Consider the following 144,179-nt stretch of genomic DNA (forward strand, 5'->3'; position numbering starts at 1 on the left):
TGGCCAAGTCAAAGTCCAGACCTGAATCCAATCGAGAATCTGTGGAAAGAACTGGAAAACTGCTGTTCACAAACGCTCTCCATCCAACCTCACTGAGCTTGAGCTGTTTTCCAAGGAGGAATGGGCAAAAATTTCAGTCTCTCGATGTGCAAAACTGATAGAGACATACCCCAAGCGACTTACAGCTGTAATCGCAGCAAAAGGTGGCGCTACAAAGTATTAACTTAAGGGGGCTGAATAATTTTGCACGCCCAATTTTTCAGTTTTTTATTTGGTAAAAAAGTTTGAAATATCCAATAAATTTCATTCCACTTCATGATTGTGTCCCACTTGTTGATTCTTCACAAAAAATTACAGTTTTTTATCTTTATGTTTGAAGCCTGAAATGTGACAAAAGGTTGCAAAGTTCAAGGGGGCCGAATACTTTCCCAAGGCACTCTAGGTGTAGGTAAATCTAAAGGAAATTGAATAAGAAAATTGTACAGTATAATGCTGGCCATACACTAGCCGAAAGAGCATTTGAAAGGCACTGTATGTCATTTTTATTGTTTTTTTTTTTTTAACTAGGAATATGCGCACTCGCCTCCTAGAGGCTCGTAGGCGAGCGACGTAGCCCTACGTCGCTTTGCCTGTACGGGGCTGACTGCCGCAGTAAATAGTCGCGCAGCGGTCGGCAAGCGGTTAAACGTATGATTTTTATTCACTGTTGTCTCGTGGTGTGCCTATAACGTCCGTCTATTTTGGAGCCCTGTGGGTTGTTTCTTCCCCTTTTTCGGTTTCCACCCTTCTTGTCTGATAATTTTCAATGTGGTACTTCCAAAAATCTTCATCATTTTATTATTGCTGCAGAAAATCACCCTAGTATAGCCAGCCTGCCCATTAATGGTGTGAACTGAGCAATCATGGGATGGCTAAATTTACACAGTGTCCAGAGCTGATCCAAGCGGCTCTGTACTGTGATCCATGTCCGATAAGAGCAGAAAGTCCCAGAAACCGCACATCAGAACAAGACCTACTTTGTGAAAACAAGTGGCAGTCTCAGCCTGGACCCGCGCCAGGCTATGCCCCAAAGCGTTTCACTCCACCCACTGGAGCTTACTCATGGGGATCAATCATAGCGATCATAAATGTAAACAGTGCAGCATTTACATTGGAAAGCCCCTCTTTTCTTTTCACAATGGAGAAAAGAGAAACGTACAGTATGTATGAATAAGTCATTCATTACTTCCAGATAACAGCACAGCTTAGTGGTATCAGCTGCTCACCCCTTACTCTCCTACACATCTGATCTCCAGCTTGTCTTGGACTGCGATCTGTATATTATGCCTTTTCCTTGCTTATCCTGCACATTAGCCCCTTCTTCTCCATCCTCCCACTCTGTGTCCTCTGCATTATGGTATCAGGACAACCCCCCGGACAATATCCCCCCCCGGAATACATTCCCCTGGACATAGGGTTAGAGGGGGGATATTGTCTAGGGGTATATTGTCCAGGGAGGATATTGTCCGGGGGGGATGTTGTCCAGGGGGGATATTGTCCTAGAATCCTACATTATACCACTTTACCTCCGCCTCCCTTTGCGCATGACCTGTAATCACTGTATCTAGTGCATCATTACCAAGCTTCATATTTTAACACCTTAATACCGGAATGTTTCTTAATTTCCCCAAAAAATGAAAGGATCTTGGGTCTTTCCAAAACGGGGTAGATTTGGGGGTGTTTGCACTGTCTTATTTCAACAGGGTTCACAACAGAAAGTGTGATTTTTTTTGTCCTTTCATATATTACAAAAAAAAAACCCATTGATTATTAAAAGAGGCACTTCACCCTCCCTAGAAATTTTGAGGGCACACAAGTTGTTCCTGTATGTAATTAAAAAAAATACATACCTATTGGTCCATGGAGTTCAGCATTGTCCTTCTTACAGTAGGGTGACCAGACATCCCCGGACTGAGGACACTGTCCCCGGATTGCAGAGGTGGCGCTAGGTGCAGGGCCGATTCTGGGTGGGTGCTAAAGCAGAGGGAGGCACCGAAGCCACTGGCATACCAACAGGGGGCACCTTTACAGAAAGTCCCGCCTCCTGGTTTGGCTCCTTTGATAGACAGTACACTTGTCCAATGCAGGGACATGTGCTATCTTATTATAGGTAGAAGCCAATCCAGGAGGCGGGACTTGTGTGATGGCAGGCGTCCGGCGATTCAAGTTAAACCTGACAGGCGACGCTGGCCTCTGTGATGATTCAGCCAGCTCTTCTATTCTCTCTGATCCTCCGCACTGGTTAGGCTGCATTTGATGACTGACACTGGTCAGGCTGCATTGGATGATGGGCACTCGTGAGGCTGCATTGCTGGGCACTGTTTAGGCTTCATTGGATGATGGGCACTGGTGAGACTGAATTGCTGGGCCCTGGTCAGGCTGTATTGGATGAGCCCTGGTCAGGCTGCATTGGACGGGCACCGGTCAGGCTGCAGTGGATGGGTACCAGTCAGGCTACATTGGATGGGCACTACTGAGCTCTGCATTCTTTATGCAGCGCATTCCTGAGCTCTGCATGCTTTATGCAGCGCACTCCTGAGCCCTGCATTCTTTATGTAGCGAGCTCCTTAGCTCTGCATTCTTTATTGAACACACTACTGAACTCTACACACTGTTTTTTCTCTATCTTCATAACATTTGGTAGTCATATTTCAAAAAGTTCTAAGAAATGTTTTTTTTTTAATCTCATGGACGAAATAACGTATGAATCATACAAACATATACCACATACAGAAAGCATGTTAATTTGTTTGCACCTGCCCAAACTGTTATAAAAGGGATTGTAAAGTCGTCCAACATTTCAAACTTACCTGCTCTGTGCAGTTGGTTTTGCACAGAGTGCCTCAGATCCTCCTCTTCTCGTGTCCCATTTCTGTGCTCCTGGCCCCTTCCTCCTCTTGAGTGCCCCCACAGCAAGCAACTGTGTAGCTGAGACACAGAGCTGAATATCTATAGAAGGTCCCAGTTAACAGTGCACGTCAGAGCACAAACCATGAAGTCCAAGGAATTGCCTGTAGACCTCCAAGTACAGGATTGTATCAAAGCACAGATCTGGGGAAGGGTATAGAAACATTTCTGCAGCATTGAAGGTCCCATTGAGCACAGTAGCCTCATCATCCGTAAATGGAAGTTGGAACTACCAGGACTCTTCCTAGAGTGGCCTGCCCAGCCAAACTGAGCTATGGGGGGGGGGGGGCCTTAGACAGGCAGGTTACTCTGACAGAACTCCAGCATTTCTCTTTGGAGAACCTTCCAGAAGAACCACTATCTCTGTAGTACTCCACCAATCAGGCCTGTATGGTAAAGTGGCCAGACAGAAGCACATGACAGCCCACCTGGATTTTGCTAAAAGGCACCTGAAGGACTTCTCAGACAACGAGAAACAAAATTCTCTGGTCTGATGAAACAAAGATAGAACTCTTTGGTCTGCATGGCACGCATCATGTCTGGAGGAAACCAGGCAATGCTCATCACCTGCCCAATATCATCCCTTCAGTGAAGCATGGGGGTGGCAGCATCATGCTGTGGGGATTTTTCGCAGTGGCAGGAACTGGGAGACTAGTTAGGGAAAGATGAATGCAGCAATTTACAGAGACATTCTTGATGAAAACCTGCTCCAGAGCACTCTGGACCTCAGACTGGGACGAAGGTTCATCTTCCAAAAATACAACAACCCTAAGTACACAGCCAAGATAACAAAGGAGTGGCTACGGGACAACTCTGTGAATGTCCTTGAGTGGCCCAGCCAGAGCCCAGACTTAAACCCAATTGAACATCTCTGGAGAAATCTGAAAATGGCTGTGCATCAATGCTCCCCATCCAAGCTGATGGAGCATGAGAGGTTCTGCAAAAAGGAACAGAATGGGAGAAACTACCCAAAACAAGGTGTGCCAAGCTTGTAGCATCATACCAAAAGATTGGAGGCTGTAATTGGTGCCAAAGGTGCATCAACAAAGTATTGAGAAAGGCTGTGAATACTTATGTACATGTGCTTTTTTATGTTTCGTTTTTTTTATTTTTAATAACATTTGCAAAGCCTTCAAACTTGTTTCACATGGTCATTATGGGGTATAGTTTGTAGAATTTTTAGAAAAAATAATGAATTTAATCAATTTTGGAAAAAGGCTTGTAGCATATCAAAATGTGGAAAAAGTGAAGCGCTATGAATACTTTCCAGAGAAATTGCATGTTTGTGTTCAGCAGTTAGTAAAGTCAGTAAAATTGACAATTTGTCAGACTTACAAAGAGTACAAATCATTGTGCCCATTTAGCTAGAGCCAAACTGTTTAGTTTTCAAAAGCAACACTCATAAAAACCACTGCTACAATACACCGACATATAACCTTGTCAGTATAAAGACATGTTTCTTCAGTGTAGTCTATAAAAATAAAATTAGGCCCTATAATACTGATGTTTACATTCTGGACATTCCTTTATTTTTATTTCACCCATAGTTAAATATTAATTGTAAAGTACATTTTAAAGTACTTTTTTGTAAAAGTCCATACTTACTGTGCACCTGCCTAACAGTATGCTCAATACCCCGTGATGTGCATACTTTGATTTGCCATTTCTCGGTGTATAAACTTTGGAAAACAACCCCTTAACAATTTAAAAAATAAACATACTTCTGACTGAAGCACTTAAAAGCCCAACTCTGTACTAGGTATTCCATGGAATCTCCCTTGACTGTTGGCTGATGTCACTGCCTGCAGTGGGAAAACTGGGTGAATGTTGATTGTGTTTTCATTTTACTACAGCATTTTGGCAAAGTCCAAAAAATCAAACCTTGCTTGGTATTACAATGTTCACTTTAGGAAAATAGTTTTAGCCTGAAGCTGGGCTTTAAGCAGAACTTCAAGCAAAAGCTAAATGCACAACAACATTTGTGCAATTTTACCAGACAAAAAATGTATGAATTTATCTATTCTTGTAGTTCACACAAATCATACCGCACAACCCAAAAACAGATACACTTATTTCTTGGATCAGCAATTCTGTTTCCTGTGTGTCATATTTGCCTCCAGCCTGTTTGTTGGACATTGAATCGGTAACATTAGCAGTAAGGTCATTCAGAAAGCAGTAAATCTGGACCAGTAATATTAAAACTGAATCTAGAGGAAGTAAAATGTGGCAGAGTTGTGTAAATCACAAGACTGGTTTGTCATAACTACACAACTATGGCAGGTAAAACCGTTAAAAGGAGGTTGTAAACCCTTACATATATCCAGTGGAGAGACTGGGCTAAGGTGATACACAAATGAACTAAATCCTCCTACATAGGTTGTACCTGTTCATCTGCAGCCATTTGTCATGTACAGCCTTGTAAAACTCTGAGATAGAAAGGAATTTTCAGAGACCCACAAAGTAGGGGGTGGAGAACTGAAACTATACATTGTACAAGAGCTCTGAGAGCTGATTGGAGGGAAGGGACACATCCCCTCATCGCACGCAGGAAGGATGCAGTTGAGGTTCTCAATCACAGGCTGTATGCTGAAGCTCTTCTCTCCATCACCCTTTTCTCTCTTGGTGTTGGGAAACCCTTTAGGGTTATGAGGCAGCAGAGAGAGATCACACTCAGTGCTTTGTTCATATTCCATGTGCATGTGCATTTAGCGGTTTGTCTGTAGTTCTAGTTTAAGTATTCCATATACACATTAGTGTATCTTGCCTCAAAGTTAGAAATATTCAAATTTCAACTGAATAAAATATGTTTAAAGAAAAATATATGAAGAGTGACTATTCTGAGATAACATTTGAAATACAGACGAAATACCAGCAAATTAGCTGACACGGGGTAATCATCTTATCAAAATGCTAAAGCAGCTGGCACCAGAATACAGAAAAAAACAGCAATATTTTACATCTGCTTTGTTAGATTTGCCTGCAAAATTCAGTAAATAAATTGAGGTACTATTTTAACACATAGCTCCTTCTTGTACTACTAGGCAGACATAATGCTATTCTATATCTCATAACACACAGGAAAGTTGGGCTGAGTAAGATTTTATTTTTTAGGGATTTTGCTTTCAATCTATGTAAGACGGACATGTGAAATGCATATAAAATGAGATCTGTTTGACGTTAGGCCTATGACTCACTTGTCAGCAAATATAACTGCTAGAACTTTCTCATCTACACCATTTCCTTATTTCTCTAAGCAGCAAGGTGCCCCTACATTGCAACAAGTAAAAGCTGTTTTTTAAATTTTTGTGTCAATTGGGTCACCAGTGGTAGTATCACTTCTGTGATGAGGCTCTTCGCGACATGTTTGACAGCAAATATTGAAGGCCACAGAACATTTTGTATTCTCAGTGGGGCAATGTACAGTATAGCATTGTGAAATTTACTAAATTGGAGTTGCTGGGAAATGGTAGTGGATTAATCAGAATAAAATAATTGGAATGCTTTTTTCTGGACACTTTTTACCTTCAGCTTAAACTTGCTCCACACACAAAGATACATACAGCCTAGAAAGTTAAACCCTGCTAGGATTTTTATTAAGAATCCCCAAACATTCTATAATCATGCATATTTCCCATTTTCTAGGTGTGATTTTTGACATAGTCTTTTCACTTTGGTTATACATTTCTGCAAATTAAAGTTTAATAACAAAGATATGTTTGTTAAGAAGTAGTCTTTAATGTAATACAAAATACAAATATTTTGTGTGTTCAAGTACATGTACATCTTTGGTTAGCAAAAGAGAAAATTTGATCTCGAACCCACAACAATGACCTGCAAAACAAAAAAAAAAAAAAAAAAAGAAAATGAATAAAGCAATTTAGCAGGAAGAAAAAAAAATGTAAGAGAAAAAAAAGTCACAGTTTCCAATTTAAGGCTCAGGTCACACTAGTAGGCCTTTCAGTGCAACTTTGGGGAACGACTTTGATGTGACTTTTTACACTGTGGCATTAAAGTCGTAACAAATTTGGACCAAAGTAGTGCAGGAACCTTTTTCTAAAGTTGGACAGGCTTGTGTAGTATCAGTGTAGTATCAGTTAAGACAGCTCTCTTGGGAAACATTGAATTTCACAAGTCGGATCCTATGTCTCATCAGCGTGAACCAAGCCTTAGCAGATGGACAAGTTTATGATGCCTCAAATGTCACTACTATAGGCTCCTGTAGTTAATGTTGACTTCAAACCATTATTATTTTATTTTATTTTACTTCACACAGTGGGTAATTCTAGAAAATATTTGGCCCCTAATTATATGCATAAAAAAAAAAAAACCTTATTAAGCATGTATTTGGATTAAAATTTTCAGTAAACTACAAAGCCTTTCAACTCAAATATCCTTTACAGTCAGGGAAAAAAGTATTTGATCCCTTGCTGATTTTGTACGTTTGCCCACTGAAAAAGAAATCAATGGTCTATAATTTTAAATGGTAGGTTTATTTTAGTGAGAGACAGAACAACAAACAAAATCCAGAAAAACACCTTTCAAAAAAGTTATAAATGGATTTGCATTTTATTGAGTGAAATAAGTATTTGAACCCTTTGCAAAACATGACTTCGTACTGGTGGCAAAACCCTTTTTGGCAGTTACAGAGGTCAGACATTTCTTGTAGTTGGCCACCAGGTTTTCACACATCTCAGGAGGGATTTTGTCCCATTCCTCTTTGCAGATCCTCACCAAGTCAATAAGGTTTCAAGGCCGACGTTTGGTAACTCGAACCTTCAGCTCCCTCCACATATTTTTTATGGGATTAAGGTCTGGAGACTGGCTAGGCCAATCCAGGACCTTAATGTGCTTCTTCTTGAGCCACTCCTTTGTTGCCTTGGCCATGTGTTTTGGGTCATATTCATCCTGGAATACCCATCCCCAACCCATTTTTAATGCCCTAGCTGAGGGAAGGAAGTTGTCATCCAAGATTTGATAGTACATGGCTCAGTCCATCATCCTTTTGATGCGGTGACGTTGTCCTGTCCCTTAGCAGAAAAAACACCCCCAAAGCATAATGTTTCCACCTCCATGTTTGATGGTGTTCTTGGGGTCACAGGCAGCATTCCTCCTCCAAACACGGCAACTTAAGGCCAAATAGCTTGATTTTGGCTTCATCTGACCACAACACTTTCATCCATTTCCTCTCTGAATAATTCAGATGTTCATTAGCAAACTTCAGATGGGCCTCTACGTGTGCTTTCTTGAGAAGGGGGACCTTCTGGGCACTGCAGAATTTCAGTCCTTGATGGCGTAGTGTGTTACCAATTGTTTTCTTGGCAACTATGGTCCCAGCTGCCTTGAGATCAGTGACAAGATTCTCCTGTGTAACTCTGGGCTGATTCCTCACCGTTCTCTTGATCATTGAAACTCCACGAGGTGAGATCGTACATGACCGAGGGAGATTGACAGTTATTTTGGGTTTTTTCCATTTGCTAATATTTGCACCCTCTCACCAAGCTGCTTAGGGATGGTCTTGTAGCCCATCCCAGCCTTGTGTAGGTCTACAATCTTGTCCCTGACATCCTTGGACAGGTCTTTGGTCTTGGCCATGGTGGAGAGATTGGAATCTGATTGATTGCTTCTGTGGACAGGTGTCTTTTATATAGGTAACAAGCTGAGATAAGGAACACTCCCTTTAGGAGTGCTCCTAATCTCAGCTCCTTACCTGTATATAAGACACCTAAGAGCCAGAAATCTTGCAGATTGATAGGGGATCAAACACTTACTTTATTCAATAAGATGCAAATATCAAAAGGTTCCTGCGAGCTACTACTACTTCAATCAAGCCAGCTGCAAGCACTGATCACCATCTCATTCTAAAGTGTATAGTTCCATAATAAAACAAACCTTAGTGCTGCGCTAAATAAGATCATATAAAACAATCAAACAAATAAATGATAACAGCTGTTAGAACCTCAGTTGTGACAAGTGTGCTATACTAGAGGTAACGTGTGAATTAATAATATTTGTGATATAATTAAATGCTTCTTTTAAAAAACAAAGTCCACAACTATGCAAATTTTATGTAAATATATTGTGATGAACCTCCCCGCCACCGAGATCCGTGTTGTACATTTATTTCTTGATTGTTTTATATGATATTAATTAGCGCAGCACTAAGATTTGTTTTATTATAGCAAATTAATTTATAACTTTTTTAAATGTGTTTTTCTGGATTTTTTAGTTGTTATTCTGTCTCTCACTGTTAAAATAAACCTACCATTAAAATTCTAGACTGATCATTTCTTTGTCAGTGGGCAAACGTTCAAAATCAGCAGGGGATCAAATACTTTTTTTCCTCACTGTACATACGAGTTGTTAAAGTAGTTAAAAAATATGTTAAACAAACAGTAGTTCAAAGAAATACAAGTAGGTGCAGTATATATTCCTTATTCTTATTTTATTGAGGTGCCATAGTTTTACTCAAGATATGATAGGTAGAAGCGTTTCACTGGTAAAATGCTCAAATCATAACCCTCTTTTCCTGAGATTCTAAAACATTAAACAATCAAAATAATGTTATTCTGTCAATGCTTTTGTTGAGAATTGCTCTATATATGGGGCAACAAAATAATCGCTCTCTCTACTGCTTTGTTAAATCTAATGTAAAGTTTGCAGATTCCATTCATTAGTTAAATGCATCTCCACCTACACACGTTCTGTATCTGCTAGAGATCGCCCGATTATCAGCAACACCAATATATCAGGGGCCGATAAGCACTTTCCCCCGATATATCGGAATCGGCCCCGGAGGTTACCGATATTGCCGATATTTAGGGAAAGTGCATGTACCAGAGTGATGCCTGCAGCTAGAGGCATCACCCCGGTTACTGGTGTCCATAGCCGACTGTCAGCTGACTTGTAATAACCACCGATGCGGCTTAGAAGCCGCTCAGCTCTCATTACAAGGAGCGGGAGGGGACATCTCCCCACCTGCCATGGCTCACCCGGGTCTCCCGTCCCACCGGGAGACTCGGGCATCCTACCTCCACCGCTGCCGAAGAGAAGACCCGGTGTAGCATGAAAAGGTGTCCCCGTGAAAGCTGGTGTCCCTGCCGCAAGTGCGCATGCGCCGGTCTCCATGTAAAAAACCTGGAAGTGATGTGATGACATCACTTCCAGCTACTCGGCGCCGAATAAAAAAAAACTGACAGCATTAAAAACAGCCAAACTTGGCGTTTTGAATGCTTTTCAGTGCGAAGGAGGGTTTTGGGGTCTTTTAGACCCCCAGATCCCTCCACAAGGAGTACCTGAAGAAAAAAAAAATGTTTTTACATGTCCGAAAATATTGGCCGATACCGATCTCCGATGACCAAAATATCGGTATCGGCATTAAAAAAACAATAGTATCGGCACAAAAAAAAGGGTTTAATTTGCTTTGTTATACAGTTGTATAATTTTCCTAATAATTATTCTGGATGTTAGCAGTTACGTGGATTGACTTATATTTACAGCCTGGTTCATCACCACGATGTTCCTGAATTTGTGATAAAGGCATAATTTTAAAGGATCTTTAGGTTGCTCATTTCTTTTAAAGAAAGAAATGCACTTTAGAAGACCACCACACTAAATTAAAATAGTTTGTCAGGTTGAAAAAAGTCATTTTAGTTGAACCAATAAAAAAAAGAAAAAATAATTACAATTCCATATACACAATCCTATACCCACAGTTAAACCAGAGGAGGGCAAAAAACCCCATCAAAGCATGATCTAATTTGTTCCAGAAGGGGAAAAAAAAAAATTCCTTCCAGTTCCCAGAGAAGCAATCAGATATTTCCTGGATCAACTTTACCTATAAATGGTAATACCCAGTTATATTATGTACATTTAGGAAAGAATCCAGGCCTTTTTAAAGCAATCTATTGAGCTGGCCAGAACCAGCTCTTGAGGGAGTCCATTTCGCATTTTCACAGCTCTTACTGTAAGGAAACCTTTCCGTATTTGGAGATTAAATTATTTTTTCATCTAGATGTAAAGAGTGCCCCCTTCACGCCTAAGGGTAAAACACGTTAACAAATGTACAATTTGCAAAAATGTGCTTAGGCATTAGTAAAACTGTACATCCACTATAAAATACCAAAAACTATTGGGACACCTGCCTTTACATGCACATGAACTTTAATAGCATCCCAGTCTTGGTCTGTAGGGTTTAATATTGACTTAAAACGATAACCCTGGTACTGACCTAGGTCAAACAATCTAGGTATTTTTTTTCCTTAATTTTCTATTTTTTTTTTCACTCTACAAGGAAAGAGATACAATGCATCTTTCCTCTCAATTCAGAGAGAAAGAAACACAGGGGTGGGCTTCACAGTGACTGATCACTATCATAGCCAATGAGAGGCTATCACAGCCATCAGGTGACCCAGAACCTGGAGTTAGTACAGGACCTGGGGTTTCCTGTAAGACCCCGATCTCTGTTTCGGGAGTGTGCTGTGTGGCACAAGAAAGATACACCTATATGTAGCCGCACGGAAAAAAAGCCCAGCGGGGCAGCATACATGCGTACTGTTGAAACGGTTAAGTTATAGATGTATAGAAAAACAAACCATTTTAATTGTTTCCACAGCTCTTATCCTGTGCCTGTCAGCAATGTTGAAGTACAAACCTTTGTTTATTGCTCCTTGGACCTAGGATTTCTTCTTCTGTTTGAATAGGGAGGATCATCTAAAAAGGGAAAAATAAAAAAGTTTAAAAAAATTATCGAACCCAAAACACATTTGTACAAACGTGTATACTTAAACGTTCATTACTGTATAGAGCAGAGTTAGCATAACGTTTGAGAACTTCTACAGTGAGGGGAAAAAGTATTTGATCCCCTACTGATTTTATACGTTTACCCACTGACAAAGAAATGATCAGCCTATAATTTTAAAGGTAGGTTTATTTCAACAGTGAGAGAGAGAGAACAACAAAAAAAATCCATAAAAATGCTTTTCAAAACGGTTATAATTGGATTTGCATTTTAATCAGTGAAATAAGTACTGGGGGGAAGGAGGTTCTTACCCAAGATTTGACAGGACATGGCCCCACGTCCATCGTCCCTTTGATGCGGTGAAGTTGTCCTGTCCCCATAGCAGAAAACCCCCCCAAAAAAATGTTTTCACCTCTATGGTTGGCGGTGGGGATGGTGTTCTTGGGGTCATAGACAGCATTCCTCCTCCTCCAAATATGGCAACACTTCCACCCAGTTCTCCTCTGAATCATTAAGATATTCATTAGCAAACTTCAGACGGGCCTGTACATGTGCTTTCTTGAGCAGGGGACCTTGCGGGCGCTGCAGGCTTTCAGTCCATCACGGTGTATTGTTGTTACCAATTGGTTTTCTTGGGGACTTAGGTCCCAGCTACCTTAAGATCATTGACAAGATTCTCCCGTGTAGTTCTGGGCTGATTCCTCACTGTTCTCATGTTCATTGAAACTTCACGAGGTGAGATCTTTCATTGAGCCCCAGACCGAGGGAGATTGACTAATTTCGGGTTTCTTCCATTTCTGAATAAATCGCACAAACTGTTGTCACCCTCTCACTAAGCCGTTTGGTGATGGTCTTGTAGCCCATTCCTGCCTTGTGTAGGTCTACAATCTTGTTCCTTGGACAGCTCTTTGGTCTTGGCCATGGTGAAGAGATTGGAATCTGATTGATTGCTTCTGTGGACAGGTGTTTTTTATACAGGTAACAAACAGATTAGGAGCACTCCTTTAAGAGAGTGCTCCTTATCTCAGCTCGTTACCTGTATAGAAGACATCTGGGAGCCAGATATCTTTCTGATTGATAGGGGATCAAATACTTATTTCACTGATTAGAATGCAAATCAAATTATAACTTTTTTTGTAAAGCATTTTTCTGGATTGTTTTGTTATTCTGTCTCTCACTGTTGAAATAAACATATCATTAAAATTATAGACTGATCATTTCTTTGTCAGTGGGCAAATGCAGAAAATCAATAGGGTATCAAATACTTTTTTCCCCTCACTGTAACTTGTCATCTAAACTATACACAGTACTCCCCTCTGTCTGGGGCCTGTAAAATCCAGATCTTGCTCTCCCAGAAGTCTGTCTACACGCTACAATTTTTTTTTTTTGTTCAACCCGGCGGGACAGATCGCTGTACCAACACAAGCAATGTTAGTACATCAATCTCCACTGCTGTGCTATTGTGTTCTGACAGGGGGGGGGCAACCCGCCTCCAAGACACACTGATAAGCGCTGGCAGCCGGTGAGACCAGCTTCTGTTGGACAAGGAGCTATAACACATGGTTCCGAAAGCCGGCTAGTTTCTGCCAATCCAACCATCAAACTGCAGATTTAGGTGTCGGGACTTTGATTCATATGAAAACATTCACAGTACCAGAATCAGCACAAACACAACCCTTACAGAAGTCTCCCTGATTTGCATACACCTGTCTTGGAGTTATCAACCCTCACTGCAGTTTTTATAATATAATAAGATACAGGGGGTTGATTTACTAACAGAAAAAAGACTGAAGACTTTGCAAGGGGAGATGCACTTTGCATAAGAAAATGTGAATGAAATTTGACTTTTCAAAGAATGCCCAATCAGGTGCAAGGGAAAAAAAACAACAACATTTCTCACATACATGTAAATATCAGCATTTTTTTTTTTGCTAGGAAATTTCTTAGAACCGCCAAAACAAGATGGATTTTCTGAAAGCAAAGTATCTGGAGAATAAAATGATGGGTGTTGAAATTTCTTTAGGTCACACGGTATTTGCGCCGCAGTTTAATAAATGCAAATTTTCAGTAAAAATTAAAATTTTAATGAATCGTGCACACAAAACACAATATAATATTTATTGGCAAAATATAAAAGAAGATATAAAGAGATGCCCAACATGTTATTCTTTAACATTTTTTTTTATTTTTGCAAATTAACTTTAAGGAAAGTTATTCTGAAATTGTTTTGAAACAGGTTGCCGCCCCCCCCCCCCCACCCCACATGACATCTTTTTCCTGTCCTCGTCTATGCTCCATCCACTCACACATGCTGCTTTCTGCTTCCTGTCCTGAGGCTGCCTGATCACCCCAGCTACCACACTTCACTCCTTGAAGCAGCAACTTTGTCTTGGGATCCTGGAAGCGCCCTACTCCCAGCTGCAGATGCACCAATGACTGTAATGCATGAGATCATCCACACATTGCGTTGCCAAATATTGTGTGCTGTGTCCACCTCTCCACCTTGCTAAACTTTGATTGGCTCCTCCTTGCTGGCTCTCTTCGCTATTGCAGGTGCCATCCAGACTATATCCAGTGTATCCATTTTGACAGTTTCCTTGGGGTCCTCCCCGCCTGGTATTACTTTTGAGAACCATGATGAACATAATTCGTCTTATTTTATGTGAGTTGCCAATTGTGTTCCTTTAATAAATGTTTACACACCCACTACACTTAGTCTGCTCACTTTGATCTTTTTGTTTGTTGCTTAGAGATCTCTTCAGGCTCTCAGAAGTGCTGCATTAAGTGCGCTGGATTGGATTCTTCAGGGGTTCCTAAAGCCATAGGATTTATCCTAAGGATTTGGACCACACTGTACACTTTCCTTCAATGTAGCTGGTCTTAGCTCAGGCTGCACCCTTTGCGTCAGATTAAACATTTTTATTGCAGAAATAGGGTATGGGTGTCTGAGAAGGAATACGCATCAACCAGGTGGTGACCATCATGCAACTAAGTCCTCGTAGCAAAATGGTGTGAGGAAGCGCCCCCAGTACCTTTTTAAGGGTAAAAATCGCAGTAAAGTCACGACCTATAGTACAATGTAACATCTGGTCATTCACCTGAGACTAAGCTCTGATTGGTTGAACTTTAGCAACAAGTTTCCTGATACTTTCCAGATATAAACACATACTATGCAGAGCACACATTCTTAGTATAAAGCATGTAAAAAAAATGTTGCCTTATTTTTGCCATGGGACTTCAAACAGTCAAAGAAAACAGGAAGTCCCTGTCTTACCTATCCAGCTTGTTGGGTCACTATATAGGGTCTGTCACAGTTGGTATAAACCAGAAGAGGTCTTCAGGTCTGGGCTCCATAGGGATGGACCACAACCATGGACCTGTAAAGCAATCCTTTGGCTAACAACACGCATTGCATCAAGTGCCAAGGTGAGTGCCCATACTCGATCCAGTGCTTGAATAAATATTACAGACCATCTTCATGATGTGGGGTCTGGGTAGGTCTCCCAAAGTTTTACCATGGTTGTATAGATCTGCCTGCATTGCTTCTATTGTTGTATTAGAAGACAGTGAAGAATTGCTTAAAGAATTCCAAGTAAAATATTAAACTAATAAGCAAAGAGTCATTTCTCCGTAAGGGAGAAGTTGTTCATTTAAACCTTATGATACTACCTAGAACACATTTCCTGTCAGCTCACTCCACTATATCTGGGGAGAAAGCCATGTTTGCCAGCCAGGCAGTGCTTCAAACAGGTCTACTATTGTTCATCTTCATTACATTAGGGCTAATAGGAATAGTAGTTTACACAAGAAATACAAAAGGATACTTAATTTCTGCAGATCAGCAGGTACTTTCAGTATTTTACTGAAAATGCAAAAAAACCCCCCAAAAAAACAAAATACATTCTGCCACATTCTAAACCCAATCTATCTGACCCTGCAAAGCACAAATCACTGTGCTTACATATTCTGCAGCCAATCGGGTCCAGTCTTCAGCGGCGCAAGCTGTGTGCAGAAGAGGACCGACAACGGCTGAGAAATGGCTGGGAAGTGAAGTCACCCATAGTTACTATGGGGCTTTCATTGTCAGCTGCCTCTCTTGCACCCGCCTCCATGCTGAAGCTGCTGCTGCCAGCTGATGATGGGACTGGACCAAATCGGGTGTAAAATAGGCAAGCATAGTGATTTTTGCTTTACAGGGTTAGATAGATTAGGGTTAAAATGTGTCAGAGAAAAAGGTCAGAAGGTTTTTTTTTTCATCTTAATGCATTCCATGCATTGGCTGAGACAGAGCAGCTGTGCCATTGGCTCCCGCTGCTGTCAAAGTCAGTTAGCCAATAAGGGGAGAGAGGGGGCGGGGCCGAATGGCAGCTCTGTGTCTGAATGGACACACAGTGCTGAAGCTCAGCTCGGGTGCTCCCATAGCAAGCTGCTTGCTGTGGGGGTACTTGACAGGAGGGAGGGGCGAGGAGCAGTGAAAAGGGATATGCTTGTTATTTTAGGGAAAAAAAAAAAAGACTTTACAATCACTTGAGGCTACGTTCACATCTAGGTGTTGCTATATTTACAGGCATTTTTGCTGCGTTTTTGTGCAGGCATTTTTAGGGTGATAAGTGAAATGAAAAAATATAAAAATGCCTGAAACCTGCCAAAAAATAAGCTCATGTACTTTTTTGAGCAAAAGGGCATTTTGCTTAAGGTGACAGAATGCTCAGATGTGAATAGGGGCCATCTAAATGTGGGATTTGTCTTGTTGGGCATTTTTAGAGCTGAGGCTTAGAATAGAAAATTGCCTAGTTATGAATGCAACTTGAAAATTGGATAAGCCATAACATTTATGTCTGTGTGCCCTGTGTTTCCTTCCCTCTTCAAAGGCTAAACCTGTCCGTTTTTTTTTTTTTTTTTGCTGTCCCAAGGGATATTTTTTGGCTTCAATTACTGTTCTTGGGATGCACTAGAAAGTGGGAATACAACTCTCCAAAGTGAGATGAATTGCCCACTTGGACAGGTGTCCTTTTGTAAGATTTTGCCTCACCTTTTGTTTCAGTGACAACTGTACAATTTTGAATTTCCTGTCAATTTTTGTCTTTGTGGAAATGGTCACCAAGACAAATAGAGTAAATCTGCACAGCAAGGGCACAATCACCAATAAAAACATGACAGATATGCCAACCCTGCCCAATAATTAAACCAGTGGTTCTTAACCTTGTTGGAGGTACTGAACCCCACCAGTTTCATATGTGCATTCACCGAACCCTTCTTAATTGGAAAAAAAGAATATGTTTTTTTCAAATTCAAAACATAGGTATATATTTATACAGAGGTGCACAAAATGAACAAAACCATTAAAGAACAAAACCATTAAGAGTGTTTCACCAATGGTGTGTGGTTTGCCCTGCTTTGCGATCAGGTAAGCAACTTCGTACGATGCTATGAGGATCAGTTTGTTGATGGGTACAAAGCCGAGAACAGGCAGACTAGCCTTTTCATCGAATCTGGCTCTCCTCACCTTGAATTCAGCGAGTGTTGTGTTCTTGTATTTTCCATCTCCATGCCGCTTAAGGAAGTGTTCTCTTAGTTTTGGCGGTGCTAAACTTGAATTGCTCAACTTGGCATTGCAAATCATGCAGTTAGGATGCTGACTCCCATCACATTTCGTTATACATGTGAATTCATATTGTACATATTCGTCCGACCACTTTCTTTTTTTGCTCGACATAGTTAGTATGAAGGGATTAATATTAAGAAAGAAATCACACGATGTACCAGCATGACAGTTACAATTCGACTACTGGGCGCGCCAAATTCCCTGCAGCACAGATAGGCCAATCGATGTTGCGTGATTATCTGCAGCCAATGAGCGGGGCATGTCATCACAAATCATATCGGGTGTGTCTTCACCTCCGCCGAACCCGCGAGACTGACTCACCGAACCCCTGGGGTTCGATCGAACCCAGGTTAAGAACCACTGAATTAAACACTAAAAAAAAAAAAAGTTTTGGCCACACAGCCACTTTATAATATATACACACACATATATATATATATATATATATATATATATATATATATATATATATATATATAAGAATATTTACACACTCCTTTGCCAACAGTATTCTTCAGATAATAAGGTAAATTGTATGTTAGGTTTACTGGTTCATTGAAGCTGAAAGACTTATTAAACACAATCCTGTTTTCTCACCTTCCATTTCTGAATCACTGTCTTCGACATAAGGCAGGTTGATCAAAGTCTGTTTTTTGTCTCTCAGAACCACCAGCTGAAGCTTCCCGCGCGATTTCTCGATCAAAGCCTGGGCTTCAGTTAAAGACATGTTCTCAGTCAAAATACCATTGATCTAAAAACATAAAAAATTTTAATGCAACAAAAAGGGCCAAGTCAAAAATGTTAACCCTGCCCCACAGTGGCCCTTTTCGTGGGCTTTAATGCTTGAGAGGCGGTGTCACTTCTCTATAATGTGATTGATGTGCAGTAACCATGATCCCAGCTCACAACCTCAGGTCACCATAAATGCGGATGTTCAGAAGCTGAGTGTTAAAGCCCAATTTCCTTGCTGATGCATATACGAGAGTTATTCGGTTGGCACTTGAGGAGGAAGATGCCTAATCACTTTCATCAGAAAGCCAGCAGTCAGCTTTTAAATGATACACATACCACAGCAGCCGGGAGTGTGTGTAAAACCCCTGCTGCCACCAACCCAAGTCTTGCATTGGTGGCAGTTAAAGGGTAGCAATTTTGTGTAAAACAGAGTATGTCGATATATACACATTTCTGCCACTACAAGTCCAGATTTAATTTCTTAAATTACAAGTCCAAAACTATTTCATATTTGTTAAATGCCAACAGATGGGATTTCCCATTTGCTACCTATGTATGTTCTGTGAACTTCTGCAGATAGTGCTCCTTTCCTCTTTCCCATGACCCATAGGCTCACTCATCTTGCTGCATTTCTGTAACACAAGGTGGGAGGATCAGGGAATGTAAATATAAAGATTTTCCAGAGGCCATGAGCGATATAAGATCTGATACGTCAACTGTACCAATCTCCCAGAAGTAAAAGAAAATCCTGCCCTGTCAGACAGGAAGCAGAATTTTTAGGAGGGGCCTGCTTTGACAGCCCAGCATATTTCACAACAGTTAGCCTATTTGACCACAAGCCCTTAAATAGTTTGTAGAGTGAAAATGGTATATGTCAAAGCTGAATTCAAGGCAAAAATGTATAATTTAATAGAAATTCTTATATGTAAACTGTTTCACCTGTCAAAGGATTTTGAATTATGTTGAGCCAGTTCTGCGACCCAGAAACCACTGCAAGACAGCACAGCTAAGTGCTGGACCTACCTGCAGAATACGGTACATGTAAAAGAGAAGTGCGGGTTTCTGAAAAAAAAAAAAAAAAAACTTTCATACTCACCTAGGTGGATGCAGCAGCAGTCCAATGTTGCATCTGTCTTTCACGGCCTTCAAGACCGAGAACCAAGTGATCAAAGACCGCTGATTACTCTTGGTCTTCATTGACCAGAGAGTCGGTGACTAAGTTACCATTATCTGCCCCTTCAGCATTCATTGAAGCGCTGGGCTGTGCAGGGGCGGAAGCAACTGGCTTAGCCTCTCAGAGGTTCACTGAGAGACTGAGCCAGCTGCTGGTCCAGACATCTGGGTGGTTCCTGACATTAAAGTTGGGATCTCTCCAGAGCCCGGACCAGCTGAATAGGGGGGTCACAAGATTGCAGAACAAAGTGCACTCTCATGTTACTTACCTAGTTCTCCATTAAGCAATTCAGCCTGCCCAAACCTTTGGAGTAAATAATGAATGGCAGCAGCAAATTGAGGCAATCCCTCTTGTTAACATGTTAACAATATTTAATTGACAGCATTGTGAACAGCAATACAGATAGAGCCTTGGATAGTTCACAATGCGGAGGATAACGCCCCAATGCTGCTGTGTGAGGAAATACAGGAAAATAATATGTCAGATTCAAACTATACTAGTCATAAAAGAAAACAATATTATTACATAGCTGAAATTACTTGTGTTGTATATCTGCCTGAAATTTAAATGTATCTAAAGATGTACTAAAAGCAAAAATTGTACAAAGTTTTGGTCTTCATTAAACAGCCTCATTACTTGCAGAGAGTCTTTCCAACAGGCTTTCACAGGCTTTTAGGATATTACATTTCATTTAAAATGTCATGTTCATTTAATACAGCTAGTGCTTGTTTTTTTATATGAAATACATATTTAAATAGTTTAGTTTATTCTACATAATTTAGCTGTCATCTAAACTAATGGGATTTGTGTTTAATCAACAAGTTTATAGTGACAAAACAGCACATGCAGAAATGAAAAATAAATGCGTAATAAGAAAACCAGATGTATTAAACTACCTTGAGAACAATATCCCCTTCATGCAAATTCCCGTCTTTTGCTGCCAAACCAGTGCTTGTCAATCCCTTAATGTAAATCTGACTTCCAAGCCGAAGTCCATATTCTGAAATACAAAACGAAATACATAATGGCACTTGTAGCTGACAGAGTAAACCTGACATCAGAAATAAAAAATAAAAAAATGCTTGCCTTCATTTGGCTTTTTCTTTGTTAAAAGGACACTTGTAGAGGTGTCTGAAGGAGATGGGCTACGAGACTGAAGTCTATTTTGACTTCTCTGCATTTCTTTTTCATATTTGCGGTCAGGAGAAGCCCTTCTGCCATAACCTCTGTCTGGGCTGTACTGTGCATTTCTATCATAGTGGTCATCTCTATCCAAGGTTCTTCCACGACTGCTGTCCCTTCCATAGCTTCGCGGGTCATCCAAGTCTCGGTCAAGACTCCTGCCTCGACTTCTTTCCCTTCTGTACCCACGGTCCTCATCCAAACCACGGTCTATGCTTCTGCCACGGCTTTGGTCGGTTCGGTAGTTCTGTTCATTATCAAGGCCTCGTTCCATACTTCTGCCACGACTATATTCTTGCCTGAGTCCATAACCAACATTAAGATCTTGGTCAACACTTTTTGCACGGGCTCCATATCCTCGATCTCTTTCATAATAAGGACCCCTTTCCTGGTCTCTTCTATAGCCTGGGTTTGGGTCTACGCTTCTGTCACTATATGCACTGTAAGCTGTTCTGTTTTCAAATTCTGTATAGTCATCCATAATATCCAAAGCAGGCTCAGATTTGCTTGGAACCACCATTTGGACCCTTCGTGGTCTTCTTACTACCTGTAAACATTCCAGTAACAGGTTAAAAATGTACTTGAAGTATAATGGAAATTACAAAAAATACATTTGATTCTGGAATTTTTTTTTTCCAGTCATGGTAAATATGTGCATAAATCCTATGTTCTTTGCATACACAAATTACTATGCCTTGTGACAAAACCACAGCAGAAACCCTAAAATCAATCGATCCGGTATGGGGCAAAAATCCTCTCTTGGCCATGGACCCAGGCAGAAAACAGAGCCCAAGCAGTAAGAAGGTCTACCATCTAATCAAAACTGAGACCCAATCCTCGTCTGGGGCCCAAGAATACACATCTTGGATCCCACTGTCTGATGTGGAATCAATGAAGGATAAGGATGACAGAAGAATTCTGGGTACACTTCTGCATAGGGCTAATCAGAATACAAGTTGAACGAGGAAACAGGAGTGGAAGTGACAGCCCTATCACTAATGCAATTGGAGTGCAGATAGCTAGAAATCATACTCCTCTGTGTGTGTGTATTATTATATATATATATATATATATATATATATATATATATATATATATACACACACACACACACACACACACACACACACAAGATAGCCGACCGTACAGAACATGTGTAGCAAAATGTCCAGGCCTGTGGCCTGATGTGGGTCTGCCATTAGAACCGGTACTCTCTCGAGCCCAAGTGAGCTGCGGCTCTGGGTGTGATAACTGAAGCAACTACAACTCCGGCATCTTTGTTTGTGGTTTTTATTTGATTTAAAGGGGATGGGAGAAGGGAATGCGTGGGATACTCCTTGCGGCTCAAACTAATTGTACGTGGGACTTGGTTACTGAAAAATGCCTGTTGGCGCTTCCTTGACGCCAGCCAACGCTCACTGACTCTTAGAACTCTCTGTGTAACCGAAGAAGTGTTGAATCCCGACTTATAGTCCTGTAGAGCCAAGAATGAGAGCTGTAGACTCCTGACACTGCTGTGCTGTGAAAGTCACTAAATACTGTCCCCCGCTTGGTACAGCTTGAAGTAGTATCTTGTAGAACCTTGTGTAACTGTCGCTTCACTGACACTCTCTGTACAATTCAGGGCCCAGACTGCGGGCACCCCATTTACAACTTCAGGGTCCTCTACCTAGGCACCCCCTTTACAGCTAGCTGACACTGGATCCCAGAACATCTTCTGGATTGGTCCCCTCTAACACTTCAGGCGAACCCCCAGGGGCAATCCTCAGTACTCACGACCTGTGTAGGCTTTCCTGGGACTGGACCCCTCTCTCTCGCCGCAGGCTCTCGGCACACCGGATCCCCTCAGCTCAACTCAGCACTCTCTGGATACTCAGGCGACACCCCGAGACATCCACCTTCCTCAGACAGGAGGAGAGACAGCTGTACTCTCTGCTCCCGCCAAAGACAACCTGTCACGCACTTCCCCCAGACTTATACCCACTCCCAGAATCCTTCGCAGCCTAATCTGCCTTCTGGGGTAGTTACAAGCTGGGATTACCTGATTGGGCTTCCCACACTTCCCTATGTCCCTATGAGAAACCTCACAGGAGCCAGTGGGGATACTTCTCCCCTCAGTAGGCACATCTGGAAGTCCTGACACACTACCTAACAAATCACAGCCCTGCTGTTAGGCAGACAAGGCCCACTATACATTTTACCTAGCACCTACCTACCTGTAGGGTGCTACACATGCATTGTTGTTTGCCTTTAAATAATTATGTCTCTACCTCACTTTGTCGGTAGTCCCACCCTTCTATATGCTTTAGCCTCCAACACATGTACTGTATTTTGCTGGAGCTAGACACACTATGATTTTTTTGACCTATCTGATGTTATCAGATCTTTCAGATTGTCAGCTCTAACGAGCAGGGCTCTCCGATTCCTCCTGTATTGAATTGTTCTGTAACTATACTGTCTGTCCTCATGTTGTAAAGTGATGCGCAAGCTGTTGGCGTTCTATAAATCCTAAATAATAATAATCAGGGTGGTCTTCAACTCAAGTGCTCAATATGAAAGGGTTTCCCTCAATGCCCTTCTTTCCAGGCCTAATTTGAACAACCTTATATGAGTTTTGCTCGGCTACAGACAAGAACCAATTGCTGTTATGGCTGACATTCAACAAACATTACACAGTTTTATTATTTGAGAAGACCACAAAAACTTCCTCAGGTTCCAATGGTATTGAAACAACGATGAACTCATCACACTTCATAATGATTCTGCATTTCAACAGTTAACCCTGAGTCTGATAAGGAAGGAAATCAGAGCGAATACTGTTACACTCAACACCTCTGTGAAATCAAAGATGACTTCCATGTTGCTCATCAATTTGCAACCAATACTAAGGACCATATAAAGAGTGTCGTGAATTGCACTTCGGTAAAGGGCCTCCCACCATCAAGGAAAATTCCCAAGAGTCATTATTCAATGTGGTGAACATGAAGGATACTCACAGGAGATTGATAACATAACAAAAGTGACCCAACCTTTGTAAGAATAGCCTGCTCTACAAATTTAACACAATGGGATTTACTAAAGACAAATCCACTGTGCACTACAAGTCAGAGGGTGACATGCAGGGAAAATAAAAAATAGCATTTTTGCTTGCACGTGATTGGATGATAGAAATCAGCATAGCTTCCCCTCAGATCTGCAGCGAATGCACTTCCAGGTGCACTTGTAGCGCACAGTGATTTGCCTTAAGTAAATCAACCCCAATGATTGATAACAAGCTACTTTGATTGGTGGTCATATAAGGAAGTACAGTCTGTTTGGTGAGGAAAAGAGCCCCCTTGTAGTTCCAGGTCCACATCACATCACTGCACTGCTGGTTCAAAATCACCACAAGCAAGCTCAGCACCTTGCCAATGTCTTCTGGAGTCGTTGGAAGACATACCCTTGCAACTTTTAAGGTCGAGGCAAATGGAAAACCCAACCTACAAGTGGGTATTATTGTCCTGTTGAAATAAAAAGGATGCCCACTGGAACCATTGGCCTAGTGCTCTCATTACAAAAACTGTGCCAAGTAATAAGGGAAAGGTTCAGAAAGTAGAGGTTAAGGTAATTAAGGATGGATTGGTGCGACTACCTGAAGGCCCTTTCAATAAACTGGTATGCCTTTTGCCAAAAGGAAGAGGATTTTTCTTCTACCCCAATGACTTGATTCAAAGAGAGGTAAGAAGGAATGCTGCATGTTGCTGCCTTCCCCCTCAGAAGATAGACTCATGGATTGTCTTCTGTGCCATCTAGTAGTGACTTAAGTTTTACAGTATGTTAAAGTTTGCGTGATTATCCTCTTGCTCTTCCCTTTCTTTTCAGGTGTTCCTGGAATACAGTCTTTACTTAATGTTTTAACTTGATTCTCAATTGTTTAATATTTAAAATCATGGATTTTGACGGGAAGTATGATACGCGTGCACTGTTTATTTGCCTTTAAATAAGGTCACTACCTCACTGAACCTAGGGGAACTCTACGTAGTCAGCCCCGCCCTTTATTTCATGTTTTAGCCTCTATTCACTACATGTACTGCATTCTGTGGAAGCTAGACACACTATGATTTTTTTGACCCATTTGATGTTCATCTGTTATGATCTGCACAAATGTATGGACTAAAAAGCTTTCTATGATCTGCAGAATGTCATTAGGATTGAGATACTGTCTGTTAATTCTATGGAGACCAAGTTACAACTAGACTATATTGTCAAAAGTATTGGGTCACCTGTCTTTAAACACACATGAACTTTAATGGCATACCAGTCTTAGTGCGTCTATGCGAAGGTTTGACCATTATTCCAGAAGCGCATTTGTGAGGTCAGGCACTGATAGTGGACAAGAAGGCCTGGCTCTCAGTCTCTGCTCCAATTCATCCCAAAGGTGTTTTATCGGGTTGAGGTCAGGACTCTGTGCAGGTCAGTCAAGCTCCTCCACTCCAAACTTGCTCATCCATGTCTTTATGGACCTTGCTTTGTGCACTGGTGGCCAGTCATGTTGGAACAGGAAGGGGCCATCCCCAAACTGTTACCACAAAGTTTGGAGCATGAAATTGTCCAAAATATTTGGTATGCTGATGCCTTAGGAGTTCCCTTCACTGGAACTAATGGGCCAAGCCCAAGCCCTAAAAACCAACCCAACACCATAATCCCGCTTTCACAAAATGATCTGGACCAGTGCACAAAGCATGGTCAATAAAGACATGGATGAGCGAGTTTGGGGTGGAGGAATTTGACTGGCCTGCACAGAGTCCAGACCTCAAACTGATAGAACACCTTTGGGATGAATTAGAGTTGAGACTGCGAGCCAGGCCTTTTCATCCAACATCATTGCCTGACCTCACAAAAGCGCTTCTGGAACAATGGTAAAACATTCCTATTGACATGCTCCTTAACCCTGTGGACAGCCTTCCCAGAAGAGTTGGAGCTGTTATAGCTGCAAAGGGTGGGCCAACTCAATATTGAACCCTACAGACCAAGACTGGGATGCCATTAAAGTTCATGTGCGTGTAAAGGCAGGCATCCCAATACTTTTGACACACTTGCAATGATTAGTTCAAAGAGGCAGACCATATATGAATAAAATCTATTTTTCAACGGACTATACTATGATAATGAATCATTTTAGCAGAAAAAAAAAACAAAGAAACAAAGTGCGAGTTTTTATGTTTTAGCCAATGTTTGGGAGATGTAGACAGATGGTGTGAAAAAAAATAAAAAAAAAAAATCAAGGAGGTCAGAATTTTAGAATCTGCATTTGGAGATTCACTCAGCTTTTGCCTTTTAGATGATGTTAAGGAATGTACAAATGGCATTAGAGTGGATCATATTAATGGCTTCAAAACATAAAAATAAACAAAACACACTAGAGGTTTGGCAGTCTTCCTACCATAGCTACATAATGACAGCACTCTACTTGCTTCGCCTTAGGCTGAAGAATGAGCAATCCTCGTTGTAAAAGACCACTCATCCACAAGGTTATGGCGAGTAAAGCCACTTGCACATTTTCTATCAGCGGGAGTAAGCAAACCGTATATAAAATACAGCTGGTAAAAGTCTAGTAGTGTGAGGCAAATATGTCTTGGGTTGCTACTGCTTTTTTATCATTGAAAGGACAGAGCCTTGGATACAGATTGTGCCATTGGAGTTCTTGTTGTTGTCAATCCAGGAACATACATGTTAAATGCAGGATGTGGAAACCTTGCAAGCGGACCTGAACAAAATAACGGGGTGGGCAACTACATGGCAGATGAGGTTTAATGTTGAAAAATGTAAAGTAATGCACTTGGGGACCAGAAACCTGAAAGCAAGCTACTCACTAGGGGGGGGGAACCTCTGGATGAGTCTAGGATGGAAAAGGACTTGGGGGTACTGGTAGACAACAAGCTTGGCAGTGGCATGCAATGCCAAGCCGCCGCAAGCAAAGCCAACAGAATACTGGGATGTATAAAAAAGGGGATTCACTCCAGAAATAAAGAGATTATTCTTCCACTCTACAAGACTCTGGTCCGGCCACATCAGTATGCTGTCCAGTTCTGGGCACCGGTCCTCAGGAAGGATGTGCTGGAACTGGAGAAAGTCCAGAGAAGGGCAACAAAAATAATTAGGGGAATGGAGGACATCAGCTATGAGGAAAGACTACAAGCACTGAACCTATTCTCTCTGGAGAAGAGACGATTGAGGGGGGATATGATATCAATGTACAAATACTGTACTGGTGACCTGAGCATAAGGAACAAACTATTCAGTGAAAGGAGATACAATAAGACACGTGGCCACTCACTAAAACTAGAGGAAAGGCGGTTTAACCTTAAAGTGCGTAAGGGGTTCTTCACTGTAAGAGCGGTAAGGATGTGGAATTCTCTTCCACAAGCAGTCGTATCAGCAGGGAGCATTGATAGTTTCAAAAAACTATTAGATGGACACCTTAAAGACCAAAACATACAGGGGTATACAATGTATGGTTAAAAGCAAACACACACACACACATCATAGGTTGAACTGGATGGACTGATGTCTTTTTTCAACTTACTAACTATGTAACTATGTAAAGCCTATTCTTCTAAACAGATTTTACTTGTTTTTACCGGCATGCACTCCAGCAACTCCATGCAGTAATCAAGACTTGTTAGCATTTGCTTTGTTCTAAATGTAGTCTACCGGTAAATAACGCTCCTTTTGGTTTAGGTACAAAGCCCACGCGTTTCACCACACATACTATTTAAAGACCAGAATAAAATCCCACAGATGGACAAGACTTTGTCATAGAAGTAAAATATATGAAGTACATACTTGTAAAGGAAGGAGGGAGCACATAATGTTCCTGCTGCCTGTGCTGCTGAACTCCACCTGTTCCTGAGAATTGGTACCCCAAAGTCTGCTGGGACTCTCAGAAGGTAGCAGAGCTTGGGCAGCAGTAAAATTCAATACTCCGTCTCTTCTTCTTTACAGGTACATGCTTATTTAAATGTCACTTATATGACAGCAGAATACAACCAGAAGACTACAAATACGCCCAATGTGTTTGTTACTTTGAGTCTGGCACACTGATTAACTAGAGCATAATAATGGCATAGTGTCTGTAAATACACATTTTGAAAGGTGTTTAGAAAAGACAATCTTTGCCTTTGCAACAGCACAATATCCTAGGGTAATAACTTTTTTTTTTTGCACAATTTATAAAACAAAAATGAACAATCAGAATACATTGGTTCTATTTACCAGGACAGCTGTTTTTCCACATTTTCTTAGTTGCTGAACTGCAAACGAATGTGGCACATTCTCCAGAGGGGTTCCATTTACCATAAGAACACGGTCGTTCTCTCTGAAAGGGTCATAAAAATGAGGTTGCTCTTAGCAGAAAATTATTTTAAAAATATCTTAATTTGGCTATTGTTTTGTTCTAGTGCAGGAAATAAATTTTATTAGCTGATAACATGCAAGTATTCATGGGTACTACTACTTAGTAAGATTACGAAGGGTGCATGAAAACGCTCAGCTCCAAACTGACTCACAGGATGAGGATTCCATATACCAGGTCTTGTAATTTCGCTCCGCTAAGCAAACATATAAACATAACTCTCACTTATGTGTAAGCATAAAAAGAAAAAAGGAAATTATACATTTTGTAATGAATACAATTTTGTGGTGAATATCCGGTTTTCTTGTTCACTAAGGGACAGAGAGAGGATTAATTTGGGATCTCCAAAAGCAGTCCAACAGAGATGGGCAGCACAGCAAACAAAAAGGCAAATAGGCCAGACTATAAACAAGCTGGGACTGCCTTTAGCTCAAAGAGCTTCCTAAAGAAACCTATGCCTGTGCTGACTTTAGAAGCAACATCCATCTAGAAAATCCTATAAAAGGCGTGACCAGAAGATCATATGGCAGCCTTGCAAATATGAGAAACAAGTGAAAAATATGTGAATAAACTGCGCTAACTTAAAACTAATCTGTAAAGTAAAACACAATACAAAGCTGCTAGCACTCCAACCGACAGTGATGGTGATCAAAATATTAAGAAAAATAGTGCAGCGCTAAAAATGTGCGAGTAACTGCACGAAGTAAAACGTGAACAATCAAACCAAAATGCAAAAAATCAAAGTCCAGAATGTCCATAAAGTGTAAACTGTGACTTGAAAAAGGTGTTGACTCCAGTATGTGAAATAACTACAACAAACGATAAATCCCACACCAAAGGAATAAAGGACTCAAGATGTGCTCACCAGATGGTATGGATCCAAAGTACTGTACAGCAAATGGGTCATATACGCTGTATATGTAGATGTCCTCGGTACCGAATAGGCAGGAACCTCAGCAGTATCTCTGGATCACAGGTGGTGATGAATATCTTCCAAACCAGTCCACACGGGAATGCCTAGGAGTCCCCACTCATGGGATTGTGGAGAGGGATAAAGGACACCATAGCATAATACCGTATATGTGCAATTTATTGCAAGATAAGGAATACACTTACAATTTCATAGGTGGTAAGAAGCATTCAGAAAAGATAGGCACTCATGATATTCTAACGCGTTTCCTTAAAAACAACATCCTCAAAGAAATTAGCCTGAGGAAACGCGTTAGGAGTATCATGAGTGCCTATCTTTTCTGAATGCTTCTTACCACCTATGAAATTGTAAGTGTATTCCTTATCTTGCAATAAATTGCACATATACGGTATTATGCTATGGTGTCCTTTATCCCTCTCCACAATCCCATGAGTGGGGACTCCTAGGCATTCCCGTGTGGACTGGTTTGGAAGATATTCATCACCACCTGTGATCCAGAGATACTGCTGAGGTTCCTGCCTATTCGGTACCGAGGACATCTACATATACAGCGTATATGACCCATTTGCTGTACAGTATTTTGGTTCCATACCATCTGGTGAGCACATCTTGAGTCCTTTATTCCTTTGGTGTGGGATTTATCGTTTGTTGCAGTTATTTCACATGCTGGAGTCAACACCCTTTTCAAGTCACAGTTTACACTTTATGGACATTCTGGACTTTGATTTTTTGCATTTTGGTTTGATTGTTCACGTTTTACTTTGTGCAGTTACTCACACATTTTTAGCGCTGCACTATTTTTCTTAATAAAATATGAGAAACAGTTCCCTATTGCGAAATACTACTCTCAGATCTAGTAGAATGTGGCCTGACAAGAAAAGGGTGGAACCAGATATTTAAAGTTGTTCTGAAGACAAGGTTTATCTTAATGCATTCTATGCATTAACCACTTCTGGATCGGAAGATTTCCCCCCTGTGTTAATTTAATGGACAATTGCGCGGTCGTGGGACGCTGTACCCAAATAAAATTGATGTCCTTTTTTTCCCCACAAAGAGAGCTTTCTTTTGGTGGTATTTGATCACCTGTGTGATTTTTATTTTTTGTGCTATAAACAAAAAAGTTCGACAATTCTGAAAATGAAAAAAAAAAAAACAATATTTTTCACTTTCTGCTATACAACATTCCCAAAAAAAAAATTAAAAAAAAAAAACAAAATGTTTTAACATTTTAGGCCAATTTGTTTTCTGCTTCATATTTCTGGTAAGAAAAAAAAAAATCACAATAAGCGTATTTTGATGCAAAATTGCGCAAAAGTTATCGCTTCTACTAACTACGGGAAAGATTTATCTCATTTTTGTTTTTTTTTTACTAGTAATGGAGGCGATCTGCGATTTTTATCGGAACTGCGACATTGCGGCGGACAGACCAGACCCCTAACATTGACACTTTTGGGGGGACCAGTGACATTACTACAGTAATCAGTGCTAAAAATATGCACCGTTACTGTAATAATGACACTAGCAGGAAAGGGGTTAACACTGTGGGTGATCAAGGGGTTAAATGAGCCTAGGGGAGTGATTCTAACTGTGGGGGGGGGGGGGGGGTGGCTTGTGAAATGATCACAGAGACCTGTGTTCCTATATAGAAGGATCACAGGAACTCTGTGATCATTCCAGGGAGAACGGTCAGCTGTGCTTACAACAGCTAACCATTCTCTTTCAGCGGGTAGCGAGCGCGGGTGTCAGACGGCAATCGGAGCCGCCTGCCCCGTGCATCTGAGTTCCCGCTGTCCAGTGGGGGCGGGAGTGCTTGCATCCTAGCTGCAAACACGTGACCAACGTAGGTCTACGTCGGTTTGCGCAGAGGGGCCGCACTGCCGCAGTAAATAGGTGGGGGCGGTAGGGAAGAGGTTACGATAAAAACAAAAAAAACCTTCAGTGTGCAGCAGCCCCCTCAGGACCCATAATACTTACCTGAGCCCATCTCGATCCAGCAATGTGCACGAGTGCCTCAGCCCCCTGGGACTCACCCTCCTGACTGGCTGAGACACAGCAGCGGCGCCATTGGCTCCCACGGCTGTCAGTTAGCCAATGAGGAGAGAGAGGGGGCAGGGCCAAACCGCAGCTCTGTGTCTGAATGGATACACAAAGCAGCAGCTAGCTAGCAAGCTGCTTGCTCTGGGGGCACTCGACAGGAGGGAGGGGCCAGAAGCACCGGGAAGAGACCGAGAAGAGGAGGATCGGGGCTGCTCTGTGCAAAACCACTGCACAGAGCAGGCAAGTATAACATGAGACTTTAAAATCACTTTAAGACCAAAGTCTCAATGATGAATTTATCAAACAGTCGAATGGTGGGATGAGAAGCAGATTCCCCTTTATGAGGACAATTAGCGATAAGGAGTCAGTCTTTCTAATAGAGAAAGTGGCTGCAAGGTAGACACACATAGCTCAAACTTCAAGTCAATGAAGGGAAATCTTCCAATGTACTGGGGCTGGACAAGATGCAATGTCCTGGTTAAGGTAAAAAGCCGAAACCACCTTGGCAAGGGGCTCTCGACCTTGTTCACCTCAAGACCGGACACCTTTACCCCCTTCCTGCCCAGGCCATTTTTCAGCTTTCAGAGTTTTTACAACTTTGATGGTTATTTAGTCATGCAACACTGTATCCAAACAAATTTTTTATAATGTTTTTGAGACAAATAGAGCTTTCTTTGGGTGGTACTTAATGACCGCCTGGTTTATTTATTTTTTTACTATATGAGCAAAAACATACCAACAAATTTTAAAGGGAAAAAAAAACTCCTCTTAGTTTCGGTTAGAAAATGTTGCAAATAAATAATCTTTTTTTATAAATTTAGGCCAAAATGTATTCTGCTGCATTTCTTTGTTAAACATACCCCAAATCAGTGTACCTTTAGCCTGTGTGAAAGTTATAGAGTCTACAAACTATGGTATTTATATATAAAAATGTGATCAGTTCTGATGTACTGACTATTTCATTACTTGAGTCCCTAAAATGCCAGGACAGTACAAACATTTTTATTGAGAAATTAGTTTATACAATCAGTCAGCTTACTAAAAAAGAGCTGGCATTCACTAAAATTATCCTTTATAAGAATAATGAAGACAAGACGACAGAGTATAAAATTATATAATGAAATATGAAAGTAACTAATTTTAGAAAAAGTAGAAAAAAAAAAAAAAATGTAATCGATTTTTTTAAAATTACTTACTGTAGGCAACCATCTGCAGGTCCTCCTAGAAGCACATCAGAAATTACAATGGAGTTGTCCCCATTATTAAAATGTGGATTGTCTCTCCCTCCAGAAACAGCAATGCCAAATCCTTTTTTTGGATCCTAGGTAACAAAGTAGAAATATTATTCATTAGCATAAGCATGACTGAGTACCAAAGAAAGCCTTATAAATAAACCAATATCATAATTTCCATGAATTGTATATGCCACAGACATGTCTCTGTACTTAAAACGTTTGTCATCCCAACACTTACGTATTCCTGATGTGTGCCCGCTGTGCCATGTACTTGTATGAAAAAGTATCCTGTTCTCTTTGTTTTGCTTCCTTTAATGCAAAATCCCTGGAGTTCCTTCCAGTCCCTCTGCTTTCCTATTAAAAACTGACCACACCAAGCAGGAGAACACATAGTGGTCAGTTCTCTAGCTATGCTGGGAACTCAGTGTGCTCTCCTCCAATGATCAGACTCATCCTGACATGGCCCTGCTGCAGAGCCATTCACTGGGAAGCTCAGGGTGCTGCTGCTTCCCCCCCCCCCCAGCTCTTATGCAGAGGGAATGTGATCAGGTATATAGGAGAAGAAGAAAGAAAGAAGAAATAAAGAAGAAAGAAGAAGAAGAGGGGGAAGGTATTTATAATTTTTTTTTATATCTACACAAAAATGTTTTGCCTTTCATTTATATTTTAAAATCAGTGGGTTCTTTTACAAGTTTATTGTTTACAATCACTTTAACAAATAAATGCGCATTTCAACGTATTACACTGTCTGCTTTTTTTTCTTCTGTGTATTTGTAGTGACACTTTATTCATGTCACTGTACAACAGCACTGTGCATTGCGCTGCTGTGTGAGGACATGTGGTGTAGTCCAGTGTGCTATGTAAAAATGCTGCATTTTACCGCAACTCAAACGCACATGACACCAGCACTGTGAGCTCAAAGAAAACAATTGTTGTCTACATACCCTAGAAGTGACCAGTGTTTATCCAATGCGGAAAAAAGCAGGTCATGGCTGATAGTTTGAAAGAACATTAACAATGGTCTACAATAAAATAGTCCTTTTCATCATTTCAACTTCATAAAAAACGGCAATGTGAATCTGGTGTGGGCACTACAATGAATGTACAAAAAGTCAAACCTTGGTTAATAAATTTAACCTTGGTTTTAGGAGTTCCAGTTTGCTTGCGAAAATTAACATAAATGTATAGTAGTTTTGTACATATTTTAACCACTTGCCGACCGCCAGCAGTACATATACTGTGGCAGGTCGGCTCTGTCCCACGAAATGGCTTAACTGTACGTCGCTTCACGAGACCGCAAGTTGGGGCATGCACCCATTCGCCACAGGGGAAGTTGATCTGCGGGGACGTGCAATCTCTCCCCGTGAAGACAGAACGGCGGTCTGCCGTTGTAAACACACAGACTGCTGTTCTGTCAGTAATGAACACAAGGCTCCTGTGTTCCTCCTATTTAGGAACACAGGTCCCTGTGTTCATTCCAGAAGTACATCCCCCACACAGTTAGAAAGCAGCCCCCTAGGGACACACTTAACCCTTTGATCGCCCCTGGTGTTAACCCCTTCCCTGCTAGTGTCATTAGTACAGTAACAGTGCATATTTTTAGCACTGATTACTGTTAGTAATGTCACTGGTCCCCCCAAAAGTGTCAAAAATGTCAGTTAGGTGTCCGCCGCAATATCGCAGTCCCACAACAAAAAAAAAAACAAACAAAAACGCTGATCGCCGCCATTACTAGTAAAAAAAATAAAAACAAATAAAAATGACATTATTACCAAAAATGGCCTGGTCATTAAGGGGGGAAACCTTCCGGTCCAGAAGTGGTTAATTTTCTGGACCAAAAATATTAAAAGGGTTCACCATATTTTTTTTCCAGGTACTTATGGAAGAATGTATTGGAGTATAGCGTAGTTTTCTATCCAGCCAGCAGTTAGCGCTACAGGCTCTTTTTTCACTAATTTACACTCTTTATGCCATTAGGGTTGTGTTCACCGCCGTCATCCAGCCTGTGTCCCCCATCACGCAGCCAGTGTCCCCGCCGTCACCCAGCCTGTGTCCCTGCCGTCACCCAGCCTGTCCCCCAGCCTGTGTCCCCCCATCACGCAGCCTGTGTCCCCGCCGTCATCCAGCCTGTGTCCCCGCCGTCATCCAGCCTGTGTCCCTGCCGTCACCCAGCCTGTCCCCCAGCCTGTGTCCCCCCATCACGCAGCCTGTGTCCCCGCCGTCATCCAGCCCGTGTCCCCGCCGTCATCCAGCCCGTGTCCCCGCCGTCATCCAGCCCGTGTCCCCGCCGTCATCCAGCCCGTGTCCCCGCCGTCATCCAGCCCGTGTCCCCGCCGTCATCCAGCCCGTGTCCCCGCCGTCATCCAGCCCGTGTCCCCGCCGTCATCCAGCCCGTGTCCCCGCCGTCATCCAGCCCGTGTCCCCGCCGTCATCCAGCCCGTGTCCCCGCCGTCATCCAGCCCGTGTCCCCGCCGTCATCCAGCCCGTGTCCCCGCCGTCATCCAGCCCGTGTCCCCGCCGTCATCCAGCCCGTGTCCCCGCCGTCATCCAGCCCGTGTCCCCGCCGTCATCCAGCCCGTGTCCCCCGTCATCCAGCCCGTGTCCCCCGTCATCCAGCCCGTGTCCCCCGTCATCCAGCCCGTGTCCCCCGTCATCCAGCCCGTGTCCCCCGTCATCCAGCCCGTGTCCCCCGTCATCCAGCCCGTGTCCCCCGTCATCCAGCCTGTGATCCCCGCCATCACGCAGCCAGTGTCCCCCAGCCAGTGTCCCCCAGCCAGTGTCCCGCAGCCAGTGTCCCCCAGCCAGTGTCCCCCATCCCGCAGCCAGTGTCCCGCAGCCAGTGTCCCGCAGCCAGTGTCCCCCATCCCGTGTCCCCCATCCCGCAGCCAGTGTCCCCCATCCCGCAGCCAGTGTCCCCCATCCCGCAGCCAGTGTCCCCCATCCCGCAGCCAGTGTCCCGCAGCCAGTGTCCCGCAGCCAGTGTCCCCCATCCCGCAGCCAGTGTCCCCCATCCCGCAGCCAGTGTCCCGCAGCCAGTGTCCCACAGCCAGTGTCCCACAGCCAGTGTCCCCCATCCCGCAGCCAGTGTCCCCCATCACGCAGCCAGTGTCCCCCATCACGCAGCCAGTGTCCCCCATCACGCAGCCAGTGTCCCGCAGCCAGTGTCCCGCAGCCAGTGTCCCGCAGCCAGTGCCCCCCATCCCGCAGCCAGTGTCCCCCATCCCGCAGCCAGTGTCCCCCATCCCGCAGCCAGTGTCCCCCATCCCGCAGCCAGTGTTCCCTCATCACGCAGCCAGTGTCCCTCATCACGCAGCCAGTGTCCCTCATCACGCAGCCAGTGTCCCTCATCACGCAGCCAGTGTCCCTCATCACGCAGCCAGTGTCCCCCATCACGCAGCCAGTGTCCCCCATCACGCAGCCAGTGTCCCCCATCACGCAGCCAGTGTCCCCCATCACGCAGCCAGTGTCCCCCATCACGCAGCCAGTGTCCCCCATCACGCAGCCTGTGTCCCCATCACGCAGCCTGTGTCCCCATCACGCAGCCTGTGTCCCCATCACGCAGCCTGTGTCCCCATCACGCAGCCTGTGTCCCCATCACGCAGCCTGTGTTCCCTGCCGTTATCCAGCCTGTGTCTCCCATCACGCAGTCTGTGTCCCTCATCATGCAGCCCGTGTCCCTGCGCTGTTCACAATTGTGTTTTTTTTGTTTGTTTTTAGAGGAACTATAAATCCCAGCATGCACTTTCAGGGTCAGCTTCACAATTGTATTTTTTTTTTGTAGAAGAACTATAAATCCCAGAATGTACTTTCAGGCTTAGCTCTGCTAACTCCTGCTGTGTCTCTGACCATTCAAATAGCGCATAGGGACGTTCACAATTGTACAAGTTACTGTGGGGGATAGCACTGTGCATGGGTTTTTATTTGCCAAAAGCTCCAACTGTCAGGCATTGTCCGCGGGCACATGCACAGTAGTATTGAATTGTCCTCTTGAGAATTCCAACTCTCATGCACGGGCATTGGAGTTTTCTGTCAACGGGCATTGCCGTTCACGCATGCGCAGTTAAGTAATTGCATTCTGCTGCAGAGAACTCCAACTCTGATGCACGGAGTTGGAGTTCTCTGTGACCGTGCCTTGACGTTCGCGCATGCGCAGTAGCGGCAACTTGCCGTAATCTCCAACCGGAAGTGACGCAGGTTGGAGATTTCAGCAAGTTGGAAATTTCGGCAGTACACCGGCACAGATGGGTTTTTTTCTACAATCTGTATGGGCTTTGACCATTTTTAAAGCTCTACAGCCCTTGTGTAAATTGCAAGGCCCGGGGGCCGAATCCGGCCCTCGTATCTCTCATGCAGCTGCGGCACCACCCTTGTCTCCACCCTCAACTTGTCTCAGCAGTTAGCAGAAGACGACATAACTCCACTGCTAGATCCTGCATTTCTCCCTGCAGCCACTGAGTGGCTCGTATTGGCTCCTCCCCTTCTCAGCAGTCAGCAGCAGGGAGGACAGGACTCATTCTACAGAACCTGTGCCTCTCTGTGCAACCGAAGCACCCCCTCGTCTCCACCATCCCTAATCTCAGCATTTAGCAGACTCTGGCAGCGGACTCCAGTCCTCCTCCGGACCCTGCACTTTCTGCTTTACAGTAGCACAAGGTAAGTGGGGTGCACTGTGATGTAAAGGAGGATGGGGGGGGGGACCCTTGACATCTGCTGTAAGGGAGGGGGGTAGGCTGCTGTGGAAATCTAGTCCTACAGATAAAACCGGCCCCATGAGGGCAACCATAATGTTGATACAGCCCATGATGAAATTGAGTTTGACACCACTGCCAGTGGCGGCTGGTGCATAGGGGGCGCCAGGGCGCCGCCCCCCCCCCACCCTAAAAAGAAAAAAAAATTACAAAAAGAACAAATAAAGTTTAAAAAAAAAAAATTGCGTTCGCCGGCCTGCGGTGGCTATGGGGGGGGGGGTGGGGTTTACGACCCAGAAGACGCGCCGATTGGCTGCCTTCTGGGGGCGTAACCTGGGCGCAGGTCATTGCGCTTGGACACCCCCACTTTCGTGATATCTTGGCTGTGATTGGTCCAGTCTCCAGCCTGGACCAATCATCATCCAGGACATCCGATTGTGACGCCGCTGACGATGCAATGGAGGCGGTGCCGGTGCGTGCATCAGTCACTCACCGTCACCGCCCGGTCAGCTTCCCGCCGACAAAGAGGAGTCCAGTCCGGAGAAGAAGCCGGCGCTGGTCACCTTCCCGCCGCCCGTCACCCGCCGCAGAAGAGGCCGAGAGGGAGAAGCGCCGCTCACCTTCCCGCCGCCAAAAGGAGTAGAGGAGAGGGAGAAGCCGCCGTGACTCACAGGTAAATGCACTGCTCTCAGTCGGGCACGCACGCATAGCTCTGCATTGGGGAACATGTATACTGGCTGCACTGGAGGCACGCACGCATAGCTCTGCATTGGGGGACATGTATACTGGCTGCACTGGAGGCACGCATGCATAGCTCTGCATTGGGGAACATGTATACTGGCTGCACTGGAGGCACGCACGCATAGCTCTGCATTGGGGGACATGTATACTGGCTGCACTGGAGGCACGCATGCATAGCTCTGCATTGGGGAACATGTATACTGGCTGCACTGGAGGCACGCATGCATAGCTCTGCATTGGGGAACATGTATACTGGCTGCACTGGAGGCACGCACGCATAGCTCTGCATTGGGGAACATGTATACTGGCTGCACTGGAGGCACGCATGCATAGCTCTGCATTGGGGAACATGTATACTGGCTGCACTGGAGGCACGCACGCATAGCTCTGCATTGGGGGACATGTATACTGGCTGCAATGGAGGCACGCACGCATAGCTCTGCATTGGGGACATGTATACTGGCTGCACTGGAGGCACGCACGCATAGCTCTGCATTGGGGACATGTATACTGGTTGCACTGGAGGCACGCACGCATAGCTCTGCATTGGGGAACATGTATACTGGCTGCACTGGAGGCACGCACGCATAGCTCTGCATTGGGGAACATGTATACTGGCTGCACTGGAGGCACGCACGCATAGCTCTGCATTGGGGACATGTATACTGGCTGCACTGGAGGCACGCACGCATAGCTCTGCATTGGGGACATGTATACTGGCTGCACTGGAGGCACGCACGCATAGCTCTGCATTGGGGGACATGTATACTGGCTGCACTGGAGGCACGCACGCATAGCTCTGCATTGGGGGACATGTATACTGGCTGCACTGGAGGCACGCACGCATAGCTCTACATTGGGGGACATGTATACTGGCTGCACTGGAGGCACGCACGCATAGCTCTGCATTGGGGGACATGTATACTGGCTGCACTGGAGGCACGCACAGCTCTACATTGGGGGACATGTATACTGGCTGCACTGGAGGCACGCACGCATAGCTCTGCATTGGGGGACATGTATACTGGCTGCACTGGAGGCACGCACAGCTCTACATTGGGGGACATGTATACTGGCTGCACTGGAGGCACGCATGCACAGCTCTGCATTGGGGAACATGTATACTGGCTGCACTGGAGGCACGCATGCATAGCTCTGCATTGGGGAACATGTATACTGGCTGCACTGGAGGCACGCACGCAATGGCTCTGCATTGGGGGAACATGTATACTGGCTGCACTGGAGGCACGCACGCATAGCTCTGCATTGGGGGGACATGTATACTGGCTGCACTGGAGGCACGCATGCATAGCTCTGCATTGGGGACATGTATACTGGTTGCACTGGAGGCACGCATGCATAGCTCTGCATTGGGGAACATGTATACTGGCTGCACTTGAGGCACGCACGCATAGCTCTGCATTGGGGACATGTATACTGGCTGCACTGGAGGCACGCACGCATAGCTCTACATTGGGGGACATGTATACTGGCTGCACTGGAGGCACGCACGCATAGCTCTGCATTGGGGGGCATGTATACTGGCTGCACTGGAGGCACGCACGCATAGCTCTGCATTGGGGACATGTATACTGGCTGCACTGGAGGCACGCACGCATAGCTCTGCATTGGGGGACATGTATACTGGCTGCACTGGAGGCACGCACGCATAGCTCTGCATTGGGGGACATGTATACTGGCTGCACTGGAGGCACGCATGCATAGCTCTGCATTGGGGAACATGTATACTGGCTGCACTGGAGGCACGCATGCATAGCTCTGCATTGGGGGACATGTATACTGGCTGCACTGGAGCCATGCACGCATAGCTCTGCATTGGAGACGTGTACGCTGGTGGTCACTGCATTGGAGGCATGCACGCATAGCTCTGCATTGGGGACATGTATACTGGTCACTGCATTGGGGACATGTATGCTGGTCACTACATTGAAAGGGGGCATTTATACTGGTCACTATATTGAAGGGGGCATGTACTGTGGGGTTTGTGCTAGGAGCCTGTACTGTGGGGTTTATGCTAGAGGGCCTATACTGTGGGGTTTGTGCTTGAGTTGTTTGTGCTTGAGGGGTTTGTGCCACTCTCAGTCCATGTATCCCATAATAGGATGTCTCTCACAGTATATCCCATAATAGGGCCCCTGTTCCCTATTATGGGATATACTAGTACTGATGGATCCCTTAATATGTGATATATTGGGAGAATTGGTTCACGCAAGCAAAATACAGGGGACAAAATGGGTGGAGTCTATAAGGGGTGTGGCTTCTGAGAAATGGGAGGGGTCAAAATGGAAGGGCGGGGTCTTGCGCCCCCCATCTTAAAACTTCACCAGCCGCCACAGACCACTGCCCTACAGGATATTATAAACTAAACCAAGGACTACTGTTTTCCATAAAATAAAAGGAACGCATAATTGTTTGTACTTCTAAACTGTATCATTCAAACAATTTAAATAGGAAGTATGCTGTGTTATGCAATTATCAAAGCAAAAATATATACGTATTAACCTTTTCACTGATGTATGCCATGCATTGGCACCTGGGCATGTACACTGACTTGTGGTTGCTAGAGTTTTTTTACATTGTGACTGACCGCTTTCTTGTGGAAGGGATTCCAGCAGCTAAACAATCATTTCCAAGTGTCTGCCAGTGAAAGGGTTAAAGTGGAACTAAACTGTATCTGAACACCACAAAACAAAAACACACAATTTAAATAATTTTTAAATATATTTAAAGGAAACTCACCCATCCCCATCCATGTCCTAGTACTGGAGTTGGAGCTTTTTTTGGAAGATTGCAAGGCTCATTTGCAGGGCTGGCCCAAGACATTGTGCTGCCTGGGTCCAAGAATGAAATGCTGCCCCCCATCCCCCCCAAAAAAATTCACGCCCTTCAAAAGGCCCCCACATTCTATAGGACTATGAAAGCAGTCAGAGGGGTGCGAGTGTGTACGGAGTGAAGGCAGGAGCAGGACAGAGCAGTAGACACTGGGCAGATGAGCGCACCAGGAGAATGCCGGGCTGCGGGCATGGTACAGGAGAATGCGGGGCTGCGGGCATGGTACAGGAGAATGCCGGGCTGCGGACATGGTACAGGAAAATGCAGGGCTGCGGACATGGTACAGGAAAATGCAGGGCTGCGGACATGGTACAGGAAAATGCAGGGCTGCGGACATGGTACAGGAAAATGCGGGGCTGCGGACATGGTACAGGAAAATGCGGGGCTGCGGATATGGTACAGGAAAATGCGGGGGCTGCGGGCATGGTACAGGAGAATGCAGGGCTGCGGGCATGGTACAGGAGAATGCAGGGCTGCGGGCATGGTACAGGAGAATGCAGGGCTGCGGGCATGGTACAGGAGAATGCAGGGCTGCGGGCATGGTACAGGAGAATGCGGGGCTGCGGGCATGGTACAGGAGAATGCGGGGCTGCGGGCATGGTACAGGAGAATGCGGGGCTGCGGGCATGGTACAGGAGAATGCAGGGCTGCGGGCATGGTACAGGAGAATGCAGGGCTGCGGGCATGGTACAGGAGAATGCAGGGCTGCGGGCATGGTACAGGAGAATGCAGGGCTGCGGGCATGGTACAGGAGAATGCAGGGCTGCGGGCATGGTACAGGAGAATGCAGGGCTGCGGGCATGGTACAGGAGAATGCAGGGCTGCGGGCATGGTACAGGAGAATGCAGGGCTGCGGGCATGGTACAGGAGAATGCAGGGCTGCGGGCATGGTACATGACACTGCGTCTTCTGTAGTATGCAAAAAGTGTACCTGTGAAGTTTCAGCTCTGTAGCATGTCCAGAACTAGAAAAAAATATAATTTTTCTTAGAATTTTTAAGATGCCCAAAAAATGCCCTTAAATGCCTGCAACAAAAACGCCCAGGTAGAGTGGAGCCATATCCCTCTGCTATTAAAAATTCTAAGAAAAATTATATTTTTTTCTAGTTCTGGACATGCTACAGAGCTGAAACTTCACAGGTACACTTTTTAGACCCCCCAGACACTAAATCCAAAAAAAGTAATGCCTGCCTCCAAAAATGCCTGATAAATGCCTGCAACAAAAACGCCCAGGTGGAGAGGAGCCCTATGCCTGTGCTACTAAAAATTCTAAGAAAAATTCACAAGTCGGATCACAAGTCGCTTCAAATAAGATAAGGAGGCGATTCCCATTGAAGTCTATGGGACAAGTCGGATACAAGTCGCCTCAAAGTAGTACAGGGCCCTTTTCAGAAGTCGGAGCGACTTCAGTAGTGCCAATTAAGACGGCACTTATTGATAACATTGCTTTTGTTATGTCAAGCGACTTGGGGCGACTTGAGGGCACACAAGTCACGGCAGTGTGAATGGACTCTAAACCGCTGGCAACAAAAGTGAGTACACCCCCAAGTCAAAAATGTCCAAATTGGGCCCAAAGTGTAAATATGTGCGGCCACCATTATTTTCCAGCACTGCCTAAACCCTCTTGGGCAGAGTTCACCAGAGCTTCACAGATTGCCACTATACAACCCAAGCGCTCACTCTATTGGGAATTGTAGGTGTGCCGCTCTCCTCAGATGGAGAAACTTCAATAACAAACAAGAAAGGAGAAGCCTAGTGCACTACCCTTCAACACCTTTGACAATGTATTAAAATGCCAAAAACACACTCACAAAACATGGAGTAAAATCGCATAAAACAGCTTTAAGGAAGGGAGCATGTCTCCTGAAACGTGTCAACGGTCCTAGCATATTGACGTTTACTTTTCCACACTGAGGTGGATATGTTTTATGCAATTTTACTCTTCATGTTTGGAAGTATGTTGTTGGCATTTTAATACATTTTCAAAGGTGTTGAAGGGTAATGCACTAGGCGTCTGCACCTCCTTTCTTGTTTGTTTCCACTCAGAACAGGCTTCGCCATGATCGACCAAAGAATTCGAGTGCACATGCTCAGCGTCCTATCCAGAAGTTGTCTTTGGGAAATAGACTTCTGAGTTCTGCCAGCACTGCTGCAGAAGTTGAAGGGGTGGGGGTCAGCCTGTCAGTGCTCAGACCATACACCGCATACTGCATCAAATTGGTCTGCATGGCTGTCGTCCCAGAAGAAAGCCTCTTCTAAAGATGATGCACAAGAAAGCCCGCAAACAGTTTGCTGAAGCCAAGCAGACTAAGGACAAGGATTACTGGAACCATGTTCCCTGGTCTGATGAGACCAAGATAACATTTATTTGGTTCAGATGGTGTCAAGCGTGTGTGGCGGCAACCAGGTGAGGAATACAAAGACAATTGTGTCTTGCCTACCAAGCCGTCAAGCATGGTGGGGGGGGGAGTGTCATGGTCTGGGGCTGCATGGGTGCAGCCGGCACTGGGGAGCTACAGTTCATTGAGGAAACTATGAACAACATGTACTGTGACATACTGAAGCATAACATGATCCTCTCCCTTTGGAGACTGGGCTGCAGGGCAGTATTCCAACATGAGAATGACCCCAAACACACCTCCAAGACGACCACTGCCTTGCTAAAGAAGCAGAGGGTAAGCATGTCTCCTGACCTAAACCCTATTGAATATCTGTGGGGCATCCTCAAACGGAAGGTGGAGGAGCGCAATAACATCCACCAGCTCCGTGAGGTCATCATGGAGGAGTGGAAGAGGACTCCAGTGGCAACCTGTGAAGCTCTGGTGAACTCAATGCCCAAGAAGGTTAAGGCAGTGCTGGAAAATAATGGTGGCCACACAAAATATTGACACTTTGGGCCCAATTTGGACATTTTCACTTAGGGGCAAATTTACACCGTTACACAAACTGTACACTCACTACTTTACATTGTAGCAAAGTGTCATTTCTTCAGCATTGTCACATGAAAAGATATAACATATTTACAAAAATGTGAGAGATGTACTCATTTTTGTGAGATACTAAATGACATCAATTTGGCCTAGGGCAGAAAACTGAGAAAATGTTACAAAAAAGGTTAAAACCAGAAAATACAATATAGCTTCTATCTTAACAAATGCTAGCAGCATAAGGATTAAAAATCATGTTGATTGAGAGAGTTTAGTTCCACTTTAAAGAAGGCAAAGAGCACTGTTAGATATGCTCAAGAGTGAGCAGGAAATGTGTTGTTCAGCAGTCATTTTGTAGTAAGAGCACATTGAAAACACTTACAGTATTATGCGTTGATTAATGAGCATGTGTTTGTGAAGGTCTCTATCCTATTCAACTGAATAAGAAGCTGAAGGTCAACTACTGTACAATAAGCTATTAAAATTAAAAGGAAAATGATAGCACACAAAAAGTATGGAGTTTTACCTTGTGTAACGTGACAGTGTACTGTTCCCATACTGTGTCTTCTAGTCCAAACCCCTGGTAAAAGAAAAAAACATGGAATTTAGGAGAGAAAAAAGGTCATAGTAATGTACCCTGTCCCTGAACACTGTAATGCTGTTTCCTTGAGAAAATGTCCCTGTTTATATTTATGCTGTGTTCTTTGCCCTTAAAAAATGATTTGAGTCCTAATCATGCAGTTTGTTGAATATTTCTTTGAGAAGAAACATGCGGAGACATAAACTTGGAAAAAGTTAAAATTAATATTCAAGCTTTTTTTTTGGGGGGGGGGGGGGTTTAGGATGTCATGTGATGTACTCATATTTATTGGATTCAACAAGTGGGCTGCGTGTGCTTTCTGCTGCATTCCTTCAAATTCCAGTATGTGTACTTACGCCACTCACTTAACCTGACACCACAAAGCTTGGATTACTGGACAGACTGGATCATCTCATTGTTGTGATGAAAGTTTGTTGTTTTTACCCATATAACGTTTAGCAAGCTGTGGTGGACAATCATTTCAGTACTTTTGTGTTTATTCCAGCCATGATACTTTTCTATCCACTTGAGCAACGGAAGGTTTTACCCCCTTCATGATCAGACTATTTTTTGCTAGTTAGCACTGCACTAAATTCAACTGGCAATTGCGCAGTCAAAACAAAATGGATATAAAACTTTTTCACACAAATAGAACTTTTTGGTGGTATTTGATTTCCATATAAAAACGAAAAGAACTAAAATCTTGAGAAAAAAACAACACACTTTCTGCTATAAAACATATCTAATAAAAAAAAAAAAAAAAAAAAAAAACACTACGTTTTCCAATGACCATAAGAAATTAACATTCTGGCCCGTAGAATGCAATGCTCAATAGCCCTTTGTGCATAAAACACACACACATTCTCTAACAGTCTTTTTTCCAAATTCTAGCAGAAAAACTGCTGCTTATTTTTATAAACCAGTGCGCATGAGGCCTTCTAAAGGCTTTTATAGCCACTTGCCAACCCACCACAGTACTGGCACTATACAGCTGGGTGTTTTTTTTCCGGGTCTGCTCGTGCGTGCACTTGGAAACCTGAGCTATCATTCGCTGCAGCACAAGCCTATCAGCGGGTCCCGGCCATTAATCATTGGGCAGATGAGAGTCTTGTGTTGGTAAACAACATAGAGCTCTCTACAGACAGCAACAGTGTGTCAATTTTTCTTTCTCCTGAAGGAAGAGGAAAAAAACAGGCCGTTGCTCAGTAAAATCAGCACATACAACACACAGTAAACATTGTTAGGCACACAGTTAAATAGGAAGTAAACCCTCTGAAAAAAATGTATAAAAAATAAAACCTGTAAAGACAAAGGCATAATGAGCTAGTATGCATCGCATACTAGCTCATTATGAAGTACTTAAAAAAAAAAACAAAGCCCCCGCAGTGCTGACAGGACGGCTGTCCTGCTTCCTGGATCGCGTCCTCCAGCCATCTGATTTCCCGGAGGCGCGATTACATCACTCCCACGCTTGCGCGCGGGAACCGCCGTTCACGGCATAGGGCCATCCGTGCCGTTCCTTCAGAGCGCATGCGCCGATCACGTCACCGGCTGCATGCACTGTAAATATCTCCTAAACGGTGCATGTTTAGGAGATATTTATAGCACCTATAGGTAAGCCTTAATATAGGCTTACCTATAGGTAAAAGTATTTAAAGTGGGTTTACAACCACTTTAACCTTTTGATTGCCCCTAAACGTTAACCCCCTTCCCAATCAGCGTCATTAGTACAGGGAAAGTATATATTATTAGGACTGATGACTGTATTAGTGTAACCGGTGAGGTCGATGTCAATTATTCAGTCCCCCCCCCCAGCATCAGTTTGTTTCAGATTTTCCGTTGCACATCACAGTCCCACTATAAGTCGCTGATCACCGCCATTACTAGTATATAAATAAAAAAAAAATTCCAGTGTAATATATATATATATATATATATATATATATATATATATATATATATATATATATATATACACACACACATACATACACTATATATATATATATATATATATATATATATATATATATATATATATATATATATATATACATATATATACACACACACACACACACACACACACACACACATATATATATATATATATATATATACATACATACATACATATACACACACACCATAGTTTGAAGACGCTATAACTGTCACACAAACCAATTAATATACGCCTTTTGGGATTTCTTTTTACCAGACACACACCAGAATACATTTTGGCAAAAGCTAATGAAGAAATTCTTTTTTTTTTTTTTTCTCAGACAAATTTTTTTTTTTTCTCAGACAAATGTTTTTATCGTTTTTTTTTTTTTTTGTGCTGCTGCCATTTCCACTATTCACATTTGTTTTTGGCCACTAATGGTACTAATGCACAGTGATGACAGCTGGCACTGTGGGGCTGTTCGTGAGGGTAGGGTGGACACTACACACCAGTAACTCACACTCCTGACCTTTACCCCTTTGTGGGGCTGGGCAGTGGGAGTGTGGGCGGTGTAGACCGGCTATATAACATGTTGGGAACTGTTAGTGTGTCAGTAGCACTTTTGGCTCTGAGGAAGAGGGTCCTCCCTCGAAACGCATCAGCCAGATCATTTCGGATACCATCACATTATCCAGCAGTTCAGGAGTATCCTGGAGGCGATTAGTCTCTAATTTCTACATGCGTATATACATCCTACGTTTGGGAGAACACTGTGCGCTACCTTTTTGGATTTTAATACATTTGTTAGTGGTAATGCACGAGGTTGGTGCGCCCTTCTCTTGTTGTTTTTTGAATTGTTTTATAACTACTCTGCCCTGTTGTAAAGCATTGCGCAAACTGTTGAAGCTATATAAAATCCTGGGGGGTGGGGTCTTCGGATAAATATAAACTGGCAGACAACGTTAGAGCCAGCAACAAAGGAGGACTTTTTTTTTTTTTTTTTTTTTAAGCAGGTCAATGGCGCCAGAAGACATCACCGGAGGAAGAAGAAAATCGGTAGTGGACACGTTGGGAGCTACGACGGGGGACATTCTACCTTTTTAATAAAGGACTTGTCAAAAACCGCCTTTTGTTTTTTGTAACACTACGCTTTTTCATTGGTGATTAGGTAGGGGTACAATGTACCCCATGTCAGACAACACCGTTGACCCTGCAGGAGGGAGGACCACACCCTAACAAAGAGGGGAGGGGAACCCCACCATCCAAAAAGGGAAAAGCACTGAGTGTGCCAACAAATGAGGGGGAAAAAAACAAAAACGAATATATAAAATCATCATTTCGATGGTAATAAAAATGGGATTTTTGACTTACTGTAAAATCCATTTCCCTGATGTTCATTGAGGGACACAGCTCCTGATCTTCTTAACCATTGGGTTATACCTCCCCCACAGGGGTAGGACTCTAGACCGAAAAAAAGTCTGGCTATGCCTATGGGCAGTCCCAGGGGGTATACTCCCTCTCTTACGGTAAGTAAAAAATCCCATTTTTCTTTCGTTCACTGACAGACACAGCTCCTGATCTTCTTAACCATTGGGACACCCCAAAGCAGTGTTAAAACATGAGGGGTGGGAACAGCGAAAAAGAAACTTCCAAGGCTAACTATAGCCAACCAAGTAAACAGAAGTTCAACCAAAACAACTGGAGCTCACCTGAAAAAAACAACACACCCCCAAAGAGGACCAGGTCCTCTAGACATCAGCCTAAAAAATCCTTAAAAGGTGAAGGAAGCATCCGCAGATGCCAACACATCCATTTTATTGAACTTTGTAAAAGTGTGCACCGACGACCAGGAGGGCGACTTGCAAACCTGCGTCACTCACGCCTGATGACAGAAGACCCAGGAGGCACTGAGCGCCGAGTAGAATGTGCCTTGACAGGGAAAGGAGGAACCTGACCTTAGGATGGAATAAACCTGAACCACAATCTGTCTGATCCATCTGGAAAAGGTCGCAGAGGAAGCGGCTAACCATTTCCGAGGCCTATTTGTATGCACTAATAGTAAGTTGACTTCCTAAAAGATTCCGTAGCTGCCAGATTCACCCTTAATTGCCCAGACCACATCCAAGGCATGCAAAGCAATTTCCTTCGGATATTTTGGCCTGGGACACAGCAAAGGCAACACAATGTCTTAATTAAAATGATCAGAGACAACCTGAGGAATGGATGACGGACAGAGGTGAAAAACCACCTCATCACTGTGAACCACCAAGTAAGGTAAATGACAGGATAACGCCGCTAATTCCGATACCCTGCACGCAGAGGTGAAAGCCACCAAAAAGGGCACCTTCTGGGACAGTGTAAGCAGGGGAATCTCCCGAAGATTCTCAAAAGGAGGCTTCTGGAAGACAGAGAGCACCAAATTGAGGTCCCAAGGTGGCAACAGAAACCGCACTGGAGGGGTCAAGTGCCTAACTCCCTGAAGAAAAGTACGTACCAGGGATTATGTGGCCAAGGACCGTTAAAAGAAGACCGCTAAGGCCGACACCTGACCCTTGATAGTACTCCAGGCCAGTTTCTGCTCAACCCCCCTTTGAAGAAAGGTCAAGACCTGAGCTACCGAAAGATAGCTAGGATCAACCCTAAGAGACTCACACCACGCAATGTACGTCTTCCACGTATGATGGTAGATCTTCCTAGAAGTAGATTTCCTAGCTTTTAACAGCGTTGAATCACCAACTCAGACAAAACCTCCATTCATCCGCACCTGGTGTTCAACAGCCAAGAGGTCAAAGCCAGCGATTGTAAAGCAGGATGGAAGATTGGCCCTTGGGACAGCAGATCCTCCCTGAGAGGAAGCTTCCAACGAATGTCGGCGACCAGCCGCACCGCACCAGATCAGCGCAAAAAGCCCGGCAAGGCCAGTCCGGGCCACTAAGATGACCGGAATCCCTTCTGTCTCGATCCTGCGTAGAAGTCTTGGCAAAAGCTTGAGGAGAAGAAGGGAAGGCGTAAATCAGACGATACTGACCCTCACTGGGCCACCAGCGCATCTGTGGTGTCTGCCAGAGGATCCCGTGACCGAGCCACAAACCTCTGCTTCTGTTTAGCCGAGACGCCAACAGATCCACCTCTGGAATCCCTCACTGGAGACACAACTGATGACACACACTGATGAAGGGACCATTGCCATTGGTCCAACGCCTGCCGACTGAGGTAATCCCCCTGCCAGTTTTCCATCCTGGGAATGTGTACGGCAGAGAGGGCTGGAACACACCATTCTGCCCACCTTAGAATGTCGGCTACCTGCAGGAGGTGCCAGGTCACTTCTTGTGCCCCCCGGTGATTGACATAAGCCACAGCCGTGGCATTGTCTGATGGAATGCGTACAGGACATCCCTGAGGATGATCTGTCCAATTTTACCGGCACAGTCTGATTGCTCGGAGTTCCAAGATCGGTAGTCTGAAATCTTCCAGTGTCCAGATACTCTGAGCAGAATTTTTGCCGAAGATGCCTCCCCAGGCTGGCATGCTTGGTGACCTCTGTCCAAGGGGAGGAAGGATTTTCCCAGCCGAAGCCCTGGAGAACGAAGTCACCATATCAGGGACTCTTTTGTTCCCCAGCTCAGCCGGATCTGATTGTCCAGAGACTGTAGATTCTTGTGCCATTAGGCCAGAATCTCTCTTGCAGGGACCTCGTATGAAACTGTGCAAATGGAACCGCCTTGAAGGTAGACACCATCATGCCGAGCACCCGCATGCAAGTACGGATGGATGAACATGTGCTGGACAGCAGAAGACTAAATGCAGTTTCTAGAGTTTGTCCAGAGGAAGGAGCACTCGGACTCTGGACTCTGCCTTAGCCAGACACAGATTGTCCAGCTTTGTGGACAGAACCAGAGAAGATTTCAGAAAATTCAGAATCCAGCCAAACTCGTATCTTGTAGCCAGGCCGTATGACCTCGTGGACCCACTGGTCTTGTACCAGGGAATTCCACGGGTCCGGGAACCAGGGAAAATGTCCCCCCATGCCAGATACAGGTGAGGGTACATCTTCCTGCTAAAGGGGCCTTGTCCGTGGGTCTGGAGAAGCCTGCTCATGACTTGCCAGACAAAAGTTTGCTTGGATCCTCCAGAGGAGGCCCAAAGGGCATAGATCCCTTGTCAGTTGACCCTGAGGGACGAAAAAACATCTTATGAGCCGAGAAGGAGGGCCAATGTCTACAATGAGGGCCCATGCCCTTAGTAGTTTGCGGAAGAAAGGTACTCTTCTCCCCCTCTGAGACCTTTAATTATATCATCCAGGATAGCACCAAACAGGCGATCTCCTTGAAAGGGAAGGTCAGACCTTTATACAAGTTTGGTCCGCAGACCAGCATTTGAGTCAAAAGACACGACGAAGGACCACTGTCGAAAATGAGAGCCAAGCCACTAAGGGAGCCACATCCGAAGAGGTATCACAGATAAACTGCAGCCCCTGGACCAGCTGGTCCGCCAGCTCAGCAAAGACAGGGGGGAGCTACTCCCCCTCCAGGTCACGGTGCAAAAGCTTAACCCATTCATCAGAGTCTGTCACACCAGGGCAATTGGGAATATCAGCCTCAGTGCTGAACCAGCCAGGGTCCGCCTTCTTGTCAGCCAGGTCCTCAACTGGAATCATGGTTGCCTTGTTTAATCTGGGAAACCGGAGGGTCCACCACCGGTGGAACAGTCCACTTCTTAAGAAGGGACTCCTCATAGGGGTTTCGTCTAGCAACTTGCTTAGGGACCCCAAGGGATGCTTTGGTCGTTCCCACTTTTTAGTGACAATTCTGTCAAAATAGGCGGGGAAAGGGAACACCTTTTCCTCTCTGGATGGCTTGTGAGTGCTAAAAAGGAACATGCGCCTCCATTGCAGCCGCAACCACAGTTGTGTCCTCCATCCCAGGAAGTTGACCAGACCACCCAAACAGCCCCAGCATAAGTGGAGGAGGGGGGGGGGGGGGAGGACAGATAAAGAGGGGTGCCTGACAGGAAGGAGGGGAACCTGGGGGTCCGATCGTCCTATGGAGGGGCCCATGTCCACCCTAGGGGGAGAGGGGGGCAACTACTCACCATACCAGGAACCAGGCAGGCACCACTCCAGACAGAATCCCTCGCAATCGAAATGGGGGGGGGCTGTTGGCCAGGAGAAACGCTGCGACTCGGGCAGAGACCCAGTCGTATGCGAACTCCTGAGGCGTTTAACTCGCAGGCCAGCTCCTGTCCGGTGGGGCTATGTTGCGGCTGACCTAACACGGAGATTAGGTCTGGGCTCGCTCGCTGGTCAGACTGGGGTGATCAATGGATCTAGATTATCCAGCCCGTCACCAAGTCTGGAAATTGATTGTAGATCTCACAGGAAAAAAAAAACAGGAGAAAAATCTATCTAAAGAAAAAATTGCCAGGACCAGAGATCCCAGCAAGGATCTAGGTCCTTACTCCTGACTAGGCAGAAAAAAAAATGGGAGTACCTATAACAGGGGGAGGGGAATATACCCCCTGGGACTGCCCTTAAGCATAGCCAGACTTTTTCTGCCTTGTGTCCTATTTCTGTAGGGGGCAGTATAACCCAATCATTAAGATGATCAGGAGCTGTGTCCGTCAATGAACAAAAGAGAAATAATGATTTTATATATTTGATTTTCTGATTTTTTTTCCCCATTTGTTGGCACACTCAAAGTCCTTTCTCCTGTTGATGGTGGGGTTCCTCCCTCCTACAGAACCATCCGTTTGGTCTGACATATACATTAGTAACCACTTTAGCCCCAGGAAGATTTTGCTGCTCAATGACCAGGCCACTTTTTTCAACTTGGCACTGCGTGACTTTAACTGACAATTGCGCGGTTATGCAGTGCTGTACACAAACAAAATTTACGTCCTTTTTTCCCCACAAACAGAGCTTTCTTTTGGTGGTATTTGATCACTTCTGTGCTTTTTATTTTTTGCGATATTAATAAAAAAAGCGAAAATTTAGTGAAAAATTGACATTTTCTACTTTGACTGTTAAAAAAATATCCAATAGATTCAATTTTTGTCATATATTTAGGCCAAAATGTATTTAGCTACACGTCTGACAAAAAAAAAAATTCTCAATGAGCGTATTTTTGTCCACTTTAAGACCGGAAGATTTTACCCCCTTCCTGACCAGGCCATATTTTGTGATTCGGCACTGCGTTAATTTAACGGACAATTGCGCGGTCCTATTACATCCTTTTTTTCCCACAAATAGAGCTTTCTTTTGGTGGTATTTGATCACCTGTGCAATTCTAAATTTTTGAAAAAAAGAGCAACAATTTTGAAAAAAAAAAAAACAAAAAAAAACAAACACAATATTCTTCACATTCTGATATATAAAAAACATTCCCAAAAAAAAATTTAAAAATCAAATTTTTTTTAACATTTTAGGCCAATTTGCTTTTTTGCTACATATTTTTGGTAAAAAAAATGCAATAAGCGTAGCAACCCAGTTAGCGGTCGGCAAGTGAGTAAGATGTATATGCATATACCTTTGTCTGGCTCACATCTCCATATGTATCCACAATGTACCCCATACTCATGACATGGGGGGGGGGGGGCAGAATCAGAAAGGCCTCTTTGTTAAAGGGGGGCTTCCAGATTCCGATAAGCCATCTGCCCGCAGACCCCCACAGCGAATATCCTGTATGTATAATTCTTTTTTATGAATTTATTCTCCATTTTTTATGCATTTAAGGATTAGCAATATATTTTTTTTAATACATTTTAATTTTTTATTATTCATTATTGTTATTTATATTTTATTTATCTTATGTAAATCAATTTATTTTCTTTATATTTGTATTCTTTAGGGTCTCTGCTAAAAAAACATATATAATGTTTGGGGGTTCTGAGTAATTTTATAGCAAAAAAAAAGGAGGATGATTTTTACATGTAGGCGCAGAGTGCCAGAATTGGCCCGGTATGGAAGTGGTTAAATAAAAATAAATAGGGGAAAAAAAAAACACATGGAGTGCTGCCAAAAATAAATACTATTAAATGGTCTTCGATAATGAAACATGAAAATTCCCAAATTCCTGGGATGCATGCCCTCTTAATCAGTGCAACTCCCAGGCTTGATGTTTTTTAAGGAAGAAGCTGGGACGGCAGAAATAACACACTCAGGTGTATACATTGCACATTTCAGGAGACAGTTTAATTAAAACTTTTTAACTCTGAAGAGAACAAAGGAAAAGGGAGGACCCTTTGCCATTCTGAACTAGCAAAAAGTAAACTGCTTACCCATATTTAAATTACTGAAGTCACTAAGCTCCCACTTACAAGGGTGTTTTTTCTAAAAACATATGTATGTCAAAAGGATTAATGGAAAAGGATTTGAACCAGTTAAAAGCATCAGTCTTCTAAATATGTAAGCTTGTCTAGTTTTTGACTTGCATTCCTTTCTTGTATCAGTCACAGACTATTAGCAAGATAGAGTAGACAATTTGGGAATACTGTACAGTAATCCCCCGCTCCGTCGCGGTTCAGTTTTTGCGGTCCCGGTAATTCGCGTTTTTTTTTGTAATGTTATTTTACTATATAAATCATTAAAAATGAAATATTTTTGTGTTTTTCATAGCTCTTGCTATGTCTCTCAGTATCTTTTATGTGTTTAAATGAGTTTCTATTGTTTTAAAAGTGTGTTTAAAGAACTTAAAATGCTTTTACATGTACAGTGACCGTAAAAAAATCATGCCTACAATGCATTTTAATAGGGTTTTTCTATTTCGCGGAATTTCACTTTTCGCGGCTGGGTCCGGAACGTAACCCCCGCAATGGAGGGGGGTTTACTGTATTATATCCTGTAGTCTTAGGGCCAATTCACAATAGCTGCTGCATCACAATGCAGTGGCTAGTATACAACATGGTATGGCCAGATCGCAGCCAATTTTTTTATTTTTTAATGAACTTTATGAACAAAGACATTTCATTAAATTCAACTGGTGGCCATGCGGTACGAGACAATAGATTGCCTGGCACTGTGCCGGAGAAAAGTATTGCATGCAACCCACACACCACTACAAAGCTGTGGTGTAAACTGGGCACACTGGAGAATGCATGGGAATTGCCACCCAAGGCATTCCTACTGCATCTGGTGGGACTATATTCTTACTGGAGCAGCAGGGAAGTCTTCCCTCTCTAAAATTTAAAGAAATAGGGGGAGCCTCATAATGGCTGCAGCTAGATTCAATTCAGTTTCCTGGTGTCTCATTATGGAGGACCTAAACAGTGAAAGATGTGCTAGGACTAGCCAACTAGTGTTGCCCGTAGGCTCCCTGCAGCAGGAGTGGTTTTAACCACTACTAGCTTACTATACCTTGTTTCTGTGTGGAGTTAGGGTTTCTTTCCTGATGTCTGGTGGAGAAATATTCAAAACATAACAGGAGAGGTGCAGAAAGCATAAATCCTTAGCATGAATGAAGATGGGAGATGCTTGTAAACCAACAAAGAGAACAGTGAGCAGAAAATCTTACTAAAAATCTCAAGTGAACAGTAGTCAGAAGCAGACTGCAGAAATACAGCTATAAGGCTAAAAGGCGCAGAAAGCAGAGTTCTGTTTTTCAAGAGTAATGGTACTGGAGTGTTTTGTTTACCTTAATGCTATATATGCAAGGTGAAAAACACTAAACCTTTAGTACTACTTTAACATACAATACCATCCTCAATCCCCGAAATCTAGTTTGCAACTGATAATGAAGAAGAAGGTCAGCCAGCATGGTACATATTAGGTTATGGTATAGCTTTACAATGCATAGAAGGCAAAACTAGGTAGGATTTTTAAGCAGGCAAAAAAGGTAAGAAGCAAATTTCAAAATGTCTTTTTTTTTCTTCATCAGTTATATTATGTGAACTGGAACACATAAATATAAAAATAGGTGTTCCCATAATTTGACAGGAAAAGTAGAGAAAAATAAAGTATTTTTTAGATTATGGGTATCTTTTTTGAACACCAAAAAAATAAAAAAATAAAAGAAGGTTCCCCAAGGTTCACAAATAGCTTCAGCAAGTACTTGGATACATTTTTTATAGCAACTGTAAAGTTCTGGCATATAACATAGTACAAATAATTGATAAGCTTAAACTTGGCATGGTTTATTGTAAACATTAGCTAACCAGAAATTGGTTTTAAAATTGAGAAATGTATGCACTCTGCACTTCCTCTGTACTTAAAGTAGAACTATAGGCAAAAACTTTTTCTTGGCGTAAGGGAGGGTTATCTCCTGTCAGATTTTTTATTTTTTTTTTGCTATCTGAGTCCTATTGCAGAGATTTCTGTTCACTTCCTGTCCCACAGCCAAACTGGAAGTGAGAGGAAATCCCTTCAAATAATGGGAATTCCTTGGGCCTCCCAGGTCACTAGAACTAGTGTCCCCATTGGAAAATGTTTCCACCGTTACTTTTTTTGGGGACAACCAAAAAACCAAAAGTGTGGGATTTTCTTTCACTTTCAATAATGGTAAACAAGACAGAGAGGGGGAATCTCCTTAACAGCGGCAAAGACAGCAGTGAAACCTGACTGGTGCTCTATCCAAAACTATAAAAAAAAAAAAAAAAGGTTTTGCATTTAGTTTTACTTTAATGCTTGGACACAGAACTATAAGGCCCCTTTCACACACTCCGTCCGAGTCCGTTTTTCTCAGCTGAGCAGGAGGATGACAGCTGTGTCTCCGCGCTGTGTGCGGAGACACAGCTGTCAGTTCCCCATGCATCTCTATGGGGGAAATCGTATGGGAACGGACCATCGGTCCGTTCTCATCTGCTGGACGGATGGAAAATAGGGTTTCCATCCGTCCAGATTTGACGGATCGGATGTCAGCGGACATGTCTCCGCTGACATCCGATGCCCCATAGGGATGCATGGGGGGACCGTTCAGATCCGCCAAAAAAATGGACAGGCGGATCTGAACGGTCTGCCTGTGTGAAAGAGCCCTAAACCTTGTGTGCACATGAGGCTACAAAACCTAAACTGAGTAATTCTGCACCCAGGAGACAATTCTACAATCATAGTAGTAGCTGGCTGTACACTATCTATATGGGGATATATGCCATTGTTTGAGATTTATGGTTGTGCGAATGTTTACGCAAGTACTATGTATACCTGTGTACAGCCATTCATTATTATGGGCAGCTGTATGCTGCTGCTGTACATCCCAGAAGTGGAAAAACACCTCCAAAATTTGCATTATATGCCCTCAGATGCCCATGCGAACAAGAATTTGGTAAGACTAGTTGAGCCCTAAAACCACAAAACCATGTTACCGGCAACAGTTACCAGCACTGTTTTCAGTGATGAAAACAAAAAATTTGAATTTAGTAAATTGACGAAAGCTATGCCAACTATCAATTCCAATTTCTGTTAATGAATGAAAACAGACAAAAAATGTGAGGGAGGGAGGTTTACCCAATTAACGTTAACTTCCAATTTCCACAGAGCTCCACCTGTCTGTTAAAGCCCCAGCCACCTGACAAGCAGTGTTGGCTGAGAGACAGGCTCCCTCTGTCTGCATGCTGCCTGGGAGTTCTGGAACAATGCCCTGCAAACCATGAGGCGAGTGTTTCCCCTCCAAGTGTAAAATAAAAGCCTCCCCAGACCAGTTCTCTGCCCTGTGCACTCCTTCACTCCCATTTACTTCCCCATCCCCACTACAGGTTATTAGATTTTTACTCCAGGAGTATAAGAGTTTGGAAAATTTAAAGAAATTCTTAAAATAATGCATTACAGTTTAACTAAACCCACTAGATTTTAGTCGCCTAAAATGTAAGGGAGGTTATAGTCAACTAAAATGTAACAGAGATTTTTTTAATCAACTAAAATACGACTAAAACCATTCAGGTGACTAAAATACGACTAAAACTAAAAATGAAATTTTAGTCAAAAGACTAAAACTAAATCAAAAATGTGATGTCAAAATTAAGACTGTTCCCTGTATTAATTCCAGGGCTCGATATTTAATTTTGACTGGAGTCATGAATATCTAATAAGCCGAGATAACAGACTCGTGCTAACATGAATTATTACGATTATGGAATTAATGCAGGGCTACATTTTGCAAGACAGAAGTACAAAGCTAGTAAATTATTCCGCATTTCTACAAAACTTCAATGTAAAAGCACTACATATAAAAGTTTCACATAACCAAGCCTGTCATTTTATCCATGTCCTGCCTCAAACATGACTCCGAATGAATATATAAAAGTGTATGGCGGACAGAGAGACACCATAAACAAGGAAGGCATTGATGCTAGAACTATTATGAAATTAGACCATAACCAGTTATATGGGTTCTTTGTTTCTAAACAAACTGGATTAGATTTGATGGTTTGGATGGAATACAACGTGACATGGCTGTGTGAGAAATACATTTGATGTAGATGAGTGCATTGGGAAATACTATTCCATGACAGTTTACAAGACACACTGTGGAGAACAATCATTTTTGTCACCATAGGAACAAAAGGATTGAAGTGAGAAATGGCATAAGGTCTGCTATCCCACACTCTGTTCCACCTCTATCCCCATGATGTGCACCAGCTGATGCCACAGTCTGGCACATCAGTCACAATTTCACTTAGTGATAACTCTCAAGAGTTATGTGCAACCTCACTTTGCAGGAGCATTTAGGCTCTGGGGAACATACAAAAACTCAGTTATGCATTAGGTATTAAAACATAACATTTTTCAAACACAGCTAGTATACTGGCCATATATTACACAATTTCCTTTAGATTTACCTTCAACTGTGAAGTGGAAGGGCCTGCCTGATTGCATACAAATTGAAAGTGTTCGGGTTTGACCTCATATTATATGGTTTTGGTAAATCTAAAGAAAATATTGTACAAGAGAATTGAATAATGTATGGCCAGCCTTACTGCCTGATTATGTTTCATTACCTTTACATAATACTGGATTCTTGCTTGCAAAAGGGGACAGCACAGGTAATAAGGAGTTGTTGCTTTTTTGTTGTCTAGTCAGTAAAACTGGCTATACACTGATCGAAATTCGGTCTGTTCAGAAGGGACCGGATCAGTGTGTGGCCTTCCCAGTTCAACAGAAGGGACACAATACAAAACATTTTCCCAATTAGCGGTTGCCACATTCAGAATTCAATGCCCCAGAGGGTGGGGATTCCTCCTCCTACTGTTTGTGTGAATAAAGTCTCAAAAAAAAAATAAATAAATAAAAAAAAAAAAAAACAAAAAAAAACAACTAATCGGCCAGGTAAAACACCATTACCAAGTGTCGTGGGAGATCAGGGTTGTTAGTCTGTGCACATAAGAGATATCTGAAAGTGTCAAAGGAAGGGAATGCATACATTACTAAAGCTGGCCATACATGGATAGAAAAGTATGAGTAAAAGCAACATTTTTATGCCAAAAGAAAAATCCATCATGTATGAATTTTATTGCGTAATCAAACTATTTTCTAAACATTAGTAGGAAAATCAATTGTAAATAGTTTTGAAAAAAACGTACATGTGCATTGATCGGCAAAGTAGTTAACGATCAATAATATATGGAAAACAATTCAATACAATGATGGCGTTAACACACAGTTGTTCGACAGATCCTTATCAAGAAAAGTTTTCAAAATGAATTTCTAACAATATGCAGCCAGCTTAACCACTTGCCAACCACCTCCTGTGGGCATGCGCGCCCGCTCGTTAGCAGGGAAGCAGAGGCGCGGGGGCCGGCGGCTGCGATCCCTACCCATGAGGAGAAAACGGCGGTCTGCTGTCCCCCCCCCCCCAGTTAGAAAACATCCCCTAGGCTCATACTTAACCTTTTGATCGCCCCTGGGTTAACCCCTTCCCTGCAAGTCTCATTATTACACTAACAGTGCATATTTTTAGCACCGATTACTGTGGTAATGTCATTGGACCCCCCCCAAAAGTGTCAAAAATCAAAGTTAGGGGTCCGATCTGTCCACCGCAATGTCACAGTCCCGCTAAGAATTGCAGATCGCTGCCATTACTAGTAAAAAAGCAAAAAAATAAAATAAAATAAAAATGACAAAGCTTTCCCCTAGGAACTTCCAAGATACGCTTATTGGGATTTTGTATACCAAAAATATGTGTCCGAATACAAATTGGCCTAAAATTATGAAAAACTTATTTTTCTATTTTTTTGGGGAATGTTATATAGCAGAAAGTGAAATTTTTGTTTTTTCTTCCTTCCAGAATTGTTCTTTTTTTTTTGTTTATAGCGCAAAAAAAAAAAAAAAAAACAAAGCAAAAAAAAAAAAAAAAACAGGTGATCAAATAACAAAAGAAAGTTCCATTTGTGGGGGGGGGGGGGGGGGGGAGGATATCAATTTTATTTGGGTACAGCGTTCAACGAGTTTTGTAAATTCTCGCTTTTTTTTTTTTTTTTTTTTTAAGTAACAAACATGTCATACTTACCTCCTCTGTGCAGTTGGTTTGGCATAGAGCAGCCCAGATCCTCCGCTTCTCAGGTCTCTCTTTGCTGCTCCTGGCCCCTCCCTTCTGTCAAGCGACCCCACAGCAAGCAGCTTGCTTTGGGGGCACCCGAGCCGAGCTGCAGGTCCGTGTGTCCATTCAGAGTTTCCGTTCAGCCCTGTCCCCTCTGTTGGCTGACTTTGCCAATGGCGTCACTGCTGTGTTTCAGCCAGCCAATCAGGAGAGAGTGTCCCGGACGACCGAGGGACTCGTGGACATCGTTGGACAGTAAAGGGGCTCAGGTAAGTATTAGGGGTGCTGGGGAGGCTGCTGCACGCAGAAGGCTTTTTATCCTAATGCATAGAATGTATTAAGATAAAAAAAAAAACCTTCCTGCCTCTACAAAACGCCAAGATCAGGAGGTTAGGATTTTTTACTGGAATTTTGTTATGACAGAATGTGGAACAGCTGTGTGTGGCAACCAATCAGCTTCTTTCTTCTGGCCTGTTTAGTTATTGGGTCAAGAATATCTAATAACAGAATAAAAATAGCTGGAAAATGACTACAAATGTGAAAAAAAATGTTCCCTTTTTTTTTTTTTTAATAAAAAAAACTTCTTGTAATTCCTTTCACAGTGCACACTGACAGCTGCAGTCTGGAAATTTGTTTATAAACTCTTATGTGATCACAATGTTATAATTGGAGCGGGTGGTCACATGACTATGAACCATGTTGATTGGTTTCCGCTGATTAGTCAAGAACAGAAGCTATGTGTGAGCCCACAGCTGCATACTCCCAGCTGCAAATGGTTCAAGATCACTAAACCCACAGATGGGAGTTCCTCCCTAGGAATGGGAGTAGATTACCATTCTCTTTGCAGAAGTACAATTATCTACAGATTGCAGGCAGGAGCTAGTTAATAATTATTCACTGAAACAACATTATTGCACTCATATGATATGTAAAACTATATGTGGTTAAAAAACAGCTATATTTAAATTACAAAGAAAGACAAAACCCTCATAACTGTCAAAGAAATCCCTAAGGCTCGGTTAACACTAGCCGACTCTAAAGTTAAACTTTGGAGTCCGACTTTAACACCACTTTTAGCCTTGATTCACATTACTGTTACCTACAAGTCATGCAGCTTATGGTGCGACTTTGCCAGGCGACCTCCTGACAACTCGAGTACTACTTTGATGCGACTTTAAAGTCTTGTGCAGGTATGCAGAGATAACAGCAAACAGGAAGATGCCATGCACTGCCTGGGTAATCTTTCTGTCAAGTCGGATCCAATCACATCAATATAGATGGGGATCAGACTTGGAGGGGACTTCCATTAAATTCTATGGGCACAAGTCGGGTAGAAGTCATCTTAAAGTAGTACAAGAACCTTTTCTAAAATCCGAGCGACTTCAGTAGTGCCAATTAACCACTTAAGGCAGCCCCTCCTGCTTGAACCGACGTAGCTCTGCGTCGGTCGCGCACCTGCAGCTAGGGCGCACTCCCACCCCCACTCAGCAGCGGTGACTCCGATGCACGAGGCCGACGGCTCCGATTGCCACTGTGCACCTGCAATCACGCCCTGCTGTGAGAGAGAAGGATGGTCAGCTGTTGTAAACACAGCTCACCGTTCTCTCTGGAATGATCACAGAGCGCCTGTGATCCTTCTATGTAGGATCACAGGTTTTTGTGATCATTTCAAAAGCCCAACCCCCATACAGTTAAAAACACTCCCTTAGGCTTACATTAAACCCTTTGATCACCCACTGTGTTAACCCCTTCCCTGCCAGTGTAATTATTACAGTAATCAGTGCTAAAAATATGCACTGATTACTGTAGTAATGTCACTGGTCCCCCCAAAAGTGTCAAAAATGTCAGTTAGGGGTCCTATCTGTCTGCCGCAATGTCGCAGTCCCGCTAAAAATCACAGATTGCCGCCATTACTAGTAAAAAAAAAAAAAAAAAACACATTACAAATGACAAAAATCTTTCCCGTAGTTAGTAGACGTGATAACTTTTGCACAAACCAATCAAAATACGCTTATTGCGATTTTTTTTTTTTTACCAAAAATATGTAGAGGAAAACAAACAAATTGGCCTAAAATGTTGAATTTTGATATTTACATTTTTTTGGGAATGTTATGTAGCAGAATGTAAAAAATATTGTTTTTTTTTTTCAGAATTGTCGCTCTTTTTTTGTTTATAGCACGCGCCAAAAAAAAAAAAAAGAAAAATCGCAGAGGTGATCAAATACCACCAAAGGAAAGCTCCATTTGTGGGGAAAAAAGGACATCAATTTGGTACAACATCGCACAACCGTGCAATTGTCCGTTCGCAAACAATGGCCTGGTCATTAAGGGGGCAAATACTTCCGGTCCAGAAGGGGTTAAGACAGTTCTCATTGACTAACAATTTCACAGGTCAAGTAATTGAAGCCGTGCTAAAGTAAGATCAAAGTAGTGCAGGAACCTTTTCTGAAGTCGAAGTGACTTCAGTAGTGTCAATTGGAACGGCACTCAGAGATACATGGCATTTCACACGTCATGCGACTTTGGGTTCAAAAGTCAGATCATAAAAAGGAGTGTGAACTGAGCCTAAAGCTTTCAGGAATGTTCCACAAATCTATCTGATCCAGTTGGTTCAGCGTGAAAGGAACAACATTTAACCAATGTGCTACAATATTACCAAAAATCATGCTAGTTTCAAGCATCAGGCCTTTTGCACATGGCTGCCTGAAAAAGCTCAGTTTTCAGGCATACATCATGTAGCCCATTTTCATTGTGCCAGTGCAGACTGGCGTGTAAAACAAGCATTGTGTATTGATTAGTAAATGAGAAAAAAAAAATATAGAAAAATCTGCGTTGCCAGTCAAATACGCCCAAATACCCCCAACATAAATGCCTGGAATTACATCCAGAAATGCTGATGTTCAACAGGCCTATTCTATTTGGGATTTTCAATTACAAAACAATATGTATGGCCAGATAAAAACAGCTCCACTAAATATTTAAAACTCCACTTTCATTACGTCTCCTTTCACATTAGTGCATCTCCAAAGTAGCACAATTTCCAATGTGACTTTTGGTGTGATTTTGATTCAGCTTTACATTCTATGGATCAAAGTCGCATTAAAAGTCACACCAAAATAGGACCCTTCTTTATTTCACAGTGATTTGAATGGGTGTCACTGAAAAGAATGCTGTGTGATTTGTCGCGAGACTGATGTCCAAAGTCACATGACAAATCGCAGAGGCGTAAAAGGAGCCTTAAAAAAAATAGAAACCATGAATATTAATTTTGCAATTTAATGTTCTTTAAAAATTGTTGTAATTAATGACAAGATGGGACTTTATAAAACTGCCTTCCCCCAAAATACCAATATTGCTTCTATGTTATTATGGCAACATAGGGATGTACGTTCCTGTACTCTGTATAAAAACACAAAAATAATTTTCTGCACATGTGATTGGCTCATATTAAAAGTTTGGAGATGTGTTGCATTAATGTGATGAAACAAAGAGCGGGTTAAGATGTAGGGATTTCATTCTGTGTGACCCAGAACAAAAAGTGGTCTTGTCCTTTTGGTGTATAGGGACAAGCTAGCTGAAGGAATGCATGGACACAGGGGAATCAATAAGCCATGACACTACAAACTGCAGCCACACAACTTTATGAACCCATCATTACAAAATAAGGCAAACAACACAGGGAATAAAACTACACTAAGGGTCCTTTCACACGGTCCACTTCCGTAGGTGGATCCGTGCTGCTCAGCAGGGTATCTGTGTGCGGAGAGGGAGGTGTCAGATCCCCATGCATCTCTATGGGGGAATCGGATGAGAGCGGACCGCCTGTCCGCTCTTATCCGATCCGATCCCCTGGAGGAATGGAAAATAGGGTTTCCATCCGTACGGATTTCACGGACAGGATCGGATGCGGATGGCAGCGTAGATGTCTCCACTGACATCCGTTGCCCCATAGGGATGCATGGAGCATCCAATCAGATCCGCCTAAAAAACTGACAGGCGGATCTGATTGGAGCGCTCGTGTGAAAGGACCCTTAGGGTTGGTTCACATCTATATGTGTGACTGAGCGTGCGCATTGCATGTAGGGCAGCACAATGATTCCAATGGGCTGCTCTATGTGTGAGAACATGGAAAAGAAGTTCCGGACCGTTTTCTAAAAACACTCCACACTGAAGCGCGTGCCGCCACTGCGTGTCTGGTAAACAGCAGCACGTTTCTGTGTGTGTCGGGAAAGCACACAATTTTGCACTTGTTCCTGACATGCATAGATGTAAACCTAGCCTAAACAAAAAGATTTTAAAGTATGCATTGCCTTTACCATTCAGGGAGTGACATTTTTCAACAGAGCCGCAGAAGAAAAACATACCTGAATATATTTTGATACAAACCCCTCGTATCCCACATCCAGTCAGGCTCTGCTGTACTGCACAGTGCTGTGCATCTAACACAGAGAGCTGCTTGAGGGAGGAAAGAGCAGGAATATGTCATAAAGGTGCGGCTGCTCCTTCACAGTCCAAACATATGCAGGGCCAAACCAAAGAGCATGTGGACCTTCTTGTTCTGTACAGGAGTTCCTGGATCACAAGACAGCTGCCAATTTGTAGTTTTTTGCAGGAAAAAACATTGCATGCATGTATTTCAATTGCATATCTATCTGCTTGCCTGTAATTAAAGGGGTATTAAACCCAAAATCAAAAAAGTAATACAGGTGCATCTCAAAAAATTTAAATATCAAAAAGTTAATTTCAGTAATTAAATTCAAAAAGTGAAACTCATATTTTATAGATGCGTTACACACAGAGGGCTATATTTTAAGCATTTCTTTTAATTTTGATGATTATGGTTTACAGCTAGTAAAAATAAAAATTCTGAAGAAAATTCAAGTCTTGGTGTCACACTCAATCAGCTAATTAACACCTGTAAAAGGTTTCCTGAGCCTTTAAATGGTCTCTGTCTGGTTCAGTAGGTTAGACAATCATGGGGAAGACTGCTGACTTGACAGTTGTCTAGAAGACAGTCATCGACACGCTCCACAAGCAAGGTAAGTAACAAAAGGTCATTGCTAAAGAAGCTGGCTATTCAGAGTGCTGTATCCAAGCATATTAATGGAAAGCTGAGTGGAAGGAAAAAGTGCGGTAGAAAAAAGGTGCTCAACAGGGATAACCGCAGCCTTGAGAGGATTGTGATGCAAGGCCATTCAAGAATTTGGGGGGAGATATACAAGGAGTGGACTACAGCTGGTATCTTTATTTTAAGAGCCACCACACACAGACTTAGCCAGGACATGGGCTACAACTGTCGCATTCCTTGTGTCAAGCCACTCTTGAACCAGAGACGTCAGATGCGTTTTACCTAGGCTAAGGAGAGAAAGTAAAGATTTCATTTAAATTTGGAAATCAAGGTCCCAGTGTCTGGAGGAAGAGTTGACCAGAGTCCAATCTGCATGAGGTCAAGTGTCAGTGATCATTTGGGGAGCCAAGTCCAAAGTCAGCGCCGCCTTCTACCAGGAAATTCTAGAGCACTTCATCATTGTTTACTCTGCTGACCAGCTTTCTGGAGATGCCGATTTCATTTTATAGCAGGACTTGGCACCTGCCCACACTGCCAAAAGTGCCAATATCTGGTTTAATGATCATGGTATAACTGTGCTTGATTGGCCAGCAAACTCATCTGACCTAAACCCCATAGAGAATCTGTGAGGTATTGTCAAGAAGAAGATGGGAGACACCAGACCCAACAATGCAGAGGAGCTGAAGGCCATTATCAAAGCAACCTGGGCTTCCATAACACCTCAGCAGTGCCACAGGCTGATTGCCTCCATGCCACGCCGCATTGATGCAGTATTTAATGCAAAAGGAGCCCCGATCAAGTATTGAGTGCATACTATACTGTACATGGACATACTTTTTAGTAAGCCAACATTTCTGAATTAAGAATCTTTTTTTTTTTGGTCTTCAACATTCTAATTTTCTGAGATACTGAATTTGGGGTTTTCACTAGCTGTAAGCCATAATCAAACTTAAAAGAAAGCAATGCTTGAAATATATCACTGTGTGTGTAATGAATCTATATGATATATGAGTTTCACTTTTTGAATTTAAATACTGAAGTAAATTAACATTTTTTGAGATGCACCTGTTTATTGCTGCTTACTAGTGTTGAGCGAACACGGACTGTATTATTCGGGTCCATACCGGATAATTGGATTTTTGTTACCCCGACACGGACCCGAAAACTTTACTGTATGTTCGGGTTTAAAATCCGTGTTCGGTAACTTTATTTCCTGTTTTGTATGTAATGGCGGACTTTCAACAGCCAATCAACAAGCGTTTAACTGGTGTGCGCCATCACAGCCATGCCTACTAATGTATTAGGAGCTGTGATTGGCCAGCTGAAGCATGTGACCAAGGTCTTTATAAGCTCGAGAGACACAGCGCGGTGCGTCAGTCTGCTGTAGTGTAGGGAGAGAGCACACAGAACGGTGCTGGCTGCTGCTGATTAGGTACAGACAGGGAAAAACAACATTGTGCTGAAAAGAATGCAGGGACAGGTCGGAGTGTAGGCAGGGAAAGATATTTGAGCATTTTAGGGACAGGCTGGAGAGATTAGGCAGGGAGGGATTAGGAGACACAGGACAGAACAAACGTCCGTTAGCGATCTACATCGATTTTGCTGTGTGGGGAGTGGTGCAGTGAACAATCTTTTTGCCCTCACTTGAGCCCACTGAGGAGGAGGAGGAGGAGGAGGAGGAGGAGGAGGAGGATGGAGAAACAAATATATTTTTATCAGTCTGTTGTGTGCAGCGTTCAGCTATATTTTACTACAGATTGCTGTTCTTATCTGCTATTTAAAAATTACAAATTTAAAAGGGGAATTTTTTTTAAGAGCATTTGCCATGCTCTTAACTACATTTTGCTGCCATTTGCAGCACTCTAGCCCTTTCCATTGGTTTTTTAGAGCCATTTTAGTGCCTGAAAGTTCGGGTCCCCATTGACTTCAATGGGGTTCGGTGTCCGGGTAAAGTTCGAAAAAAGTACGGGACACGGACTTTTTTTTCAAGTTCGGCCGAACTCTACTGCTTACCAATCTTTAGATGTGGTGGCTGCATTTTTTTTTTTTTTAGGCTTTACCACTTCTGTTTTTTACCTGGTTATCTGGCCAGTAAAACAGACCTCTATTAGAGTGCCCTCATTCTGGATGAAAGAGCAAAGAGGCCCCTTTGGACAGCAGCAAAGGGGCTTATCAGCAGTTAGGGATGGATGTGCACCTCTTGATGCAAATTATCTGTATCCAGGGGTGTATGTCCCTCCTTAACTACATTTAAATACTCCATGTGCAATTACATGTAAACAAACAGCTGTGGAGCATTAGCCTGTCATTTATTTGTACAGGCCTTAGATCAGTGGCCGATTGGAAACATCTGGCCATACCAGCAGCAGAAAACGCTAATCTGGGCAGTGTTCAGCCCTGTCAATATGCATTAGCATTAAAGTTGTTCTAAAGGCAGAAGGTTTTTTTATCTTAATGCATTCTCTGGCTGAAAGTGCCTGTATGACAAGCCGGTAGCTATGGGGCACTTAGCAGGTTGAGTCAGGAGTGCTGGCGGGAGACCCAAGAAGAGGAGGATCAGGGCTGCTCTGTGCAAAACCAATGCACAGAGCAGGTAAGCAAGCCACATTTGCTTATTTTTTTTTTTTATTTTACCTTTACAATCATTCTAAAATAAGGTCTCATCTCTGTAGCTATAAATAAAATTAATCTTCAGAGGCACTAAAGTTATATCTTGTTTATTACTATTTTTCATTGTACCTTAATGTTGGTAGGCTAATGGCCCTCTAACAAACAAACTGCAGCAGTTTCTAAACTGTTAGGCCCCGTTCACACATACAGACTGTTTGTCTGTTTTTCATCCATCCGTTGACGGATGAAAAGCGGGCATCAATGCATTCCAATGGGAAAACAGATGACAACGGATGATCATCCCTATACATCCACTTCCGTCAATATCCGTTTATTTGAACTGATGAAAGCCCTATTTTTCTTCCGTTAAAAGAATGGATCGGACGAAAAACTGACAAACGGTCCATTTTTTCATCCCTTTTTGCAATGGTAGTGGAGGTAAAAAAAAAAGAAGAATGGACCAATACCTTATCCATTTTGATGTGACTGAACTGATGAAAAGAAACGGTCCTTATGTGTTAAAAACAGCCTGAAAGCAATTTTAGAGACCCTTTACACTGTTGCATTTTAACTCCTGCATTGCAACATGCTAAAATGCATGAGTACAACTTCCCCATTATATCTTCTTACTGCAGTGAGTTTTAAAAAAATTAGGACAGGTCTGTTTTTTTCTATGCTTTAGTGCATTGGGAGTCCCATAGAAGTCAATGGCAGTGCATCAAAAGGCATACATAATATGCCTTTTGATGTGTTGGAAACAAGTATTAACAAGCCTTGGTAAAGGGCTGTTAACCCTATCTACTTCAAATTCTAAATTCAAATGTGAATTGAAAGTGCACATCCAAATGCATGTCAAAACAGAAAAACGCCAGTTGATGCATGGCAGTGCATTTGCCTAACAGCACACACAGCAAAAAAAAAAAAAAAAACCTCAATGCACTGCCATAAACTTAATGGGCCCTTAAGCCTGGTATACACTAGTATTTAATTAAAATTTTTTTTTTTTTTTTTCAACCCAGTGAACTGAGTGAAAAAAAAAAAACTGAAGAGCTTAGGAGGAGCCTCTGTAATAACAATCCAATGTTAGTTCAGCGATCTCCCCCGCTGAGCTATTGTGTTCTGACAGGGGGACCACCCCATCCCCGCCACAGAACACGGGTCAGTGCTGTCAGCCATTGGCTGAGAGCAGTGATCGGATGCCAATTGGCAGACCGTTTTTGTTCATGCCCCTTCAACAGAATGGCCAGCCGGCTTCTGTCTGATTGGCAGGAAAAACCAAACCAGATTCAAAAAGGCCCCACCTCGCAACTTACAGGACGTAGAACTATAGGCAGAATTTTTCACTATTTCCCATTGCAGAGATTTCCTTTAACTTCCTGTCCCACAGCCAGACAGGAAGTGAGAGGAAATCCCTGAAAATATTGGGAATCCCTAGGGGACCCCCTGATGACCAGAACTAGTATCCCCATTGGAAGATTTTCCCTCTATTACTTTTCTGGGGACAACCCAAAATGTAGGATTTTCTTTTACTCTCTCTGATAATGGTACACAGGACAAATGGAGAAGGTCAAGCCCCCTAATGGGGACACAGAGAGCAATAAAAACTGACAGGGGATCTAATTCACCTCCAGTCCATCCAAAACTAAGAAAAAGGTTTTACTTTAGTTATACTTTAACCACTTTACCCCCGCTCACTGTGCCTCTACTGCGGCACAGTGGCTCGTTCCCGTCCAGCAACGTAGACCTACGTCGCTGGACTCCTCCCCTTGTGGGCGGCGGTCGCGCGCCGCCGGAGGCTCACTCCTGCTGTTTTCAGTCACAGCAGGAGTCGGGGAATCGAGTCTGGAGATCCGCCCGCTTGTGTAAACAAAGCGGGTGGATCTCCTAAGTGACAAACAGTGACACATTGCAGGATTCAGCATAGCTGAACCTGCGATCTGTCCCTGTGTCACTCAGTCACCTCCCCCCACACACGTTAGTAAGCACCAGGCATACATTAACCCCTCCCTCTCCAATAAAATTAACCCCTTCCCTGCCAGTGTCATTTTTACAGTAACAGTGCATATTTATAGCACTGATTACTGTAGTAATGTCACTGGTACCCCCAAAAGTGTCAAAAATGTCAGTCAAGGGTCCGATCTGTCCGCCGCAATCCCGCACAAAATCGCAGATCACCGCCATTACTCGTAAAAAAAAAAAAAAAAAAACACCAAAAATGACAAAAATCTTTCCCTTAGTTAGTAAACGCAATAACTTTTGCGCAAACCAATCAAAATACGCTTATTGTGATTTTTTTACCAAATATAGGAAGCAGAAAACAAATTGTCCAAAAATGTAAAAAAATTTAGATTTTTACATTCTTTGGGGGGGGGGGGGGGATTTCATAAAAATGTGAAAAATATTTTTTCAAAATTTACGCTCTTTTTTTGGTTTATAGCGCAAAAAGTAAAAATCGCACAGGTGATCAAATACCACCAAAAGAAAGCTCTGTTTGTGGGAAAAAAAGGACGTAAATTTCGTTTGGGTACGGCGTCGCACGACCGAGCAATTGTCAGTTAAAGTCGCACAGTGCCAAATCGCAAAAAGTGGCCTGGACGTAAGACAGCAAAATCCTCCGGTGGTAAAGTGGTTAAAGGATCTGCTATTGTTGGCTTGGTTACCACAGCATACCTTCAGAGGTCTAGTGGCGTCCATGCCTCCATGGGTGAAGGCTGTTTTGGTGGGGAAAGGGGGGTTCAGTTACAGCTGGTTGGTGTAAATCATGTTATGTAAATATTGGCGCATTTTGTGTGAGCTAAATTACCAATGGTATAAGTTCTATGTGGTGTTGCACCAGCCACACCCAATCACTTTAAAAATGCTATGAGACACTTTGTCCGATCATGTAGGCCAAAATAATTAAACATTCTGCCAAAGTTCTAACTTTAACCACTTAAGCCCTGGAAGATTTTACCCCCTTCCTGACCAGGGTTTTTTTTGAGATTTTTTACTGCGTGATTTTAACGGACAATTGCGCGGTCGTGCGACGCTGTACCTAAACGAATTTCACGTCCTTTTTTTTTCCACACAAACAGAGCTTTCTTTTGGTGGTATTTGATCACCTGTGCGATTTTTTGATCATGCACTATAAACAAAAAAAAGAGCGTAATAAAAAAAAAAAAAAAAAAAAAAAAAAATCGCAAAAAGCGTATTTTGATTGGTTTGCGCAAAAGTTATCGCGTTTACTAACAAAGGCAAAGATTTTTGTCATTATTGGTGTTTTTTTTTTTTAACGAGTAATGGCGGCGATCTGCGATTTTTTTTGCGGTACTGCGACATTGCGGCGGACAGATCGGACCCTTGACTGACATTTTTGACACTTTTGGGGGTACCAGTGACATTACTGCAGTAATCAGTGCACTGTTACTGCAAAAATGACACTGGCAGGGAAGGGGTTAACTGTATTGGACAGGGAGGGGTTAAGTGTGTCCTAGGGGCGTGCTTCTAACTGTAGTGGGACATGGCTATTGGTGTAAAAACAAAGATCAACGGTTCTACATAGTAGAACCGTCTGATCTTCATTTTTACACAGGGGAGAATGACAGGCGGCTTGTTTACATAAGCCGCTCTGCCTTTCTCCCGCTGTACCGACGATCGGCGAGTGACCGGCGGACATTGGGTCTGCCGGTCACACGCCCGCACTCCTCCCTGAACGAGCCGAGGCGGGCGCACGCCTCAGCGGGCGCGCGCTCGCCCGCTATTGGCTCCAATCCCAGTGACAGGCGAGCGACGTAGATCTACGTCACTCTGCCTGTCCGGGGCTGACTGCCGCATTAAATATACTGTGCGCAGTCGGCAACCGGTTAAAAGATTAACAGCATTACCAAAGTGGCATCAATTCTGTAGGTGAACATAGTTTCAGTTTTGTGCCAAAGTTTTGGTGCATCAGTAACTTAGCACACGTATAGAAATTAGTGCATTTTTTTTAGCATGTTCTAGTCTTTGTTACTCCATCCAAACTATATACAGTGCCTTGCGAAAGTATTCGGCCCCCTTGAACTTTTCAACCTTTTGCCACATTTCAGGCTTCAAAACATAAAGATATAAAACTGTAATTTTTTGTGAAGAATCAACAAGTGGGACACAATCATGAAGTGGAACAAAATGTATTGTATATTTCAAACTTTTTTAACAAATAAAAGACTGAAAAATTGGGCGTGCAAAATTATTCAGCCCCCTTAAGTTAATACTTTGTAGCGCCACCTTTTGCTGCGATTACAGCTGTAAGTCGCTTGGGGTATGTCTCTATAAGTTTTGCACAGCGAGAGACTGAAATTTTTGCCCATTCCTCCTTGCAAAACAGCTCGAGCTCAGTGAGGTTGGATGGAGAGCGTTTGTGAACAGCAGTTTTCAGTTCTTTCCACAGATTCTCGATTGGATTCAGGTCTGGACTTTGACTTGGCCATTCTAACACCTGGATATGTTTATTTTTGATCCATTCCATTGTAGATTTTGCTTTATGTTTTGGATCATTGTCTTGTTGGAAGACAAATCTCCGTCCCAGTCTCAGGTCTTTTGCAGACTCCATCAGGTTTTCTTCCAGAATGGTCCTGTATTTGGCTCCATCCATCTTCCCATCAATTTTAACCATCTTCCCTGTCCCTGCTGAAGAAAAGCAGGCCCAAACCATGATGCTGCCACCACCATGTTTGACAGTGGGGATGGTGTGTTCAGGGTGATGAGCTGTGTTGCTTTTACGCCAAACATAACATTTTGAATTGTTGCCAAAAAGTTCGATTTTTGTTTCATCTGACCAGAGCACCTTCTTCCACATGTTTGGTGTGTCTACCAGGTGGCTTGTGGCAAACTTTAAACGACACTTTTTATGGATATCTTTAGGAAATGGCTTTCTTCTTGCCACTCTTCCATAAAGGCCAGATTTGTGCAGTATACGACTGATTGTTGTCCTATGGACAGAGTCTCCCACCTCAGCTGTAAATCTCTGCAGTTCATCCAGAGTGATCATGGGCCTCTTGGCTGCATCTCTGATCAGTCTTCTTCTTGTATGAGCTGAAAGTTTAGAGGGACGGCCAGGTCTTCGTAGATTTGCAGTGGTCTGATATCGCTTGCACAGTGCTCCTTGGGATGTTTAAAGCTTGGGAAATCTTTTTGTATCCAAATCCAGCTTTAAACTTCTCCACAACAGTGTCTCAGACCTGCCTGGTGTGTTCCTTGTTCTTCATGATGCTCTCTGCACTTTAAACGGACCTCTGAGACTATCACAGTGCAGGTGCATTTATACGGAGACTTGATTACACACAGGTGGATTCTATTTATCATCATTAGTCATTTAGGTCAACATTGGATCATTCAGAGATCCTCACTGAACTTCTGGAGAGAGTTTGCTGCACTGAAAGTAAAGGGGCTGAATAATTTTGCACGCCCAAACAAAGTTTGAAATATCCAAAAAATTTCATTCCACTTCATGATTATGTCCCACTTGTTGATTCTTCACAAAAAATTACAGTTTTATATCTTTATGTTTGAAGCCTGAAATGTGGCAAAAGTTTGCAAAGTTCAAGGGGGCCGAATACTTTCGCAATGCACTGCAGGTGTGTATTACACTGCACACTATTCTATTGAAGATCCCACCCATGATGATGTGCTCTGATTGGGGCTGTACAGAAGGATTCTGCTAAGGCATGCTTTGCATTATATGTCAAATGTTGCTTGTCATTGCTTTACTATTTCAAACACATTACCTGAAATTCATAAAGAGTGTATTTCTAGTGGTGTGTGGTAGTCCCCGCTGGACAAAAGTTGATAGTTGGATTAATTTCTGTCAAAGGGACATGTTGGAAAGTTATTCTCAATCAGTGGGTGCTGCTGCTGCCAGAATACAATGTCCCCTTGGGGACGATTCCTCCAATCATCTTGTTTGGTTGGAGAGAAAAACCTGCCTGCTGGCTGGAAAAAAAAAAAAAAAAAAAAAACACCCAACAGTGTATGGCTACTTTAAGCTACAAGAATCTGTAAGGATAGTGATGTACCAGTTTTTGGTGGCAAAAAAAAGAAAGAAAAAGTGCAGATAATGGCTGCCGAAAATGCACACGATTTTGCAGAAATTATACCGCGATTCCCCTGTGATTAAAAACGCATCAAAAAAAAAAACACGGGTGCGGTTTTAATGCATTTCTGTGGGAAAGTGGTTTTTGGTGCGTTTGTTTTAACTGACCATTTTGCACAAAAAATGCAGCAAGCAGGATTTTTAACACTGCAACAGACCAGTGTAAAGACATACATAGAATTTAAAGGGATGCATTTTTCTTGAGCTTTTCTTGCGCTTTTTTAAATGCAAAAGCGCTTCCAATACTGTTCAGTATTAAAAGCAGCCTATAAGCCCAAAATGTACCAATACTGAGAGACAATAAATTCATGATTGAATATATGTGAAATATAATCAGGGCAAACCACCACTCAAATCTATGTGCACATAATTAACTTTGTTTTTGTCTTATGTTTTGTGACTGCACTGCACTATTTTTGGATTTATTAAATTAATGATGAAATTAATATTTTCCTTTTCGGTGCACCACTAATAAGGGCCCATTCACACTTGAGTCACAGCCCATTGCTTGCAATGGCACCCGTTCAGATCGGTGGGAAGTAGCAGTGATTTCGAAAGGGTGCCTGCCTACACTATTTTAATGCAACTTTGGTCCAGAGAATGTAAAGTCGGATCAAAGTTGCACTTGAAATCGTGTGACTTTGGAGATAGGCTAATGCTAATGCTAATGTGAATGGAGCTTTAGTGTATGACCAGCTTTACACGTACGATACAATACTCCACAAAATATTTTTTTTTTGCCTCCACTTTTGTCACAAATATTGTTGTAATTTTGATTGAATTGGTCACAGCCATAGCTCCAGAATGTAAAGGTGTCTCACATTGTCGGCATGAATGTAGCATGGGACTTTCTAATATGGCCAGAACACCAGAAAAATTATGCAAAATCTTCCCAATGTGTTAAATAATGCAATGTACAGATGAAGAAAACTGGAAATTATACACACACAGTATCTCACAAAAGCGAGTACACCCCTCACATTTTTGTAAATATTTTATTATATCTTTTCATGCGACAACACTGAAGAAATGACACTTTGCTACAATGTAAAGTAGTGAGTGTACAGCTTGTATAACAGTGCAAGACTCCATTCAGACTAGCGCGACTTGTCAGGCGACCAAGTCGCCTGACAAGTCGCGGTCGGTCACTCGCCATTGAGTAGTACAGGACCCGTTCTAATAGGAGCGACATAAGTCGCTCCGACTTAGAAAAAGGGTCCTGTACTACTTTGGGGCGACTTGCATAGACTTCCATTATGTGAAGTCCCTGCAAGTCGCGGTGCACAGACTTCACAGGTTGCCCCTCAAAGTCGGATCGCCTCAGTGTGAACCGGCTCTTAATTTGCTGCCCCAAAATAACTAAACACAGCCATTAACGTCTATAACACTGGTAACAAAAGTGAGTACACCATCCCCCCCCCAGTGAAAATGTCCAAATTGAGCCTAAGTCATGTGACTCAGTGTTACAAGGTTTTAGTTGTATTAAATTGGTGTTATTGCTCTCACTCTCTCATAATGGTCACTGGAAGTTCAACATGGCACCTGATGACAAAGAACTCTCTCTGAGGATCTGAAAAAAGAATTGTTGCTCTACATAAAGATGGCCTAGGCTATAAGAAGATTGCCAAGACCCTGAAACTGAGCTTCAGCACAGTGGCCAAGACAATACAGTGGATTTTACAGGACAGGTTCCACTCAGAAAAGGCCTCGCCACGGCCAACCAAAGCAGTTGAGTGCACGTGCTCAGCGTCATATCCAGAGGTTGTCTTTGGGGACTAGACGTATGAGTGCTGCCAGCATTGCTGCAGAGGTCGAAGGGGTGGGGTGGGTCAGCCTGTCAGTGCTCAGACCATACACCGCACACTGCATCAAATTGGTCTGCATGGCTGTCGTCCAAGAAGGAAGCCTCTTCTAAAGATGATGCACAAGAAAGCCTGCAAACAGTTTGCTGAAGACAAGCCTAAGGACATGGATTACTGGAACCATGTCCTGTGGTCTGATGAGACCAAGATACATTTATTTGGTTCAGATGGTGTCAAGCGTGTGTGGCGGCAACCAGATGAGGAGTACAAAGACAAGTGTGTCTTGCCTACAGTCAAGTATGGTGGTGGGAGTGTCATGGTCAGGAGCTGCATAAGTGCTGCCAGCACTGGGGAGCTACGGTTCAGTAAGCAGAGCATGATCCTCTCCCTTTGGAGACTGGGCTGCAGGGCAGTATTCCAACATGATAATGACCCCAAACACACCTCCAAGACGACCACTGCCTTGCTAAGGAAGCTGAGGGAAAAGTTGATGGACTTGCCAAGCATGTCTCCAGACCTAAACCGTATTGAGCATCTGTGGGACATCCTCAAACAGAAGGTGAAGGAGTGCAAGGTCTCCAACATCCACCAGCTTTGTGATGTCATCATGGATGAGTGGAAGAGGACTCCAGTGGCAACCTGTGAAGCTCTGGTGAAATCCATACCGAAGAAGGTTAAGGCAGTGTTGGAAAATAATGGTTGCCACACAAAATATTGACACTTTGGGCCCAATTTGGACATTTCCACTTAGGGGTGTACTCACTTTTGTTGGCAGCAGTTTAGACATTAAAGCAGAGTTCCGGCCTTGGGGGGTGAAATTTAGATAAAAAATACCCCCGGGACAGTCAGGGCTAGTACATTCCACAATGGATAGCCTCTGAACTGTCTCGGGTCGCACTTACCTTTTAGAAGAAATCCTTACCTTGAAACTTTCTTCTCCAGCGCTGCCATCTCGGATGTGGGCAGCTGAAGCCAGCGCGTCCTCTTCTGCGTCCTCTTCTCCCAGAATGCGCCTGCACCGACCCCGCTCGTCACTTCCGGTGCGGGCGCGTCATCCCTCCACAGCTTCTGGGCATGCCCAGAAGCTGTTTAGCAGGGAATGACGCGCCCGAACCGGAACTGACGAGCAGGGCCGGTGCATTGATTCCTGGGTGCGATGACGTTCAGCTCCCAGGAATCAATGTAAGGAGGAAGTGACAACGCGGGCCGCGGCCGCAGGGGGAGGAAGTGGAAGAAAGGGGAGTATATTTTCTTCAATAACAAGGTAACAAGGTACGTAAACAAAAAAAAATAAAAAATCGTAATTATCCCATTTGTTTTTCAGGTGACACTCAGCAAGCGGATGGCCCAAAATCGATTTTGTCGATTTTGAGGCCGGAACTCCGCTTTAATGGCTGTGTTGAGTTATTTTGAGGGGACAGCAAATTTACACTGTTAGAGTCGGTTCAAACTAAGGCGACACGGCTCCTTACTACTTCGGGGGCGACTTGTGCATTACCATGCACCACGACTTCGGAGTGACTTGCAGGGACTTCACATAATGGAAGTCTATGCAAGTCGCTCCAAGGTCGCCCCGAAGTAGTACAGGACCCTTTTTCTAAGTCGGAGCGACTTGTGTCGCTCCCATTAGGACGGGTAATGTAGCAGTCAATGGACCACGAGGGAGCGCGACTTGTCAGGCTGACAAGTCGCCTGACAAGTCGCGCTAGTGTGGACCGGCTCTTTTACAAGCTGTACTCTCACTACTTCACATTGTAGCAAAGTATGATTTCTTCAGTGTTGTCACATGAAAAGATAGAATTAGGCCCCTTTCACACGGAGCGGACCGTATTGCGATCCGCTTCGGCACTTTTTTTTTTCAGGGACACGGATGACATTTCTGTCATCCGGTCCGTATGTCCGCATATCATCCCATCCGTTTGCGGATGATATACGGACATAATTCAGGTCTATGGGATTGCGGATGTCAGCGGATGACACCGCTGACATCCGATTTTGCATCCTTTCCGTTTTTTTAAACGGAAGAAAATATAGGGTTCTGTTCCGTTCCAAAAAAACGGAACAGAACTGAAAGGACGCAAATCGTCATCCGCAATCCCATAGACATGAATTATGTCCGTATATCACCCGCAAACGGATGGGGTGATATACAGACATACGGAACGCCCGTGTGAAAGGGGCCTAAGACATTTACAAAAATGTGAGAGGTGTACTCTCTTATGTGAAAAAAAATATATATATATATATATATATATATATATATATATATATATACACATATACATACATACATACATAATATATATATATATATATTTTTTTTTTTTTTACTAAACACACACTTTAAAAAAAAACTGCAAATGTCAAAAAGAAAAAAAAAAAGTGTAAAATAATTTTTATAATAAATACAAATATATGAAGCACACAACATACATCTGGAATACTTAATGTCTTTCCACAAGGTCAACCCATAACAAAACCAACCTATGGCAATAGTGGCCATACACACTCTGATTTTTTTTTCCAAATGATGTTCAAAAATGATCAGATCAAAAACGGATTGAACAGCCATAACTTCCTTTTCGATCCCTTTGAATCTGATCTAAACTGAGTCTAGTCAGTTGGCCAGGGGAGAAAATTATCAACCACTTTGTATCATGTTGGCAGCATCGAGATGTTTGGATCATACATTCTATCGTGTTTAAGTCGGCCACACATTCTATTGTATTTTGATCAATCAGATTAAAAGGTTGCCTGGTGAAATCAGAAATACAACTGATAACTTTCAATCAGATCGTCCAACTGCTGATTAAATTTCACTTCCTCTGTTGTGTCATTATAAATTGTTCCTATCACTGTGATAGACTGGAAAATAAATCCATCAAGGTGAGACTGGAAAATAAATCCATCAAGGTGTGTATGGCCACCATAACACTCCTTGTTTTGTGAAAGCATTTACAAAATGTTTAACCACTTTGCCACTGCTCACTAGAGCTCTACTGCGGCAAAGTGGTTCGTTATCGTCTGGCGACGTAGACCTACGTCGCCAGACACTCCACGTGCGCCGCCGGAGGCTCGCTCCCGCTGTATTCAGTCACAGCGGGAGTCGGGCCAGGGGAGGAGCAGCGGCGATCGCCTCTGCTCTTCCCCGATCGTCTGGGAATCGAGTCTGGAGATCCGCCCGCTTGTGTAAACAGAGCGGGCCGATCTCCTAAGTGACAGGCAGGGTCAGATTGCAGGGTTCAGCATAGCTGAACCTGTGATCTGTCCTTGAGTCACTCAGTCACCTCCCCCCACACATGTCAGTAAGCACCAGGCATACATTAACCCCTCCCTCTCCAATAAAATTAACCCCTTTCCTGCCAGTGTCATTTTTACAGTAACAGTGCATATTTATAGCACTGATTACTGTAGTAATGTCACTGGTACCCCCAAAAGTGTCAAAAATGTCAGTCAAGGGTTTGATCTGTCCGCCGCAATGTCGCAGTCCCGCAAAAAATCGCAGATCGCCACCATTACTCGTTAAAAAAAAAAAAACACCAAAAATGACAGAAATCGTTCTCTTAGTAAACGCAATAACTTTTGCGCAAACCAATCAAAATACGCTTGTGATTTTTTTTACCAAACATAGGTAGCAGAAAAATTGGCCAAAAATTTAAAAAAAAATTTGATTTTTACATTTTTTTGGGGGGGAATTTCATATAAAAAAAATGTGAAAAATAGTTATTTTTTCAAAATTTACGCTCTTTTTTTGTTTATAGCGCAAAAAGTAAAAATCGCACAGGTGATCAAATACCACCAAAAGAAAGCTCTGTTTGTGGGGGGGGGGGGGGGGGGAAAGGACATAAATTTCATTTGGGTACAGCGTCGCACGACCGCGCAATTGTCAGTTAAAGTCGCACAGTGCCGAATCGCAAAAAGTGGCCCAGACGTAAGACAGCAAAATCCTCCAGTGGTAAAGTGGTTAAAAAGCAGGATTATAAATTAGCATGAGCTTCCAAAGTCAAACTCCAGAAGAGTTCCTAAAGGAGAAATCCAAACTTTTTTTTCGGACCACTTCCTATCACGTCTGTTTTGTTTGTTTTTTTGTCATGCGCTTCAACATAGCTAATAAACCCAGAAAACGGAATTTCAAAGTATGAAATCACTTTTTTTTTTAAAGTCTATGCCAAGGGCAGCCATTGTGGCTAAATAAAAGGAAAGCCTACTAAAAATAAAGCAGGAGCCTCCCATCTGGGGCTCTTTTTGTAGGTCAGGTAGGCTTGCCATGGCTGCTGTGTGAAAGTCCAGTTCCTGGAGGACTTGTTGTAGTAGCTGATGTGGAAAAGAAGACACATGGAAAAGCTGTAGACACACGGGTGACCCAGATTCCTGCTTACCTGATATTGAGATCTGACAGCCATTTTAGGAGCAGGGGCTTGACTAAATCCAGGTCTGAGCTCGTCCAGCAGTATCACCTGTATGAAGAGAGGAGAGGAGATAGGACTTAAACCTGTACACAGCACACACAGGGAGGGTGTGGAGGGAAAGCTGTAGGCTCTGACACTATCCTATCACAATGTGCCTCCCATTACAAGAACTCTTTTCCCGGTCTGCCTCTGTGTGTGTGTGAGTAAGGAGAAAGGAGCAGCCGCCACCCACCTGCCCTACCCAGCTCCCAGCCAGGTCTGACGTGCTCACCTCGCCGCTCACAGCCTGTAATGTGAGCTCAGTCAGTCCCAGCAAACTCTCTCACACACGCAGTACAAGGCGAGGGGAGGCTGTGGGAAGTCAGGCAATGGAATAGCAGGGAGGAGGGGGGAAGGCTGAGTGTGCTATTAGACAGCAGCAAAAATATTCCAAGAAGACAACAAATAGCAGCCCTGTGTGCCCACACTCATTTCCTGCTCACCCCTCTCCTAACTTTTACTTATTAACCTCTTAGAACCATGGCAGCCCAGCTCTGCTGACTGCAACTTGAGGGAAAACTACAGACCTTTCATACTCTTGGGTGTGGACACGGAAGTCAGTGTATACAATGTATAAAGTGGCTTTGTTACAGTCTATGTCAGGAAAGGTTACTGCTTTGTTGGAAAGAGGTTGTATAGTTTGTTTTAGGGCAATGGGCCACAGGGCAAGGCCATTAAAGACCCCTCTAATCACCACCTCAAAGGTATTACCTTTAGCCTGCATTCACCTCCAGTAATTGCTTATGTAAGCGCTAATAGAGGCTTATCTTGTGTGTTTTTCCACAGGTATACATCTGTTTTGTAAGCATTTGTGCACATGTAAACAAGCTCATGGGTGAGTCAGATGTGCCCAGGCATCCTCCAAACTCCAAATTCACACTTTTTTTTTTTACTCCAATGAGATGCAAGCTTGCTCAGTCCTGCCCTGCAACTCATGTAAACAAAGCTCAGGCATCCTCTAAACTCATCTCTAGCCAAACTGCAAATATACACTTTTTTTTTCAACTCTAATGGCCTACGTGCCAGCCGTTCTTGCCCTTCAGCTCATGTGCTCAGGCGTCCTCCAATCTCATGTCTAGCCAAACTCAGGATTCACACTTTTTCGCTCCCAACAAACTGTGGGCAAGCTCAGTTCTGCCTCGCAGCTGTGGGAAAGCTCAGTTCTGCCCCACAGCTCATGTAATCAAAGCTCAGGCTTCCTCCAGGATCATCTCTAGCCAAACTCCAGATCACATTTATTTCACTCCCAACAACTTGTGGGCAAGCTCAGTTCTGCCCCGCAGCTCATGTAATCAAAGCTCAGGCTTCCTCCGGATCATCTCTAGCCAAACTCCAGATCACATTTATTTCACTCCCAACAACTTGTGGGCAAGCTCAGTTCTGCCCCGCAGCTCATGTAAACAAAGCTCAGGCTTCCTCCAGATCATTTCTAGCCAAACTCCAGATCACATTTATTTCACTCCCAACAACCTGTGGGCAAGCTCAGTTCTGCCCCGCAGCTCATGTAAACAAAGCTCAGGCTTCCTCCGGATCATCTCTAGCCAAACTCCAGATCACATTTATTTCACTCCCAACAACTTGTGGGCAAGCTCAGTTCTGCCCCGCAGCTCATGTAAACAAAGCTCAGGCTTCCTCCAGATCATTTCTAGCCAAACTCCAGATCACATTTATTTCACTCCCAACAACCTGTGGGCAAGCTCAGTTCTGCCCCGCAGCTCATGTAAACAAAGCTCAGGCTTCCTCCGGATCATCTCTAGCCAAACTCCAGATCACATTTATTTCACTCCCAACAACTTGTGGGCAAGCTCAGTTCTGCCCCGCATCTCATGTAAACAAAGCTCAGGCTTCCTCCAGATCATTTCTAGCCAAACTCCAGATCACATTTATTTCACTCCCAACAACCTGTGGGCAAGCTCAGTTCTGCCCCGCAGCTCATGTAAACAAAGCTCAGGCTTCCTCCAGATCATCTCTAGCCAAACTCCAGATTCACATTTATTTCACTCCCAACAACTTATGGGCAAGCTCAGTTCTGCCCGCAGCTCATGTAAACAAAGCTCAGGCTTCCTCCAGATCATCTCTAGCCAAACTCCAGATCACATTTATTTCACTCCCAACAACTTGTGGGTAAGCTCAGTTCTGCCCCACAGCTCATGTAAACAAAGCTCAGGCTTCCTCCGGATCATCTCTATCCAAACTCCAGATTTACATTTATTTCACTCCCAACAACCTGTGGGCAAGCTCAGTTCTGCCCCGCAGCTCATGTAAACAAAGCTCAGGCTTCCTCCGGATCATCTCTAGCCAAACTCCAGATCACATTTATTTCACTCCCAACAACCTGTGGGCAAGCTCAGTTCTGCCCCACAGCTCATGTAATCAAAGCTCAGGCTTCCTCGGGATCATCTCTAGCCAAACTCCAGATCACATTTATTTCACTCCCAACAACCTGTGGGCAAGCTCAGTTCTGCCCCCAGCTCATGTAAACAAAGCTCAGGCTTCCTCCAGATCATCTCTAGCCAAACTCCAGATTCACATTTATTTCACTCCCAACAACCTGCGGGCAAGCTCAGTTCTGCCTCGCAGCTGTGGGAAAGCTCAGTTCTGCCCCACAGCTCATGTAAACAAAGCTCAGGCTTCCTCCAGATCATCTCTAGCCAAACTCCAGATTCACATTTATTTCACTCGCAACAACCTGTGGGCAAGCTCAGTTCTGCCCCGCAGCTCATGTAAACAAAGCTCAGGCTTCCTCCAGATCATCTCTATCCAAACTCCAGATTTACATTTATTTCACTCCCAACAACCTGTGGGCAAGCTCAGTTCTGCCCCGCAGCTCATGTAAACAAAGCTCAGGCTTCCTCCAGATCATCTCTAGCCAAACTCCAGATTCACATTTATTTCACTCCCAACAACCTGTGGGCAAGCTCAGTTCTGCCCCGCAGCTCATGTAAACAAAGCTCAGGCTTCCTCCAGATCATCTCTATCCAAACTCCAGATTCACATTTATTTCACTCCCAACAACTTGTGGGCAAGCTCAGTTCTGCCCGCAGCTCATGTAAACAAAGCGCAGGCTTCCTCCAGATCATCTCTAGCCAAACTCCAGATCACATTTATTTCACTCCCAACAACTTGTGGGTAAGCTCAGTTCTGCCCCACAGCTCATGTAAACAAAGCTCAGGCTTCCTCCGGATCATCTCTAGCCAAACTCCAGATTCACATTTATTTCACTCCCAACAACTTGTGGGTAAGCTCAGTTCTGCCCCACAGCTCATGTAAACAAAGCTCAGGCTTCCTCCAGATCATCTCTAGCCAAACTCCAGATTCACATTTATTTCACTCCCAACAACCTGTGGGCAAGCTCAGTTCTGCCCCATAGCTCATGTAAACAAAGCTCAGGCTTCCTCCAGATCATCTCTAGCCAAACTCCAGATTCACATTTATTTCACTCCCAACAACTTGTGGGCAAGCTCAGTTCTGCCCGCAGCTCATGTAAACAAAGCTCAGGCTTCCTCCAGATCATCTCTAGCCAAACTCCAGATTCACATTTATTTCACTCCCAACAACCTGTGGGCAAGCTCAGTTCTGCCCCGCAGCTCATGTAAACAAAGCTCAGGCTTCCTCCGGATCATCTCTAGCCAAACTCCAGATCACATTTATTTCACTCCAAACAACTTGTGGGCAAGCTCAGTTCTGCCCCGCAGCTCATGTAAACAAAGCTCAGGCTTCCTCCAGATCATCTCTAGCCAAACTCCAGATTCACATTTATTTCACTCCCAACAACCTGTGGGCAAGCTCAGTTCTGCCCCGCAGCTCATGTAAACATAGCTCAGGCTTCCTCCAGATCATCTCTAGCCAAACTCCAGATTCACATTTATTTCACTCCCAACAACTTGTGGGCAAGCTCTGTTCTGCCCGCAGCTCATGTAAACAAAGCTCAGGCTTCCTCCAGATCATCTCTAGCCAAACTCCAGATTTACATTTATTTCACTCCCAACAACCTGTGGGCAAGCTCAGTTCTGCCCCACAGCTCATGTAAACAAAGCTCAGGCTTCCTCCAGATTATCTCTAGCCAAACTCCAGATCACATTTATTTCACTCCCAACAACCTGTGGGCAAGCTCAGTTCTGCCCCGAAGTTCATGTAAACAAAGCTCAGCCTTCCTCCGGATCATCTTTAGCCAAACTCCAGATTCATATTTATTTCACTCCCAACAACCTGTGGGCAAGCTCAGTTCTGCCCTGCAGCTCATGTAAACAAAGCTCAGGCTTCCTCCGCATCATCTCTAGCCAAACTCCAGATTCACATTTATTTCACTCTAAAGACCTGTGGGCAAGCTCAGTTCTGCCCCGCAGCTGTGGGCAAGCTCAGTTCTGCCCCACAGCTCATGTAAACAAAGCTTAGGCTTCCTCCGCATCATCTCTAGTCAAACTCTGAACTCATACTCTTTTATGTACCCCAATGAGCTGCAGGCCTGCTCAATTTTTCCTTGCAGCTCATGTAAATAAAGCTCAGGTGTCCTCCAATCTCTTCTCTAGTGAAACTCCAAATTGACACTTTTTTTTCACTCCAAAGACCTGTGGGCAAGCTCAGTACTGCCCACAGCTCATGTAAACAAAGCTCAAGCATCCTCCAAATCATTGCTAGCCAAACTCTGAACTCATACTCATTACTCATTTTTTTACTCCAAAAGGCTGCAGGCTGGCTCAATCCTGCCCCACAGCTCATGTAAACAAAGCTCAGGCGTCCTCCAAGCTCATCATTAGCCAAACTCTAAATTTACACTTTTTTTTTCCAACTCCAATGACCTACGTGCAAACCGATCCTGCCCTTCAGCTCATGTAAATAAAGCTCAGGCGTCCTTCAATCTCATCTCTAGCCAAATTCACATTTTTTTTTCACTCCCAATAACCTGTGGGCTAGCTCAGTCCTGCCCCGCAGCTCATGTAAACAAAGCTCAGGCTTCCTCCGGATCATCTCTAGCCAAACTCCAGATCACATTTATTTCACTCCCAACAACCTGTGGGCAAGCTCAGTTCTGCCCCACAGCTCATGTAATCAAAGCTCAGGCTTCCTCCGGATCATCTCTAGCCAAACTCCAGATCACATTTATTTCACTCCCAACAACCTGTGGGCAAGCTCAGTTCTGCCCCCAGCTCATGTAAACAAAGCTCAGGCTTCCTCCAGATCATCTCTAGCCAAACTCCAGATTCACATTTATTTCACTCCCAACAACCTGCGGGCAAGCTCAGTTCTGCCTCGCAGCTGTGGGAAAGCTCAGTTCTGCCCCACAGCTCATGTAAACAAAGCTCGGGCTTCCTCCAGATCATCTCTAGCCAAACTCCAGATTCACATTTATTTCACTCGCAACAACCTGTGGGCAAGCTCAGTTCTGCCCCGCAGCTCATGTAAACAAAGCTCAGGCTTCCTCCAGATCATCTCTATCCAAACTCCAGATTTACATTTATTTCACTCCCAACAACCTGTGGGCAAGCTCAGTTCTGCCCCGCAGCTCATGTAAACAAAGCTCAGGCTTCCTCCAGATCATCTCTAGCCAAACTCCAGATTCACATTTATTTCACTCCCAACAACCTGTGGGCAAGCTCAGTTCTGCCCCGCAGCTCATGTAAACAAAGCTCAGGCTTCCTCCAGATCATCTCTATCCAAACTCCAGATTCACATTTATTTCACTCCCAACAACTTGTGGGCAAGCTCAGTTCTGCCCGCAGCTCATGTAAACAAAGCGCAGGCTTCCTCCAGATCATCTCTAGCCAAACTCCAGATCACATTTATTTCACTCCCAACAACTTGTGGGTAAGCTCAGTTCTGCCCCACAGCTCATGTAAACAAAGCTCAGGCTTCCTCCGGATCATCTCTAGCCAAACTCCAGATTCACATTTATTTCACTCCCAACAACTTGTGGGTAAGCTCAGTTCTGCCCCACAGCTCATGTAAACAAAGCTCAGGCTTCCTCCAGATCATCTCTAGCCAAACTCCTGATTCACATTTATTTCACTCCCAACAACCTGTGGGCAAGCTCAGTTCTGCCCCATAGCTCATGTAAACAAAGCTCAGGCTTCCTCCAGATCATCTCTAGCCAAACTCCAGATTCACATTTATTTCACTCCCAACAACTTGTGGGCAAGCTCAGTTCTGCCCGCAGCTCATGTAAACAAAGCTCAGGCTTCCTCCAGATCATCTCTAGCCAAACTCCAGATTCACATTTATTTCACTCCCAACAACCTGTGGGCAAGCTCAGTTCTGCCCCGCAGCTCATGTAAACAAAGCTCAGGCTTCCTCCGGATCATCTCTAGCCAAACTACAGATCACATTTATTTCACTCCAAACAACTTGTGGGCAAGCTCAGTTCTGCCCCGCAGCTCATGTAAACAAAGCTCAGGCTTCCTCCAGATCATCTCTAGCCAAACTCCAGATTCACATTTATTTCACTCCCAACAACCTGTGGGCAAGCTCAGTTCTGCCCCGCAGCTCATGTAAACATAGCTCAGGCTTCCTCCAGATCATCTCTAGCCAAACTCCAGATTCACATTTATTTCACTCCCAACAACTTGTGGGCAAGCTCAGTTCTGCCCGCAGCTCATGTAAACAAAGCTCAGGCTTCCTCCAGATCATCTCTAGCCAAACTCCAGATTTACATTTATTTCACTCCCAACAACCTGTGGGCAAGCTCAGTTCTGCCCCACAGCTCATGTAAACAAAGCTCAGGCTTCCTCCAGATTATCTCTAGCCAAACTCCAGATCACATTTATTTCACTCCCAACAACCTGTGGGCAAGCTCAGTTCTGCCCCGAAGTTCATGTAAACAAAGCTCAGCCTTCCTCCGGATCATCTTTAGCCAAACTCCAGATTCATATTTATTTCACTCCCAACAACCTGTGGGCAAGCTCAGTTCTGCCCTGCAGCTCATGTAAACAAAGCTCAGGCTTCCTCCGCATCATCTCTAGCCAAACTCCAGATTCACATTTATTTCACTCTAAAGACCTGTGGGCAAGCTCAGTTCTGCCCCGCAGCTGTGGGCAAGCTCAGTTCTGCCCCACAGCTCATGTAAACAAAGCTTAGGCTTCCTCCGCATCATCTCTAGTCAAACTCTGAACTCATACTCTTTTATGTACCCCAATGAGCTGCAGGCCTGCTCAATTTTTCCTTGCAGCTCATGTAAATAAAGCTCAGGTGTCCTCCAATCTCTTCTCTAGTGAAACTCCAAATTGACACTTTTTTTTCACTCCAAAGACCTGTGGGCAAGCTCAGTACTGCCCACAGCTCATGTAAACAAAGCTCAAGCATCCTCCAAATCATTGCTAGCCAAACTCTGAACTCATACTCATTACTCATTTTTTTACTCCAAAAGGCTGCAGGCTGGCTCAATCCTGCCCCACAGCTCATGTAAACAAAGCTCAGGCGTCCTCCAAGCTCATCATTAGCCAAACTCTAAATTTACACTTTTTTTTTCCAACTCCAATGACCTACGTGCAAACCGATCCTGCCCTTCAGCTCATGTAAATAAAGCTCAGGCGTCCTTCAATCTCATCTCTAGCCAAATTCACATTTTTTTTTCACTCCCAATAACCTGTGGGCTAGCTCAGTCCTGCCCCGCAGCTCATGTAAACAAAGCTCAGGCTTCCTCCGAATCATCTCTAGCCAAACTTTGAACTCATACTCTTTTTTTTTTTCTACTCCAATAAGATTCAAGCCTGCTCATTCCTGCCCTGCAACTCATGTAAACAAAGCTCAGGCATCCTCTAAACTCCTCTCTAGCCAAACTCTGAACTCATACTCATCCTACCTTGTAGCTCATGTAAATATAGCTCAGGTGTCCTCCAATCTCATCTCAAGCCAAACACCAAAATCACACTTTTTCACTCCCAACAACCTGCGGGCAGGTTTGGTTCTGCCTCGCAGCTCATGTAAACAAAGCTTAAGCATCCTCCAAACTCATCTCTAGCCAAACTAAGAACTCAAACTCTTTTATGTACTCCAATGAGCTGCAGGCCTTCTCAATCTTGCCCCGCAGCTCATGTAAGCAAAGCTCAGGCTTCTTCCAATCCATCTCTAGCTAAACTCCAATTTACACTCTTTTTTTTATTTTTTTTAACTCCAATGACCTGTAGCTCATGTAAATAAAGCTCAGGTATCCTTCAATCTCATCTCAATCCAAACTCCAAATTCACACTTTTATTTCACTTCAATGTCCTGCCGGCAAGCTGCGTCCTGCCCCGCAGCCCATGTAAACAAAGCTCAAGCATCCTCTGAATCATCTCTAGCCAAACTCTGAACTCATCTTCTGAACTGCAGGTCAGCTTAAAGTGGTTGTAAAGGTAAAAGGTTTTTTTTTTTTTTACCCTAATGCATTCCCTGCAACAAGGTAAAAAAAACCTTTTAATGGTAGCACAGCCCCCCTAAATACTCACATAAACCCGATCTGGATCCAGCGCTGTGCACGTGTGCAGTAACTCTCCTCCCTGGTCCCTGCTGTCAGAGGCTTGGCTGAGAGCAGAGGGAGCCATTGGCTCCTGCTGCTGTCAATCAAAATCTGTCAGTAGAGAGCGGGGGCAAGGCTGTGTGTCTGAATATACGCAAGCAATCCAGTTCAGAACCGAGCACAAATCAGTGCCCCTATGAGAAGTAGCTTCTTATGGCGTACTCGGCAGGGGGGAAGAGCCAGCGGGGGACCCAAGAAGAGGAGGATTCAGGCTGATCCGTGCAAAGCCAATGCACAGAGCAGATAAGTATGACATGTTTAATATTTAAAAAAAAAAAATAAAAAGTAAACCTTCAGAGCTGGTTCACACTACCACGACCAGAAAGTCGCCCCGTGACTTGAAGAGACTTGGAAGAGACTTGGAAGAGACTTGTGCACTACTTTGAAGAGACAGCCGACTTTGTCTGTGGGGAATGCCTGGCTAATCTCTTTTTTCTTCCTTGAAAGTCTGATAACAAGTCGTGTCAATTAAGATAAGGAGGCGACTCCCATTGAAGTATATGGGACAGTCGGATCACAGGTCGCCTCAAAGTAGTACAGGACCCTTTTCTGAAGTCGGAGCGACTTCAGTAGTGCCAATTAAGACGGCACTGATTGATTAACATTGCTTTTGTTATGTCAAGCGACCTGGGGCTACACAAGTCGGCTCACAAATCTTGCTAGTGTGAATGGGCTCTTACAATCACTTTTAGCCCCCGTTCACATGCAAGCGACGCTACTTCGCACCGCGACCTCCGAGGTCGCGGTGCGAGCAGCGCGCTGCGACCTCGGAGCGGCCGCCACGGACTTCATAACATTGAAGTCTATGGCGGTCGCCTCCTGGTCGCCCCAAAGAAGCTCCGGACCCTTTTTCTAAGTCGGAGCGACTTGTGTCGCTCGTATTAGAACGGGTCCGCAGCTTCCCTATGGGAGGCGACCTACGGCGACCTGTGAGGCGACCAGGTCGCCTCACAGGTGACCTTAGTGTGAACGAGAGCTTAGGCCCCGTTCACATAGCAGCGACGCTACTTCCCGGGGCGACCTCAGAGGTCGCGGCGCGCTGCTCGCCCCGCGACTTCGGAGCGGCCGGCACGGACTTCATAACATTGAAGTCTATGACGGTCGCTCCGGGTCACCCCAAAGAAGCTCCGGACCCTTTTTCTAAGTCGGAGCGACTTGCGTCGCTCCTATTAGAACGGGTCCGCAGCTTCCCTATGGAAGGCGACCTACGGCGACCTGTGAGGCGACCAGGTCGCCTCACAGGTCGCCCCAGTGTGAACGGGGACTAATCCTGCTCCACAGCAAACAAAGCTCAGGTTTCTTCCGAACTCATCTCTAGCCAGACTCTGAACTCACACTATTTTTTAACTCCACCAAGCTGCAGGCCGACTCAATCCTGCCCCACAACTCATGTAAACAAAGCTTAGGCTTCCGCCAAACTCATCTCTAAACTCACACTCATTTTTTACTCTAATGAGCTGCGTACCAGTGCAATCCTGCCCTGCAGATCATGTAAACAAAGCTTAGGCATCCTCCAAGCTCATCTCTAGCAAAACGCTGAACATGCATTCATAAACTCACACACACATACATACGACCCCAATTTCAAAAAAGTTGGGACGCTGTGTAAAATCCACATAAAAATAGAATGCAATGATTTTTTAAATCTCATAAATCCATCCTTTATTCACAATATAAAATAGAAAACATATTTAATGTTTACCACCTGTGTCCCACTAACAGTACATTTACTGCTAGTGGGCAACACTGCCAGGCACTGCAATGTACTCCTACGTCGCAGTAACCCTTATGGTTTAGAGGCTTGCATGACTCCTGCTGACCTGTGCTGCAATTGGACACAGCACGAGTTAGTTAGCAGGTTACAGCCAACTATTTAGGCTGTATACCTGATGAACGACTGTGGTCAATCCCAGCATTTGTAAACATGGGCTCTGGCTAGATTTCTCCCTGCGGTTCAGAACTGAAAACAAGGAGAGAATCCAGCCAGAACTGTGAGAAAAAGCAGCAGACATATACTTGCATAGACTTGTTAGGCACACAGTTAACCCCTTTGTTGTCCTCCTGATCACCCCTATCACCCAGCCAGTGCCATTGGACAGTATTAGTGTACAGTATTATCACTGATCACTGTATTAGTGTCACTAGTGACATTAGTGTCCCTTGCAACCAATGTCAGTTAGCGCCAGATTGGCCTCCACGCTATCACAGTCACACTATGGGGGAGTTTTGCTAAAACAGGTGCACACAGAATCTGGTGCAGCTGTGCATAGTAACCAATCAGCTTCTAGGTTTTAGCCCTCGTTCACATTGAACACAGCTTTGAAATTGTGCGACATCATCTGAACCCGCATGATTTCAAAGCCACATTTCAGTCCGACTTTGGGGCTGACTATAAAGATTTCTGTGGGGGTTCATGCACAGATGTCTATTTAAGTCACCCCCAAAATCACGAAAGTAGTGCAGGAACTAGTTTTGGAAGTTGGTGCGCACCGCAAAGTCGGCATCGCACTGATTAGGACGCTCCCCTTGCCGGCAATAGGCTGCTATTTGACCTGTCAAATTGCATGTCAAATCACGCTGATGTGAATAGGGGTTTATTGTCAAAGCTTAATTGAAATTAGAAGCTGATTGGCTACCATGCACAGCTGCACCAGATTCTGTGTGCAGCAGTTTAAGTAAATACCCCCTATAAGTCGCTGTTCACCGCTTTTACTAGTATGTCTGTGTGGATCTTAATCACATTCAGAACTTTGCTAGTGTCCACAATAGTATGGTGTCCCCAAAATACAGTGTTAGCAGGGTCCGCCCCTTATCACTGCCAGCGCTTGCGACATGTAGCAGAATACATTTTGTCTAAATTTATGAAGAAATTAGATTTTATTGGATATGTTTTATAACAGAAAGTAGAAAAAAAAATGTTTCCTCCAAATTTCCCGTATTTTTCCATGTATATGAAAAAAAAAAAAAACAAAAGAAATCTCTATTTCTTCATCAGCGCTGACGAAGTCCTGCTTACGATGTAACACGTATGGGGGAAGGAGCCACGCATGACATCACCTGCGTTCGTTTAAAATGGCCTCTTACTGGATTATATGTGTATACACAAAGCGCTTGTTTGTGCACTTGTGACAATTATTCTTTCTATTTGCTTTTATATTGCTAGCCACGATCCTACAGAGAAATTGCCTGTCATTGGGAGACTAATAGATCCCTTCATGGGAATGCTTGTTTGTTCAGGGGGTCATGGTTCTGACCACCAACCATGACCCCCAACCCTTACCCCCTGTTGGTTCAGGGGGTCATGGTTCTAAGGTGAGCAGCCATCTGTGGGTATGGAGGAGGTGCTGCACATTAGATGACACCTGCATGATCAAACTAGAGACACCACTTTGCACCATCCGGGATCTTTTTTTTTTTTACTTTTCTGGAAATTTATTTGGACTTTCTCTTATATATTTTATAAGATTTATATGTTTTTTAATATAAGAATATTTCTTGCGCTGCACTATTTTCATTTATTAGTTTATTTGGAGGTGTTGTGTAATTGGCCATGAGTGTTCAGCTGCAATTATTAGTATTCACTCAGGATAGTGGCAGCCTGCCTGGCTCTACTTTTCAAGACTAGGCATTGCTGCTGTGCTTCTCCTACCTGCTGACAGGAGTAGTGATTGACGCATCTGTGACATCTCCTGTCAGTCTATAGTGGCAGAGCCTAATACAAGATTATCATGGGGCCACCATGCACCTGGGGTCCCCGGGCAGTGCCCAGGTGTGCACATGCAATTAGATAGCTCTGGGACCAAGGCTCTTGGCACAAGCACAGTGATAGCAGGGCAGTTGGTACTAGGAGGAGAGTTTGTAAAGAACATGCAGTAACAGCTAATGCTGGCTGGCAGCGTCAGCCACTTTCAGCAACGTTTCAAATGTTATAAAAAAAACAAACCTAACATGGTTATCTACAATTACCACACTGAATAGGTGTAAAGGCAGCCTAAAAAATATTCCATAAATGTTTAAAATGGCAAGTAAAATAGGCATGGATACTACATAAACTTTACAATCTAATAAATTATATCACTCAACCATATAAACACTATGACTATCCTTGATATAAAGGAGGTGATGTATGACGGCTAGCTACTACAACACTCTTTGCCATGTGAATGTATTACTGTGTGTTTGTATTGGGCGCAACAGTGGCGTGGGTCAATGAGAGCCATTGAGTGGAGCGGCAGCAGCCATCTTTGGTTGTGTGTATTGGTGCCGAGATATTGGGCATCAGCATATGTGAATGTGCATTGTTTACATTATTTGGACACTTTTATTTTATTAATAAATACCGTACTATGATAGTATTTGTTTTCTGGTGAATATCATTTAATTCCTGAGGGGGAGCTGTGAGTCCCATTGTGGAAGAAGTCCACAGAGACAGGGGCGTAACTACAGGGGTTGCAGGGGTTGCAATTGCAACCAGGCCCCATGCTCCAGAGGCCTGTGCAGCTCCCCTGTACACCTGGATAGGAGGGGTGGTGGGGGCAGCATGTAGAGAAATCACTGTCCTCTTTGTTCCTCCTGTAGCTGCAGGAGGAAAATGGAGGAGATTGGTTCTTCTGTATGCTGCCCCCGCCACTACTCCTATTCAGTTCACTTGTGTTCTGATGTCTCTTGACACCTGTGTGCTACCCTGGTCCCCCCCCCCCGTGCTGCCCCCCCTCCCTTCAAGCCTGGGGCTCTTCCCACTGATCTTGGGGCCCTTTACTCTCATTGCGGGACCCGTTCACAAGTTCTGCAGTGGGCTCCCTTCCTGCCATCTTAGGGCCTCCCTGCGGTGGTGGAATGCCAGGGCCCGGTCGCAAGTGTGACCTTTGCGATCCTGGAAGTTCACCCACCGGTGTCAGTAGTTTTTATTTTTTGGTATTTTAATTGTATTATTTTTTATCATTTTATTTATTTTATTTTTTTGCAATGTCACTGACTTTGACTCTGTCCATTCAGAAAAGGAAGAATTACATATTTACCAACCCCTTCCTGGTTCTCTATTGTGACACATCCCCTGCAGCAGCCGGCAGGAGAGGGAAGGTAGCCCAGTGGGGGGGGGGGGGGGGGCAGTACAGTCGGGGGGACCAGGGGAGCACACAGGGGCCCAGAGACAGCAGAACACAAGTGAACTGGATAGGAGGAGTGGTGGGGGCAGCATACATAGGAACCAATCTCCTCCATTTTCCTCCTGCAGCTACAGGAGGAAAAAGGAGGACAGTGATTTCTCTACATGCTGCCCCTCCTATCAAGGTGTACAGGGGCCCCCATTTGCCCTTTCCATTACACCTCAACCACATTTTTTAAGAGATAGTCTACTTATAGAAGAATTCAGGTTTGATAGCATACATGAAAAGATAATGAAGATGACATAGTCCTCTTTCTGGGAAATACCACGCAGTCTCTTGAGATACTATTAAAATATTTGGTTCCCATTCGGGCCCTACCATTAACTAAACTTAACGCCATGGAAATTGAGTAGGGAGTAAAATTCTGTCTGTAAAATCCTGGCACTGTACCCTGGGGATATAAAAATTGTGCGAATAGACCCAGGTCTGGTGGGAAGAAAAGGGAAGGAGGGGGGGGGGAGGGGCAAGATGGAAGGGGGGAGGGGAGGGAGATAGGGGGAAGAAGATGCCAGCAAGTCCTGGAAATGGGGATTTACATGTGCCCAAACATATCGAACAAGATCAATTAAAATAATTTTTTATACATGTTTATTCAAAATACAAAGGGATAAAATGGTAGTCACAATAAGTATGTCACAAAAATGCATATAATGCATTACATGATCTGGTAGGTGGATCATATGATCTGGTTGGTGGATCAACGCATTTCGCTCAAAACCACTGAGCTTCTTCAGGATCCAATTGTATATAAATACAGAAAAGCCCATAGTTTATTTATTAACTAATATCATAGGGAGGTAATAAAATCTTGGATTTTAGAATGAAATTGGCACAAAAGTAGGGAGGAATCAATCTATTTATTGCCAAGCAAAGGATGTGATATAAAAGGAAAAGGCTGCCCAGACAGGGGCCCTTAATCCAAGTTATACCAAACAGTCAGATCCAACATACAAAAGTATCTATATATGAGACCAGCAATCATGAAATACAGTGACTTAGCGATCGTCCCAAAGGAATGTATAATTATCATATATATCAAATCCTTTGCTTGGCAATAAATAGATTGGTTTTGCTCCAACTTTTGTGGCAATTTCATTCTAAAATCCAAGATTTTATTACCTCCCTATGATATTAGTCGAATAAACGATGCTAAGGGCTTTTCTGTACGTACATACAATTGGATCCTGAAGAAGCTCAGCGGTTTTGAGCAAAACGCGTTGATCCACCAACCAGATCATATGATCCACCTACCAGATCATGTAATGCATTATATGCATAAATGTGACTACCATTTTATCCCGTTGTATTTTGAATAAACATGTATAAAATGTTCTTTTAATTGATCTTGTTTGATATGTTTGGGCACAGGTAAATCCCCATTTCCAAGACTTGCTGGTATCTTCATCCCCCTGTCTCTCTCCCCTCCCCCCCCCCCCCCTTCCCTTTTCTTCCTGCCAGACCTGGGTTTATTTGCACAATTTGTATAACCTTAACGTTGCTTACCAGCTCTGATGGCCAAGTTCACACACCTAACTGTAAGATCCCTGTAGTTGAGAAATGTAAGTGTCTTGGAATTTATGTTCACTAAGATATTTCATTATACGCAAAGCTTAATATAGCCAATTTAATCCAGAAATGTACAACCAAAACTAGAGCTTGATACAGACTTTTGGCATCAGTTATGGGGAGAGCCAAGTTGATCTTGTCAAGATGATATTGATACTACAGTCATTATATCACCTGCATAATGCCCCAGTTTCACTGCCATTAAATTTTTTTTATGGTTATTGACATGATGTTTCAGGAAATCCAATAAATAAATAAAGCACCATATAGCGTTAATGTGTTTACAACACACTAAGAAAGAAGGGGGTATAGCATTCCTGAACCCCTGGGTGTATTATCTTTTTTCCCAACTCCAGCACCTTATTAGGCTGGAGGGAGAGCCTGGCGAGGATATGCAGATGGGTTCCTCCATAAGACATATATGCCATAAAATATGCTCTTTTAGGGCTGGTTTACACCAGAATGGGGTGGGGGAAAAGGCGCATCCTGTGTACGTTTTTACACACCATTTAAAAAAGCGATGACCTTACAAGTTCCTACAAATTTCCCACCTTCTGTCCCCTTTGACACCCCCTCCTTTATCCCTCCCAAAAAAAAAAAGCGATGCCTTTGCAATCTGCTGCAGGTACCAATATATTGTTACAGTGCATTTGTGGTTTGCAGGGCATTTCTCTTAGTGACTTATAAAACTACCATATATAAATATATAAGAAAATGTGCATCACACTTCAATTTATGAAAAAAAAAATTAAAAACCAATTGTGCTGAAATAAATAAAATATTAGCAATCAAAAAAACATCACAGTCCACAAATGTGCTTTTTATACACATGTGAATATATATTCTATGCAAAAACATAGTCCATATTCCGTAAAAAATGTAAATCTCATGTAACCGCCACAGCCACCACCCCCTGTGGGGTACTGAGTTTGTGCTCACAGAAAAAAAATATACATAGTGTTCTCTGCATTTTAAAACAATTTATCTTTATTAAAATAACACATTTTTTTCAGAAATTAAAGTGTGAAGCACATTTTTTATATATATTTATATATTGTAGATTTATAAGTTACATTTGTTTGAGTCACATTTAATTACATTTTGAGTGTGTTATACCATTTTGTATATTACGGGGGTGATTTCTCAGTAGGATACTGCAGCTTTCATATATTCTAAAAAAAATTTCCATCCATAGAGTGCTAAGGCTTAAATGAAACACTGTATTAAGTGTGCTGGCGAGTGCATCCCAATACTAATTTCAGCATTTTCAGAGCATGAGAGAATGACCTCTCTCACGTAGGGTCAATTGTGATGTATTTAAAGAAGTTTTATGGACATTTACTAACACATCTTCCCAAGAATACTCCTCAAAAGAGCCCATCTCACATTCCCACTTGAACCTTGTCTTACAGGAATAGGAGCATAGGTATTCCCTCAGCAGCATGTTATAACTGTTTGGTATAAAACCCTTAGGCCCTTTCACACTTGTGAGACTTCAATTGCGACTTTGTGATTTTGACGCGACTTTGTCGCCGCAATTTTGAAGTGATTTTGACGCGCGTTTGAGTGGGCTTATAATGTCTTTTCCTCAAAACGCATCAAAATCTTGCCAAAAGTAGTGCAGGGACTACTTTGAAGTTGATGCAACTTCAAGTCGCACAGATGTGAATGGGGCTCATTGGAAATAAAGGAGAACGACTCGTCATGCAATTTTGCAGTCCAAAATCGCATGACAAGTCGCACAAGTGTGAAAGGGGCCTTAGTGGTACAAGATCGAGCTAGTAAATAAATAGGCATGGGACCCAGAGAACTCAGTTACTCTTTTTCCTGTGCTCCATAAACATGTTCACCTGTCGATAGCTAAACCACATATTTTGAAAAAGTTGACACTGATGGTGCAGCTGTTCAAATGACTTCAACTCTCGTTGGCATATTAACTGAAAAACTCTTCACACGGAAAACTTTTGGCACTGCTCCCAACAAGTCAATTTACTGTGTACAATTGGGATTGTACCAGGCAATGGAATGTAGGGTTTACCTCACAGGTCGCCGCAGGTCGCCTCCCATAGGGAAGCTGCGGACCCATTCTAATAGGAGCGACACAAGTCGCTCCGACTTAGAAAAAGGGTCCGGAGCTTCTTTGGGGCGACCAGGAGGCGACTGCCATAGACTTCAATGTTATGAAGTCCGTGGCGGCCGCTCCGAGGTCGCGGCGCGCTGCTCGCACCGCGATCTCGGAGGTCGCCCCGGGAAGTAGCGTCGCGTGTATGTGAACCGGCGCTAAAGGATATGACTAGGTCATGAGATGAGTTGAGTTTAAGTGATTGTAAACCATTCAGTTTAAAACTGAAACAAAAGGCAAAAAATTTATGTATAGATATAAAATAAACCATTATAAATATCTTTTTTTCCTTTTTCATAAGTGATCACACTCCTTCTGTTCCCTCTGTTCTCATCTGCATAAGAGGGAGGGGGGGGGGGGGGTAGAGAGAGAAGCAGCTGCACACTAAGTTTCTCAGTGAATGGCTGTGCAGGGGGGGGGGGGGGGGGGGCGTGTCAGGACAAGTCTGAATATTGGAAGAGAGCAGGCTGAATTCCCAGCATTGCTAGAGAACTGACCACAGTGAGATCTCCTGCTTAGTGTGGTCAGTTTTTAATAGGAAAGCAGAGGGACTGACAGGAACACCAGGGATTTCCTATAAAGGAAGCAATACAAAGAGAACGTGGTTCCTATTTATACATGGTACAACAGGCACATATCCGGGATATGAAATGCTGGGCTAACAAACAAGTTAACTCTATTACCAATGAACTTTGGGTCGTGGGATACATGCATTTTACTAAAGCACTGCCATCTTGTCACTGATGTGACTTGTACTATGCTCATTGACAAATGCACATGTGACTGTGAGGCCCACTGTATTTGTTCTGTGTGTTCTTTACTTCTTTTATGAAATAAAAACTGTGGCTGTGGAAAATTAAAATAAAAGGTGATTTAAAAAAAATCCTCATATGATTTATTATTTTAATGTAATATTAACAGTCAGTCTTTATATATCTGATATGTACTGTAAGCAGTTAGCATCAAAAAATACTTGGTGGTCCTCCTTATTGAGGCATTCTGTATTATAGGGTGATAGCACTATCCCAGTCCCCCAACTGTGCCCCTATGTTGATAACCTATCGCACAAGCTTCCAATGGAGACTGCAAGTTGCCATTCCAACATACATTGCATAGACACTGTCCTTAGTTGTCACATTCAGGGGAGCCGCCTGGAGAAATGCTGGAGTAAAAACATGTGAACTGTAGCAAAAAGAGTCAACACAAAATGAGCAGCAATGAGATGCAGCAAAGGATAAGGCTGAATTCACATGTCAGCTTATAATCGCGGGCAGAACCGCCCCGGTTCCGCCCGCGATTCGGAGATTTATTGCAAATCGCGGGACGCCTAGCGTTGCCCGTTGATTTGCAATAGCCCCCCAAACGCCGAGCGATGTTGCCGCGATTTACGCCCGCCGAATCGCGGCAACATCGCGCAAACAAAATCGCGGGACGCAATACGCTCCAAAAAAGTACAAGAGCTTCTTTGGAGCGTATTGCGTCCCGCGATTTTGTTTGCGCGATGTTGCCGCGATTCGGCGGGCGTAAATCGCGGCAACATCGCTCGGCGTTTGGGGGGCTATTGCAAATCAACGGGCAACGCTAGGCGTCCCGCGATTTGCAATAAATCTCCGAATCGCGGGCGGAACCGCGGCGGTTCTGCCCGCGATTATAAGCTGACATGTGAATGCAGCCTAAAGAAAAGGTAAAAGCTATGTTTTATTTTATAAACTAATATTGATACATTGGGCTTTAAAAAACAAAATATAATTCAGCTTTGAAACAAACTATCACTGACCGCTATAGCTGGATTCTTAGCCCCGGTTCACACTGGGGCGACCTGTCAGTCGACCTGGTCGCCTGACAGGTCGCCGTAGGTCGCCTTCCACAGAGAAGCTGTGGACCCGTTCTAATAGGAGCGACACAAGTCGCTCCGACTTAGAAAAAGGGTCCGGAGCTTCTTTGGGGTGACCCGGAGTGACCTGCATAGACTTCAATGTTATGAAGTCTGTCCCGGCCGCTCCGAGGTCGCGGTGCGAGCAGCGCGCCGCGACCTATGAGGTTGCCCCGGGAAGTAGCGTCGCCCCAGTGTGAACGGGGCCTTAAAGTTTTTGTAAAGTCTTTTTTTTTTATAACAAACATGTTATAATTACCTGCTCTGTACTATGGGGGCCCCGCCTGCCTCCTCCTCCCTTTTAAATGCCCCCATAGCAAACCGCTTGCTATGGAAGGCACACATGCAGGCTTGATCACAAACCATGCTGCCTGCGTCCATAGACACAAGCAGCGCAGCTCACCCCTACCTCCTTGTCACAGGAATAGACTGACAGCAGCCAATGGCTCCCACTACCTCCTTGTCACAGGAATAGACTGACAGCAGCCAATGGCTCCCACTACCTCCTTGTCACAGGAATAGACTGACAGCAGCCAATGGCTCCCACTACCTCCTTGTCACAGGAATAGACTGACAGCAGCCAATGGCTCCCACTACCTCCTTGTCACAGGAATAGACTGACAGCAGCCAATGGCTCCCACTGCCTCAGCAAAGCCTGAGAGCAGGGAGAGAGCTGCTACAGATGGGAACAACGCTGGATCGCGTGAGGAGGTAAGCAGAGATGTATATTAACTAAGTAGAAATACTTCACTACTGTACTTAAGTACCGAAAGGCGGTATCTGTAGTTTCCTAGAGTAGAATTTTTTTCTCCTGCTTCCACTTTTACTTCACTACATTTTTTCGATGATTTCAATACTTCTACTCCAATATTTTTTTTTTTGTGCTGCATAGTTACTCGCTACTATTATAAAAATTACCACTGCCAGAACAGTAGATGGCAGGTTTCATGAAGCTCAAAACATGTGTATTATCAGCGCATACGAAAATAAATGCTACTGTATGCATAAATAAAAGCTGCATTTGAAATAATAAAAAACAATATGATGTTCAAACTTTTGACTTCTTTCTTTAATAACTACATAACACAGTACTTGTACTTTTACTTTCAGTACTTGAGTAGCAATTTTTTTTTCAAAACTACTGGTACTTTTATTTTCAGTACTTGAGTAGCAAAATTTTTTAAAAAAACTACTTGCAATACTTAAGTACAAAACATGTTGAATACTTTAGTGCTTCTACTCAAGTCACTTTTTGATTGATCACTTCCACTTCTACTCAAGTCACTTTTTGATCGAGCACTTGTACTTTTACTCAGTTTCCCTTGTTTCTACTTTCTAACTGAGCATGCCGAGCATGGATGCAAATCTGTGTTGGCGTAGTCAGGTTGCGTTTTTGGGTTTACAAGTTGAAGTTACAGGATGTAAGTTGATGCATGGTGTGCCTGCATCTTCTGTAGTAAACTTTGTTGATACACCCCCATTTCTTTTTCTCTTCATAAAGACTAAAGGATGTCATTCCTTTAGTGACCCCCCCCCCCCCCCCCCCCCCCCCCCCGTCCAGGCCTTCAGTACATGACTAACAGCAGCCCCTTGGAGGGATCCCAGGCATGACATGGCCTCTGCCCACCCTTGCAGATTGTAACTGACAGCGGTTCTGAGCAGGGATCCAACAAGTCATCAGTAAGGGTCCCCCCACCCCTCAGAGTTTAGCAGAAAAAAGGGACCTAACAGTCACATGGTCACCAATAAAACCAAGTCAAAAAGGTATTTCAAATGCAGTTCTGATTATAAAATCAATATGGCATATTTAAAAGAGCTGGGGGTAAATATAAACATTAATTCATGTATCAGAATGTTTAAAAAGTTCACATGCACTGTTGTATGTATACTATATATATCTCAGAGAATATGTATATACAGGGTTTTGTTTTGTTTTTATAAAACACAAAAATGAATGCCATATATTTCATTCTTGTTTCTGATAATAGCATTTAGCAATAAAAAGAACTTCTACACATTCCTGTTAGAAATAGTTCTTACTGAATACCTAGTGCAGATACTGCCTAGTGCAAAAGTGATGATACAGTTAAAGGCTAATTGTGTTGAGAGCAGTAACCATGTGCACTCAATTTAGAAGACAAAATAAATCTTTCATAAGTTTGGGATTTGTTCATTTTAACATATAAGTAGGTCAGCAAACAGTTATTGTATGTGACATTTAGTCCCAGGCTTTATGTACTAAGCTCACCTTAAAATTTGTGTTTTAAAATTCTTCCTAATTGTGACTTATAGCCAATAAACCTCCCTGTGGTGTGTCTAATTTCTGTGACCATAACATGACGTGTTCAGATCACATTGCACACAGCAGCTTTGCCTTCTTGTCTCCTTGAAAAACAAAGGCCATTATTGTTTTATATTGTTGATTCACTCTTATTCATAAAATATATAAAGACAGATACATACATACATAGAGGTTGATTTACTAAAGGCAAATATACTGTGCATAAGTGCACTGCAAGTGTACTTGGAAGTGCAGTTGCTGTAGATCTGAGGGGGAGCTCTGCTGCTTTCTATCATCCAATGATGTGCAAGCTAAAGTGCTGTTTTTTTTTTTTTTTTTTTCATTTTCTTTGCATGTTCCCCTCAGATCTAGAGAAACTGCGTTTGCAGTGCACAGACCATTTACCTTTAGTAAATCAACCCTATTTATGTACGTCTTCTTATCCTGTGGTTGTTCATGGGGAAGAAAATTATTTTCTCATCCAATCTCTAGCCATTGACATATCAATCGGCACCAACTTCTTGTGTTATCCTTTTTGCAAAGTATGGAGGTTTTGCATGGATGGTACATGTCCACATTTTATTAGTAGTTTAAAATCTGTTAAAGGGTTAGTTACCTTTTCCATACTTTTCTTACTAAAAACAAGAGTCTATATATTACAGTTTTCTTAATAAATTAAAATGCAGAGCTCAGTTTGGCAAAGAAATGCTTACTTTTTCAGCTGCTGATAATGTTGTCCTCGTCTCCTTATCCTGCAGCTGAAAAAACGGAATTTTTGTAAAATCTTACCTGTAAAATTCCTTTCTCTGAGTCCTCCGACAGTCGCCGCCTCTTCATATTCGTCACATATGGGGTATTAGACTTTGCTCCGAAGGAGTAGCTAGGCAACAGAATATATTAACAATAAAGCTTTTAACATATCCCACCCTCAAGGGGTGGTCCCCTCAGTCAATACCCTCCTACTTCCTGCAACCATATCTCAGTTTTAGTGGAATAGCAGTAGAGTATACAACCAAACCCCAAAAGAGGGGCGGGGGCGGCGACTGTCGGAGGACTCAGAGAAAGGAATTTTACAGGTAAGATTTTACAAAAATTCAGTTTTCTCTTACGTCCTCCGACAGTCGCCGCCTCTTCATATTCGTCACATATGGGGACGTCCCAAAGCAGTGCAAACATGAGGGGTGGGAAACGCATCCGCGCCGAAAGGCAACGCAGTCTCCGCATCAAAGAAAGGAACCTTACCAAAGGAAGGAAACCAGCTGGGCAACAGCAAAAAACAAGTGCTCAACAGGAGCAACAACCCAGGAGAAGACAAAAAAACCAGGGGATACAAAAAAACTATCCCAACAGCCAGGAGTCCCCAACAAGGGACCCTATGGAACAGCCGCACTAAGAACCTTGCGGCCAAAGGAAGCATCCGCCGATGCCTGAACATCTACTTTGTAGAATTTTGTGAAAGTGTGCACGGTCGACCAGGTCGCCGCCTTACACACCTGGGCTACAGAAGCCCCATGACGACAGGCCCAAGACGTACTCAAAGATCTAGTAGAGTGCGCCTTCACAGGGACAGGAGGAGCCTTACCCTGCAAAGCATAGGCCTGTTCAATGGTCTGCCTGATCCATTTGGCGATGGTAGAGGCCGAAGCCGCCATGCCCTTCCGAGGACCCTCTGGAAGAACAAACAAGGAGTCAGTCTTACGAAAAGACTCAGTCGATTTAAGGTAAACCCTTATCGCCCGAACAACATCCAGAGAATGCAATCTCACCTCCTTCGGATGTTTAGGCTTCGCGCACAGCGAAGGCAAGACAATATCCTCATTAAGATGGAATTCCGAAACTCGTTTCGGAAGAAAAGAAGGATTAGGTCGCAAGACCACCTTATCCAAATGAACAACCAGGTACGGAGACTTGCAGGACAAAGCCGCCAGCTCCGACACTCTGCGAGCCGAAGCGATCGCCACCAAAAAGGCGACCTTTGTGGACAACATAGACAACGAGATCTCCCTGATCTGTTCAAAAGGAGCACGTTGTAACACAGATAGAACGAGATTCAAGTCCCAAGGGGGCAAAGGATCCCTCCTAGGAGGAACCAGATGCCGCACACCCTGAATAAAAGTGCCAACCAAGGAGTTGGAAGCCACGGGACGTTGAAACAGAACGGCCAGCGCAGACACCTGACCCTTTATCGTAGCCAGCGCCAAACGCTGATCAACACCCGTCTGAAGAAAAGACAGCACACGGGAAACCGAGTACGTGCGGGGTGAAAACCCCCTGGACTCACACCAGGCAAAATAGGCCTTCCAAGTACGGTAATAAACCTTCCCCGAGGAAGACTTCCTAGCGTTGATCAAAGTATGAACGACCTCTGGAGAGAGACCCTTCTCCTTCAGGACCTCTGTCTCAACAGCCAGGCCGTCAAAGCCAGTGACTGTAAAGCAGGATGGTAAATCGGTCCCTGAGACAGTAGATCGTCTCGAAGAGGTAGACGCCAAGGGGCGTCGACCGCCAGATTCACGAGGTCTGCGTACCAGGACCGGCGAGGCCAGTCCGGTGCCACAAGAATCACCGTGCTGCGTTCCGAGAGTAACCTGCGAAGGAACCTGGACAGCAACTGAATCGGTGGGAACGCGTACATCAGCCTGTACTGATGCCACGGGGCCACTAACGCGTCTGACGCGTCTGCCCGAGGGTCGCGCGTCCTTGCCACGAACCTTCTCACCTTGTTGTTGAGACGAGACGCGAACAGGTCCACATCTGGAAGACCCCACTTCGCGCACAACATCTGGAAGACAGCCGGGTGAAGAGACCATTCCCCCTGATCCAGGGTCTGGCGACTCAGATAGTCCGCCTGCCAGTTCTCCACTCCCGGAATGTGAACTGCCGTTATCGCCGGGACATGAGTCTCGGCCCAAGACAGAATGTCGGCCACTTCTCGAGCCGCCCGGGCACTCCTGGTGCCCCCTTGGTGGTTGATGTAGGCCACCGCCGTGGCATTGTCCGTCTGCACCCGAACCGGGCAGCCCTGCAGCCGGTCCGTCCAGCGATGAAGACAGAGATTTATCGCACGTAATTCCAGAATGTTGATCGGAAGGGAAGACTCTCCCTCCGACCAAGTTCCCTGGGCAGACAGAACGCCCAGAACACCACCCCAGCCCGACAGGCTGGCATCCGTGGTGATCACCGTCCACGAGATAGGAGGAAACGACTTGCCCCCGGACACCATCGGGGACTGGAGCCACCACAGAAGGTTTCTTCTGGTGCGATGACTCAACGAGATCTGAAGATCCAGAGATTGAGGTCGCCCATCCCACTTGGACAGGATCTCCACTTGGAGACCCCGCGTGTGGAACTGGGCGAAGGGAATCGCCTCGAAGGCCGAGACCATCAATCCCAGACATCTCATGCACGTCCTTAAAGACGAGTGCGGAACGTCCCTGAGGGACCTGACTTCCTCCTGAAGAGTTCTGAGTTTGTCTTCCGGCAGGAAGACCTTCGCTTGTACCGAGTCCAGAATCATTCCCAGGTAGGGAAGACGAACCGACGGACTCAGCGTCGACTTTGGAAAATTTATCGTCCAACCAAACTCCTGTAGAGTTTGCATCGTGACAGACAGGTCCTCCTCCAGACCCTGGCTGGTCGCAGACCGAACCAGGATGTCGTCTAGATACCCCAGGACAGAAATGCCCTGGGCCCTCAACAATGCCAGAACCGGTGCAAGCACCTTGGTGAAGACCCGCGGAGCCGAGGCGAGACCAAAAGGTAACGCCACGAACTGGTAGTGATCCTCCGCAATGGCGAATCAAAGGTACCTCTGGTGACCTTCGAAAATGGGGATGTGAAGGTACGCATCCTTCAAATCGATGGAGGCCATGAATTCCCCCGGAACCAGGGCAGCCACCACCGACCGCAGGGATTCCATGCGGAACTTGCGAACCCGCACAGAGCGGTTCAGAGCCTTCAAGTCCAGAATTGGACGAACCTTGCCCTCCTTCCTGGGCACGGTGAACAGATTGGAATAAAACCCCCGAAATCTGTCCCGATGAGGCACCGGAACCACCACTCCCTGAGCCCTCAGGTCCCGCACCGCCAGGTGCAGGTCCCGCAAACGCTCTGGAGACAGTTGAAGATTTGAGGGAAAAAATCTGCTCTCCGGCCGAGAGAGAAACTCGATCTTGTAACCAGATCGAACGATTTCCTGAACCCATCTGTCCCGCACACGGGCCAACCAGGGCTGAAGAAAAACCGAGCAAGCGTCCCCCCACCCCAAAACTGGGTGAGGGCGCCCCTTCAGGCCGCACTGTTATGGGCTGCAGATCCGGATTGGCCGGACTTCTGTTTACCAGACCAGGGCTTCTTCTGAGAGCCTTGACCTTTGAACGGCCTGCCCTTGTAGTGCGGCCGAAAGGCACGAAAGGACCCCTGAGGGGGCCGAAAATTAGCATGCTTCTTCCCAGAAGCCCCCTTAGCTTTGGGGAAATGGGGCAAGAGAGTGCTCTTACCCCCGGTGATCCCCTTAATCAACACATCCAGGGACTCCCCAAAAAGGCGAGACCCATCATAAGGTAGATTGGCTAAGGTCTTACGTGAAGACTGGTCCACCGACCAACATTTTAACCAAATCAGGCGGCGAGACAACACCGCCACACTGTGCACACGTGCGGCCAACGGAACCAGGTCCAGGTCCGCATCACACAGACACATGACACCCTGGTGGATTTGATCCACCATATCCAGGGTCGCCAGGGAGGCCGAATCGGCCACTAGGACGCGCCTAAGCATCTGCGTCCAACTCGCGATCGCCTGGGCCGCCATGAGAGAAGCAAACAGAGCCTTAAGCATAGAACCCGTAACAGAATAAGTATGACGGGTAAGAGACTCCAGTCTCCTATCCGTGGCGTCACGGAACACCGGGGAATCCTCTGCAGGAATCGCAGTGGCTTTGTTTAAAACCGCAATTGCGTGATCCACTGGGGGTGGCACACACCACCTTTCATCAGTGGAAGGTGAAAAAGGATAACGCAGCTTGAATCTACTTGGTACAGCAAAAGGCTTGCGTAGATTGCGCCATTGTTCCTTAACAGCGCGCTGAAAATCATCATTGCAGGGAAAAACCTGCGGCGTCCTGCGTTTTCTCTGCGTCCCATAAGCCGCCAAGGCGGCGGGGGGACACACCACATCCTGCAAACGCAGCGTTTGCTTTATGGAAGCAATCAACTCATCCATGATTGCAAGCTCTTCAGGCGAGCCAGGGGGAGAATTATCAACCCCCTCAACATCAGCCTCCACCTCAGACCCTATTAGATCAAGAGAGGAGCGGGACCCCGATAAGGAGGCCCCTGCCATAACAGCCCTATCACCCTCACCCTCAGAATCAGAGGAAAGAGCAACTCTGGGCCTTTTAGTAGATTGAGCAGCCACCAGCATCTGCACCTGAGCAGCAAGGCCAGCCACAATAGTGGCCAAATCCCCCCCTGGGGGGGAGACAGCGGTCCCCTGGCTTTCCACCAAGGCTGTAGGAAATTTTCCCTCCTGAGAGTCCATTGCCCCTGTAATGCCAGACAACAAAGGGTTAACTGTCCCTTTTAAGCAAGCGCGGCAAGTGCAGCCCACCGCACCACACTCAGCACAATAAGACCCCCACAGGGAATATGCAAACTGAACACAGGCAATGGATAGCAAGAACAGAAGGGTAAAACCTGAGGAGACCCTCGCCGCTGCTGCTGCCTCGATCGGTGTTCCAGGAAAGAGGAAGTGATGCTGCCAGGGCGCTCTATGTAAGCCTATGGAGGCTACAAGAAAATGGCCGCCATGCATGTAAAACATGTGGCCGGAGCGGGAGTAGGCAAAATGGCGCCGTTTGGCGCCGAAACCGCCGCTCCACAGTGCAGTAAAAAACACACATTACATTCCAGTATCAGAATACATGTCAGATCGCCGCAGCGATCGCTGTACAGTGCCCAAACATGCCAAAAAACATGCCCCACAGCACACAGCTTCACACACTGATCAGCCTGACACAGACAGTGTCACACATCTCCCCCCCCCCCCCCCCCTTGCAGCCCACAGCATGCAGCCGAGAGATAGGGAGACAAGCAGTGTGATTAAAGGCAGGTTACACAGTCCCAGACTGACACCCCCCCAGACAGACAGGTCCCCACATAAATACACTTACCTCACATGGCGTGGGGAACCCGCACAGGCGAACAAGCCGCTGCACATGAGGCAGGGAGAGTCGCATTCAAGACGCACAAAATGGGGGTTAAGAAACCGCACAGCGTCCAGTGAGGTAGCCACCTCACCAATCATCCATGCACCGAACAGGGATGGGTCGTTCACCGTGCCAGGAGCGTTACCTGGCTGAACGCTCGAAGGCAGACTGGGAAGCCACTGACCCACGACCTGCGATCAGGGGGATCAGCCCGAGACCCAGTCTGCACGATCCTCTTCGTCCGAAGAACTAACTAATGCTGACAAAAATAACAGCTAAGTAAAGGTAGAGAGAAAACTCAAACAAAATTTTAAAAAGAAGAAAGAGTCTGGGGCAGAAAGCCCCAGCACAGAAAAAGCCAGCCACTCCTGACAAGCTAGACATTAAAACTGAGATATGGTTGCAGGAAGTAGGAGGGTATTGACTGAGGGGACCACCCCTTGAGGGTGGGATATGTTAAAAGCTTTATTGTTAACATATTCTGTTGCCTAGCTACTCCTTCGGAGCAAAGTCTAATACCCCATATGTGACGAATATGAAGAGGCGGCGACTGTCGGAGCACGTAAGAGAAAGTAAGCATTTATTTGCATTATGGACTTTTTTTTTTGCAAAAGTAAAGGAAAGGTGAAGTGACCCTTTGGGGATTGTGCTGCCCAAGCCATGTAGCCTGATGTTACCATGTGTGACCACCTTTAACCCCTTAGAGCCGACGCCTGCCGGCCCTTTAAGGTGTTAAATATGCCGGGAGGCAGGGCAGGGCTTATAGTCATGTTATCACCGTGACTGGTTGTCATGGCAGTCACATGATTAGAAAGCTCCCGATCGAAGCTGTGAATGGGAGCTTTCAGTTAGCCGTGCAGGAACTGCTGGGAGCGTGCAGAGTGTGCGCTCTCAGCACAGCTCTGCAAGCGCTATTGGATGTAAATTTGCGGCCGCAGAGAGGCTGCAAATTTTCGTGCGCTTGGCGCCAAGGAGTTAAAGGCATTGTTTGCTTAAAATGTTTTTGTTGTTTTAAATAGGTATTGTAGAGTTAGGTTCCCTGTGTTGTTTGTTTGCCTTACCTTGTAATGATGGACTAACATGTTGTGGCTGAAATTTGTAGTGTAATGGCTGATTAATGCTCCTTTGCTCATGCATTCATCTGTTTAGCTTGCCTCTATTTGTTAAAAGGACAGATAACTTCTTGTTCTGGCTCACGATCCATGCCTCACCAATACAAATATGAGGGAGCGAATGTGATGAAAAACTGCTTGGGGAGCTGGTAATTGCTCTGCCTGCTTGTGTCTGATCTAATTAATCAGCTTCCACCTGATGTAAATCTTCACATTCTGGTGTCGTAGTTCTGTTTGTGTTCAAGCATGGCATTGCACAGGCTAATGCATGATCTCTCTCTGTAGTCTAAGAACTGACATTTCCTGTAATGAAACTATATATCCCACAATTCCTGGGTCTCTCAGTCTAGTGCTGCAGACAGCAGGTAAGTATAGAGATGTTTGTTATTTAGAAAAAAAAAATCCTGTACAATAACTTTAAAAACAAAGTTCACCTTTTGCAAAAACAAAATATATAAAAATGCATATATGTTTGCTGAAAAAAAATGTACATTTATTATTTGTTTTGCAAATGAGCCTGCAAAGCATTTCAGCTGCAATCAGTGGATTGTGGGTGCAATGCCAGACCCCTACAAAATCTTCCTGAAAATGTCATTGGAGGAATTGTCAATGGACTATTGTTCAATTGAGAACAATAATTGAATAACCACAAGTATATCTGCCTCTGTGGCAGGTGGGACTTATAGTTTTTTAATTCAGAGATCTCGTTGAATGAATGACGCAGCTGTGTTGGCAGAGCCTGGAACATCCACACTGATTTCAAAATTGACAACTAACATAAGAGAAGAACTCCCACATGCTGCCAGAAGGCAGGCCGAGTCCACTTCACACTTTGTTACATGCTACACCCTATATATTGGTATAACATGTAACATGGCCTTCAGCCCTTTTCACACTAGTGCAACTTGTCATGCAACTTGATAGTTTAAAGTTGCATGACAATTCACACCCCTATCTGGGGCAATGAAACCGTTCAACCTTTGAAAAAGGTTCCCTTCGCTTTATTTGTGCGATTTCAGTGGGACTTGCATTAACATCCGTTAAATGAAGTCGCACAGATTTCAGCAAGCCACACATGAAATAGCACTCATAGTCAGCGTTGATGTCTTGCTGAAGTAGCACTGCTGTGAACCAGGCCTAAAGGTACACTTAGGCTGGCCATGCATTCATCTTTTTTTTTCTTTTTTAAATGACTCAATTCCCCAATCCGCACATTTGATCTCCTCCTTTACATCACAGCCACTTTTCATTAGCAGCTTCCCCTGCACAGTCCTATCAGGGCAGAGGCACATAGCAGCTAGGTGTTCTCTTTTGGGTCCCCCACCTGGCTGCAGCTACATTACTCACCGCAGACAGGAGCGGGGGCTGCCCAATTTATTTTGTTAACAAGTGGGTGATTACCAGCTTGTTTATATGAAAAGACGCCTGCTCTCTGTCCTAATCTGCAACACTTCCCACCCCTGGCTGCTGTAAGTATGGTGGTAGCAGCCAGGCTGGAGACCCCAGAGAGAACACCAAGGCTGATAAGTAGCATGGCTGTGGTCCGGACAGGACGGTCGCTCTGTCCAGGTCTAGACCGTGGTCCACCATTTAGTGAGCCCTGAGCTTGATGAATATATTCTCTTTGTTTTCCACTAATTAGCATTTGACAGTTGACTTACTGGAAAATAGAAAGTAGATATTATTTTTCTGCTGTTTAATAGGGATTTATTTGGCAAATAAGATCCACTAAAACATTAATATTTTCCATATAAACTGCTTCTCCAAACATTTTCTTTATGTAACAGACAAACAATTAAACTCATCTGAAGATGCAAATTTATTTAATGACTATGTGAAACGAATGACAATACTCATGATTAACCGGTTGGTGTAGTTCCTATTAGAAGCAGATTTTAAATGACAGCTGAGAAGAGGAGGTCCTTGTTTGAATGTGTGAGTTGATGTTTTGTTTGAAAGAATATACTGCATTTTTGCTTCCACGTAATTGGATGATGGAAGTAAGCAGAGCTTCGCTTCATTCACTACGCTGAGTGAAATTTTTGTTGCAAACTGAAAATTCCCTTGCAAAGTTAACCACCTATTTATCTTTAGTAACTCAACCAACAAAACTGCAAACTGAACAGGCCCTAAAGAAGCAAAGCAACCCCATAGCATAACATTTCCACGTTCATGATTCATAGTTGGTTTGAGGCACTCTTCACCAAATGCTGTCTTCGGTTTGTAACAAGCACACTGTTTCTGTAGCCAAACATCAGTGTCACTAATGCCCCATACACACGTGCAGATTATCTGCAGACTTTTGTCTGCAGACTTACCTTTTCTATGTAGTGCAAGGGCCTGCCGGATTGCATACAAATTGAAAGTGTTTAGGTTTGACCTCATATTATATGGTTTTGGTAAGTCTGCAGACAAAAGTCTGCAGATAATCTGCACGTGTGTATGGGGCATAATTCATCAGTCCACAGCACATTATTTCAAGGCTTGATTTTCATTCTCTGATGGTCTAAGGAAGGGTTTCTCAACCAGGGTTCCGTGGAACTCTAGGGGACTTCCTGAGATTGCTAGGAGTTCCTTGAGCAATGGGCAATTTCTGCCTCTCAGAAACGCTTCCAATGACACTGTTGTTTCTATTAGCTATCCGTAAGGGGGTAATTCTTCCCAATGATGACAAGAGTAAGGAGCATTCTTCCCACTGACTGTCACACTAATGTGTCATGAGTTGTAGCTTTTTAATTTTTAGCAGGGGTTCCCCAAAGCCAGAAATTTATTTCAAGGGTTCCTCTGTGTTGAAAAGGTTGAGAAAGGTTGGTCTAAGGTTATTAGTGACATACCCCAAACTTCCTTGTTGGCACCCTTGCTTTTTAACCTATTTATAAAAGATATAGAGTTTAAGATTAAAACTACAGTTTCTGTGTTTGCAAATAAGACCAATTTGTGTAGTGGAATAAAGTCAAAATAGGATGTCCCCAACTTTCAAGCCGACCTCAATGCACTGTTTAACCACTTGCCGACCGGCGGCGGTCAGCCCTTCCCAGGCAAAGTGACGTACCGGTACGTCACTAGCCTGGGAGCCAATAGGGGGCGAGCGCGCCGCCGGAGGCGCGCTTCCACCCCCGCTCGTACCCTAAGAAGCCCGCGCGTGTGACCAGCGGACCCCATGTCCGCCGGTCACTCGCGATCGTTGGGTGGAGAGGGAGAAAAGCAGGCGGCTAATGTAAACAAAGCCGCCTGTCATTCTTCCCTGTGTAAAAGCACAGATCATACAGTCCTGCTATGTAGGACCTTTGATCTGTGCTGTTACACACACAGCCACATCCAATCACAGTTAGAAGCACGCCCCTAGGGACACACTTAACCCCTCCCTCTCCAATAAAGTTAACCCCTTCCCTCCCAGTGTAATTTTTACAGTAACAGTGCATATGTATACCGCTGATTACTGTAGTAATGTCCCTGGTACCCCCAAAAGTGTCAAAAATGTTAGTCAAGGGTCTGATCTGTCCGCCGCAATGTCGCAGTCCCGCACTCGTTAAAAAAAAAAACATCATAAAAACATCATAAAAATGACAAAAATCTTTCCCTTAGTTGTAAACGCAATAACTTTTGCGCAAACCAATCAAAATACGCTTTTTGCGATTTTTTTTTTACCAAACATATGTAGCAGAAAACAAATTGGCCTAAAATGTTAAAAAAATTAGATTTTCATATAATATTTCATATAAAAAAATGTGAAAAATATTGTAATTTTTGAAAAATTGTCGCTCTTTTTTTGTTTATAGCGCATGATCAAAAAATAGCACAGGTGATCAAATACCACCAAAAGAAAGCTCTGTTTGTGCGAAAAAAAGGACGTCAATTTCATTTGGGTACAGCGTCGCAAGACCGCGCAATTGTCCGTTAAAGTCACGCAGTGCCGAATCGCAAAATAGGCCCTGGTCAGTAAGGGGGTCAAATCTTCCGGGGCTTAAGTGGTTAATTGGGCAACTTTGTGACAAATTAGGTGAAAAATTGATAATTGTAAAGTTATGCACTTGGGGGCTAAAAACATGCACGCATCATACATACCAGGAGGAGAACACTTGAGGAAGTGCATAGTTGAGAAGGATCTAGGTGTTCTGGTAGATCATAGACCTAATAATAGGGTGCAATGCCAAGCTGCAGTTTCTAAAGCAAGGTACAGTAGATACTTCCCTGTGTTAAAAAAGGCATAGACTCCAGAGAGAGAGGGACTTCATTTTGCCCCAGTAAAAATCATTAGTAATACCTCATCTGGAATATGCAGCTCAGTTGGGCATGGGGGAGCTCAGCTATGAGTAAAGATAAGCTGAACTGAATGTATTTGCTTTTAAGAAGAGGTAATTAAAGGGAGATATGATCACCATGTGTAAATACATCATTGGGCCATATGGTGAACTTGGTGTTGAGTTATTGACTTTAAGGTCACTACAAAAAGACATGGGAACACCCATTAAATCTGGAGGAAAAGAGATTTAACCTCCAAATATGGAAAGGCTACTTCATAGTAAGAGCTGTGAAAATGTGAACTCAAGAACTAGTTCTGGCCAGCTCAGGAGATTGTTTTAAAAAAGGACTGGAAACATTCCTAAATGCAAAAAATATCTGGATAACAACAAAACTGGATAAAAAAATATCTGGATGCACAAAACTGGATAACAACGTGTTTAGATAATAACACCAGAGAGTGTTGATGCAGGGAATAGCCGATTGCCTACTGGGGGATCAGGAAGGATTTCGTTTTTTCCTATTACAGCAAAATGGACTATGCTTTCTTAGGGTTTTTGTCTTCCTCTGGATCAACAGTGGGTAAAAGATTCTGTATATGGTTTTTTTTTTTCTTTTTTTTGCTCTATTTTTCTTTCTATTGGTTAAAGTAGATGGACTACCTTTTTTCAACCTGAATGACTATGTAATACAGTGCATCTGGAAAGTATTTATAGCGCTTCACTTTTTCTACATTTTGTTATGTTTTAGCCTTATTCCAAAATAGATTATATGCATTATTTTCCTCAAAATACTGCAAACAATACCCCATAATGAGAACGTGAAAGAAGTTTGTTTGAAATCTTTGCAAATTTATTAAAAAACTAAAAAAATCCCATGTACATAAGTATTCACAGCCTTTGCTCAATACTTTGTTGAAGCACCTTTGGCACCAATTACAGCCTTAAGTCTTTTTGAGTGTGATGCTACAAGCTTGGCACGCCTATTTGTGGGCAGTTTATCCCATTCTTCTTTGCAGGACCTCTCAAGCTCCATCAGGTTGGATGGTGAGCATCGGTGCACAGCCATTTTCAGATCTCTCCAGAGATGTTCATTGGGGTTCAAGCCTGGGCTCTGGCTGGGCCACGTAAAGACATTTACAGAGTTGTCCCGTAGCCACTCCTTTGTTATATTGACTGTGTGCTTAGGGTCATTGTCCTGTTGGAAGATAAATCTTCGCCCCACAGCGCTCTGGAACAGGTTTTCATCAAGGATTTCTCTATACATTGCTGCATTTGCAATCATCTTTCCCTCGATCCTGACTAGTCTCCCACAGCATGATGCTTACACCACCATGCTTCACTGTAGGGATGGTAGGGATGGTATTGGCAAGGTGATGAACAGTGCCTGGTTTCCTCCAGACATGATGACACTTGCCATTCAGGCCAAAGAGTTCAATCTTTGTTTCAGCAGACTAGAGAATTTTGTTTCTCATGGTTTAAGAGTCCTTTAGGTGCCTTTTGGCAAACTCCAGGTGGGCTGTCATGTGCCTTTTAATGTAGATTGGCTTCCAACTGGCCACTCTACCATACAGGCCTGATGGGTGGAGTGCTGCAGAGATGGTTGCTCTTCTGGAAGGTTCTCCTTTCTCCACAGAGAAACGCTGGAGTTCTGTCAGAGTGACCATCGGGTTCTTGGTCACCTTCTTGACTAAGGCCCTTCTGCCCCGATCACTCAGTTTGGCCAGGCGGCCTACTCTGGGAAGAGTTCTGAGGGCTCCAAACATCTTCCATTTGCAGGTGATGGAGGCCACTGTGCTCATTGGGACCTTCCATGCCGCACAAATTTTTATGTACCCTTCCCCAGATCTGTGCCTTTAAACAATCCTGTCTCGGGGGTCTACAGACAATTCCTTGGAGTTCATGGCTTAGTTTGTGCTCTGACATACACTGTTAGCTGTGGGACCTTATATAGGATAGGTGTGTGCCTATTAAAATCATGTCCAATTAACTGAATTTACCATAGGTGGACTCCAATCAAATTGTAGAAACATCTCAAGGATGATCAGTGAAAACAGGTTGCACCTTAGCTCAATTTTGAGTGTCATGGCAAAGGCTGTTAATACTTATGTGATTTTTTTAGTTTTTTATTTTTAAAAAATTTGCAAAGATTTCAAACAAACTTCTTTCACGTTGTCAATATGGGGTATTGTTTGTAAAATTTTGAGGAAAAATAATGATTTTTTTTTCCAATTTGGAATAAGGCTGTAACATAACAAAATGTGGAAAAAGTGAACTACTGAGAATACTTTCCAGATGCACTGTATACCATGTTAATATTAGTGTTAATATTAGTGTTATATGTTTAAATATATTACCCTTTTCTGTAGGTACTGTTTGAGTTAAGGATCTAATGTTTCCGTTTTCAAATATGTTGAAAAATTCAATAAAAGTCAATAATTTCCATGGAATGTACTTAAATTTTCATTCTACTGCATATCCTTCATTGACTTTAAACACAACCATCTTTTGTCATTGTAAATCATTAATGGATTAGGTTTCTTATAGTTCAACATAAGCCAAAACTAACATTCATGGTTCATTTTTTTATTTCACATGACAGTGTGAAACTTGTTGATAGAACCACGCAACCAGCATAACTAAACTATCAATAATTTACATGTTGTAAATAATTGGTCAAATAAATGATCAAGCACTACTGCTTAATGTTAATCATGTTTTTTTTTTTCAATAAATCCTTTGAATATTTTTCTCTGAAGATTATACTTGGATTATACATGGTAGGCTACAATGCAGTTAATTACAGAGTATTATTTTATAATGAAACTGGTTGATTGTCCTCAGTACATATTTTTCTAACGCGTTAAATCACTTTAGGCTTTACATATCAACGTGTTCTTTTTAAAAATTGATTTATTTCAATTTAGCCTCCAATCTAATTCAGACTTTCAGGGCAGGTCTGATGCTGATAGAATATTGAGGAGAAGAAACTCTTAGGCTGGGTTCTTCTCACATCTAATACGGATGTGGCTCACAGCAGGGGTCTGGTGCGTCCCTGTTTTCCCTATTCCGGGATGAATCTGGCTCAAATTTTTGCCTGAATTTGGGCCTAAAACGGAGCGAAAGACACACAGACGCAACTTTGTGCAACACGCTCGTGGCCACCCTGGAGATGTGTGAACCGGCTCAATTGAACCTCCTGTCATGCAAATTGGATGCGGGGTATGTGCAGAGACCAAACAAATCTAAATAATGTTATGGTCTTGTTTGGTCTCTGCACATACCTGTCTACACCATATTTCCTATGGATGTATTATTATTATTACTTTTTCAATTACCATTCAGGCCGGACACTCTGTTCCAGCTATATTTTGCCTTGTGGTCGCCCATATCCCATGGGGGGACTTAGTTGGCCTCCAGCTTAGCCCACCTTCGATTTATCATCACCAGTGGCATAGGTGGGAGTATCCACGTCTGCCTCGACCTTTATGTCAATGCAGGTTACAATCTGCTGTATACATGTATTGCACTTTGAACTATGTGACTGAATATGTGATGTGTCGTAAGATGGAGAGGCTTTTGCCAATTGCTCCGTACCCGACATACACAGATATCAGACATAACTTTCTTATGGAATCTAAAAACTTGTAATTTTGATTTATGTATGGTAAATAATTATGTATTTTTTCAACTACTTTGCAGTTCCTTTGCTACAAGCTTCATACCCTTGTGCCCCTGAAGAAGCGAAACATACTGCGAAACATGTCGGGTAGTGGGTAGCGGATCTATAAGAGAAATACATATTGGTACCGGCTCACCCTGGCCCAGCTGTAATCTCTGATGATTCCACCTACACAACAAGGATGCGATTTTGTTTTGTTTTGACAATTTTAAACAAATGTATATATCTTGTTGCTGATATATATGTCGATATGATTTATTTTTTGTAGTGTTTTCTGTCCCCTTCCCCTGCTGGGGGATTATATGTAATTAATAAAATACATTTTAATATATTCAATTTACCATATTTATTGGTTTTATGACGGTACCCTTTAAAATTCCAACCTATGCCCCAAACCCCAAAGTCCTTGCTACTCTACTAGGGATGAGGTACCTGTAAACACAAATATACTTGTGGTACAATGAGCTGAATACTTTCATTCAACTTGATAGATTGCTTAACTTGGGTACAACCAGCCTGCCAGATTTGCTTGCGATTATCGCAAGTGGCTGCTATAGCCGCTACCGATAATCACATGTCTTCTGACAATTGCTTGGCAGGAGGGATTCCCCTGTCAACACTGTCTGTGTTAATGGGGGAATCCTGCAAATTTCTTTCCTGCAATCAGTGGTTGCGGGAAAGAAATTTGCACAGTCTAGGGCAGGGGGTCGGCAATCTACAGCCCGGTGCTGAATTCACGTACACCCGGCCCACTGACATTTTAAAGTGGTTGTTAAGCCGCTTTGTTATGTTTACACGAACGTACCTGTTTGATAATGACAAGTATCCCAATGCCTGTGCTTCATTAATAAAATGCCACTATATACCTGAATTCCGAGCGCCCCTCAGCGCTCATGTGACCGGCCGGCTCTCCCCTCTCCTGATCTGATAGCTAGAGTGGGAGGGGCTGAGAGTCCCCTGCTTGGAGGAGGAGAGGAGAAGAGATCCACCTAGTCACGTGAGCGTCGAGCAGTGCTCAGAATCAAGTGGCATTTTAATAATAAACACAGGCACTGGGACACTTGTCATTAGCAAACAGGGACATTTGTGTAAACATAACAAAGTGGCTTAAGTAGTAGCTTAGGTAGCTTCCGGGGGGCTGTGTAATTTGCAGGGGTTTTGTGTAGTGGGGGAGCTGTATAATATGCAGGGGGGGGCTGTGTGAAGTGCAGGGGGGCTGTGTAATGTAAAGGGGTCCAATGGTACAGGAGCTGTGTAATGTAAAGGCGTCCAGAGGTGTGGGGCTGTGTAATGTTAAGAGGGCCAGGTGCAGGGGCTGTGTAATGTAAAGGGGGCCAGAGGTTCGGGGGCTGTGTAATGTAAAGAGGGCCAGGTGCAGGGGCTGTGTAATGTAAAGGGGGCCAGAGGTGCGGGGGCTGTGTAATGTAAAGAGGGCCAGGTGCAGGGGCTGTGTAATGTAGAGGGGTCCAGAGGTTCAGAGGGCTGTGTAATGTAAAGGGGGCCAGAGGTGCGGGGGCTGTGTAACGTAAAGGGGGCCAGAGGTGCAGAGGCTGTGCAATGTTATCTTAATTTATTAGCAAGTAAATGCGGCCCTTCGTGCATTCACGTACATTTAATCTGGTCTTTAAGTGGAAAAAGGTTGCTGACCCCTGGTCTATGGCCTGCCTAAGGCTTTATTTTATTAAGGCATCACATTGCCAGTGTAGCATTGTAGCAAGGTAGCACCTGCAAACTCCAAAATAATTGTATCATCTACAATAAGAGACAGAAAGTACCAAGGAAATAACTCTTTGAATATTGGGAATACTTTGGAATTAATTTATGTAGTCAATTTGCCTTCCTAGCCACTGTATAGATTTCACAACATATTTAATTATTTTATTTCCAAGTTTGTTTTTTGAAAAACAAGAACATCACAAAGGCAGGGATTTTAGTATTTTTCATGTACGTAATTACTACTTTGGCCAGTTTCCACAGGCTATATGGGATTTTGTATTGCCTCTGCATTCCACACTGCAATTACAATGTAGAATATTTGTGTACATCAAACCATGAAGCCAATTTGTGTTGGCTAGAATCCTGGTCTTAGTTCCCTCTCCTGTGGCTCACAAGTTCAGCCTGGCATTTTCCTGCGCTGATCGGTGATGACTACAGTGTTACAGTTACATCTGGCTGCTGAAGGACACAAAAAGAAACACGTCTGTGGAGTTTTGTCATTACCAGCAGAGCATACTATTTTTCATTATAAGCAAAAGTTCAAAGCACTTCCACTCTGATTCTATTTTTTTTAAATTATACATGAAATAATTAGTGCTAAGCCTCATTAATTTTACACTGCTTCACTCAGACTGTTGTAAATCAGTTTTAGCACCTACTTTATTCAAGAGAATGATCAAAAAACAAAATATGCTTCTGATAACCAAAAGCAAACCATTTTGAAAGCTGTTTCAAACAACAGGCAATTTTTATTGATTTTTATGAAAACAAAGATTATTTTCATGATATTTGTTTAGCAAAATATCAAGTGAGTTAAAGGGAGATTTCAACAAAACATATACAAATATGTATTATACTAACACTGGGGACAGGGCCGCTGATAGGGGGGACCACCGGTCCTCTTGTAGGGGGCCCAAGCACACAGGGGTCCCACACAGGGAGGGGGATTAGTGATAAACAACATATACAGAAATCTTCCACCAGCAGCTGAAAGCTGATCTCTCCCCCTCTAGCTGCTGCCAGTTTTATCTGCTGAGAAAGAGACAGTTGTCCCTCACTAATCCCTCCCCCAGCAAGGGGCAGATCCAAGGGGCCGATTCCCCCCCCCCCAGAGAACAATAGTGAGCCAGCCGGCGGCGTTGGTGAGCGCTCTGAGAAGGCGGACAGGCAGGTGAGCGGGGTGAGGGCACTGAGAGTGCAGACAGAAGACCAGTGAATGGATTAACAGGCAGGTGAGCGGGCGGGTGAGTGAGCAGACATCATCTCTCACCGCCCGCCCTGCATCACCGCTGTCCAGCTTGTGACAAAGCACCGCTCTCAGTGGGCAGCAGTGAGAATAATTTATCTCTCACTGCCTGCCCTCACTCTGGGACACAGCCATAGGCAAGTGACATGCCGCTCTAGGTGGCAAGTGACAAGCTGCATCTGGAAGCAGACAGAGAAGCAAGTGACAAGATACATCTGGTGGCAAGTAACGTGTCAAGTGACAATCCACCTCTGGTGGCAGGTGACGTGGCAAGTGACAAGCTGCATCTGGTGGAAGGCAACGTGACAGGTGACGTGGCAAGTGACAAGCTACATCTGGTGGCAGGTGATGTGGCAAGTGACAAGCTGCATCTGGTGGCAGGTGACGTGGCAAGTGACAAGCTGCATCTGCTGGCAGGTGACATGGCAAGTGACAAGCTGCATCTGGTGGCAGGTGACATGGCAAGTGACAAACTGCATCTGGTGGCAGGCGACGTGGCAAGTGACACGCTCAGGGCTCCCACAGATTCTGATTCTGCATTATGGTGAGTTGAACAATTTAATTTTATATTACACTGTAATAATAGAAAAAATGCGCTTCAATCATCCTGACACCAAATCAAACATGGTGCCCTGAGGATTGAAGCGCCGACACCAGCCATTGCCCAGACAAATTGCTGGCGAAAAACCGCAGTGGCCCTCCCGAGACTAAACTCTAGATCTGCCCCTGCTCCCAGCCCTGGCTTTAATGTTAGCTCTGCTCCTGAGTTTGTTATCCTGTAACTTTGTTTCTCCCCCTGCAGTTCTTCCTATACTCCTTTTCCCAGCGTGTATATTTTTTCATCTCTCTCCCCCATTGCTCTGTCTTCCTGACACAGTCACAGCTGATCAGTTGCATTCCCATGGGGTGAGTTATTTACTGGTACATGGGTTCCATAGCTGCCTGTTATCTTGTCCCAGTGCAGTTTAGTGACCTTTATGTAGCTGGGCTTCCCAATCCTCTCCCCCAGACTGCTTCCTGACCTATACAACTTTTCTTCTTCTCCCCTACACTGTCAGTTCCCTCTGCAACCATGTATCAACCTTCTTCTATTTACCCATTTATTAACTGATCCGAAAACTCAATTTTTTTTATCTTGTATCTACAGGTAGGCTTATAATAGGGCTTAAATGTAGGTACAGTGAATATGTCCTAAATGTAGCAGCCTGTGATAGCACCCGGGCATGTGCACTGCGCTCTCAATGGATGGCATACCATCCATTGAGAGAGCTGTGTTGTGACCATGACACCAGCGCGCATATGTGTGAGTTACCTCATCACAGTTTGGCCAAACGACTGGAGCCCAAGAACCCAGAGAGAAGACCAGATGAAGATGGAATCCCTCTTAGTAGTGACAGCACACCGCTGGAGAGATCTGTTTACCACTTGTACCAGACCACTTTCTGGCCACCCTTACCCACAACACCACCTTCATCGAGTGGATGTCAGAGACTGGTGGACAAAAATTGCTTAAAAAACGCCTACACCTTCCTCTTCTGGCAACCTCTTCCCACAACATCATCTTGTTCTGCAAAGGTTCTGCAACCACCCTTACCCAAAACACTAGCCTCTTCTGGCCATCCTTACCTACAACACCATCCTGTTCTGCAATGAATCTGTAGCTAGTATGAATTACAACACCACCCCATTCCCCTGACACCACTTGTATTTGACCACCCACATCTGGTAAGGTCCTGAGCACCTCAGCTGAGGGGTTTGCCAGATATAGATGTTATTTTTATATTATATATACTTATATATTTTATATTACTATTTTCACACACCCCTATGGTTATAACATTGTATCAATACTCCCTGGTATGTTAGGGAAACAAAACATATTATGAATAAATGTTAAGGTAAGTTAAGGTAGAAAGGCAGTATTTTTTGGTAACTGCAGTTGTAACCTCCTAATATACAAACATATCACAAGGTGGTGGATTAGATGCAGTGAGATAATTTATAACCAATGGAGGTGAGCTCTTGGACACACAGAGGGAATTTATTCTAGAAAGTCTGGAATTTGCAATGTCAAAGAACTATGTTTGGTTTGATAGTAATTTCTATATACAAATTAAGGTAGTTGTAATGCCAGCCAAATTTACTTCCGGCCTGGCAAATGTTTTTATGGCCAGGTGGGAAGTAAGTAGTGTAATTGTTCTTGATCTCACTATTTGGGTTTACGGTAATAAACTCTATACTAAAACAAATTTTTACATCTACAGCATTAATGATTATTATGGGTAAAAAGCATTCTGAGAGGACAGCTCATATGACTTAGAAGCAACTGTTATGAATTGGTGGATTATAGATTGCAAGAAAATGTTCTGAAAGAAAAATTCTTGGAAAAGGCATAAGAGGAAGAAACCTTATATAACGAAAAATAAATTTGTGGTTCATTTTTATTTGGACAGTTTATTTCAAGAAAGAGAAACAAATCAATTGTATTGAAAAAAGTATAATGCACTCAAAAGCATATCAGAGAGGGTAGCTTTGCAAGACATAGGAGCAGAGTTGTATAAAGCACTCGAAACCAATACTTGAGTAAAAGTACAAGTGCTCGATCAAAAAGTGACTTGAGTAGAAGTGGAAGTGCTCGATCAAAAAGTGACTTGAGTAGAAGTACTAAAGTATTCAACATTTTTTGTACTTAAGTATTGCAAGTAGTTTTTTTTTAAAATTTTGCTACTCAAGTACTGAAAGTAAAAGTACCAGTAGTTTTGAAAAAAAAATTGCTACTCAAGTACTGAAAGTAAAAGTACAAGTACTGTGTTATGTAGTTATTAAAGAAAGAAGTCAAAAGTTTGAACATCATATTGTTTTTTTATTATTTCAAATGCAGCTTTTATTTATACATACAGTAGCTTTTATTTTCGTATGCGCTGATAATACACATGTTTTCAGCTTCATGAAACCTGCCATCTACTGTTCTGGCCGTGGTAATTTTTATAATTGTAACGAGTAACTATGCAGCACAAAAAAAAATATTGGAGTAGAAGTATTGAAATCATTGAAAAAATGTAGTGAAGTAAAAGTGGAAGTAGGAGAAAAAAATTCTACTCTAGGAAAGTACAGATACCACCTTTTGGTACTTAAGTACAGTAGTGAAGTAGTTCTACTTAGTTACTATACATCTCTGCATAGGAGGCATATGGACCACAGGCAAGTAGCTGGCAGACCCGTGCTTGGGAAGCCTCGCCACTGGAGCAGAGTGTACAGCAGGAGCCGAGAGTGCAGGGCTGCATGGAGGGAGATGCCACTTGTCAGTGGAAGCCTGTGGAAGCCTGCTTGCCTAGAAGACATCCTCGTGGTATAGTACCGATGGTGGGGGATCCATTTCTGAGGGATTTCCTTTTTGTCCCCCACCCCTGACATATGAATCATATTTAAAAGTTCTTTTAGTTCCATAGTGTATGCTTGCATTTTTTTAAGAGTCTCTGAATGGAACGCTGACTGCGGATTCTATTTTGTGGATTATGTATGGGAGACACTAATTTGAACTCTTGATTCAGAATTCCTCCGATATTTAGATGTATATTTACTTTAAATATGCAGGAGGTATTTGTGAGTTTGTTTTTGAAGATTTCATTGAGAGGTTTTGTGAGGCGTGGCTTTTGCTTTTGAAGTTCCATTTAAATTTGGGTGTATATACTATTTTTAGGCAACTTTGGTTGATAAGTTAAAGAGGAACGCAGTAATAAGTTCATTTACATCCAATTCCATGAATTTCTACAGGAATCATGACAACAGCTGTTTGTGCATAATTCTGCAAAAAGTGCATTTCAAATCACATCACCATTACACTCTTTTGAAGTGCATCTCAGACTTTAGAGGTACCATTACTTGGTGCCCTTTCTTTTCAAGACAACAACATTTTTTGTATTTTTGGTATTTTAAAAAGTCTTATTACTTTGAGAGTTTGAGATACTAAAATATCTGAGGTCTTACCCTAAATTTTTAAGAATTCAACTAGTTTGGTTTTTACTGAACCTTTACAGCTGCTACCCTGACTATTGACAAATACATCCACTATATTGTCAAAAGTATTGCGACACCTGCCTTTACTTGCACATGAACTTTAATGGCATCCCAGTTTGGCCCACCTTTGAATTAGAGCGGAGACTGCGAGCCAGGTCTTCTTGTCCGTCCATCAGTGCCTGACCTCACAAATGCGCTTTGAAGAAGAATGGTCAAACAATCCCATAGACACACTCCTAAACCTTGTGGACAGTCTTCCCAGAAGAGTTGAAGCTGTCATAGCTGCAAAGGGTGAACCAACTCAATATTGAACCCTACAGACTTAAGCCCCGTACACACGATCAGATTATCGAACGATCTGTCGTCCGTTTTTTGTGGCATGCTAGTCTGATGTGGAAAGTGAAGAGATTATTTTCATACGAATTTTCCCATGCGACAGAATTCTACTTCAGAAGTGATGTCATGTGTTGGATTGTTTTGTATGTGTTCTTTCGTTTCTGAGCATGCCTAGTCTTGCTCTTAAGATTTTTTTCTTTCGAAATCTGTACTAATGAGACGAAAATCGGATGTTGTATTACGGACGACAAAAATTTTATAACCTGCACATCAGGATTTTGTCAGCTGAAAAGTCGGAGTTGGCTGTCGAAAGCACCATACTAACAAACCGAAAATCGGCAGATCGGTCGTCGGACAAATTTTCCCTACAGATTTTCTTATCGTGTGTACGGGCCTTAAGACTGGGATGCCATTAAACTTCATGTGTGTATAAAGGCAGGTGTCCCAATACTTTTGACAATATAGTGTATCTGGCATGAACAGGGAATAATCTCAGTTAACCGTGGTTGGATGCATCTATTAGAAGAGTTAGGAAGCATGTTCTAGAGATGTCTCCTCTATTGCCGAATGTGCTAGAAATTTTGTAATTATTGTCTAACATTTTGTAACTACTGTAACTACTGTACATTTCTTTTTAAAACCTTTCCTACTTAAAATAGAACAGTCCATGGATTTAAAACTATGATTTTTACAGTATGGAATTAAAATGTACCCTCCTGCAAGGCTAAAGTAAAATAGTTTTTGCAGGTGTAGCCTTCTTTTGAGAAGGGGAGATGACAAATGGCCCTCCCAAACAGGATATTGCGCTAAACCTGTAGGTGAATAAGAGAACCTGAACCTTTGCTAAGTGAAAAAGTGAGTTTGATAATAAAGGTGGCAGTGCCTGCACTCAGAGCATATCCTTCTCTAGCAGCGGTCTCCAAACTGCGGCCTGGGATTTAGATGCGGCCCTTTGCTTGGCTTTATCCAGCCATTGGGGCATTATTCCATTCACTAACACCAACAATGGGGCACAATTCCTGTAATTGACACCAACAATGGGGCACTATTCCTCCCACTGACACCAACAATAGGGCACAATTCCACTCACTGACACCAATGAAAGGGCACAATTCCTCCCACTGATACCAACATTGGGGCAGAATTCCTTCAATTGACACCAACAATGGGGCACTATTCCTCCCACTGACACCAACAATAGGGCACTATTCCACTCACTGACAACAATGAAAGGGCACAATTCCTGCCATTGACATCAATGTTTGGGCAAAATGTCTTCCATTGAAACCAACAGTGGGGCACTATTCCTCCAACTGACACCAACGATGGGGCACTAGTCCTCCCACTGACACCAAAGATAGGGCATTGTTTACTCCCACTGGATGCCAGGACATTTTCTACTCTCACTGGCCCTAGTCTGGCTCCCGTCAAGTCTGATGGACAGTAAACTGGCCCTTTGTTTAGAAAGTTTGTTCTATAGTATGTAATTGTCTCTATCCAAAGCGTTGAGTGTGATTCCTCTCTGCTGACAGGTTTCTCTGTTATCTGCATAAGTCACATCTGACAGCTGTTCCCAATTCCAAGAGATAATTGATGTTGCAGAAGAAGCTCTCCAGCACACGGCATGTGATTGACAGCCTCAGCTCTGCATGTTTACTGTGTGCTATGTGATTGGGGGGGGGGGGTCCATTCTGTCCAATCAGGGCTCCATCACTCTCTTCACTGAGCTGTTTGAGTGTGAATTTAGATCCCCATACCTGTTTTTCAGAGCTGAGAGATTCTGTGTCTTAGAAAGCTGTAGCGAAGAAACAGCTGCAGATAAACAGGTACAACTTAGGGAGGAGGATTTGTTCAATCACTGTGTATCAACTGAGGCTGGTCGCTTCACTGGGCCTATGTAAAAGTTTACAACCACTTTAAGTCCAGTGTGCCTACATATAAACAATGGTGGTGGGCTGGCTTTTCAATTGTGCAGCCACGAATCTAAAAACACTTCATGTATATGTGGTAATCACAACTGCTGCATGCATACAAATGGCTTTACTGACACCACTTTAGATTGGCTCACACACAGTGCAACTGTTGAATGACACTTTTACAGTGGAAAGTTTATGATACATTGCAGGATTAATGGCAGAGCAAACACCCCTTTAGTGGGGACAAATGGCAATTCTAATTTGGTAATTATCATCTGTTCATTTGAAATGAAATTGAATGAAATAACCTTATATAAGCTGTCAATAATAATCTGCATTTTGCATGTAGTTTCAACCAATAAAAACATGAAAGTCAAATATCATGTATACTGTTTGCAGCACTATTTATCCCTATGGAGCTTCCATTCTCAACAAGGATTCCTCAGAGGTTGCTAGGCATTCCTTGAGCAGTTGCAGATTGACCTCCACCTGATCATGCCTGGATATTTCTAGGGCTATTATCATTTGGCAAAGGTAATGGCATGCCCCTAATAATCTTTTTAGATGGTTGTAGGGGGCATTCTTCTTACTGAGGACCAATGTTAGGAGGCACTGACCACTGCAGTTTGTGTTTCTTTTTTTGGCCATTACTATCACTTTTCATTTTATTTTTGTTATTATTACTGATAATTATTTTAACTATTTTGTAATAATAACTGAAAACTATTTTTTTTATTTAGAACAACTTAGTCTTACAAATGATCCACCATGAGTGTCAAATACTCTCGGAATTCTTTTATTTGTTATATCTATATTTTACTGATATTGATATCATAACATGACCTGTAGATATATCGTTTTGCTATGCTTGCTATGGTTTGCATAGGTTTGCTATGATTAATGACGATGAAAGATTGAGGCTTTGAAGCAAGTGCTTGATACACACCTAAATTGCAGCAAAGGAACATTTTTAAAGCAAATCTTGCTATTTGCAAAAACAACGCCTACCTGCAAAAAATAAAGCTGGGTACACACAGGCAGTTTTTCTTGTTAGCCAGTGGGTTAAACAAACAAAAAAAGCTGGCAAGATCTCTGCATTAACACAATGTTGATACAAGGATCTCTCCCACTGAGACATCATATTCCCCCCCACCACCTCTTCAGAATACACTGATCAGCGCTTGCAGCCTATGGCTGTAAGCACTGATTGAATGCTGGCTTTCCAGCATGTCTCATCAACAGAAGCCAGCCTTTAGGTTCTGTTATCAAAAAACTAGGCACAGGGGGTGGATGCGTCAAGCCAGGAACTGACCATAGTAGCAGTGTTGGATATTTGAAAAAAGGCATGACTGGGTGGCATTGTTGGGACAAGGTCATCCAGTGCCCAGGGCAAACATTCCTCCCCTGCTCATGATGTGCAAGCTCAGGGGATCCTACACACAGCAGTCACTTGCTTGTCAAAATCACTTCCGCTGTCACTACTCCTGTCAGCCTTGCAACAGAAGGAAGGTGCCCTCAGTAAACCATTGCGTCCAGGGCAGCCGTCCCTACCGCCCACCCCTTATCCTGGCCCTGCTTGGTTGAAATAACACCATATCTCAGATTATCTATATTACAAAGGCTTGAAAATACACAAACTAAGTAGGTACACTGTATATGCTGGTGTGTGGGGAGACATCATTTTTTTTTCTGGGTTCATATAGTGCTTTGCTCTTTTGACTCACTGAGATGTTAAAATTTTACTAAAATTCACTGAGATTTGACTTGCAATTTAGACCTGCGTCAAGAGGCAAATAAACACTTAACTTTGATAGAAAGGTTTACAGAACATTAAAAGTACAGAATCAAAGTCTGTGTTTTTTTTTTTATAAACATCATTTATTTCCTTTTTGACAAAAACTATTTTACAACAGATTTTCAGTTTCAGGTGGTGTATAAAGATTTATTGAATTACAGTGATTTGGAAGAACTATGATGTCAAACAGTGCTATTTTGAAGCCAAAGCAGCAGTTCTCTGACTACTGATCAATCTGCCATGCTGGCAAAGGGACCACTCTATGTCATTAATATATGAAGGAATCTTTTTTTGGTGCATTTGGAAAAAAGTATCATAGTATTAATTATAATTTAAAATTTAGAATGTCCACCTACAGCTCTTCTTTATTACAGTTGAAGTAAAATAATAGGTAAAATAAGGCTTGATTCTCTATGCTAAAAGCAGGTGTAATTTGCCATAATGATTATTTTCAGCCATGGCTCTCGGTGCTAAAAATAACAAGAGTTTTGACAATAAAAGGATTGCTAAAACTTAGCGAATTGAACCAATTTTTTTTAGGTGCATAATACATTTGGTCCATATATTGCCTCTCCTCTGCTATCTTTGGACCAAGAAAATAAATCATTATAATGGTGTCTAAAATTTTCATGAGATGGGACACGTGTTCAGAAGTATATTTAACAGCTGCAAGATATGCAGACACAATGACATAGTAAAAGCTTTTTTTATTTATACTATCTTTATTACTATCTGAAGCTTTCCTACATCCTTACTGGTCATACACAGCTTTAAGGACCCCTGCTGAGCTCACTATACATTCTGGACCAGAATTCTGTAGCCTGATACCCCTAAATATAACACAGCATGGTGTGTGAAAGCTCCTGTGTGCCACATAACATAGGCAAGTTTGAATCTGGTGGGTTTAAGAAATGTCTTTTTTTGTACAGGAAATACAGCAAAAAACCTGCAGAGGATTTGTTTGTGAAAAACACGCTTCTATTACTCACATTTAAAGGGTAACTCCACTTTTGTGGTTAAAAAAAATCAGCAAATAAAGAAAAAAACATATAGTGTATACAATTGCAACACAAATCATATTGTAATTGAATGTTATTAAAAATTTCCTTTCCTTTTCAATCAGCAGATGTTGTAATTTTCTGAAAATGCAATACAATATGGCTACCTGGAGATGTTCTGTACACAGAATGTATACTAACCACACCCCAGAAATATAATTTCCTGCTTGTGTGATTGGCTCACCATTTTTCCCAGAAGTCTGCCTAAGAAACAAGTCAGATTTCTGGCATCCCCTGCAACAAAAATGTCATTTTTGGTGAGATACTCCCAATAGGAACATGTCTAAAGGGATGCAGGCCCAGCAGGTTTCCTCATCAGTGCCCTGCAGCTGCCACAGCTGATTGATAATTATGAAACCACTCCCATTTGACCCACGCTAATTATGAAACCACTCCCATTTGACCCACGCACAGAATAACAAAAGGTAGAAATCTGCAACAAAGTTTGTTAAAATCCTTGTAATGTACAGAGATCACCCAGAGGGGAATGTTTTTTTCTCAACAAAAGTGGAGTTATGCTTTAAGCAATAGGGATTCCAGATTACTATTAAATGAGAATAGGGTGGGCTGGCACACCACAACAATATCTGTATTAAAAGTTGAAACTGTGTGCATGCAGACTTTTTCAGGACTGGAAAAAGGTTGACGTGTTTTGCACCTAATCATAACTGTCATGACTGTCTAACTAAAGCAGTGGGCAGTGAAGGGGAAGGAATGGATGGCTCAGGCTCTCAGGGGCTTGCTGAGAGGCTGGGCCATATGGCAAGGAGGAATCTGGGTCGGGATCCCTCCACAGTCTGGACCATCTGAGTGACATCAGCTGACAGCAGGCTAAAGTATGGATCACAGGCATAGAACTAAATGCACTCCTGTGACCCACAGGAGAAGTAGGGCCAAAAGAACTTTGGTGCTACTTCTTCTTTAAAGTGTTTGTTACCCCAGCATTTCAAATTCCTGATATGTGTCTGTTGTACCATGTAATTGTATAACAAAGTATCCTGTTCTCTTTGTATTTCTTCCTTTGTGTGAAATTCCTGGAGTTCCTGCTAGTACCCCTGCTTTCCTGTTAAAAACTGACCACACTAGGCAGGAGAACAGAACGTGGTCAGTTTCCTAGCTGTGTTGGGAACTCAGACTGCTCTCCTCCAATGATCACACTTGTCCTGACATGCCCCCTGCCCCTGCACAGCCGTTCACTGGGAAGATCAGTGTGCTGTTGCTTCTCCTCCCCCTAGCTCTTATGCAGCTGAAAACAGAGGGAATGTGATCACTTATAACAAAGTGTATTTCTTTACACAAATGTTTGCCTTTCATTTAAGTTTTAAACTGAATTGGTTGTTTAACAAGGTGATCATTTACATTCACTTTAAGTCATGGTGGTGAGATTGCACTTGTTTGTCCCAGCACCGTATTAAAAAGATGCCCAACCTCAGCATCTGTGGTAAGTCCTAACAGGTGTCAATGACTAGAGATGAGCTTAGGCATCCTTTGAGCTTGTGCTCTTTTTTTTTAAAACTCCTATGAGCTGTGAGTCAGGTCATTCTGTCTCTGCAGCTCACATAAATAAAGAGGAGGACTACTGGGAGAGAAATGAACAGCACCTCATTGAGTTTGGAGAGCCACAGTCAAGCACCAATCTTACAGCATTTTGTGACTCAGCTGAACACATTGCTTTTGAATGGCTTTAATGTATTTGTGACTTCTCCTGAACTTTCAATAAACTTCAGCAGCCATCTATACAAAGGGTTAATTACCCCTTCCTCTCATTGCAACAATAGTTACAATCACTGCAATAGTAATCTAAAGCTGACTTAATAACAGTGAGCAATGGATCACAATTATAAGTAAAACCGTTGTTGTAGATTGGGAGATTGAATTAAAGTGTCATTAAATCCACATCATAAAAAACTACCAAAAATGATATATTACATGCTGTTCATACTCATTCAGTCACTATGAGATTCTATTTCTGCATTCTGCAAAAAAAAAACAAAAAAACTGGTTGATACTGCTGTACTCTATCATTACCTTTTGATAATGTCCCAATGCAGTTTGGGGATTTTGCAGAGCAGTGTTGGCAGCTTTTGCACATGCTCAGTTTTCAGTGAGTTTCTATGCTGAACATTTCCTGCCTATCACATCTGAGCAGCCCATGGGACAATAGAGTCACACCGCCGAGTCCCTCCCTCCTCCTCCATGCCCAATAACCAGCTAAACACAATGGGGAGGTTATAATACATGTAGATTGATGGAGGCTTCACCTCTTTTTTTTTTAAGACACAGGCTGTGGGGGCATGACTGTCAGAAATCCGCATACACCATGTTATTGTTAAAAAATGATAAAGATTTGATTTCAAATATATATTTTTGTGATGATTTAAAATAGTTTATTGATAATAATTATTTATTTTTCGTTTGTATTCCAAGGGCTGTTTTTTTTTTTTGAACATGTGATCAGTAGCAGAGGGCTACAAGCTCCTCCTGCTTATATTTCCCTGCAGACAGAATGGGAAAGACCTGGGTCATGTGACAATCTATATATTAATTAGCTAAAAGGTACTTAGATATTCTACTTTATTGAAATATTTACAATGCTATCCTCCCTATACAGAAAGACTAGAGATTATGTAAATTAAACAGTGTGTGTTTAGTATCCCTTTAGGAAAAAAAAATGTAAAAATATGAACAAACAAATAAAAACTCAACATCCCAGCAAAATTGTTGGATACTCTGGATGATCTTTGCAAGCAGCAAAAAGCTGTTTTAAATGAAAAGGTGAACTTTCACATTCCTATCTAGCTTCATAATGCAAAATCACACTTATGTAATGTCCTTTTAATTGAAAGACTTTGCCAGTCCTATCTTGCTGGGAAGTCCTATTTTATCTGGGGAAGTGCAAATTACATAAAAATTGCATTGGAAAAAAAAGATAGGTTAATACTTTTTTCCAGTCTCCTATTTATATTTGGTAGTCTGTAGAAATGTTATTTTTTGTGTAATATTAATTGAAAGGTTCCTTCAATAGTTTCTTAAAATGATGCTGCTTAACAGTGCTAAGTAGCAATAGTGTGCTAATTTGAGCAGCAATGTGGTATGTGATTTATTCAGTCAAATTTTTTTTATGCAGTCAGTTCAAATAAGCTAAATAGCCTAACTACTCAGGAAAAGTCACAGGACACCGTACAAATCTAACCTGGCTGTGTTTTAATGATTAACTAATGAGCTCATTAATGTGACTTTTACCATTTTGAAAGTAACCTTATACATGAAAACCTTAACTAGTTTAGTTTAGTAGATTTGGTTGGTGGTTATACTGTATTAGGTGATTTTAGGGCTCATTTAATAATTATTCAAGCAGGTAAGGCACTCTGTGCTTTGTATTTTTTTTTTTTTTATATTTGCCATCTGATTGAAGGAAAGATGCAGCAAAGGCCAATATATATGGTTTCAAATACCTTTAAGGGTATTTTCAGTATCAAGATCAAGAACACAGGGACATGACCTCAAACAAGCAGGAGGAAGTTTGAAAAATCTTAGAAATTATTCTTTTAGCAAAAATGTGGTTGATGCTTCCAGCAGAGACAGCGAGTCAGTCAACGATAAGTGAAACCCTTCTTGGAACAAACATAGATCTACTCTGAGTATAGGGCTGGGTTCACACAGATGCAAATTGCATGTGGATTTCTCCGCATCCAATTCGTGTGACGGGAGAGTGTGACCGGCCCTCAATGGAACCGGTTCACACAACTCTGGGGCGGCCGTGGTCTGCATTGCAGAAGGGTCCTGTGCATTTTTGGCTCAATTTCAGGTCCGAATACTAGCACATTATGAAATACTTACTTTAGAACTAAGCTCTTACCTTAGAACTAAGCTCTCCAGCAACATGCTGTCACCACTGATAAGGCCAACATATTCCCCCGTCTTTCTTCCAGGTTTGCGCGCTCTGGCTGTGTGATTGGCCGGAGCCACGATGACGCATGCGCGGGAGCCCTCTGTCCTGGCACAATGCACTTCAGAGTACATGCGCTGGTGAAGTCACCGGCTGCATCTAGGGTGAATATCTCCTAAAGGGTGCACATTTATAGGCTTACCTGTAGGTAAAAATCACAAAGTGGGCTTTAATACCGCTGTAATTGATCAACAACAAGATTTGTCATTTTTATTGTTTGTGCTTTTTTACTAGTAATGGCGGCGATCTGCGATTTTATGCGGGACTGCGACATTGCAGCGGACAGATCGGACCTCTAACTGACATTTTTGACACTTTAAGGGGGACCAGTGACATTACTACAGTAATCAGAACTAAAAATATGCACTGTTACTGTAATAATGACACTGGCAGGGAAGGGGTTAATAATGTGGGTGATCAAGGGGTTAAATGTGAGCCTAGGGGAGTGATTCTAACTGTGGGGGGGCATGGCTTGTGGAATGACCATAGAGACCTGTAATCCTATATAGAAGGATCACAGGGGCTCTATGATCATTCCAGGGAGCAGAACGGTCAGCGGGGAACGATCGCGGGTGTCAGGTGGCAATCGGAGCCGCCTGCTCGCTGCATCGGCTTCCCCACTTGTGAGCGCTGTACATGCGCCGTACGGCAATTTGCGCAGGAGCTGCTGCCTGCCGCAGTACATCTGCGGCGGGCGGTCGTAAAGAGGTTAAGTAGCAGTTTTACAAGTATTTTATTTTTTATTTTGTTATAGTACTGTGTAGAGATGAAGGACAAACTATATCAACAGCTTTAGGCTAATTAGAACTTTTAAAGCTTTCATTGTTTTGCAGCACAAAGAAAAAAAAAAAGATTGGAAGGTGCTATAAGCAGGATGATACATGGGACATGTCATATGAAACAAAAAAATGCTGCCAAAATACTTTTGCTCCAAACATCCCCTTAAACAATGCAGAGTACTGTAATTAAAGGTGTCTCATGAGCACAGCCACATTTGGGAATACATTGACTGCTGGTTTAGCAAATACTTGTGGAAGTGTGAATGGAATTTAATAAAGTAGAAAACTGTAGTCTTTCTTAACCACTTAAGCCCCGGAGGATTTTACTGCTCAAAGACCAGGGCCTATTTTGCGATTCGGCACTGCGTGAATTTAAAGGAACAATTGCGCGGTCGTGCAGCGCTGTACCCAAATGAAATTGACTCCTTTTTTTCCCACAAACAGAGCTTTCTTTTGGTGGTATTTGATCACCTGTGCAATTTTTATTTTTTGTGCTATAAATAAAAAAAAGAGCGACAATTTTGAAAAAATAACGATATTTTTCACATTTTTTTATATGAAATTCTAAAAAAAAAAAAGGCAAAAATCGAAATTTTTTAACATTTTAGGCCAATTTGTTTTCTGCTACATATTTTTGGCGTTTAATAACTACGGGAAAGATTTATGTCATTTTTATTGTTTTTTTTTTAACGAGTAATGGCGGCGATCTGCGATTTTTTTTTTGCGGGACTGCGACCCCTGACTGACATTTTTTACACTTTTGGGAGTACCAGTGACATTACTACAGTAATCAGTGCTATAAATATGCACTGTTACTGTAAAAATGACACTGGCAGTGAAGGGATTAACTTTATTGGTGATCAAGGGGTTAAGTGTGTCCCTAGGGGCATGATTCTAACTGTTAGGGGGCGTGGCTAGTGAAGTAACCGCAGAGACATGCAATCTTATATAGCAGGATCGCATAGCCTCTGTGCCTACTTCAGTGAGAATGACAGACTGCTGTGTTTACATCAGCCGTCTGTCTTTCTCCCTCTCCCGCGGGAGATTGCAAGTGGCCGGCGGCCATTGGATCCACTGGTCACACGCTCTGGCTCTGCAGCCCCCCCTAATATTTACCTGAGCCCATCTTTAACCAGTGATGTTGTAGGAGTTTCTCAGCTGCCCGGGACTCCCGTCCTCATTGGCTGAGACAGTAGCACAGCGCGATTGGCTCCCACTGTTCTCAATCAAAGTCAGTCAGCCAATCAGGAGAGAGAGGGGGCAGGGTCCAGTCGCAGCTCCATGTCTGAATGGACACAGGGAGCTGTCAATCGCCTTGGGTGTCCCCATAGGAGGCTGCTTGCTGTGGGGCCACTCAACAGGAGGGAGGGGCCAGGAGCACAAAAGAGGGACCCGAGAAGAGGAGGATCTGGGCCACTCTATGCAAATCCAACTGCACAGAGGAGGTAAGTAGAACATGTTTGTTTTTTGTTTTTTTTTTAACGAGACTTTACAATCACTTTAATTTCTTAACCTTGGAGGGCTAAAAAATGTAGTATATGACTCCACAAATGTTTAAAAAACAATATCTAACAGCTGTTACCTTTTTAAGGTTTTAGTAATTGTAATTCGAGTGTAAATGTTTTTATTTTAAAATATTAATAGTATGTAGTATGTTGTATACCATTTCATATTTGGATTGCAGAATGTTCCTACTTCCAATTGTAAAAATGACGGATAAGCACTCTCGGACAGGTTGTGGATATTGGTGAATGTATTATACATACAGCACACACTTATGTCTGCCATTTAAATAATTATACAATCAATAACATAAATCTATCCAAGTGATAAGACCAGTGGAGGTCAGTGGAGACTCCTTGCAGGGGCTTTAGGTTCTATCAATTTCCTACTTTCAAACGTTAGCACTTTAAATTAGTACAGACTAATTTTCATTCCTTCAATTATTGAGGAATAATTTTCACTGCCAGCTATCAATTAATTACAGATTTCCTTTAAACTATTGATAGGTCTTAGCACATGTACTCTACTTGAACAGATATCAGAGAAAACTTAAAGTGTAATTATACTTAAGAACAAAAATGTAATGTTTGCAACTTACCAGTCCTTAGATGTGGTGCTGCAATAGTTTCCTTTTTCAAGCTTTTTCCCATCATTTTCACCTGGTGATCCAGGCAGTAACAAACTTCCTGTTCTAGGGTGACAACACCCACCCACTGTGCTGTATCTTTAGAGAAGCAGGGTTGTCACCAGTGGCGGCCCGTCCATTGGGGGCGCAGGGGTGCCGCCCCTCTATCCATGCATCCGGCCCCCTAATCTACATGCAGGGCGCCGGACGCATGCATTCCAATAGGGGATTTCTTTTTTTTTAACCACTTTACCACTGAGTACTGGAAAAGTGGCACGATCCCGTCTGACGACGTAGACCTACGTCGCCAGACTCCTCCCCTGTAGGCGGCGCTCGCGCGCTGCCGGAGGTGCGCTCCCGCTGTTTTCATTCACAGCGGGAGTCGGGCCAGGGGAGGAGCAGCGGCGATCGCTGCTGCTCTGCCCCGATCGTCGGGGATCTAGTGTGGAGATCCGCCCGCCTGTGTAAACACAAGCGGGCGGATCTCCTCAGTGACAGGGAGTGACAGATCGGAGTGTTCAGCATAGCTGAACCTGCGATCTGTCCCTGTCTCACACAGTCACCTCCCCCCCCCCACACGTCAGTAAGCACCAGGCATACATTAACCCCTCCCTCTCCAATAAAATTAACCCCTTCCCTGCCAGTGTCATTTTTACAGTAACAGTGCATGTTTATAGCACTGATTACTGCAGTAATGTCACTGGTACCCCCAAAAGAGTCAAAAATGTCAGTCAAGGGTCCGATCTGTCCGCCGCATTGTCGCAGTCCCGCAAAAAAAATCGCAGATCGCCGCCATTACTCGTTAAAAAAAAACACCAAAAATGACATAAATCTTTCCCTTTGTTAGTAAACGCAATAACTTTTGCGCAAACCAATCAAAATACGCTTATTGCGATTTTTTTTACCAAACACGGGTAGCAGAAAATAAATTGGCCAAAAATTAAAAAAAAAATTGGTTTTTACATCTTTTTTGGGGGGAATTTCATATAAAAAAATGTTAAAAATATTGTTATTTTTTCAAAATAAACGCTCTTTTTTTGTTTATAGCTCAAAAAGTAAACATCGCACAGGTGATCAAATACCACCAAAAGAAAGCTCTGTTTGTGGGAAAAAAGGACGCCAATTTCGTTAGGGTACGGCATCGCACGACCGCGCAATTGTCAGTTAAAGTCGCACAGTGCCAAATCGCAAAAAGTGGCCCAGACGTAAGACAGCAAAATGCTCTAGTGGTAAAGTGGTTAAGCACGTGATTAGAGCCAGAGGCTCTAATAGGCTTCAAAACAGGGTGGGCTCTGGACGCAGATGTAGATGCAGACCGAGATGGAGCCAATATAAGACATTCATTGTTATCCAAATGCAATGTCAGGATATAAATAACAATTCCCCTACAATATGCGTTCCTGTCTGGAATTCTCTTTTTAAATAAACCTCTATTTTTTCTGTGACTACTCTAGGGAGATCTCCCTTATTTTTTCTCTTGGTGACAGCTGACTATCATAACATTGCTGTGAACGTACTTCCGATTTTTTCTTTAAGAAGTGTATTTATTTAATATGCTATGGAGAATCAACCAAAGAATGATACCGATAATGTAATATATGGAATAGGCATTTAGGAGATGGGAAAAAAGAAATTTAAACTCAAAGCAACACACAAGGTGTCAGAATGACAGGATGTAAGGGGAAATTTCAAAAGGGACGAGGAAGGCAATACAAATATGAAAGAAGATCTAAAAAATTAAATTCATGAAACGTTTTTGCTAAAGCTGCACTTTAAATCTGGCTTTAGCTAGCTGTCTTTATATAGCATTTTCTGTGTTCATTCTGGTTTTCCAAATACCTATTAGAAATCACAGGCTTTAAGGATGTCTATAGGCTACAATTCCCCAAAGATATCTAACTTGTTACATTTGGAGGAAACAGCAGGGTGTAATATGAGCGTCTTCACAGTGATTAGAAAGTGAGAATGGTATATTATAATCTCCACGTGTTAGCCACAGGCTCTCCTTGGATTAACATAGTAGGTAGCAGACATGTCTATGCTTGCACATATGTTTCTCTCTGCAGTTTGGTTCAGCATCTGTTTGCCTGCCAAGAAAATGTTCTTAAATGATACACAGAGTTTAGTGATCTTAGCCCCGGTTCACACTACTGCGTGTGCGGGGTTCGCATGTCATGTCGGAGCGCACTGCTCCGACATGACATGCGATCAGCTGTGCGGTGCGAGTTTAGCCATACAGTTTGTATGGCTAAATTCGCATCGCACCCGCAGCAAACACGCACAGGAGGCATTTTTGCTGCCGCATCAGGATCGGATCGCACAGCGGTTCACACTTGTGCGATCCGATCCTGTGCGAACTGCACGATCGCACTGCGATATGCGATCAAACTGGGGGTGTCGTTAAGATTACATTGACACCCCCAGCGGATCGCATATGGCAGTGTGAACTGCCGGGGGTGCGTGTGCGATGCGGGAACAGGCTGCGAATTCGCAGCCTTCCCGCATCGCATCAGTGTGAACCGAGCCTTATGTGTCTGACAAAATAAAAGTTGTTCAGTTTTAGGACGTTTTAAAGTGATTGTAAATAATCACCTTGTAAAACAACCCATTCAAATTAAAAAAGAAATAAAAAGGCAAAACATTTTTGTATAGATATAAAAATATATTATAAATACATTTTTTCTCTTTTTTATGCAATGCACAGTGCTGTTGTACAGTGACATGAATGAAGTGTCACTACAAATACATATAAGAAAAAAAAGCAGACAGTGTAATGTGTTGAAATGCGCATTTATTTGTTAAAGTGATTGGTAACAATCAACTGGTATAACAACCCACTGGTTTTAAAATATAAATGAAAGGCAAAACATTTTTGTGTAGATATATAAATATAAATACCCCCCCCCCTCTTTTTTTTATAGGTGATCACATTCCCTCTGTTCTCGGCTGCATAAGAGCTGGGGGGAGGAGAAGCAGCAGTACACTGAGCTTCCCAGTGAATGGCTGTGCAGTGGGGGAATGTTAGGACAAGTCTGATCATTAAAGGAGAGTACACTAAGTTCACAGCATAGCTAGGGAACTGACCACTGAGTGTTCTTCTGCTTAGTGTGGTCAGTTTTTAATAGGAAAGCAGAGGGACTGGCAAGAACACCTGGGATTTCACATAAAGGAAGCAATACAAAGAGAGCAGGATACTTTCTCATACAAGTACATGGTACAGCAGGCACATATCAGGAATATGACGTTTTGGGGTAACAAACACTTTAAAACAGCATAGTATCATCTATGTTTCATGAACACATCAAAGAAGCTATTGACATTTTAAACATTTTGGAACAGGCACACATTACCTCTTCATTTAAACAGTGCCTGCAGATAAAGGTGATATACGAAAGGAAATATTTCCTTTTCAAGAATTTACTTAAAACAAAAATTAATATATGTAACAGTGTACTATGGAAAAGGAAGCCCACCCTTGGCCTCAGAAACTGATATTGCCCTCTTTAGCAAAAACGAATTCCTGTAAGTATAAGTGATTCCCATCTGCCTATGACACTAACTCTGTAAAAATCCCAACACAGCATTTTAATAAGCTTCAAATCAGAGCTTTGCATAGGCTAGTCTTTAACCTATAACCTTCTATTTCTTCTTTTTGAGCCATTCCATGATTGATTGACTAGTATGTTTCAGATGATTATTGTGGTAAAAGATCAATTTTTGGTTCAATCTCAATCTTTGAACAAATGGAGTCACCGCCTTAACAAGCACACTTTGATATGATGCTGAATTAATGTTTTTTTTTTGTTTTTATACCTGCAAGCTACCGAGGCACTGAAGAAGAGCAACCCCAAAACAAAACTTTTCCATCAACATGCTTCACAGTTTATATGAGGTTCTTCTAAAGTGCTATCTTCGGATTTGTGCCAAATAAAGCTGCTGTTTTTTTGTTTTGTTTTTTTAATTCAGGTTTTATTTATTTGTTTAATTTTTTTAAATAATCTTTATTTAGGTATACAGAAATTTATACAGAACAAGCTAGAACAGAAAAAAAGTTGCATGAATAAAATACATATGGCAAAGTTCCTAACATTGGTTAATTCACCAAAACAACAGGCAAGAACACATATCAGATATATTTTGCCCATAGGCCAAACAGAGTGCAACCTCATCTTGATCTAATCTGTAGTTCAGGTTTTATTTTTGACATTTTTAGATTTTTTTTTATAACAAAATAAACAACAGATGCAACCAAAACCCCCCCAAAGAAACATTCAAACCAAAATCAAATCACTGTTCCAAGCAGTATTAACATCAGTACAAATATAACCTCTGTTACTGTAGCCAAATAACTCTATCCTTGATTCATCACTCCACAGTATATTGTTCCAGAAGGCCTGGTATTTGCCGATATGTTTATTGACAGTTTGTAGTCCTGCTCTAAAGTCCTTCTTGGACAGCAATGCCCATTGCCCAACCCCAATGCAGGGTAACTTGGTGCAATCTCTTTCTGATTGTAGATGCAGGCACTTTGACATCAAATGTTACAAGCATGTAATGGGATGGGTTCTTGGAAACTTCTTTCAGCATGAAACAATCAGCTTTGTTTGCTGAATGTTGCTGGGCCAGCCACTTCAGGGCAAATTAATACTAGTTTGAAATCTAAGCCCCCTCTAGATTATTTTATTCCCTGTGGAATGATTGCTTTTAAATAATTTGTCTTTATAAATCACTTGCCAGACTCACAGACATCTACAATCTTCTTTCTAAGTGCCTTAGAGAGCTCTTTTGATCCTGGCATTATGACTCCACACACATTAACAGTGAAAAAAAACATCAGACCTTAGATAGCTGAGGTTTAAATAAGGCAGGTCCCGCTTATATTCTCTCTAAGGAGGTTCTAATCATTGGCACCTAATTTGGAACACTGAATTATACATTTAGGATTTGAAATGACTGTAAATGAGGGGTGTACTTACTTTTTCCATTTGACATATATGCCTTTTTATTCATTTAGAATAAGAGAATAAATGCACCAATTTTATTTTCTGTGTTATTTGTTCAAGTATATACCATTCATATTCATTGTTTTAATGAAGATCTCATTTTGTCTGTTCAAATATGTAGAAAAAAATGCTTCATAGTGTACTTACTTTTTCACATAACTTTATAATAGAAGGGGACACAGGCATCCAACATCCTTGATGTTTCAGATGCGGTGAACTTTTCAGCCACCGTAGCTCTTCAAGAGCACGAAGATAGCAGTTACCACCCATGCGAATGATGAATAGTATACCTCTTCTTTCTGCTTTTTAGTTTTATGTAATGACCATAAGCAGTCAGAAAATAACTAAAAAATGGTATGAAGACCGAATGTAATAGCAAGCACTTTAAAAAAATATATTTCTTTTTTTTTTTTCAATTATACTTACTTAGGTGGATGCAGCATCGATCCAATGCTGCCTCTGTCCCCCGCCGGCTCTGCAGTGAGAGCTGAGCGATCAAACACTGCTGATCACTCAGTTCTACCTGCCGCTCTCTGAGCAGAAAGCTGTGACTGTCAGTCACTGGCTCTCTGCGCTGCCCCCCTGGCACTCACTGGAGCACTGGGCTAGGGTGGCTCAGTCTCCAAGCAGCTTGCTGAGAGGCTGAACCAGGTGCTGGTCCAGGCTCCTGGGTGGATCCCAAACATATGGCCTAGATTTTTTCCCAGCCTGGACCAGTTCTATGACGTCATCTGACAGTGGTCTTTAGAATACCGACCTCAGTGCCGAACCAGCCAGAGCATACATATTGCGGGCCACAGCCTCCGCCTTCCTGCCAGCTGGATCCTTTAAGACCGGGGACTCTTCAACCAAAATCATGGTTGCCTTGTTCAATATGGAAATTAGAGGGTCCACCACCGGTGGAACAGTCCACTTCTTAATAAGGGACTCCTCATAGCCTAGCAAATCGCTTAGGGACCCCTAGGGGACGCTTTGGTCGTCCCCACTCTTTAGGGACAATTCTGTCAAAATAGGCGGGGAAAGGAAACACCTTTGCTACTCTGGGTAGCTTGTGAGAGTCTGTTTTGTGATGAGAACTTCCAACATGTTGGGACCCTTGTGTTGTAATGTCTAATTTCTTAGACATCACAACAAAACATGTCCTACTCCCGTAGGAGGTAGTAAAACCCAATGGTTAAGAAGATCAGGAGCTGTGTCTGTCAATGAACGAAAGAGAAATTTTAATTTTGCACATCAGTTCTATCTGATGAAGTTTGCTGGAGGAAATAAAAAGAAAGAAAAAAAAAATAGGGAAGCAAAAATAGATTTGTCGATCATAGGAACTGATCAGGATTCTCTCTGGATAATGATACAAGGAATCTGATTGGACAACAGTTTGCCTCCCTCTGCAAGCTTTCATTCATTACTTGTCCAAGAGGACTGTCCCGCATCCCTGAAGATAACAGTACTGGGCACCGACCATCCTCATGGAATCCCTATTAATATACATACTGTATATATACAGTGCTTTGCGAAAGTATTCAGCCCCCTTGAACTTTGCGACCTTTTGCCACATTTCAGGCTTCAAACATAAAGATATAAAACTGTAATTTTTTGTGAAGAATCAACAAGTGGGACACAATCATGAAGTGGAACGAAATTTATTGGATATTTCAAACTTCGTTAACAAATAAAAAACTGAAAAACTGGGCGTGTAAAATTATTCAGCCCCTTTCATTTCAGTGCAGCAAACTCTCTCCAGAAGTTCAGTGAGGATCTCTGAATGATCCATTGTTGACCTAAATGACTAATGATGATAAATAGAATCCACCTGTGTGTAATCAAGTCACCTGCACTATGATAGTCTCAGAGGTCCGTTTAAAGCGCAGAGAGCATCATGAAGAACAAGGAACACACCAGGCAGGTCCGAGATACTGTTGTGGAGAAGTTTAAAGCTGGATTTGGATACAAAAAGATTTCCCAAGCTTTAAACATCCCAAGGAGCACTGTGCAAGCGATAATATTGAAATTGAAGGAGTATCAGACCACTGCAAATCTACAAAGACCTGGCCGTCCCTCTAAACTTTCAGCTCATACAATGAGAAGACTGATCAGAGATGCGGCCAAGAGGCCCATGATCACTCTGGATGAACTTCAGAGATCTACAGCTGAGGTGGGAGACTCTGTCCATAGGACAACAATCAGTCGTATACTGCACAAATCTGGCCTTTATGGAAGAGTGGCAAGAAGAAAGCCATTTCTTAAAGATATCCATAAAAAGTGTCGTTTAAAGTTTGCCACAAGCCACCTGGGAGACACACCAAACATGTGGAAGAAGGTGCTCTGGTCAGATGAAACCAAAATCAAACTTTTTGGCAACGTTATATTTGGCGTAAAAGCAACACAGCTCATCACCCTGAACACACCATCCCCACTGTCAAACATGGTGGCAGCATCATGGTTTGGGCCTGCTTTTCTTCAGCAGGGACAGGGAAGATGGTTAAAATTGATGGGAAGATAGATGGAGCCAAATACAGGACCATTCTGGAAGAAAACCTGATGGAGTCTGCAAAAGACCTGAGACTGAAGGCCCGTACACACGTACCGATCGTCGGCATACAAACGTCGGTGGACGAAGGATCTGCCGATTGTACGCGTGTTAGTATGGTGCCTCCGACAGATGTCTGCGCACAATCCGCGGACAAAAGTCTTTCGTGCAAACATGAAAATATTTGTATGCCGACACCAGAACGGACGATTGTTCGCCTGTCAGTACACAATTCGGCCGACACACAGCTACAAATCCCAACACGCATGATCAAACCAAATGAGTTCCCGGAAGAATTTTCTCTAGTAAACTCAACATTTTATTCAGAAAGAACTTTCGGCTCGCGGAAGTCCAAGAAATAGGTGAAATGCGGAGCACATGCTCATCTTGATAAATGTGAGAAGAAGGAAGATGCTGCTCATAATGCCATACTTTTCTAATAAAAAGGCATGTGTTCTGTTATGATGAAGATAATGTTTGTCTATTCTATCTGTTCTATCAAATTTTAGAATTAAATAATTTGAACTCTTCACCATTATTTTTGTATTTTCACACCAAAGATCTAACTATTGATATGACCCTTTATTCTTGTATGAATTAATGTCTAAAACATATTTTTCAGGTTATGCACAATATTAAACATGTTAACAAATTCAGATAGGCCATTTTTTATTTTCAATTTTCTTTATTTTTTGGATCTCAGCAAAAAAAAACCAAAGCAAACATCAATACTTTCCGTATAATAAACTAAACATAAAAAAGGTCCATTTGGACAAAATTAAACTAGAAACTGGCAAACAGGGGTAAAATAAATAATAGGGGGTTACACAAATTAAAGTGGCTGGTAACTGTAATCAGGTTGCCATGAGGGCAGGTTTGGATCCTGCTGGCCATATTGCCACTGGCCATGTGGCATTTGGCGAGGTGGTGGGTGTTGTGGAGGTGGAGGTGGAGGTGGAGGTGGAGGGCACGGGTGCTCCTGGCATGCGTGGCTGTGCTCAGTAAGGATGCCGTTTTCTGCGTTTTGCAGCACATCCAGAATAATTTTTCTGGCATACTGACACTGCCTGAGGTCCACCTTATCCAGGATTTTGGCAGTCATATTCCCGAAGGACTCATTGGCCTCCGGTTTCCTACGGAGGGCTATGGTGGCCTCCTGGATAAACTCGTCGGTGATGTCATCCACGTGCTTCCTCTTTTGCCTCCGTTTGGCAGGAGGAGGTGGTGGTGGAAAGAGTTCCGCAGGCTCCTCAGGCTCCACAGGCTCCCCAGGCTCCTGGCTGCAACCTGGCTCCTCCTCAGTGACACTTCCCTGTTGATGAAATGAACAATTGATTAGAATGTTATAGTGTATATAAAAAGTCATGTTTGTTATATTATTGTGAACAAATAGCAGACTTTACATACAGTGGCATATCTAGGGTCTCCAGTGCCCTTGTTGAGGAGCTGTATTTGGCAACAACCCCCCCCCCCCCCCAAGATCAATGTAAAACTGTAACCCACCCCCCCAAAAAAAAATTAAAGGGCATTAAAAGTTTCTAATTTGCCCCTTGTTTGCCCAGTGTAGAGCTCTCTAGTGGGCAATCATTGTCTCAGGTGTGAAAAAGAAAGAGAGGGTTGAGAGATAGAGAGAGGGAGAGAAAGAGGGGGTGTGAGAGAGAGAGGAGGGGGTTGCAGAGAGAGAGGGGCCTGAACTTGCAGAGGACTTGATGTAGGGCATTGAGGGTGAAGCAGTGCAGGGAAACAGGAATAAGGAAGCCACCTGCCTTG

At 43.3% G+C, this 144,179-nt stretch overlaps 1 protein-coding gene across 1 annotated transcript; it reads right to left on the minus strand.

The window, feature by feature from the left end:
- Positions 1-6,659: 6,659 nt before the first annotated feature.
- Positions 6,660-79,370, minus strand: LOC309544971 (tight junction protein 2-like). Its single transcript, XM_082243998.1, has 9 exons — positions 79,130-79,370; positions 43,707-43,760; positions 31,934-32,058; positions 27,631-27,733; positions 20,281-20,923; positions 20,091-20,194; positions 17,886-18,039; positions 11,597-11,655; positions 6,660-6,777 (listed from the first exon to the last, which is right to left on the minus strand). Exons 1-8 carry the CDS (start codon positions 79,151-79,153, stop codon positions 11,603-11,605), a joined length of 1,260 nt encoding a protein of 419 aa, XP_082100124.1. The 5' UTR covers positions 79,154-79,370; the 3' UTR covers positions 6,660-6,777; positions 11,597-11,602.
- Positions 79,371-144,179: the final 64,809 nt, after the last annotated feature.

The sequence above is a fragment of the Pelophylax lessonae genome (assembly GCF_965119305.1).
Source record: "Pelophylax lessonae genome assembly, chromosome: 1".
Classification (NCBI taxonomy): domain Eukaryota; kingdom Metazoa; phylum Chordata; class Amphibia; order Anura; family Ranidae; genus Pelophylax; species Pelophylax lessonae.

Bases quoted from the DNA above. Each gene is read 5' to 3' on its own strand.
- LOC309544971 (XM_082243998.1), bottom strand. From the start codon at position 79,153: ATGGCTGTCAGATCTCAATATCAG. The intron at 27,734-31,933 runs GTAAGTAATTTT...TGACCCTTTCAG, and splicing joins CCTGCAGATGGTTGCCTACA to AGAGAACGACCGTGTTCTTA. The intron at 18,040-20,090 runs GTAGTTTAATAC...TTATGTTTTTAG, and splicing joins AAGGGGATATTGTTCTCAAG to ATCAATGGTATTTTGACTGA.